The sequence below is a fragment of the Somniosus microcephalus genome, chromosome 11 (assembly GCF_052327205.1).
Source record: "Somniosus microcephalus isolate GS21.2 chromosome 11, FLI_Smic_1.0, whole genome shotgun sequence".
In the NCBI taxonomy this organism is placed as follows: Eukaryota; Metazoa; Chordata; class Chondrichthyes; order Squaliformes; family Somniosidae; genus Somniosus; species Somniosus microcephalus.
The window spans coordinates 44570529-44714707 of NC_140997.1; the positions used below are offsets into that span (position 1 = coordinate 44570529).

The 144179-nt window shown below is 46.5% G+C and overlaps 2 protein-coding genes across 7 annotated transcripts in view; one reads left to right on the forward strand and one right to left on the reverse strand.

The window, feature by feature from the left end:
• Window positions 1-4889: 4889 nt before the first annotated feature.
• On the forward strand, window positions 4890-90447 carry mss51 (MSS51 mitochondrial translational activator). Of its 6 annotated transcripts, none has more exons than XM_086000586.1 (7): window positions 4893-5623; window positions 45367-45561; window positions 64616-64771; window positions 66091-66215; window positions 68311-68874; window positions 86720-86813; window positions 88562-90447. In XM_086000586.1, the coding sequence occupies exons 1-7, from the start codon at window positions 5484-5486 to the stop codon at window positions 88782-88784; spliced, it is 1497 nt and encodes a 498-aa protein (XP_085856712.1). In that variant the 5' UTR covers window positions 4893-5483; the 3' UTR covers window positions 88785-90447. The 6 variants fall into 6 exon arrangements, with proteins under 6 accessions (XP_085856715.1, XP_085856712.1, XP_085856710.1 ...); XM_086000588.1 differs by lacking the exon at window positions 4893-5623 and adding an exon at window positions 6305-7970; XM_086000587.1 differs by lacking the exon at window positions 4893-5623 and adding an exon at window positions 24707-24780.
• A 24034-nt stretch (window positions 90448-114481) lies between these two features.
• Window positions 114482-144179, reverse strand: part of LOC147110530 (uncharacterized) — a 543691-nt gene continuing 513993 nt past the window's right edge. Inside the window, exons 9-11 of the mRNA XM_086000591.1 lie at window positions 138267-138363; window positions 130487-130538; window positions 114482-118308 (exon numbers count right to left, since the gene is read on the reverse strand). Coding sequence (XP_085856717.1) covers window positions 118158-118308; window positions 130487-130538; window positions 138267-138363 — 300 coding nt within the window. The 3' untranslated portion in view covers window positions 114482-118157. The remainder of the gene's footprint in view (window positions 118309-130486; window positions 130539-138266; window positions 138364-144179) is intronic.

Consider the following 144179-nt stretch of genomic DNA (forward strand, 5'->3'; position numbering starts at 1 on the left):
GACTTTCAGATCTAGGAGTTGGTAATTTGATAGCTAGCTTGGCTGACTGAATAGGTTTAGCCAACCAAGTGTACCCATCTACTGTACAGACGAATAAAAGTAAACTCGTGGAGTAAAGGACTGAATGTGATGCTTTTATTCTTCAGTCCGGGAACCAATGCTCCATTTCTGGTGCAGGATGCATGCTTGCTGTTAGCGGATTTCTTATTGGTTACCGTCGCAACAAAGGGTTGTTAGTCCGGCGACAATAACTCTGCTTACGATTCACGCACGAGTGGCTTTTATAATAATGAGCTTTATTACAGTGACTGATTTGGTCTTCAATTTATATTATAATGACATGCAAATAATACAACCTGGTTCCCAGGCTCCGACTACCTCTGACAACACTCTCTGATGTCCGAGAACAACACACATCCTGGAGTGACCAGCTCCCACCCTCCAGGCCCTCAGTATGGCTGCATTGTGCCTGACTCTCAAACACCCTGAAGTTAAAGGGGAAGTGGTTCTATTCATATACCATAATACAACCTTAGCCAGTGCTTACGTAATACATAGTTTGCATGTTTAGCTGAGGCCACAGCTTATAATCTTTTCAGCCTTTGCCTCTGCTACAAGCTTTGTTTGTATAGTGCAGTAAATGCTTAGGCTAAATGTTTATCCCATTCCCTAGACCGGTTGTTCATATATAGAGACAAGATCAAATTCCACATTCTCTCAAATTTGCTGTACCACTAAAAATGCTAAAGAAAGGAATGCTGGCATAGATAGAATGTTTTAAGATGATTTTAAAAAATGTAAGATGATCTAAATCATTCTGATGAATGGTCATCGACCTGAAACGTTAACTCTCTTTCTCTCTCCACAGATGCTGCCTGACCGCCTGAGTATTTCCAGCATTTTCTGTTTTTATTAAAAAAATCTAACACTTGCCTAAATCAGGCTGAAACATTGCATGAGATTTGGTTTAGGATGTCTTGGTATTGAACCCTATAAACATACAAAAAAGGACAGGAAAAGAAAGACCATCAAGCTTGTCCCACTTCAGCACAGTGTAACTTCCGCATACCATCGCCCCCATTCTCCCGTGCGCACCCCCCCCCCCCCCCACACACACACACACACACACACACACACACTCACTCATGAAAAAGAGAAAAAACCTTTGTTTTATAATTAGTATGTCCTCCGCTCATCGTTTCCACCGACTGCCTGCAAGGAGCTCACTGGGTAATGTCTAAAGTGAGGATTTTTTACTCAATGAACAATTTTAGCTGTGGTGGCTATTATGCCGCAAAATGTTAGTTACCTGTGTGACTTCACCGTGCAGCAAGTTCCTATTCTCACCTTCGGCATTGAGAAATAAAACTACAAAATAGTGATGAAGCCAATGGAGCAGGTCCCTGCATACAGAGAAAATGGAGATTAAAAGAAAGTTCTAGCAAGTCACAACTACATGTTCATTTTCAGCTAATGGTTTACTTGGGGTCCAGGTGGAAACAACCGATGAGAGCTCTAAGAAGCACCAACACGGCCGATGAACTATTTTAAGGCCTTAAAGGGGCCGATGCAGTAGGTGCAGCGTCCAATTAGACCCTCTTCTGCAGGAAACCATCTTCCTATTGACTGATGCAAGGATTAATCCATTAAGTAAGCAACTCCGACCAGAATGGTCAGCAAAGTCTCCAAAAAGAAAGATTACTGACGCTCTTGCCACCTGCATCTCCTCACCATCACTGGCATATCCTTCTATTTCTCCCTCATGTACTTATGTAGCTTACCCTTAAATGCATCTATGCTATTTGCCTCAACTACTCCTGTGGTGTCAAGTTCCACATTCTAACCTCTCTAGGTAAAGATGTTTTCCCTGAACCATGAAACAGGTTGTGTAGCTATGTTGCTTCAATTTACAGATAGGTGCAGTATAACTACAGTCTGCTGCACATTTTATATAAACATTGTATTTCAACATTTTAGTGGTCTGGAGAAAGCAGACCCTCCCGGATACTTTCTGACATTTAGAAACCTCAGTCGGCCATTGAGTATACATGTACAGAGCTTCTCTACCATCAAACTCAGTGCTGGCAGTATAACTCGAGCCAAGCTCCACAGCACCAGATCCCGAGCTCTTTTTCCGCCGCCTTCATCTCCGTGCCCACTTCTCTGGCCAGGAGTCTTCCCCCCGCACGGCTGACCCTTTCTCCCGCTTTCAGAATTCCCGTTCCAGCTGGACCCCTCCCCCTGGCCTCTTACCCTCTCTAGATCTTTTCATCGCTAACTGCTGCTGTGACATCGGCCGTCTCCATTTCTCTGCTCCCCTCACTCACTCCAACCTACCTCCCTCTGAACTTGCAGCACTCCATTCTCTCACATCCAACCCCGACATTGTCATTAAACCTGCTGACAAGGGTGGTGCTGTTGTTGTTTGTCGAACTGACCTCTACCTAGCGGAAGCTGAACGCCAACTTTCCGACACCACCTCCTACCTCCACCTGGACCGTGACCCCACTACCGAACATCAAACCACCGTTTCCAAGACTGTCACTGACCTCATCTCCTCTGGAGATCTTCCCCCCGCGGCCACCAACCTCATAGTTCCCCAACCTCGCACAGCCCGCTTCTACCTCCTTCCCAAGATCCACAAACAGGACTGCCCTGGTAGACCCATCGTTTCAGCCTGTTCTTGCCCCACGGAAGTTATCTCTTCCTATCTCGACTCTCTTTTCTCCCCTTGTCCAGTCTCTTCCCACCTACATCCGCGACTCTTCGGACGCCCTCCGCCACTTTAACAGTTTCCTGGCCCCAACCGCTTCCTTTTCACTATGGACGTACAATTCCTCTACACCTCCATCCCCCACCAGGATGGCCTGAGGGCGCTCCGCTTCTTCCTTGAACAGAGGCCCGACCACTCCCCATCCACCACTAGCCTCCTCCGCCTGGCTGAACTTGTTCTCACATTGAACAACTCATTTGACTCCACTCATCTCCAAATCAGAGGTGTTGCTATGGGTACCCGCATGGGTCCTAGCTATGCCTGCCTTTTCATGGGATATGTGGAACACTCTTTGTTCCAGTCCTACTCGGGTCCCCTCCCTCACCTCTTTTTCCGATACATTGATGACTGTATCGGTGCTGTTTCCTGTTCTCGCCCTCAACTAGACAATTTCATTCACTTTGCCTCCAATTTCCACCCTTCCCTCACCTTCACATGGTCCATCTCTGACTCTTCCCTTCCCTTCCTCGACTTCTCTGTCTCCATCTCTGGCGATAGGTTATTGACCAACATTCACTACAAGCCCACTGACTCCCACAGCTACCTGGACTACACTTCCTCCCACCCTGCCTCCTGTAAGGACTCTATTCCATTCTCCCAGTTTCTCTGTCTCCGCCACATCTGCTCAGACGATGCCACCTTCCACACCAGTGTTTCCGACATGTCTTTTTCCTCAACCGAGGATTCCCCTCTACCATGGTTGACACGGCCCTCGACCGTGTCCGTTCTATCTCCTGCACTTCTGCCCTCACCCCTGCCCCTCCCTCCCGGAACCACAATAGGTTCCCCTTGTCCTCACCTTTCACCCCACCAGCCTCCACATTCAACGGATCATCCTCCACCATTTCCGCCACCTCCAGCGTGATCCCACCACCAAACGCATCTTCCCCTCCCCTTTCAGCATTCCGTAGGGACCGCTCCCTCCGAGACACCCTTGTCCGCTACTCTATCACCCCCAGCACCCCTTCCCCTTTGCCTGGCACCTTCCCGTGCAAGCGCAGGAGATGTAACACCTGCCCTTATACCTCCCCCCTTCCCACTGTCCAGGGCCCCAAACACCCCTTCCAGGTGAAACAGCGATTTACTTGTACTTCTTGCAATCTAGTATACTGTATTCGCTGCTCACGATGTGGTCTCTACATTGGGGAGACCAAACGCAGATTGGGTGACCGCTTTGCGGAACACCTCCGTTCAGTCCATAAGGGTGACCCCGAGCTTCCGGTCACCTGTCATTTTAATTCACCGCCCCATTCCCACTCGGACCTCACCGTCCTCGGCCTCTTGCATTATTCCACGGAAGCTCACCGTAAACTCGAGGAACAGCACCTCATCTTCCGATTAGGCACTTTACAGCCTTCCGGACTCAATATCGAGTTCAACAATTTCAGAGCATAACCTTGGCCCCTATTACATTTTTACTTATTTTTTATCCACACCTTTTTTGGTTTCGCCCCCCTTTTTTTCTCTCTCCCACATGGCAGCTGTCTCCCATTCTGCCAGCGCATTTCACGCCTAATCTAGAGCTGTCTTTTGTCTCCACTAGTCCTATCACCATCTCGTCTCGTTTTGAATACCTCTTAATGTCTCTTCTTTTGTTCTCTCCCAGCCTGGCCTCTTAATCTATTTCAGTTCCTGTGCTTCTTTCGTCTTGACAAAGGGTTTACCCGAAGTGTTGACTCTATTTTCTCTCCACGGATGTTGCCTGGTCTGCTGAGTTTTTCCAGCATTTTCTGTTGTTACTACAGATCTGAGACTGGCTATAAAATAACTGTAGTCTGGACTCACTGCAAATTGCGTGCAAATTTTGACTTTTTTTGAGAAGTAAAACTAATCTAAAATAAACTGTAGGGCTGGATTTAGGATGAAATCATGCCACCATACGCATCATTGCACGTATATGAAGCTGAATTCCTGTAAGACTATTACAATAGCAAAATACTGCGGATGCTGGAAATCTGAAATAACAGCAGAAAATGGTGGAAACACTCAGCAGGTCAGGCAGCATCCATGAAGAGAAACAGATTTAAAGTTTCAGGTCTCACAGACCTGAAACGTTAAATCTGTTTCTCTCCAAGGATGCTGCCTGACCTGTTGAGTGCAGCATTTTCTGTTATTTCTATAAGACTATTACCACTAAGCACCACTAGGTGCGCCTCTAATTCCGGGCGCTTGAGCATCCCTGATTATAATCGCTCCACCATCGGTGGCCATGCCTTCAGCTGCCAAGGCCCTAAACTGGAATTACCTCCCTAAACTTCTCTACTTCTCTCTCCTTTTAAGAGGTTTCTTAAAACCTATCTCTCTGGCCAAGCTTTTGGTCATCTGCCCATATATCTCCTTATGTGTTTCAGTGTCGAATTTTGTTTGATAACACTCTTGGGAAGCGCTTTGGGACGTTTTACTACGTTAAAGGCGCTATATAAATGCAAGTTGTAGGCTTCATTTATGGGGCAATTTATTTCCCCTCAGGACATTTGTAATGCTTTTTTTAAGGTGTAGTAAGTGTTGCGATGTACTGACCACCGTACTGGAACCTGTTCTGTGCAACACTTAATATAGTTTGACAGCTCTAACTCCACGGCGTGTTTTGAACTAAAATGTGAGCGTGTATCGCTCACTCACCAAGTGACAGCGATGAAATAGCACATTTTGGCACACCGGAGCCAGGAACGAGTGTCCATTAGCTATGCTAACTCCATAGAGAAACCGTATGTCTTTCCCAATCAGTGTCGAGTCCCAGTATATTTTTGGAGTGGATACTTCGAGATCGCTGCACTTCCAAAAGAACCAACCCCACGTCTGGCGCTGCCATTCAGCACTGGGAGCTGCACCGAGTCGAGGGATTAGACAGTAAGTGTTATATTTTTGTGCAACCTATTGCTAAAATGCGTTCCACATTTCGATTTGCAGTAATTTGCCTCATTATTAATGGTAACTTAGAGCTTTCAGTAAATAATAGCAATTTTACCTAAATTAGGTGTTCTAATGTCTTCGGATTTAACATAAGGATTGCCTATTCTTCGTCCGAAGTTTACATATTTCGCTTGCAACGAACAAATGTGCAATCGAAAAATAAAAGGGTAAAAATTTCACCAGTCAATTGTATTTATAAACAGAAAATGCTGCAAATACTCAGCAAGTAGGCAGCATCTGAGTATTTCCAGCATTTTCTGTTTATATTTCAATTTTCCAGTGTCCGCAGTATTCTGCTTTTGGATCAGCCAATTTTATTCGATCCGTTTCCATTTGGCAAAGACATCTGTGTGAAATTATACGTTGACGGCCAGAAACATATTCGACCATTTGTCACAAAAATGTATTTCAGTGTTTGCTGTAGAGTATTTTCGCATTCAATAAAGAATAAACCTTTTCAAAATGTCACTTTAACTGATTAACTGGCGTTTTGGGTCAAGGCAGCGGCGAGGACAGATTCCGGGGTCTAATTCGGTCCCTGACTTAACACTGTGAGAGTGCTGATCCCTTTAAGAGGCTGTTGACAATCTTCAATGCAAAGTGTGAGCTTCCTAACAGGGCGACTGTTCTTTCTGAGCAGCGGGGGAAGAATTGCTCTGGTCCTTATATGCAGCGACCTGGTGTAACCGAACTCTAAAAGAACATGTTTGTGTTTTCACTGTGCACAGGGAGCAGACAATGACAAACTCGTGCAAACCACCTCGGAGAGATGTGAATGTAAATTACAACCTGGTGGATGTTTGCGTCCAGTTTAACCTGAAGAATTTATGGTTTTATATTGAGGGATATATGGTTGTATATGGTTATAATATATTGAGCTGATTGCTTCCATTCGTTAACCCACCTCTCGCGGGGGGTGGATAAAGTAATTTCTGTCTCTGCCATTTTTGTTGGAAGTTATCACATTTTAAACGGCCCAAAGATGAATGGACGTGAACCGTCACCGATTCGGGAGAATATTTGGGATCAACAGTTAAGAATTTTGAAACTGAAAATGCATTTGTGTAGTTTTATAGATTTTTTTAAAAACTTGTTTAGATCAGTTTTGTAGAAGTAATCACAAGGAAATGGAGGAGGACGCCAACGCTCAACAAATATTTCAAGAGAAGGGTTGTAACTTTTACAGACCTAAGAGTGGCAAGAGCTTGTACTGAATCCCCTGAACCCTGAAAGCTCAGTCCCCATGTGCCCTCAGTGCTCTCAATCTCACTGGTGCCTGGATCCTTCAGGTGTGGGTGAAGGACACCTTTTGAAAAAAGAATAATCCCAATATGGCGGGTTTCGCACTTGTGGCCGGAAATTTGCGCGGGGGTTTCCGCCCTTAGCGCCTGAAAAACAGCTGCAGCACGGCCACATTCTAGGCTTTTCTTTTTAAGTAGTGATGGCACACGTTAACCATCCAACCTTAATGCTGAGTGAATGTATGTAACGTAGGATGCAACACGAGTTCTTCGTATGGGGGATATGGATCAGCAGTGTCAATAGTGGAACAAAGGAATAGAGAGGAAGATGCTACTGTCTAATGAACCTGGGATTAACTGTTCTTTTACAGCTTTGAACAATCTCCAGGACTCAGCACCAACCTGACTCCGTTGTAACAACAAATACACGGAGCACCTGCTAAATATTACTGAGTCGGTGAAATATTTACAAGCATCAAACACAATCCCTCATCTCGAAATGTGTTTATAATAGCATTATCTTACTGGCATGCAAATATTTTCCATGACTTCTTGTTCAGATCAGTACTAAAATGTCTAAACACATGATGCTTTGTGCTTGACACACTGTTAGCTGTATCTGTAGAAGGCTGTGGGTTCAAGTCCCACTCCAGAGATTTGAGCACAAAATCTAGGCTGACACTCCGGTGCAGTTCTGAGGGAGTGCTGTCTTTCCTCAGATGGACAAAAAAAATCCCCTGGCAGTATTTTGAAGGAGAGCAGGGGAGTTCTCCCTGGTGTCCTGGTCAATATTTATTCATTAATCAACATGGATAAAACAGTTTTTCTGGTCATTATCTCATTGCTGCTTGTGGGAGCTTGCTGTGCACAAATTGGCTGCTACACTTCTTACATTACAACAATGACTACACTTCAAAAGTACTCTATTGGCTGTAAAGAGCTTTGGGACGTCCTGAGGTCATGAAAGGCACTAAACAAATGCAAGTTCTTTCTATATCAGTGACTCTTCCTGCACTGACTTCATACTAGTCATTCCTCAGTCGGTAAGTGATGGTGCAAACAGTATTTCTGGAAACAAACTGATGCTTTCTTGATTTTTTTTTGGATACTTTTAACATTGGTGGAAATTACTCTTACTAACTGGAATCAGAACAGCTTATAGTTAGTTAAACTGATACTTGTGGCAATTTAAACTAAGCAACTGCAGGCACCAGTATAGTTGGGGTAATGCTTGAACGGTGTAAATGATTATTGTCCGGGTTGAACTGTAAGATATCAGGGGTGTGCACTAAGAGGCCCGGAGTTTCCTCTAGGGTGCAATCGGAAAATTGCATCCAAAATGTGTCCAATACTGTGCCTATCTAGCTGAGGTGAAATTGCGCCTCAATTTAAGGGTAGGACATGGCAGGGCAGCTCGGCAGTGTGGAGGAGTACTCCTCCTGTGCTATGTGGGTAGTCGGGGACACTTTCGGTGTCCAGGGCGAACACATGTGCAGGAAGCGTCTCCAGCTGCAGCTACTTGAAATCTGTGTTTCGGTGCTGGAGCTGCGGCTGGAGTCACTGTGGAGCATCCGCAAAACTGAGATCTTCGTGGATAGCATGTTTAACGAGGTGGTCACACCGCAGGTAAAGAGTGCACAGCCAGACAGGGTAAAAGAATTAGGAAGGTAGTACAGGAGTCCCCTGGGTCTATCTCCCTCTCCAACAGATTTTCCGTTTTGGATACTGCTGGGGGAGATGGTTTCTCGGGAATGCAGCAAGAGCCAAGTCCGTGGCACTACGAGTGGCTCAGCTGCACAGGAGGGGAGGAAAACAAGTGGGAGAGCATTAGTGATAGGGGATTCTATCGTAAGGGGAACAGATAGACGTTTCTGTGGCCGCAGACGTGACTCCATGATGGTATGTTGTCTCCCTGATGCCAGGGTCAAGGATGTCACTGAACGGCTACAGGGCATTCTAAAGGGGGAGGGCGAACAGTCAGAGGTTGTGGTTCACATTGGTACCAAAGACATAGGTAGAAAGAGGGATGAGGTCCTGCAACAAGAATTTAGGGAGCTAGGTAGCAGATTAAAAATCTCTGGATTACTCCTGGTGCCATGTGCTAGTGAGTATAGGGATAGGAGGATAGTGCAGATGAATGCGTGGCTAAAGAGTTGGTGCAGGAAGGAGGGCTTTAGTTTCCTGGATCACTGGGTCTGCTTCTGGGGAAGGTGGGACCTGTACAAGTCAAACGGGTTACACCTGAACCGGAATGGGACCAACATCCTTGTGAGGAAGTTTGCTAGTACTGTTGGGGGTGGGGGTTTAAACTAACTTGGCAGGGGAATGGGATACGGAGTGGAGCTATAGTAGGGGGTGATGCACAGCCAAATATAGAGGAAAAAACAAGTCAGCCTGGAAGGCAGAGCAAATATGCAATGGCACAAGGGAGTATGGCAAGGCTGGATGGCATTTATTTTAATGCAAGGAGTCTTGTGAGTAAGGCAGATGAATTGAAGGTGTTGATGAACACATGGGAGTATGATATTGTTGCTATCACAGAGACATGGTTGAGGGAGGGGCAGGACCGGCAGCTGAATATTTTGGGGTATAGAATCTTCAGGCGAGACAGAGGGGGTGTCGCAATATTAATCAAGGAGTCAATTACTGCTGGAAGGAGGGATGATATCTTAGCAGGTTCCTCTAATGAGGCCATATGGGTAGAACTTAAAACAAAAAGGGGGCAAGCACTTTGCTGGGAGTGTACTATAGGCTCCCAAACAGTCAGGGAGAGATAGAGGAACAGATATGTCGGCAAATCTCAGAGAAGTGTAGAAATAATAGGGTAATAATGGTAGGGGATTTCAACTTCCCCAATATTAACTGGGATAGTCAGAGTGTGAAAGGCTTAGAGGGTGTGGAATTCTTAAAGTGCATCCAGGAGAGCTTTTTGAGCCAGCATGTAGAAAGTCCTACAAGAGAGGGGGTGGTACTGGACCTAATTCTAGGGAATGTAGCCGGGCAAGTGGTAGAAGTGTCAGTAGGAGAGCATTTTGGTGACAGTGACCATAATTCGGTGAGATTTAAGGTAGTCATGGAAAAAGACAAAGATGGACCGGAAATAAAGGTTCTAAATTGGGGGAAGGCTGATTTTAATATGATGATAAGTGGTTTGGGATAAGCTACTTGTAGGAAAATCCACATCAGAGCAGTGGGAGTCTTTCAGAAAGGAAATAGAGAGAGTACAATGCCAACATGTTCCCATAAAGGTCAAGGGTGGGACCAACAAGCCCAGGGAACCCTGAATGTCAAGGGATATACAAGAATGGATTAGGAAAAAAAGGGAGGCTTTTGGCAGATACAAAGGACTAAAAACAGTGGAAGCCCTACAGGAGTATAGAAGGTGCAGGGGGGTACTTAAAAAAGAAATTAGGAGAGCGAAGAGGGGGCATGAAAAAACACTGGCGAGCAAAATAAAGGAAAATCGCAAGGTGTTTTATAAGTATATTAAGGGCAAGAGGATAACCAGGGAAAGAGTAGGGCCCATTAGGGACCAAAGTGGCAATCTGTGTGTAGAGCCGGAAGATGTGGTTGAGGTTTTAAGTGAATATTTTGCATCTGTGTTCACTATGGAGAAGGACGATGTAGGCATAGAAATCGGGCAGGGGGATTGTGATATACTTGAACAAATTAGTATTGAGAGGGAGGAGGTGCTAGCAGTTTTAGCGGGCTAAAAAGTGGATAAATTCCCAGGCCCAGACGAGATGTATCCCAGGCTGCTGTGTGAGGCAAGGGAGGAGATTGCAGGGGCTCTGACACAAATTTTCAGAACCTCTCTGGCCACAGGGGAGGTGCCAGAGGACTGGAGAACAGCTAATGTAGTACCATTGTTCAAGAAGGGTAGTAGGGATAAACCAGGGAATTACAGGCCAGTGAGCCTAACATCAGTGGTAGGGAAATTATTGGAAAAAATTCTGAGGGACAGAATTAGTCTCTACTTGGAGAGGCAAGGTTCAATCAAGGATAGGCAGCATGGCTTTGTCAGGGGGAGATCATGTCTAACCAATTTGATTGAATTTTTCGAGTGGGTGACTAGGTGTGTGGATGAGGGTAGTGCAGTTGATGTAGTCTACATAGACTTCAGTAAGGCTTTTGACAAAGTCCCACATGGGAGACTGGTCAAGAAGGTAAGAGCCCATGGGATCCAGGGAAATTTGGCACATTGGATCCAAAATTGGCTTAGTGGCAGGAGGCAGAGGGTGATGGTCGAAGGTTGTTTTTGTGACTGGAAGCCTGTGTCCAGTGGTGTACCGCAGGGATTAGTGCTGGGTCCTTTGCTGTTTGTAGTGTACATTAATGATTTAGATATGAATGTAGGAGGTATGATCAGTAAGTTCGCAGATGACTCAAAAATTGGTGGAGTGGTAAATAGTGAGGAGGGAAGCCTCAGGCTAGAGGTTGATATGGACGGGTTGGTCAGATGGGCAAAACAGTGGCAAATGGAATTTAACCCTGAAAAGTGTGAGGTGATGCATTTTGGGAGGACTAACAAGGCAAGGGAATACACAATGCATGGTAGGATCCTAGGAAGGACAGAGGATCAGAGGGACCTTGGTGTGCATGTACATAGATCCCTGAAGGCAGCAGGACAGGTAGATAAGGTGGTTAAAAAGGCATATGGGATACTTGCCTTCATTAGCTGAGGCACAGAATATAAGAGCAGGGAGGTTATGATGGAGCTGTACAAAACGCTAGTTAGGCCACAGCTGGAATACTGTGTGCAGTTCTGGTCACCACACTATAGGAAAGATGCGATTGCATTGGAGAGAGTGCAGAGGAGATTCACCAGGATGTTACCTGGGCTGGAGCGCTTCAGCTATGAAGAGAGACTGGACAGGCTGGGGTTGTTTTCCTTAGAGCAGAGAAGGCTGAGGGGGGACCTGATTGAGGTGTACAAAATTATGAGGGGCATAGATAGGGTAGATAGAAAGGAACTTTTCCCCTTAGGAGAGGGATCAATAACCAGGGGGCATAGTTTCAAGGTAAGGGGCAGGAGGTTTAGAGGGGATTTGAGGGAAAACTTTTTCACCCAGAGGGTGGTTGGAATCTGGAACTCACTGCCTGAAAGGGTGGTAGAGGCAGGAACCCTCACAACATTCAAGAAGCATTTAGATGAGCACTTGAAATGCCATAGCATACAAGGCTACCAAGTGCTGGAAAATGGGATTAGAATAGATAGGACACAAAAAGAAAATACTGCAGATGCTGGAAATCTGAAATAAAAACAAAATGCTGGAAATACTCAGCAGGTCAGGCAGCATCTGTGAAGAGAGAAACAGAGTTAACGTTTCAGGTCGATGACCATTCATCTGGAACAGAACTGGAAAAAAGCAGGAAATGGAACAGATTTTTAAGCAAGTGTAGTGGCTGGGAAATGGGGGAGGGGATGAAAGAACAAAAGGGAAAGCCTGTGATAGGCTGGAAGGCAGGAGAGGTTAAGAGACATTGAGAGACATTAAGAGATATTCAAGGCAAATGGGGATGGTAATGGGACAGGTTAAGAAACAAAGGATGGCTCTAGATGAAGTGTAAATTGTGCTGGCAGAATGAAGGACAGCTGCCATGTGGGGGAGAAGAACAGAACAAAAGTGTGGATAAAAAATATATATATATGTTATGATCTGAAATTGTTGAATTCTATGTTGAAGGCTGTAAAGTGCCTAATCGAAAGATGAGGTGCTGTTCCTCGAGCTTACGCTGAGCTTCCGTGGAACAATGCAAGAGGCCGCAGACGGTGAGGTCCGAGTGGGAGTGGAGCGGTGAATTAAAGTGACAGGCCACCGGAAGCTCGGGGTTCCCCTTGCGAACTGAACGGAGGTGTTCTGCAAAGCGGTCACCCAATCTGCGTTTGGTCTCCCTAATGTAGAGGAGACCACATCGTGAGCAGCGAATACAGTATACCAAATTGCAAGAAGTACAAGTAAATCGCTGTTTCACCTGGAAGGGGTGTTTGGGGCCATGGACAGTGGAAAATGGGGAGGTATAAGGGCATGTGTTGCATCTCCTGCGCTTGCACGGGAAGGTGCCGGGCGAAGGGGAAGGGGTGTTGGGGGGCGATAGAGGAGTGGGCTAGGGTGTCGTGGAGGGAGCGGTCCCTACAGAATGCTGAAAGGGGCGGTGAGGGGAAAATGTGTTTGGTGGTGGGATCACGCTGGAGGTGGCGGAAATGGCGGAGGATGATACGTTGAATGTGGAGGCTGGTGGGGTGAAAGGTGAGGACAGGGGAACTCTATCGTGGTTCCGGGAGGGAGTGGCAGGGGTGAGGGCAGAAGTGCGGGAGATAGAACGGACACGGTTAAGGGCCGTGTCAACCACTATAGAAGGGAATCCTCGGTTGAGGAAAAAGGAAGACATGTCAGAAGCACTGGTGTGGAAGGTGGCATAGTCAGAGCAGATGTGGCGGAGACAGAGAAACTGGGAGAATGGAATAGAGTCCTTACAGGAGGCGGGGTGGGAGGAAGTGTAGTCCAGGTAGCTGTGGGAGTCAGTGAGCTTGTAGTGAATGTTGGTTAATAACCTATCCCCAGAGATGGAGACGGAGAAGTCGAGGAAGGGAAGAGTTGGAGATGGACCATGTGAAGGTGAGGGAAGGGTGGAAATTGGAAGCAAAGTGAATGAAATTATCTAGTTCAGGGCGATAGCAGGAAACGGCACCGATACAGTCATCAATGTACCGGAAAAAGAGGTGAGGGAGGGGACCTGTGTAGGACTGGAACAAAAAGTGTTCCACATATCCCACGAAAAGGCAGGCATAGCTAGGACCCATGCGGGTTCCCATAACTGCACCTTTGATTTGGAGGAAGTGAGTGGAGTCAAAGGAGAAGTTGTTCAATGTGAGAACAAGTTCAACCAGGCGGAGGAGGGTGGTGGTGGATGGGGACTGGTTGGGCCTCTGTTCAAGGAAGAAGCGGAGCAACATCAGGCCATCCTGGTGGGGGATGGAGGTGTAGAGGGATTGTACATCCATGGTGAAAAGGAGGCGGTTGGGGCCAGGAAACTGGAAACTGTTAAAGTGGCAGAGGGCGTCCGAAGAGTCGCGGATGTAGGTGAGAAGAGACTGGACAAGGGGAGAAAAAATAGAGTAGAGATAGGAAGAGATAAGTTCCGTGGGGCAAGAACAGGCTGAAATGATGGGTCTACCAGGGCAGTCCTGCTGTCATGGCTCTCCACCCCAGGTCCGGTACTCGTGCGAAGGCATGTGAGGGGCCACAAGACGGACCCTCTCGTGGAGCCAGTACACCTACTCCACGCCAACCCCCAATACGCATATGTCTGGCACGCCGACGGAAGGGAGGACACCGTGTCCATAAAAGACGTCGCCCCAGCCGGCATCGACAACAACCACGGCAATAGCAGCGACAACGATCACAGCAATTCTTACCCACCCACTACTCTTTTCAACGATCACAGCAACCCTTACCCACCCACTACTCTTTCATCACCCCCGGAAGAACATCGACCAATGGCACCCCCACCAACTACCCCTTCAACAACCCTGGCGGCACCCCCGGCAGAGACCCAGGAGGCTACCGGGGACACCCAGCCGACACCCGCGGCACCACGTCGGTCGCAGAGGACTATCAAACCCCCGAACAGACTAAATCTATAGAAGGGGTGAATGTGATGAAATATATTCCATTCATCACTGCCTGTGACTGTGGTCGGTTTCAGTGTCATTTCCCTTCCCCCAGTCCTCATTGTATTATGTATTGGAATGTGCTGGAATGTGCTGTGTGTAGGGCTCCGCCCATACCTGGCCCCTTTTGTAAGCTGGCTCAGTCTGGCCTCAGCCTCCAGAAGGAAGACATCTCTCTCTTTTACGTGTTACTTTCTAATTTAATAAAAGCCTTGTTTTGTTTCGCTAACATCGAGTCTCGGAACTCACTGAGGCACATCACATCTGTCCATGATAGTATTGGTAGCAGTGACCACCACACAGTCATTGTGGAGACGAAGTCCCGCCTTCACACTGAGGACACCCTCCATCGTGTTGTGTGTCACTACCACCGTGCTAAATGGGATAGATTCAGAACAGATCTAGCAGCTCAAAACTGGGCATCCATGAGGCGCTGTGGGCCATCTGCAGCAGCAGAATTGTATTCCACTATCATCAGCAGCAGTGAGAGCGGACCGACCTGTGAGGGAACAGGCGAAGGGGGAGCGAGGTAATAAAGCCCGAGGCTCGAGGCCCAGACCGAGCTATTGGGAGCAGCAGCGAGAGCGGACCTCAACAGGCAACATTCGAAAGTAACGTCAGTGATTTAAAGTGACGTCGGCACAAGGGAAGCAGCTGATTGGAAAGAGTCCGGGAGCTGGAGCTGTCAAACAACAACAACTGTGAAACCGCTAAAGTCACGTCACAATCAGGGGAGGAGCTGATTGGTAAGCAGTGTAGTGTATGTACCTTTAAGAGAGAACTACTTTTACAGCTCCTGTATACTGTAGCACCGGCAGTGACCACACCTGTATATAAGCCTTGAGCAGGCATCTGTACTGCTAGTTTTTAGACTACCCTCATCCAGTAAACACCTGTTGATTGTTGATCTGCAGTCTCCGTCTATTTATTGAAGAACACCATACCTTAAGATTCACGGATTCAACAGTGGCGATGAGGTCGATTCGAATCTACCTGCAACTCTGCATTTCCTCCCAAGGATTCGCTCCGGAGGACAGTGGAAGAAGTCGAGGCCAGAAGCACGGGCGTCGCCCACGAGCAACCGCCCAGTCATCTGGCAGAGAGTGAACATCGCAGGGGAGGTTGTTGAGAGCTGGGCTTGGTTCTCCAGCCACGACGATCCAGCAACAGACTGGCAACAGGTACAGCGCAGACCCTTCCCGGACAGCGGCGGCTGGAGCCGACCGACGGCACAGAAAAGGCCAAGCAGCGTCGACGGGGTAAGAGAGAGGGTAAAGCGCACAGGGCGCAGCCGGGGGTTGAAGACCGAGCGGCGTCGACGGACAACAAAAAGAGAGAGAGGGTAAAGCACAGCCGGGGTTCAGGACCGAGCGGCGGCAACGAGAGAGGCGCAGAGGAGAACGCGCAGAGCGCAGCCAGGGCAAAAGGGCTGAGCAGCATCCGCGGGGAAAGAAAGGAAGCGCGGGAGACGCCATTTGAGCCGCGGAGAAGAAGGGAGAGCGTGGGAGATGCCATTTTTGAAGCCGCAGCAGAGAAGAAGGGCGAGCGCGGGAAGAAAGGAAAGCGCGGGAGACGCCATTTTGAGCCAGCGGAGAAGAAGGGAGAGCGCGGGAGACGCCATTTTAGCCAGTCTAACCACACCCAGGGATGCCGAAGAGTGGCAGTGTCACAGCGTTCGACAATGAAGTCGAAGGTTGGGCAACATATGTGGAACGCATTGAGGTGTACTGCAAGGCGAATGAAGTGCCAGATGGCAGGAAAGCACTGGTTTTGTTGAATTCCATGGGTGCAAAAATGTATGGCTTACTGCGAAACCTAATAACCCCAGAGAAGCCAGTGGATAAGGATTTCGAAAGCATAGTGGAAATCCTACAGGACCACTTAAACCCCACACCGCTGCTGATAGCAGAAAGATTTAAGTTCCACAAAAGGAACCAGCATAAAGACGAAAGTAATGCTGAGTATTTAACGGAACTGCGCAAGCTATCGAAACACTGCCAGTTTGGAATGGGACTAGCAGATACGTTAAGGGACAAGTTTGTGTGTGGGCTTCAAAGTGAAGGAACCCAGAAACGGCTTCTATCAGAAAAGGATCTTACGCTGGACAAGGCTTTCAGCATGGCAGTATCACATGAAGCAGCCGCACAGGGCGCTGCAGAGATACAACGGAGACCGCAAGAATATGGCACCAATGAAATGTCATATGGAGCAGGGAAGTGTTATCGCTGCGGCAGAACAACACACGACCAGAAGGATTGTTGGTTCAAGGACCAAGTGTGCAGACAGTGTGGAAAAGCAGGACACATAGCAAGAGTCTGCAGGTCAGGGAAGAAAACCAGCAGAAAGAAATTTCCACAGGAGAAGTACAAAAAGGTACATAAGGTGATGGACAGTAGTTCAGACGAACAGAAAAGTGATACAGACTCCGGAAGCAAGGAGCTGGGTTGTCTGAAACTACATAATGTAATCAAAATGGAGGATCACCAGACTATCTGGGTCACGCTCAAGATAGACGGAGTCCAAGTGAAAATGGTATTGGACACAGGATCAGCCCTAACAGTCATAAACCGAAGGGACTACAAGCGGCTATTCTCACATATACCCTTGAAAGCTACAGAGATTGTCTTGAAGACGTACACGGGGCAAAAAGTCTACCCCAAAGGAAAAATAAGGGTGAACGTAATATACAAAGGCCAGGAAATACCAAAAATGGACCTATATGTATTGCCAGATGGTGGACCGCCACTACTAGGACGTGAATGGATCCGGAAGATACAATTAGATTGGCATTCCATACAGGCACTGAAGGTTGAGGCCAAAAAGGATGACGACGTCACACCTGGACGACTGTCAAAAATGCTAACTGATGCAAAAGAAGTGTTCCAGGAGGGACTCGGAACACTAAAAGGCATAACAGCGACGATTAAAATAGAGGAAAATGCAAGCCCAAAGTTTTTTAAGGCCAGACCGGTGCCTTATGCAATCCGCCCAGCCGTCGAAGCAGAGCTGGAAGGTTTGGAACGTTCAGGAGTACTGTCCAAAGTGGACTGGAGCGAGTGGGCTACACCCATCGTTCCTGTAATGAAGAGGTCGTTGAGTAATACGCCTGGGGAACCAAAGAAGGTCCGCATCTGTGGGGACTTTAAGGTGACAGTGAACCCAGTCCTTCACACTGTACAATATCCGCTTCCGCGGATTGAAGATATTTTCGCCTCGCTATCTGGAGGAAAACGCTTCACTAAGATTGATCTGGCCCAGGTGTACCTGCAAATGGAGGTAGAAGAAGCCTCGAAACAACACCTCACGATCAACACTCACAAAGGTCTCTACCAATACAATTGGCTGGTGTTCGGGGTAGCATCGGCTCCGGCTATTTGGCAAAGGGCAATGGATCAAGTCCTGCAAGGGATTCCAGGGACCCAGTGCTATTTGGACGACATCCTGGTCACGGGCGAAAATGACAGTGATCACCTCGCCAACCTGGAGAAGGTGCTCACTAGATTGAAGGAATATGGGCTACGAGCTAATCGCCACAAGTGCGAGTTTTTCCAGAAGCAGATCTCGTATTGTGGCCACGTTATTGATGAAGAGGGGTTACATAAGTCCCCTGAAAAGATTGAGGCAGTAGTCAAGGCTCCAGCACCGGAAAATGTGTCACAACTGAGGTCGTTCCTCGGGCTGGTGAACTACTACCATAAGTTCTTACCAAATTTGTCTACAGTATTGTGATGAAATATATGCCTTCATCAGCCTATGTGTTTTACCTGTGTGTTTCACCTGCTTGTATTGTGTGAACCGCCCCCTTTTGTTCCTATTGTGTGTATTGGCTACGCCCCTGTCTTTTGCCATATAAAGGTCTCAGGAGCTGCATGAGTCATTCCTACCAGACGCCCGATGTGGGAAGACCTGTAATGCTGCTATGTTCTTAGTGATTAAAAACCTTAGTTGAATCCTTTAAATTCCTTGTCTTTGAGTTATTGAAGGCACATCAATTTTAATCACTAAAACACCAGGATGGATCGACTCCTGAAACCAGAGTGCTTGGATCTGGACCCCCATGCCTCAGACGCAGCCACACAGTTCGGACACTGGTTCCAATGCTTCGAATTTTTCATTGCAAACTCATCCACTGCCATAGCCACAGCCGAAACCGCTACCGGCGACATGAAACTGGGAATCCTGCGAAACTGGGTGAGCCATCGGGTCTCCCCCCTCATCCAAGATGCCACCAGCTACGAGGAGGCCTGCACCATCCTGAAGGCCCACTACGCGCGGCCAATAAACGTGGTGTACGCCAGGCATCTTCTGACTACTCGCACGCAGCGGCATGGTGAGTCACTAGAGGACTTTATACTAAACCTAAAAGTACTGGGCAGAGACTGTAACTGTAAGGCCGTGTCTGCCATCGTGTACACGGAGGAGCTGATTCGAGACTCCCTTATTGCGGGCCTCAGTTCAAATTATATTCGGCAGAAACTGTTTGAAAAGGAGGGACTGGACTTAAAACAGGCTATAGACATAGCGCGATCGCTGGATATGGCCCAGAGGAATTCTGAATCCTGTTCCCCAGGCCACGCGGCCCACTCCGCCTCGTGCGCACCGTGGGGGCCGCCATCTTGGAAGCCATCTTCACCTCCCAGGTCTCAGGCCAGCCCAGCACCGTCGGAGCCCCAGCCTCCACCCAGGAGTCCCACTACTGCCGCGATGCATCGGGGCCCGAAATGCTACTTCTGCGGCCAGGACAAACACTCCAGGCATCTGTGCCCAGCGAAGGGCACCACCTGTTCTAAATGTGGGAAGAAAGGACATTTCAGCAAAGTCTGCAGAGGGAACCCCGCCTCCAACTCCACCACTGCCGCATGCGCGCCGTGGGAGCGGCCATCTTGGAAGCCATCTTGTCCACCCTCATGGAGTCCACCATCTTGCCCCGACTACACGGACCTCCAGGACCCACTGATGGCCTCGATCACAGTGGATCAGTCCAGGCCGCATCCGTTGTCTAAATCGATGATGGACATAGAGGTAAACGGGAACAAGGTTAAATGCTTGATTGACTGCGGGAGCACCGAAGGCTTTATTCATCCTAGCCTGGTAAAACGACTTTCACTAACGATAGTCCCCACACAGGGCAAAATCGCCATGGCCGATAAGACTCGTACCTCAAAAATTACAGGTTTCTGCGCGGTTATGTTGTCGGTAAAAGGCAATGATTACAGAGATTTTAAACTATTGATAATGCCAGATCTCTGTGTGAGCGTGATCTTGGGTCTGGACTTCCAGTGCCACCACCAAAGTATCACGCTTACCTACGGTGGGTCCCAGCCGCCCCTCACAGTGTGCGGTCTAGCTACCCTGAAGGTCAAGCTGCCCTCTCTGTTCGCCAACCTCGCACCCAACTGTCGACCCATAGCGACCAAGAGTAGGCGGTACAGCTGGGAGGACAGACGGTTCATTGCGTCGGAAGTAGAAAGACTCAAGCGGGAAGGTATCATCGAATGCAGTACCAGCCCGTGGCGCGCCCAGGTAGTAGTAGTTAAGGGTAGCGAAAAGAAGCGGATGGTGATAGATTATAGCCAGACGGTTAATCTATACACCCAGCTAGACGCCTACCCTCTGCCCCGCATAGCGGATATGGTTAACCAAATCGCGCAATACCGGGTGTTTTCCACCATCGACTTAAAATAGGCATACCACCAGCTCCCCATTAGGCCGGAGGACCGTCCATACACCGCCTTCAAGGCGAACGGACGTCTCTACCACTTCCTCAGAGTCCCCTTTGGGGTAACGAACGGGGTCTCGGTCTTCCAGCGGGAAATGGACCGCATGGTCGATGAGAACCAGTTAACAGCCACCTACCCATACCTAGACAACGTCACCATCTGCGGCCATGACCAGCAAGACCACGACTCGAACCTCGCGAGATTTCTGAAAACCGCCCTCAGACTCAATCTCACCTACAACGAGGATAAGTGTGTCTTTAGCACCACGCACCTCTGTATCCTGGGCTGCGTGATGGAAAACGGGGAAATCGGTCCGGACCCCGACCGATTGCGCCCCCTACGGGAGCTACCCCTACCAAACACTCCCAAGGCCCTGAAAAGGTGCCTGGGGTTTTTCTCCTATTACGCCCAATGGGTCCCCAATTATTCCAACAAGGCCCGTCCCCTCCTGAAATCAACGTCCTTCCCGCTCACGGCCGAGGCCCACGCCGCCTTCAACAGCATTAAACATGACATTGAGAAGGCCGCGCTGCGGGCAGTGGACGAAAACATCCCTTTCCAGGTCGAAAACGATGCGTCCGACTTCGCTTTAGCAGCCACCCTCAACCAGGATGGGCGGCCCGTAGCCTTTTTCTCAAGAACCCTCCAAGGGCCCGAGATCAGGCACTCCTCGGTAGAGAAGGAGGCCCAGGCCATAGTGGAGGCAGTGCGGCACTGGAGGCACTACCTAGCCGGCAAACGCTTCACCCTGCTTACCGACCGGCGGTCGGTAGCCTTCATGTTTAACAACAAACAGAGGGGGAAGATCAAGAACGACAAAATTCTCAGGTGGCGGATCGAACTCTCCACGTTTGAGTACGACATAATATATAGGCCGGGGGCCCTCAACGAATCCCCCGACGCCCTATCACGAGGGATGTGTGCCAGCATCCAGGGGGACAGGCTACAGGGCCTCCACAATGGCCTCTGCCACCCGGGGGTCACCCGGCTATTCCACTTTATAAAATCCCGTAACCTGCCCTATTCCATCGAGGAGGTCCGGTCTATGACCAGGGACTGCCGCACTTGTGCGGAATGCAAGCCCCGTTTTTTTCAGGCCCGACCGAGCCCACCTGATCAAAGCTACACGGCCATTCGAACGCCTGAGCTTAGATTTCAAGGGACCACTCCCCTCCACCGACCGCAATGTGTACTTCCTCAACATTGTGGACGAGTACTCCTGCTTCCCATTCGCCTACCCCTGCCCAGATATGACCAGTGCCACGGTCATCAAGTGCCTCGGCAACCTGTTTTGCACGTTCGGCATGCCCAACTACATCCACACTGACAGGGGGGCGTCGTTCATGAGCGATGAACTGCGCCAATACCTGCTGTCAAAGGGGATAGCCACGAGTCGGACCACTAGTTATAACCCCCGGGGCAATGGGCAAGTGGAGAGGGAGAACGCGACAGTGTGGAAGGCGGTCACCTTAGCACTAAGGTCTAAAGGCCTCCCCACCTCCCGCTGGCAGGAGGTCCTCCCAGACGTACTCCACTCGACAAGGTCGCTACTGTGTACTGCTACTAACGCCACTCCTCACGAGAAGATGTTTGTTTTTCCCCGCAAATCAACCTCCGGAGTATCCCTACCCTCGTGGCTCTCCGCCCCAAGGACAGTCCTGTTACGGAAACATGTGAGGGGCCACAAAACGGATCCCCTCGTGGAGGCAGTACACCTACTCCACGCAAACCCACAGTACGCGTACGTCAAGCACGCCGACGGGCGTGAAGACACCGTGTCCATAAAGGACCTCGTCTCGGCAGGAAGTGACGACGACGACCCATCACCACCACCCCCAGAAGAACCTCCACCATCCCCAGAGGTATCCTCACCACCCCCAGCAGTACCTGCAACAACCCCAGCACATGGGTATGCCCAGGAGGGCACCACGGACTCCCGGTCAGAACCCGAGGTACTGTTGCGACGTTCAGGAAGGACTATCACACCCCCGGACAGACTAAATCTGTAGAAGGGGTGAATGTGATGAAATATATGCCTTCATCAGCCTATGTGTTTTACCTGTGTGTTTCACCTGCTTGTATTGTGTGAACCGCCCCCATTTGTTCCTATTGTGTGTATTGGCTACGCCCCTGTCTTTTGCCATATAAAGGTCTCGGGAGCTGCATGAGTCATTCCTACCAGACGCCCGATGTGGGAAGACCTGTAATGCTGCTATGTTCTTAGTGATTAAAAGCCTTAGTTGAATCCTTTAAATTCCTTGTCTTTGAGTTATTGAAGGCACATCAAGTATTACACCCACTGAACACCCTACTGCAAACGGGGGTACCATGGAAGTGGAATGACGAATGTAAACGAGCTTTCCAGAAGTGCAAAGAATTGATCACATCAAAAGAGGTGTTGGCCCATTTCAACCCAGCACTACCAATTCGGTTGGCGTGTGATGCATCCCCCTATGGTATTGGAACGGTGCTATCGCACAAATTCCCAGACGGGTTGGAGAGGCCAGTAGCCTTTGCGTCTCGGTCACTAACCTCAGCCGAGCGCAACTATGCCCAGATTGACAGGGAGGCCCTCCGCCTAGTATAGGGAGGAAAAAAATTCAACCACTATCTGCATGGGCAGAAGTTCACCTTGCTGACTGACCACCAACCACTTGTCTCCATCTTTAATCCAAAGAAGGGCGTTCTGGTGATGACTGCACAACGGCTACAAAGATGGTCCCTTTTTCTAGGGGTGAACCAATATGAAATCGAGTATAAGGACACGAAACAGCATGGAAACGCTGATGGGCTATCACGCCTACCACTGCCTACTGCGGAGGGAGCACCAGCAGTGGACCCTGTCGAAATATTTTATTCATCGATAATTGAACGCTTGCCAGTAACTAACGCGGATATAGAGAAGGAGACCCGAAATGATCCGACACTGTCTCGGGTATATGATTTGACGGTGAAGGGATGGCCAACACATGGCGACTCACTGTTGCCAGCATTCTCATCCAGAAGAGAACAGCTGTCAGTATGCCAGGGGACAGTGATGTGTGGATCCCGAGTGGTGATTCCACCCAAGTTAAGGGAGAGAGTGCTAAATGAGCTTCATGAAGGTCATCTGGGAGGGGTGAAAATGAAAAGCCTTGCTAGGGCTTATGTGTGGTGGCCAGGGATCGATCAACAAATCGAGTACCTAACAAAGAACTGCTCAGGATGCCAGAAGGTCCAAAATGCACCACCACATGCCCCTCTACACCCATGGGAGTGGCCCTCCTCTCCATGGCAACGGGTGCATATTGATTTTGCTGGTCCATTCATGGACTCAATGTTCTTAATAGCAGTGGATGCGCACTCGAAATGGCCTGAGGTGATCAAAATGTCCTCCACCACTACGGAGAAAACGATTGCAGTCCTACGGACCATATTTGCCAGGAACGGCTTGCCAGAGCAGATTTGCTCTGATAACGGACCACAGTTTGTGTCCGAAGAGTTTCGGAAATTTATGAGAAGGAATGGGGTAAGGCATTACACATCCGCCCCGTATCATCCAGCCACAAATGGATTGGCTGAGAGGTTCGTACAAACCTTTAAAAAGGCAGTAAGGGCCATGTGCGATGATGACATTCCAGTACAGCATAAGGTGGACAATTTCTTGTTAGCCTACAGAAATGCGACACATGCAGTTACCAACCAGACCCCGGCCATGATGTTCTTTAACCGACGGTTGAGGTCTCGTCTGGATTTGCTCAGACCAAATGTGCGAAGAAATGTTGAGGGTAAGCAATTCCAGCACATCAATGAGAAGCCGACAAGGAGCTTCAATGTAGGACAACCAGTCTTGGCCCGCGACTACCGAACAGAGAAATGGTAACCCGGAACGATATGCACACGGCAGGGGCCACTAATGTACACAGTGGATGCCGGGGAGAACATTGTGAGACGCCATGTCAACCAGATCCTAGCGTCACAGGAACGAGTCAACCCCATGTCTCGCGTACCTGGGGATGAACCCGACATCTACCCCAGAGACAGTAGCAGCGGAAGCTGATGAACTAACTGACGACGGGGCCAGAATCGCCTCCGCACCAAGAACAAGACACTCGGGAAAGGCGCTATCCAGAAAGGATCAGGAAGCCGCCCCAAAGACTGAATCTATAAATGGACTATTTCAGTTAAATGCGCATGTTAAAGTGTTAACTGTTATTTGAATGTTATGGTACTGTTAATCTAAAAGGGGAGGAATTGTAGTGTATGTACCTTTTAAGAGAGAACTACTTTTACAGCTCCTATATACTGTAGTACCGGCAGTGACCACACTTGTATACAAGCCTTGAGCAGGCATCTGTACTGTTAGTTTTTAGACTACCCTTATCCAGTAAACACCTGTTGATTGTTGATCTGCAGTCTCCGTCTATTTATTGAAGAACACCATACCTTAAGATTCACGGATTCAACAAGTAGGACCTGGTGAGTATTTCTACAGTCCAGTCGTTAAACTAAAAGTAAGGTCTCCAGTTTAGAGTAAGTAGTGTTTAAAGTTAAGTATGGTCCCTAGTGTATTTAATATTCTTTAATTTAAAGGGAATAAATTAAGGGTAGGTCATGGCAGGGCAGCTCGGCAGCGTGGAGTGCACCTCCTGTGCTATGTGGGAAGTCAGGGACACTTGGTGTCCAGGGCGAACACGTGTGCAGGAAGTGTCTCCAGCTGCAGCTACTCGAAATCCGTGTTTCAGAGTTGGAGCTGTGGCTGGAGTCACTGTGGAGCATCCACGAGGCTGAGACCTTCGTGGATAGCACTTTTAACGAGGTGGTCACACCGCAGGTAAAGAGTGCATAGGCAGACAGGGAATGGGTGACTGCCAGACAGAGTAAAAGAACTAGAAAGGTAGTGCAGGAGTCCCCTGGATCCATCTCCCTCTCCAACAGATTTTCTGTTTTGGATACTGCTGGGGGAGATGGTTTCTCAGGGCAATGCAGCAAGAGCCAAGTCCGTGGCACTACGAGTGGCTCAGCTGCACAGGAGGGGAGGAAAAAGAGTGGGAGAGCAATAGTGATAGGGGATTCTATCGTAAGGGAAACAGATAGACGTTTCTGTGGCCGCAGACATGACTCCAGGATGGTAGGTTGCCTCCCTGGTGCCAGGGTCAAGGATGTCACTGAGCAGCTGCAGGACATTCTGAAGGGGGAGGGTGAACAGCCAGAGGTCGTGGTCCATGTCGGTACCAAAGACATAGGTAGAAAGAGGGACAAGGTCCTGCAAGCAGAATATAGGGAGCTAGGAAATAAATTAAAAAGCAGGACCTCAAAAGTAGTAATCTCAGGATTGCTCCCAGTGCCACGTGCTAGTGAGAGCAGAAATGGGAGAATAGACCAGATGAATGCGTGGCTGGAGAGATGGTAAAAGAGGGAGGGATTTAAATTCCTGAGGCATTGGGACCGATTCTGGGAAAGGTGGGACCTGTACAAGCTGGACGGGTTATACCTCGGCAGAAATGGGACCAACATCCTCACAGGCGGGTTTGCTCGTGCTGTTGGGAAGGAATTAAACTAGTTTGTCAGGGGGCTGGGAACCTAAGTATGGGCCCAGAATGGAGAGAAACAAAGCTGGAAGTGCAAGTTAGAAAAGTAGTCAGCAAAACTAGTAGGGAGCAGAAACAAAGGCCAACAGTAAAGAGGGTCAAAGTGCAGAAAAATATTAAACAGGCAAAGTTGAAGGCACTTTATCTAAATGCACGTAGCATTCGCAACAAGGTGGATGAAATAATGGCACTAGTAGAAGTAAATGGGTATGATGTAATTGCCATTACAGAGACATGGTTGCAGGGTAACCAAAGCTGGGAACTGAATGTTCCAGGGTACTCAACATTTAGGAAGGACAGACAAAAAAGAAAGGATGTTAATAAGAGATGAGATCGGTACGGTAGAGATAAAAGATCTTGGCTTGGCAGATCGTGATGTAGAACTGGAATCAGTTTGGGTGGAGCTAAGAAACAGCAAAGGGTGAAAAACATTGGTGGGAGTTGTGTATAGGCCACCAAACAGTAATGGTAATGTAGGGCACAGTATCAATCAAGAGATTAGAAGTGCATGTAACAAGGACAATACAGTAATCATGGGGGACTTTAATCTACATATTGACTGGGCAAATCAAATTACCACTAATGGTGTGGAGGACAAATTCTTGGAATGCATGCGAGGTGGTTTACTGGATCAGTATGTGGAGGAACCAACCAGGGAACAGGCTATTCTGGATCTGGTATTGTGTAATGAGAAAGGGCTAATCAATAATCTTGTGGTAAAGGGGCCTTTAGGGACAAGTGACTATAATATGATTGAATTTTACATTAAGTTTGAGAGTGATGTAGTCCAATCTGAAACTAAGGTCTTCAATCTAAACAGAGGAAACTGCAAGGGTATGAGGGATAAGTTGGCCATGGTAGATTGGGAGACTACACTAAAAGGTATGAAGGTGGACATACAATGGCTAACATTCAAGGAAATAATGCATAATTTGCAACAAACATATATTCCTCTAGGGCATAAAAACCCAAAAGGAAAAGTTGTTACGTCCGTGAATAATTGAGACACGGACAGCAGGCGTGAACAAAATAAGTCTTTACTGGTGGAAGTCAATAGTGAAACTAAAAACACAGAGGCTCACTAGCGCCTTTTATACAGGGGTGGTCACTGCCGGTACTGCAGTCTGAGACCAGTTATTCTCTTAAAGGTACATACACAACAATTCCTCCCCTTTTAGATAAACAGTACATAACATTCATTTAACAACTAAATGATAACTAATTACAATCACAATTACTGTTGCTAGATACATTGGTTAAGTTTAAGCAATTATAAGTTCAGTCTTTGAGGAGGCTTCCTGATTCTGTCTGGATAACGCCTCTTTGGGGTATCAGGTTCTTCTGGCAATGTTGAATCGGGATCAATGTCGTTGTTTGGTTCATCTGCTTCCAATATTACCGGTTCTGCGGTAGCTGCAATTGGAATGTCGATTTCATTACCAGGTGTATCAGATCGTGGTGTGGAGTTGACGTTTTCCAGTGACTCTAGAATCTGGTCAGCATGGCGTCTTACAATGCTCTCCCCAACGTCCACGGTATACATGAGAGGTCCTTGTCGTGTACAAATCGTTCCTGGCTGCCATTTCTCTGTGCGGTAGTCCCGGGCCAAAACTGGTTGACCTATCTTAAAACTCCTGGTCGGCCTTTCATTCATATTCTGAAACTGCCTGTTCTCCACATCTCTTCGGACGTTTGGCTTAACCAAATCCAAGCGGCATCGTAGTCTTCGATTGAAGAACATCATGGCTGGAGTTGGTAACCGCATGTGTCGCATTGCGGTAGGCAAACAAGAAGTTGCCCACCTTGTGTTGTAGGGGTATATCTTCATTACACATTGCCTTGATAGCCTTCTTGAATGTTTGGACAAACCTCTCGGCCAATCCATTAGTGGCTGGATGATATGGGGCAGATGTGTAATGCTTAACACCATTGTTCTTTAAGAACCTCCGGAACTCTTCAGACACAAACTGTGGTCCATTGTCAGAGCAAATCTGTTCAGGCAGCCCATTCCTGGCGAATATGGTTCGTAAAACTGTGATAGCTTTTTCCGTGGTGGTTGAGGACATTTTTATTACCTCTGGCCACTTTGAATGTGCATCCACCGCAATTAAAAACATCGAGTCCATGAAGGGACCAGCAAAATCAATGCACCCTTTGCCATGGAGATGAGGGCCACTCCCATGGATGCAGAGGAGCTTGTGGTGGGGCGTTTTGGACCTTCTGGCATCCTGCACAGCTCTTGGTCATCTCTTCGATTTCTCTATCGATTCCCGGCCACCACACAAATGCTCTGGCTAAGCTCTTCATTTTTACCCCACCCAGATGACCCTCATGAAGCTCATTGAGCACTCTATCCGTCAACTTAGGTGGAATTACTACTCTGGATCCACACATCAAGGTTCCTCTGCACACTGACAGCTGTTCTCTTCTCGGCGAGAATGCTGGCAGCAGTGGTTCGCCATGTGCTGGCCATCCCTTCACCATTAAATCTTAGACCCGTGATAGTGTCGGGTCATTCCGTGTTTCCTTTTCTATGTTTGCATTCGTCACAGGGAGACATTTGACTATGGTCGAGTGGAATAACTCCATTGGATCCACTGCAAGGTCTTCTTCTTCCACCGTCGGCAACGGTAGACATGACAATCCATCAGCATTTCCATGCTGTTTAGTTCCTTTGTACTCGATGTCATATTGGTGTGCCCCTAGGAAAAGGGACCATCTCTGCAGCCGTTGTGCTGTCATTATCGGTACGCCCTTCTGAGGGTTGAAAATGGAGACAAGAGGTTGATGATCGGTTAGTAGAGTAAATTTTTGACCGTGCAGGTAGTGATTGAACTTCTTCACCCCCCACACTAGGCTGAGGGCCTCTCTGTCAATCTGGGCGTAGTTACGCTCGGCAGAAGTTAACGAGCGTGACGCAAAAGCTATCGGCCTCTCTAAACCATCAAGGAATTTATGTGACAGTACCGCCCCAATGCCGTAGGGAGACGCATCACACGCCAGCCTGATTGGCAGTGCTGGGTTGTAGTGAGCCAATACTTCCCTTGAAGTGATTAAGTCCTTACTCTTCTGAAAAGCACGCTTACAATCATTGCTCCATTTCCATGCTACCCCCGTTCGTAGCAGGGCGTTCAGTGGGTGCAGAATTGTCGACAAATTCGGCAAAAACTTGTGATAGTAATTCACCAATCCGAGGAATGACCTCAGTTGCGACACATTTTCAGGCGCTGGGGCCTTAACAACCGCTTCAATTTTGTCAGGGGACTTATGTAACCCCTCTTCATCAATCACGTGGCCACAATACGATATCTGTTTCTTAAAAAATTCGCACTTGGGGCGGTTGCCTCGCAGCCCATGTTCCCGTAGTCTAGTGAGCACCTGTTCTAGGTTGTTAAGGTGTTCACTGTCATCTTCACCTGTTAGAAGGATGTCGTCCAAGTAACACCGAGTCCCCGGAACCCCTTGCAGGACTTGTTCCATCGCTCTTTGCCATATTGCCGGAGCCGATGCTACTCCGAATACCAATCGATGATACTGGTAAAGACCTTTGTGAGTGTTTATCGTGAGATACTTCCTAGAGGACTCCTCAACCTCCATCTGCAAATATGCTTGTGCTAGGTCAATTTTTGTAAAACACTTCCCTCCAGACAGTGAGGTGAAGATGTCTTCTATCCTTGGAAGAGGATATTGTACTGTGTGAAGGACTGGGTTCATCGTCACCTTGAAATCCCCACAGATGCGAATCTTCCTTGGCTCCTCGGACTTATTGCTTAATGTTTTCTTCATGACAGGAACGATGGGTGTCGCCCACTCGCTCCAGTCGACCTTAGACAACACGCCCGCCTTCTCCAGCTCTGCCTCAACGGCTGGGCGAATTGCATATGGTACCGGTCTTGCTTTGAAAAACTTGGGAACTGCATTCTCTTCTATTTTTATCAAGGCGGTTACACCTTTAAGCGTGCCCAGTTCTTGTTGAAATACCTCTTTGGCGTTAGCTAAGATTGTTGACAACCGTCCAGGAGTGACGTCTTCATCTTTTTTACCGTCCACCGTCATTGCATGAATGGAGTGCCAATCTAAGTTTATCTTCCTGATCCATTCCCGTCCCAATAACGGTGGTCCACCATTTGGCAGTATGTAGAGATACAATTTCCGTATTTTCTTGCCGTTGTATTCGACAGGCACCCTTATTTTTCCTCTGGGGTATACTTTTTGCCCCGTATACGTCGTCAAGACGATGGATGTCTCTCTCAAGGGTATGTGTGAAAATAGCCGCTCGTAGTCTCGTCGCCAGTGTTACTTCCGTGAATAATTGAGACACGGACAGCAGGAGTGAACAAAATAAGTCTTTACTGGTGGAAGTCAATAGTGAAACTAAAAACACAGAGGCTCACTAGCGCCTTTTATACAGGGGTGGTCACTGCCGGTACTGCAGTCTGAGACCAGTTATTCTCTTAAAGGTACATACACAACAAAAGTGATCTAACCATGGCTAACAAAAGAAATTAAAGCTTGTATTAAGTCAAAGGAGGAAACTTATAAAGTTGCCAGAGAAAGCAGTCAGCCTGAGGATTGGGATCTTTTTAGAAATCAGCAAAGGGGGATCAAGAAATTGATAAAGAAAGGGAAAATGGAATATGAGCACAAACTAGCGAAAAATATAAAAACGGATTGTAAAAGCTTCTATAGGTATGTGAAAAGGAAAAGAAGGTAAATGTAGGTCCTTTACCGTCGGAGATGGGAGAATTTATGGGGAATGAGGAAATGGGAGGGAAATTAAATAAATGCTTTGTTTCTGTCCTTCACAGAGGAAGACACAAAAAGCCTCCCAGAAATATGAGAAAACCAAGGGTGTGACGAGAATGAGGAACTTAAAGAAATTATTATTAGTAAAAAAACAGTAGTAGCAAAATTAATGGGACTAAAAGTCAATAAATCCCAAGGACCGGATGACCTACATCCTAGGGTTTTGAAAGAGGTGGCCATTGGAATAGTGGACGCATTGGTTGTCATCTTCCAAAATTCTATAGATTCTGGAACGGTTCCTGCAGATTGGAGGATAGCAAATGTAACCCCACTATTTAAGAAAGGAGGGAGAGAGAAAACAGGGAACTACAGACCTGTTCGCCTCACATCAGTTGTTGGGAAAATGCTGGAATCTATTATAAAGGATGCAGTAACTGGGCACTTAGAAACTAATAGTAAGATTGGGCAGAGTCAACATGGATTTATGAAAGGGAAATCCTGTTTGACAAACCTATTGGAGTCCTTTGAGGATGTAACTAGTGGAGTAGAGAAAGGGGAACCTGTAGATGTGGTGTATTTGGATTTTCAGAAGGCCTTCGATAAGGTCCCACACAAGAGGTTGGTGAACAAAATTAGGGCAGATGGAATTGGGGGGGTAATATACTAGCATGGATTAAGAATCCAAAGAAGGTTCACTCGGTTAATCCCGGGGATGAGGGGGTGGTCATATGAGGAGAGGTTGAGTAGATTGGGACTCTACTCATTGGAGTTCAGAAGAATGAGAGGCGATCTTATTGAAACATATAAGATTGTGAAGGGGCTTGATCGGGTGGATGCGGTGAGGATGTTCCCAATGATGGGTGAAACTAGAACTAGGGGGCATAGTCTTAAAATAAGGGGCTGCTCTTTCAAAACAGAGATGAGGAGAAACTTCTTCACTCAGAGGGTGGTAGGTTTGTGGAATTTGCTGCCCCAGAAAGCTGTGGAAGCTACATCATTAAATAAATTTAAAACAGAAATAGATAGTTTCCTAGAAGTAAAGGAAATTAAGGGTTACGGGGAGCGGGCAGGAAATTGGACATGAGTCTAGGTTCGGAATGGTCATGGCCCTGTGGGTAGTGGAGTGGGCCCAGGGGCCGTGTAGCCTGGTTCTGCTCCTACTGTGTTCTAATTCTGTGTTAGATTTCAGGAGATGGTTTTATTCCTGTTCCTGGCTGGGGTGGAGATCGCCTTTACAGAAGGTAAGTACTGTAGAAAATATAGGGACAGAGTGATCTCCTGGAAGAATTTCGATCGCCTAGATGGGTCGGAGAGGAATTTCCCAGATTTTTTTCTCCCAAATTGGCCATTGGGTCTTTATCTGGTTTTCCGCCTCTCTCGGGAGATCACATGGGTTCGGGTGGATGCACAGTGATAGAAGATTTGAGGTTAGGATCAGATCAGCCATGATCTTATTGAATGGTGGCGCAGGCTCGAGGGGCCGATTGGCCTACACCTCCTATTTCTTATGTTCTTATGTTCTTATTGGTTAACAGACAGAAAACAAGGGATAAATGGTTCTTTTTCAGGATGGCAGGCTGTGACTAGTGGGGTACCGCAAGGATCGGTGCTTGGGCCCCAGCTATTCACAATCTATATCAGTGATTTGGATGAGGGGAATAAATGTAACATTTCCAAATTTTCTGATGATACAAAGCTAGGTGGCAGTGTCAGTTGTGAAGAGGATGTGAAGAGGCTTCAAGGTGATCTCGACAGGCTCAGTGAGTGGGCAAGAACATGGCAGATGGAATATAATGTGGATAAATGTGAAGTTACCCACTTTGGTAGAAAAAACAGAAAGACAGAGTATTTCCTAAATAGTGAAAGGTTGGGGATTGCAGATACTCAAAGGGACCTGGGTGTCCTTGTACATGAGTCACTGAAAGTGAATGTGCAGGTGCAGCAGGCCATTAGGAAGGCAAATGGTATGCTGGCCTTCATTACAAGAGGATTTGAGTACAGGAGTAAAGAAGTCTTACTCCAATTATATAGGGCCTTGGTGAGACCACACCTGTAGTACTGTGTACAATTTTGGTCTCCCTACCTAAGGAAGGATATACTTGCCATAGAGGGAGTGCAACGAAGGTTCACGAGTTTGATTCCTGGGATGGCGGGACTGTCGTATGAGAAGAGAATGAGTAAACTAGGCCTGTATTCTCTTGAATTCAGAAGAATGAGGGGATCTCATTGAAGCATACAAAATTATTACAGGGCTTGATAGGATGGATGCTGGGAGAATGCTTCCCTTAGCTGGGGAGTCTAGAACCAGGGGCCACAGCCTCAAGATAAAGAGTAAGCCATTCAGGACTGAGATGAGAAGACATTTCTTCACACAGAGGGTGGTAAATCTTTGGAATTCTCTACACCAGAGGGCTGTGGAGGCTCAGTTATTGGGTATATTCAAAACAGAAGTCAATTGATTTCTGACTAGTAAGGCCATCAAGGGATATGGCGATAGGGCTGGTGAATGGAGTTGAGGCAGAAGATCAGCCATAATCTCATTGAATGGCGGAGCAGGCTCGAAGGGCCGAATGGCCTAATCCTGCTCCTATTTCTTATGTTCTTATCTGTAACCTCATGGCCCGGCATATCCCTCACTCTAGCATTACCATCAACATAACATAAGAACATAAGAATTAAGAGCAGGAGAAGGCCATACGGCCCCTCAAGCCTAGTCCACCATTCAATAAGATTGTGGCTGATCATCGACCTCAACTTCACTTTCCCGCCCGATCTCCATATCCCTTGATTCCTCTAGCGTCCAAAAATCTATCTATCTCAGCCTTGAATATACTCAATGACTCAGCATTCACAGCCCTCTGGGGCAGAGAATTCCAAAGATTCACAACCCTCTGAGTGAAGAAATTCATCCTCATCTCAGTCTTAAATGGCCTACCCCTTATCCTGAGACTATGCCCCCTAATTCTAGACACACCAGCCAGGGGAAACAACCTCTCAGCATCTACCCTGTCAATCCCCTTCAGAATCTTGTATGTTTCAATGAGATCACCTCTCATTCTTCTAAACTCCAGAGAGTATAGGCCCATTCTACACAATCTCTCATCATAGGACAGCTCTCTCATCCCAGGAATCAATCTAGTGAACCTTCGTTGCACCGCCTCCAAGGCAAGTATATCCTTCCTTGGATAAGGAGACCAAAACTGTGCACAGTACTCCAGGTGTGGTCTCACCAAGGCCCTGTACAATTGTAGCAAGACTTCCTTACTCTTATACTCCAACCCCCTTGCAATAAAGGCCAACATGCCATTTGCCTTCCTTATTGCTTGCTGTACCTGCATGCTAGCTTCCTGTGTTTCTTGCACGAAGACACTCAAATCTCTCTGAACACCAACATTTGAAAGTTTCTCACCATTTAACAAATATTCTGTTTTTCTATTCTCCCTACCAAAGTGAATAACCTCACATTTCCCAATATTATACTCCATCTGCCACCTTACTGCCCACTCACTTAGTCTATCTATATCCCTTTGCAGACTCTTTGGGGGCGATTTTGCCGGCGCTCAGGGGTCGGGTTTAAGAACATAAGAACATAAGAAATAGGAGCAGGAATAGGCCACTTGGCCCCTCAAGCCTGCTCCACCATTCAATAAGATCATGGCTGATTTTGGGCTCAAAGCCACTTCCCCGCCTGCTCCCCATAACCCTTCAGTCCCTTATCTTGCAAAAATCTGTCTAACTCCACCTTAAATGTATTTAATGACCCAGCCTCCACGGCTCTTTGGGGCAGAGAATTCCACAGATTTACGACCCTCTGAGAGAAGAAATTCCTCCTCATCTCAGGTCTAAAAGGGCGACCCTTTATTCTAAAACTGTGCCCCCAAGTTCTAGATTTCCCCACGAGTGGAAACATCCTCTCTGCATCTACCTTGTTAACCCCCCTCAGTATCTTGTATGTTTCAATAAGATCATTCTTCTAAATTCCAATGAGTATAGGCCCAGCTTGCTCAACCTTTCCTCATAAGTCAACCCCCTCTTCTCTGGAATTAACCTAGTGAATCGTCTCTGAACTGCCTCCAAGGCAAGTATATCCTTCCTTAAATAAGGAGACCAAAACTATACGCAGTAATCAAGGTGTGGTCTCACCAATACCCTGTACAGTTGTAGCAGGACTTCCCTGCTTTTATACACCAACCCCCTTGAAATAAAGGCCAACATTCCATTTGCCTTTTTGATTACTTGCTGTACTTGCATGCTAACTTTTTGTGTTTCATGCACAAGAACCCCCAGGTCCCTCTGACCTGTAGCATTTTGTAATCTCTCTCCATTTAAATAATTTGCTTTTTTATTTTTCCTGCCAAAGTGTATAACCTCGCACTTTCCCACGTTATACTCCATCTGCCAAATGTTTGCCCACTCACTTAGCCTGTCTATATCCCTTTGCAGATTCTTTGAGTCCTCTGCACAACTTGCTTTCCCACCCATCTTTGTATCAAATGCAAACTTGGCTACATTACACTCGGTCCCTTCATCCAAGTCATTAATGTAGATTGTAAATAGTTGAGGCCCCAGCACTGATCCATGTGGCACCCCACTAGTTACCGTTTGCCAACCGGAAAATGACCCATTTATCCCGACTCTCTGCTTTCTGTTAGTTAGCCAATTCTCTATCCATGCTACAGTAATATATTACCCCCAATTCTGTGAGCTCTTATCTTATGCAGTAACCTTTCATGTGGCACCTTATCGAATGCCTTCTGGAAATCCAAATACACTACATCTACTGGTTGACCTTTGTCCACCCTGCTCGTTACATCCTCAAAGAACTCCAGCAAATTTGTTAAACATGATTTCCCTTTCATAAAATCATGCTGACTCTGCCTGACTGCATTATGATTTTCTAAATGCCCTGCTACTGCTTCCTTAATGAAGGACTCCAGCATTTTCCCAATGACAGATGTTTGGCTAACTGGTTGTGGTAAACCACTTTTGTCGTTCACTATCGTTACACTATAGTTATCACTGTTATATCGTTACTCTATGGTTATCACTGTTCACACTGTTGTATCACTATACGAGGTCGCCTCTTGTCACGCTGTTATACCTGGGCTGACCACTGCTGACTCCGCCCATGGCTCCACCTACCTGCCCAGGTATAAAGGTGGTCGACTGGCTGGTATTCCTCCTTGTTGGATCCGATCACCCACGAGGGTGGGCTCTGTTATTTAGCCAATAAAAACCTATAGTTACTTTCTTAACTCGTCGCTTTTCATTGGATGAATTGATAGGTATATCAATTTTATTGGCTGATTCACTGGTCTATAGTTTTCTGCTTTCTGTCTCCCTGCTTTCTTAAATAGGGGTGTTACATTTGCAGTTTTCCAATCCGCTGGGACCTCTCCAGATTCATTGGAATTTTGGTATATTGCAATCAATGCATTCAATATCTCTGCAGCCACTTCTTTTAAGACCCTGGGATGCAGGTCATCTGGTCCAGGGGACTTCACAGAATCACAGAAACCCCACAGTGCAGATAGAGGCCATTTCGGCCCATCGAGCCTGCACCGATACATATCCCACCCGATCCCCGTAACCCCTACACCAACACATATCCCACCCCTATCCCCGTAACCCCACGTATTTAATCCCCCTAACACTAAGGGTCAATTTTATCATAGCCAATCAACCTAACCCGCACATCTTTGGACTGTGGGAGGAAACCGGAGCACCCGGAGGAAACCCACGCAAACACGGGGAGAATGTGCAAACTCCACACAGACAGTCGCCCGAGGCCGGATTCGAACCCGAGTCCCTGGCGCTGTGAGGCAACAGTTTAGTCCCATTATTTTACCAAGTACTATTTCCTTAGTGATAGTGATTGTCTTTAGTTCCCCCCTCTCTGTGGCCCCTTGCTTATCCATTTTTGGGATGTTGTTAGTGTCTTCTACCGTGAAGACAGATACAAAATATTTGTTCAGAGTCTCTGCCATTTCCCCGTTCTCCATTATTAATGCCCCAGTCTCATCCTCTAAGGGAGCAATGTTTATTTTAGCTAACCTCTTCCTTTTTATATACTTGTAGAAGCTCTTACTATCTGTTTTAATGTTTCTTGCCAGTTTTCTCATAATTCATCTTCTCTCTCTTTATTTTTTTAGTCATCCTTTGCAGGTTTTTAAAAATTTCCAAATCCTCTGGTCTCCCACCAATCTTGGCAACATTGTATGCCTTCGTTTTCAATTAGATACCATCCTTTTTTTCCTTAGTTAGCCACGAATGGTGCTCCCTTCTCTTAAAATCTTTCTTTCTCACTGGAATATATTTTTGTTGAGTTATGAAATATCGGCACCTGCATTTCAACTGTCTTACCCTTTAATTTATGTTTCCAGCCCACTTTAGCCAGTTCTGCCCTCATGCCATTGTAATTGCCTTTGTTTAAGATCAGGACACTGGTTTGAGATACAACTTTCTCACCCTCCAACTGAATTTGAAATTCAACCATGCTATGATCACTCTTTCTTAGAGGATCATTTACTATGAGATCATTTATTATTTCTGTCTCATTACACAGTACCAGATCCAAGATAGCCTGCTCCCTGGTTGGTTCCATTATATACTGTTCTAGGAAACCACCCCGGACACACTCTATGAACTCCTCCTCAAGGCTACCATGGCCAATTTGATTTGTCCAATCAATATGGAGATTAAAGTCACCCATGATTATTACCGTACCTTTTTTACAGGCCTCCATTATTTGTTGATTTATACTCTGTCCAACAGTATTGCTACTGTTTGGGGGCCTGCACACTACGCTCACCAGAGACTTTTTCCCTTTATTATGTTTTATCTCTACCCAAACCGATTCTACATCTTGATCTTCTGAGCCAATATCACTTCTCATCACTGCACTGATCCCATCCTTTACCAACAAAGCCACCCTGCCTCCCTTTCCTTTGTGTCTGTCCTTCCGAATTGTCAGATACCCTGGAATATTCAGTTCCCAGCCCTGATCACCTTGCAATCACGTCTCCGTAATGGTGATCAGATCATACCCATTTTATCTATTTGTGCCGTCAACTCATCTATCTTGTTATGAATGCTGCGTGCATTCAGATATAGAGCTTTTAACTTTGTCTTTTTACCATTTCTCCTTGTTTTGGCCCCATTTTCTGTTTCTCTCTTATTTTTAAACATTCTGTCCCTTCCTGTCACACTCTAGTTATTATTTCCCCCATCTCTATCCTGCTCTATTGCTTTCTCATTTCTCATTGACTTTTTAAATTCCCGCTCACCTGGATCCTCCCCCCACTATTTAGTTTAAAGCCCTCTCCACAGCCCTAGTTATTTGATTCGCCCGGACTCTAGCCCCAGCATGGTTCAAGTGAAGCCCGTCCAAACGGAACAGCTCCCTCTTATCCCAGTACTGGTGCCAGTGCCCCACAAATCAAAACCCATTTCTCCCACACCAGTCTTTGAGCCACTCGTTCATTTCTCTGATCTTAGTTACCCTATGCAAATTCGCTCGTGGCTCAGGTAGTAATCCAGAGATTATTACCTTTATGGTTCTGCTTTTTAATTTAGCCCCTAGCTGCTCATACTCTCTCAGCAGAACCTCTTTCTTTGTCCTACCTATGTCATTGGTGCCTATGTGGACCATGACAACTGGATCCTCCCCCTACCACTCCAACTTCCTCTTCAGCCCAGAGGAGATGTCCTTAACCGGGCAGGCAACACAGCCTTCGGGACTCACGCTCTCGGCTGCAGAGAACAGTATCTATCCCCCTAACTATAGTATCCCCTATCACTACAACATTTATTTTTACTCCCCCCCACTCGAATGGCTCCCAGTACCGCGGTGCTGTGGTCAGATTGCTCATCCTCCCTGCAATCCCTGACCTCGTCCACACAGGGAGCAAGAATCTCATACTTGTTTGACAAGGCCAAGGACTGAGGCTCCTCCATCATTACCTCCTGCATCCCAATACCTGCCTCGCTTGTAGTCACACCCTCCTGTCCCTGACCATGGGTCAAATTGGAAGTAATTACTCTAGTGGATGTGACTGCCTCCTGGAACTTAGCGTCCAGGTAACGCTCCCCCTCCCTAATGTGTCGCAGTGTCCGAAGCTTGGACTCCAGCTCATCAACTCTGAGCCAAAGTTCCTCGAGCAGCCAACATTTGCAGCAGATGTGATCGCCTTAGACCTCAATGGTGTCCACCAGCTCCCACATGCAACAACACATTGCCTGGTCTCCCATCTCAATTAATTAATTAATTCGTTTTAAAATTTGGAACACGTAGATCTTTTAATCTACAACAAGGCACTTAAATTTAGACTCCCAAGTTTGAGAAAAAAAGCGAGAAATATAGAAATACTCACCAACCAATCACTTACCTGCTTTCTGGTGATGTCACACTTCGATTACCTTTTACTTCTTTACACTCACCGGTCTGTTGTGCCCGCTCTCCTGACCTCCCGCTCATCTTTAGTAGCTACGAACTCTCGCGCTCTCCCGGGCTCCCGCTCTCCTTTAGTAGCTCCGAACTCTCGCGCTCTCCTGGGCTCGCACTCACCTTTAGTAGCTACGAACTCTCGCGCTCTCCCGGGCTCCCGCTCTCCTTTAGTAGTTCCGAACTCTCGCGCTCTCCTGGGCTCTCGCTCACCTTTAGTAGTTCCGAACTCTCGCGCTCTCCTGGGCTCGCGCTCACCTTTAGTAGCTCCGAACTCTCGCTCTCTCCTGGGCTCCCGCTCTCCTTTAGTAGCTCCGAACTCTCGCTCTCTCCCGGGCTCCCGCTCTCCTTTAGTAGCTCCGAACTCTCGCTCTCTCCTGGGCTCGCACTCACCTTTAGTAGCTACGAACTCTCGCGCTCTCCCGGGCTCCCGCTCTCCTTTAGTAGTTCCGAACTCTCGCGCTCTCCTGGGCTCTCGCTCACCTTTAGTAGTTCCGAACTCTCGCGCTCTCCTGGGCTCGCGCTCACCTTTAGTAGCTCCGAACTCTCGCTCTCTCCTGGGCTCCCGCTCTCCTTTAGTAGCTCCGAACTCTCGCTCTCTCCCGGGCTCCCGCTCTCCTTTAGTAGCTCCGAACTCTCGCTCTCTCCTGGGCTCCCGCTCTCCTTTAGTAGCTCCGAACTCTTGCTCTCTCCCGGGCTCTCGCTCACCTTTAGTAGTTCCAAACTCTCGCACTCTCCTGGGCTCGCACTCACCTTTAGTAGCTCCGAACTCTCGCTCTCTCCTGGGCTCCCGCTCTCCTTTAGTAGCTCCGAACTCTCGCTCTCTCCTGGGCTCCCGCTCACCTTTAGTAGCTCCGAACTCTCGCGCTCTCCCAGGCTCGCACTCTCCTTTAGTAGCTCCGAACTCTCGCGCTCTCCTGGGCTCCCGCTCACCTTTAGTAGCTCCGAACTCTCGCTCTCCCAGGCTCCCGCTCACCTTTAGTAGCTCCGAACTCTCGCTCTCTCCTGGGCTCTCACTCTCCTTTAGTAGATCCGAACTCTCGCGCTCTCCTGGGCTCCAGCTCTCCTTTAGTAGCTCTGAACCCTCTCGCTCTCCTGGGCTCCCGCTCTCCTTTAGTAGCTCCGAACTCTCGCTCTCTCATCGGCTCCCGATCACCTTTAGTAGCTCCGAACTCTCGCTCTCTCCTGGGCTCCCGCTCACCTTTAGTAGCTCCGAACTCTCGCGCTTTCCCGGGCTCGCACTCACCTTTAGTAGCTCCGAACTCTCGCGCTCTCCTGGGCTCTCACTCACCTTTAGTAGCTCCGAACTCTCGCGCTCTCCCGGGCTCCAGCTCACCTTTAATAGCTCCGAACTCTCGCTCTCTCCTGGGCTCCCGCTCACCTTTAGTAGCCCCGAACTCTCACTCTCTCCTAGGCTCCCGCTCACCTTTAGTAGCTCTGAACTCTCGCTCTCTCCTGGGGTCCCGCTCTCCTTTAGTAGCTCCGAACTCTCGCGCTCTCCTGGGCTCTCACTCACCTTTAGTAGCTCCGAACTCTCGCGCTCTCCCGGGCTCCCGCTCACCTTTAGTAGCTCCGGACTCTCGCTCTCCTGGGCTCCCGCTCTCCTTTAGTAGCTCCGAACTCTCGCGCTCTCCTGGGCTCTCGCTCACCTTTAGTAGCTCCGAACTCTCGCGCTCTCCCGGGCTCCCGCTCACCTTTAGTAGCTCCGAACTCTCGCGCTCTCCTAGGCTCCTGCTCTCCTTTAGTAGCTCCGAACTCTCGCTCTCCCGGGCTCCCGCTCACCTTTAGTAGCTCCGAACTCTCGCTCTCCCGGGCTCCTGCTCACCTTTAGTAGCTCTGAACTCTTGCTCTCTCCTGGGCTCCCGCTTCTTTTAGTAGCTCCAAACTCTCGCGCGCTCCTGGGCTCCTGCTCACCTTTAGTAGCTCCGAACTCTCGCACTCTCCCGGGCTCCCGCTCACCTTTAGTAGCTCCGAACTCTCGCGCTCTCCCGGGCTCCCGCTCACCTTTAGTAGCTCCGAACTCTCCCGCTCTCCTGGGCTCTCCCTCACCTTTAGTAGCTCCGAACTCTCGCGCTCTCCTGGGCTCCTGCTCACCTTTAGTAGCTCCAAACTCTCGTGCTCCTGCTCACCTTTAGTAGCGCCGAACTCTCGCGCTCTCCTAGGCTCCTGCTCTCCTTTAGTAGCTCCGAACTCTCGCGCTCTCCTGGGCTCCCGCTCACCTTTAGTAGCTCCAAACTCTCGCGCTCTCCTGGGCTCCCGCTCACCTTTAGTAGCTCCGAACTCTCAATCTGTCCTGGGCTCCCACTCACCTTTAGTAGCTCTGAACTCGAGCGCTCTCCTGGGCTCCCGCTCACCTTTAGGGGCTCCGAACTCTCACGCTGTCCTGGGCTCCTGCTGCTTTTAGTAGTTCTGAACTCTCACGCTCTCCTGGCTCCCGCTGCTTTTAGTAGTTCTGAACTCTCACGCTCTCCTGGGTCCCGCTGCTTTTAGTAGTTCTGAACTCTTATGCTCTCCTGGGTCCCGCTGCTTTTAGTAGCTCTGAGCTCGCGCTGGTGGCAGATGGAGCCTAATGTGGGGAAATGTGAGGTTATTCACTTTGGAAGCAGGACTGCTGGCAAAATCAAAAAGATAGCGGGTCCTGAACCCGCTTCCAATCCGCCTCCAATCAATCTTCCCGGGAGTCGGGTACCTGATTTACGCAGGGACCCGACTCCTAGCAGTGGTAAGCGGATTATAGCCACTTAACTGCTTGTTAACAGGCAGTTAAGAGGCTTTTTCCAATTTTGCCAGGTCGACTGCGGGCTCCCCGACATCTGGACACCAAGCCAGGTAAGTGTGGCGTGTTGCGAGTCTAATGTAATGTTTCTACATTGATGACAGCTGTAGAAGTGGTGTGAAGGATCCAATGGTACACTGGTGAGTTTCAGAGGTAAGGAAATGTTGGGAAAATCATTTTTAATGTATTTAGACTTTCTTGTAGGTAATAAGGTTTGAAGTGTTTGTGTAGTCCCAGCTCATTTGTAGCACCTCTCTCACCAGTGACAGATCGTTTCTGTAACCTCACCTGCAGCTGCCATCTGTTTTATCCTAAGGAGAGGGTCTCTGGAGAGCCTGGGTGCAAGAGCTCACCTTTGTACAGTGATTGGCAGTGTTTGCAGCACCTCAATGCTGTCAAACACTGAAAAATCATGTCAAACAAAAATGAGCGTGTCCCCTTTAAGAAAACCGGCAGATGACGCATCTTCAGCTGATGTCATCTGACACCGGCTTTCTTTTAATTGGCCGGCAAGCCCGCAGGGTGGCTTAACAAGGCCAATTGACGCAAAATAGCGTCTGGGGGTCTGGCGTCGTTGGGGGCGGGATCGGAACCCGCAAGTCAGCTGACCCGCTCCCAACTCACCTCTTCAGGTAAGATCGTGGCCTTTGTGTTCTCCTCACAGCTTACTGTCCCACCTAGCTTTGTATCATCAGCAAGCTTGGATACATTACACTCGGTTGCTTCATCTAGGTCATTAATATAGATTGTAAATAACTGAGGCCCCAACACTGATCCTTGCAGCACCCCACTAGTTACAGCCTGCTAAACTGAAAAAGATCCATTTATCCCTACTCTCTGCTTTCTGTCCGTTAACCAATCTTCTATCCATGCTACTATATTACATCCAACCCCATGAGCCCTAATCTTGTGTAATAACCTTTTATGTGGCACCTTATCAAATGCCGTTTGGAAATCCAAATATACTACATCCACTGGTTCCCCTTTATCTAACCTGTTAGTTACATCCTCAAAAAACTCTAATAAATTTGTCAAACACGATTGCCCTTTCATAAAACCATGTTGACTCTGCCAAATCATGTTATGTTATGCCTAATCATGTTCTATCAAGTCAGGGGACCAACCCTGGTTCAATAAGGAGTGTAGAAGAGCATGCCAGGAGCAGCACCAGGCGTACCTAAAAATGAGGTGCCAACCTGGGGAAGCTGCAACACAGGACTACATGCATGCTAAGAAGCGGAAGCAACATGCTATAAACAGGGCTAAGCGATCCCACAATCAACGGATCAGATCAAAGCTCTGTAGTCCTGCCACATCCAGTCATGAATGGTGGTGGACCATTAAACAACTAACGGGAGGAGGAGGCTCCATAAATATCCCCATCCTCAATGATGGTGGAGCCCAGCACGTGAGTGCAAAAGACAAGGCTGAAGTGTTTGCAACCACCTTCAGCCAGAAGTGCCGAGTGGACGATCCATATCAGGCTCCTCCTGAGGTCCCCATCATCACAGAAGCCAGTCTTAAGCCAATTTGATTCACTCCACGTGATATCAAGAAACAGCTGAGTGCACTGGATACAGCAAAGGCTATGGGCCCCGACAACATCCCGGCTGTCGTGCTGAAGACTTGTGCTCCAGAACTAGCCGCGCCTCTAGCCAAGCTATTCCAGTACAACTACAACACTGGCATCTATCCGACAATGTGGAAAACTGGCCAGGTATGTCCTGTCCACAGAAAGCAGGACAAATCCAATCTGGCCATTTACCGCCCCATCAGTCCACTCTCAATCATCAGCAAAGTGATGGAAGGTATCATCAACAGTGCTATCAAGCGGCACTAACTCACCAATAACCTGCTCAATGATGCCCAGTTTGGGTTCCGCCAAGACCACTCGGCTCCTGACCTCATTACAGCCTTAGTCCAAACGGGGACAAAGGAGCTGAATTCCAGAGATAAGGTGAGAGTGACTGCCCTTGATATCAAGGCAGCATTTAACCAAGTGTGGCATCAAGGAGCCCTAGTAAAACTGAAGTCAATGGGAATCGGGGGGTGGGGGGGAAACTCTCCACTGGTTGGAGTCATACCTAGCTCAAAGGAAGATGATTGTGGTTGTTGAAGGTCAATCATCACAGCCCCAGGAAATCATTGCAGGAGTTCCTCAGGGCAGTGTCCTAGGCCCAACCATCTTCAGCTGCTTCATCAATGACCTTCCCTCCAACATAAGGTCAGAAATGGGGATGTTTGCTGATGACTGCACAGTGTTCCGTGCCATTCACAACTCCTCAGATAATTAAGAAGTCCATGCCCGCATGCAACAAGACCTGGACGACGTTCAGGCTTGGGCTGATAAGTGGCAGGTAATATTCGTGCCAGGCAATTACTATCTTCAACAAGCGAGAGTCTAACCACTGCCCCTTGACATTCAATGCCATTACCATCACCAAATCCCCCACCATCAACATCCTGGGGGTCACCATTGACCAGAAACTTAACTGGACCAGCCACATAAATACTGTGGCAACAAGAGCAGGTCAGAGGCTAGGTATTCTGTGGCGAATGTCTCACCTCCTGACTCCCCAAAGCCTTTCCACCATCTACAAGGCACAAGTAAGGAGTGTGATGGAATACTCTTCACTTGCCTGGATGAGTGCAGCTCCAACAATACTCCAGAAGCTCAACACCATCCAGGACAAAGCAGCCCGCTTGATTGGCACCTCATCCACCACAGAGTTAACGTCTCAGGTCGATGACCTTTCGTCAGAACTCAGTTCTGCTTTACCAACATCCACAGTATTTTGCTTTTGTATTTGAGTTACTTCAGACTGGTGTTTGTGAGCTGTGCCTGGAAATTTCTAAAAGCAAAACAAGGATACTCTAAGCTTTGTTTTCAAACTTTTGTTTTGGAGAATTTTGTGCTGCTGAAGATGAGAGCGCATAGAATCCATGGGTGAGGAGAGTGCTGTAAAACTGGCACCCACTTGTTAAGTAAGGGTATTAAGGGACATGGAAGCAAGGCGGGTAGATGGAGTTAAGATACAGATCTAATTGATTGGTGGAACAGGCTCGAGGGGCTGAATGGCCTACTCCTGTTCCTATGTTATACGTCAGCATCAAAGTCTTAAGCAAGGTACCGCATGATTAAGTAAGTGCCCCAACAACGTACCTCTGTGCCACCCTTGGAAGAGCCCCCACTTCCGCACCTGTATTTCCCACCCCAGTCATCCCGTGGCCTTTGAGTGAAAGTGCCGATTTTGTGTCAAATTGGGGGCATTTCATTTTTGCTGATGTGCAGTAGGAACTGAATTGAGACGACGCAAAGTAACGTGACATTTTCATTACAACAACAACTTGCAGCACCTTTAATGTAGTAAAACATCCCAAGATGTTTAGTAGCATTATCAGACAAAATTTGACACCGACCCACATAAGGAGATATTAGGGCAGGTGATCAAAAGCTTGGTCAAACAAATATCTTTAACAGTAATATCTTTAACTAGTATTTTTCACAGGTTTACTAGAGCGACGAGCACCATGTCGCAATCTAAAGTCATAGAAAAAAACTCCACGAAGAAGGAGGGTGATGCCCCTAGTGCTGGCGGTGTCTATACAGATGTACTTGGGTTTGTTGCTATGGACTGCAATGTCCCAGGACTCTCCAAGGTTATCCTGCAGAAGTTAAATATGAAAAACTATGATGATTACAGGTAAACAGCCCTTTCTTTAACTTCACATATATCTTAAAATAAAAAGGTGGTGATTTTTTTTGTCGGGTTTTTCCTTATATGAATGAACATCCTCTTAACCTGTTTTATATTGGTTGTACTTCTTCTCACAATGGATTTTTTTCAGTTACATTTTAATTTTCTTCCATATAATTCCGATTCCTATCCTTAACGGTGGTCCCTCCCTGTGGAGCTTCAGCTGTGACAAGCATATGCTGAGGGGTTTGGAGTCCTGCCTCACCGATGGACTCAGTTGCTAGGAGGGGTGCGACAGTGCCCTGGGATAACTCACCATTCAGGTCTTCTCCCTTCTGGGAAGTGCTGATCCTGCTCCCCACTTCCTCTCATGCCATGGAGTCTTTACTTTGAATTTGTGATTTGGCCATCTGGCACTTACAGGCAGCAGACAGCAATCCCATAGGCTTGCCAGCCCTCCAACATTGTCCTGGTGTCTCTAGGAATTAAAGATTAATCTCCTGGTATAAAAACAGAAAATGCTGGAAAAACTCAGCAGGCCAGGCAGCATCTGTGGAGAGAGAAACAGAGTTAACGTTTCAGGCCGATGACCAGAACTGGAAAAAGTTAGAGATTTATCGGGTTTTATGCAAGTACAGAGGCAGGGACAGGGGGCAGGGTGGAGGGGGAGGTGTGGGGAGGAAAGAACAAAAGGGAAGGTCTGTGATGGGTTGGAAGGCAGGAGAGATTAACTGAAAAAAAGGATGATGGTGCAAGGCAAAAGGGGGTGGCAATGGGACAAGTAAAGAAACAAAAGATGGGTCTCGAGGAGCTGTAAATCACCACAGCAGAACCATTACTAATAGCTGCTGCCTGAATAAAAGGGAACAGTGGTTATAATTGCATGTGGCAGCACATGGCGTTGAGCATGGATCTCAGGAAGTGGCGAGAGCACTGGCAGGAGGAACACTGTTAAATCTCTTAACTTTTTCCAGTTCTGATAAAGAGTCATTGACCTGAAACATTAACTCTGTTTCTCTCTCCACAGATGCCGCCTGACCTGTTGAGTATTTCCAACATTTTCTGGGTTTTTTTATTTCAGATTTCGAGCATCCGCAGCATTTTTGCTTTTGTACTACTCTCCTGGACACTGCTGCCAGCAGCTCGGGAGTAAAATCATAGGGGCATTAAACAAATTGTGTGGGGTTTTTTTTCATTTCCTTTGAACACGTTCATTTACAGGAAACTTTGGTTTATCCGGAGGTTGTATGTCCGGAATACTCGCTCTAACGGCAAAAATCAGGAGCCGTTTTCTATAAGTTTTTTTAGATCTCGTTCTTTTTTTTTCCCAGTCAGGCACTGCAAGGTCTGTAGCTATAGCAACAGCTTCAGCTAGAGACGCTTGCAGCTGCAGCCGACTCTTTAGAAGCTGTTGCTAAGCAACAGTGTTTGTTGTGCAGCAGGTGGTTAAGAAGGCAAATGGTATGTTGGCCTTCATAGCAAGAGGGTTCGAGTACAGGAACAAGGATGTCTTGCTACAGTTGTACAGGGCCTTGGTGAGACCGCACCTTGAGTATTGTGTGCAGTTTTGGTTGCCTTACCTGAGGAAGGACGTCCTTGCCATGGAAGGAGTGCAGCGAAGATTCACCAGGCTGATACCTGGGATGGCAGGAATGACGTATGAGGCGAGATTGTGTCGATTGGGCTTGTACTCGCTGGAGTTTAGAAGATTGAGAGGGGATCTCATCGAAACCTATAAAATTCTGTCAGGCCTGGACAGACTAGATGCAGGAAGGATGTTTATGATGGCCGGGGAGTCCAGAACCAGGGGTCATAGTCTAAGGATAAGGGGTAAGCCATTTAGGACTGAAATGAGGAGGAATTTCTTCACCCAGAGAGTGGTGAACCTGTGGAATTCTCTGCCACAGAGGGCCGGTGGAGGCCAGTTCATTAAATATATTCAAAAAAGAGTTGGATATATTTCTTAAGGCTAAAGGGATCAAGGGATATGGGGAGAAGGCAGGGACAGGGTACTGAATTTGGATGATCAGCCATGATCTCATTGAATGGCGGAGCAGGCTCGAAGGGCCGAATGGCCTACTCCTGCTCCTATCTTCTATGTTTCTATGTTGTCAGATACGGAGATGAAAACCTCCGTATGCTTCAACATTAACTTTGTATGTCCGGCAGTTTTGATAGATCGGCAACACGCCGGTCCCGTCTGTAATGATCAATAACATGTCATTCTAGAGTGGTACACTAGATGGAGCCGTAGAGCTGTATAGAGCTGTATATTTAGTTGTATGTGTTTAAGACTACACTACCCACGATGTACTAGGCTACCCACAAGGCAGTAGTCAAGATGGCTGCCTGCACACAGAAGTACACATGCTGAATCTCTACAGATGCTGTACCTAGAGAACGTGTACTGAATAAATGACTAGCTAGAAGCTAGCTGTTCATAATAAGAATGTCTAGTTATTAATGAACATAATATGGTACCAGGAGTTGTGAAAATCTGCTAAACATTGTGAAACGTGACATGGAGTCTTTGAAGCCGCCAGGAGGTTTGAATCTCACGGGAAATGTCGACTACAATTGGCGGGCTTTCAAACAACAATTCAAACTCTACATTGCTGCCATCGGGTTCGGTACGAAGCCAGACGCAAGGAAGGTAGCGTTGCTGCTCACGGTTGCAGGCCCACAGGCGATAGAGGTATTTAATACATTTGTATTTAATCCAGAGGAGAACAGAGAAAATTTAGACGATGTGCTAAAGAAATTTGATACACATTGTTCTCCCAAAAAGAATGAGACCTATGAAAGATACATGTTCCGTTCAAGGACACAGCGGCAAAATGAGACTTTTGATAGCTTTGTGACCGATCTGAAACTGAAAGCACAGACATGTAATTTCTCTGAGCTGAAAGCATCCATGATTCGTGCCCAAATTGTGTTTGGTATTCATGATAAAAAGGTCAGGGAACGTCTGTTGAGAGAAACCGAACTAACATTGGAAAATGCTGTGACAATATGCCAAGCCAGCGAGCTAGCTCAAAAGCATGCGAAGACTTTCAGTGAAATCAATAATGATGCGATTGTAGTAAGTGCTGCTGTCGGTGCTGTGTCCTACAAAGGGAAGAAACATGGGCAGAACAGAAATGAAAAGCAATCGGAGGAAGGAATTTTTAATTGTAAACGCTGTGGTTAAAAACACCAGTTAAGGCAATGCCCAGCGTTTGGAAAAATGTGCACAAAATGTCATGGAAAGAATCACTTTGCCAAACAGTGCTTTTCAAAAGTAAAAACAAAGAAAGGGCAACAAGTCCAAGTCAATGTGATTGAGGACACTGATTTAAGTGAGACATTTTTTGTAGGAATGGTGTCATGTGACAATATAGAAAAGGATACAGAAAATGTGCAGCCCTCAGGAATAAACAATGCTGAACATAAAGTTAATGCAGTAAAAGAGGACAAATGGATGATCCCACTGCAGGTAAATGGAGCATTAGTTACATTGAAACTAGACACTGGGGCAAAAGCAAACTTAATCAGTATGAGTGACATTAAAAACATGAAAGAAAAGCCCAAAATACAGAAAAAGTCAGTACTACTGAAGAGCTATAATGGACAGAAAATAGATAGCTTAGGTGTATGCTGTAGTGTATGTACCCGTCTACCTTTAAGAGAACTATTGTATGTAACCGTTCACCTTTAAGAGAACTATTTTAGGTGTGGCACTACTTTGTTTGGCTTCTGTATACTGTAATACCGACGGTGACCACACCAGTATATAAGTGTTGTCAGGATTTATTGGGCAGATTCGCCCTGACCTTCGAATAGTAAAGTCCTGTTTTAAGTTACTCTGGTAGTCTGTGTATTAATTAACTAAACAACCCACAGACTTTACAGTGGCGACGAGTCCGATCGTACCCTGCGGCAACAATACTTCCGAAGCAGTTAACGAGCGTCGAGAAGAGGCAACCGCCCTCGTCATTCTGCTGGGAGAAAACTCGAGTCTGCAGAGCTGGAAAGGAGGAAGAATTCAGAGACAAAGACTTCCATCAACAACAGGCACTGACTGTCCCTTCTGCCACGGTGAGGAGTGAGCCGATCAGCACGAGAAGCAAGCCGGCCACGGTGACTGAGAGTAAGGGAAAAGTAAAAAGAATAACCGGAGGATAAGGGCGGTGCACTCGACCACGGTCGAGGGGGAAAGGAGCCGGACAGAAGTCGGGCCCAGAGGCGCTGAGACTGGGGCAGCGTGGAGCAAGGAAGCCGCGGTACAGACAGGCTGGGGACGCAACGGCGTCGTGAGACAGCTAGACCGCGACCGGCGAAAAAGGCCGGGCAGCGACCGAAGCCACGAAGCGCTGCGACCGGGAGCGTAGGCGCGGGAAGATATAAAAACTCAGCCGCAGCCGGGGAGGGAAGCACCGGACTGCGAGAGGGCTGGGAGGCGCGATTGGGAGCCGAGCGAGCGGGAGAGGCAGAGCCGACCAAGGGAGACTGAGCGAGAGCCAGTCCAGCGGCTGAAACTGTTCTCCGTCAACGGGGTGTACCCAGCGCCGGTAGAGCCGAGCGAGCGGGAGAGAGACAGAGCCCGAGCAAGGGGAACTGAGCGAGAGCCAGCCCAGCGGCTGAAACTGTTCGCCGTCAACGGGGTGTACCCAGCGCCGGTTGCCCTGCCGAGAAAAGGGAAAGCACTGAAGCCGACGCGCAGGCTGTGAACCTGAAAGCCAGCGGCCGTCGCCCGTGGGGAAAGTGTACCCCTTCCGCCAGGGAAGAAACACGGGAAGCCGCCATTAGGCGGGGAAGAAGACAGAAGCGGGAAACCGCCATTGAAGTGGGCGGGGAGAGAAGATAAGCGCGGGAAACCGCCATTTTCGCGGGAACCGCCATCTTGAAAAAAAAAAAAAAAAAATTTTAAAGAAATAATTCGTGGTGTTTATCAGGAAGAGAGGAAGATGCCTAAGCGTGGTAACATCAACGATTTTAATTCCGAGGTAGAAGACTGGGCCACGTATGTGGAACGCATTGAGATCTATTGTGAGGCCAATAAAATAGAAGAAGATGACAAAGCTATAACCTTGCTAAACTCGATGGGCGCGAAGACATACGGGCTCTTGAAGCATCTACTATCACCAGCTAAACCGGCGGATCAGACTTTCGATGATATTGTGGCTGTTCTGAAGGATCACTTGAACCCCACACCATTGATGTTGGCGGAACGATTCAAATTCTATGCGAGAACGCAACGGAAAGATGAAAGCAACGCAGAATACTTGGTCGAACTGCGTAGACTAGCGAAATACTGCCAGTTTGGAGGGAATCTGACAGAGGCATTGCGAGACAAGTTCGTGTGCGGATTGGCAAAGGAAGGAACGCAAAAGCGACTACTCGAAGAGAACGACCTTACACTTGACAGGGCTGTCCTTATTGCAGCATTGCACGAAGCCGCAGCGAAGGGAACTGCGGAAATGCAGCTAAAGACAGCGGCACTCAGTGTGGATCAAATTACCTCGACAACAACAAAATGCTATCGTTGTGGGAAGACAACACACGACCAGAACCAATGCTGGTTTAAGAACCAGGAATGTAGGAAATGTGGCAAACTGGGTCACATAGCTAAGGTATGCCGGTCAGGGAAGAAGACCAACAACCAAAGGACCAACAACCAAAGGAAGCCATCACAGGAAAAGTACAACAAGGTACACAAGGTGGCTGAGAAGAGTTCAGACGAACAGAATTCGGACTCAGACCCAAACGGCCAGGAGCTGGGTAGTCTGAGAATTCACAATGTGAGTAAGGAAGCTGACCTACAAACTATCTGGGTCATGCTAAAAATAGCTGGAGTCCAAGTGAAAATGGAGTTGGACACTGGATCAGCTCTATCAGTCATAAATCGAAGGGATTACCACCAGCTATTCTCACATATACCCTTAAGAGATACCAAGTTCGTATTGCAGACATACACGGGGCATAAAGTATACCCCATGGGAAAGATAAGAGTCAAGGTGAGAGATGGGGTAAAGAACACCCAAGAATGAACTTATACGTACTACCTGAGGGAGGACCACCACTTCTAGGACGGGAGTGGATCAAGAAAATAGACATGGAATGGCACTATCTAAAAGCCATAACGAGTGAGGACTCGGTGCAGACAATCAGCTCAGATTCTGAATCGGATGGCGATAAGACCAACCCAAATGTGAAAGACAAGGCTAAAATGGACTTGCCGACTAAGGTTGGAAAAACGAAGGCATGCAGAAAGGCTTATGCTCCAGAGAAGAACAAAGTTTCAGAACAGATCTCCACCGAACAACGACAACATAGTTTGACAGAGAATTCTGAGTCTGTTCAGTTTAAGGACATATCCATGACGGAAGAACACCGAGCTCGGACTCAACTTTATTTCAAATTACGACAACAATTAGAACAATTGAGTTACCGTCTCGTACAAGAGATGAAAACAATGAAAAAGTTCTATGACACCGAATGGGAGAATCTGGAAAGACAACAGAAGCAGCTAGCTCAAGCAGAGAGTGACCATAGAGCCATCGTGACCAATCACCGATCACATCTCCCTTATGATGTTCAGGAGTTAGAATATTTGCAGAAAGAAGCAAATGAAGAGGAATCTTCAGGAAGCCAGGATTTTATTCCAGTTCTTCTCTACGACTCCTTACAAGCAGAGTTTGAGAAGTTGAAGGAACAGTATGAACAGGCCCAGGCTACAATCCTGGAGGGGGTTAACTCGGCAACCTCCGAAAAGCTAGTTTTAGTGGAAGCTTATGAGCAACAAAGGTTGAACATGAGCAAGAAGTCCAAAGGCTGCAGGAAATTCTTGATGAGCTCAAGGCCAAGACAGACTCATCGGTAGAAGTTCCATCCATAGATGAGAAATTAGAGGTGAAAGACATGGCAGAACATGAAAGTCAAGATGTCCAAGAACTCATAAAAATATTGAAGGAAACCCAAGACAAATATGAGGCGGCAATGACCGAGGTTCAACAACTTGAAGAACAGATTCAACTGGGAATTCTTTCAGTGAAAGAAAAGGCAACTGTAAGAAACACAGAGACTGTAAGAATGGCCCCTGAACATGAGCTAGAGAGCATCAAGGCGCAACTTCTCCGAGCGCTTAAAGCCAAAGTACAAGAGGAAAAGAAGGTGAAAGCATTGAAGGAAAAGGCAGATGAAATGGAGAAGACTCTGATCCACAGGGTCCCCGTGGAAGAGTTAACGGTCAGCCAACTCCTTCATATGCTGAGAGACAAGACTCTGCAATGGGAACCATTTGAACACGAGCTTCAATCTTCAAAGGGAAGGGGTTCGGAGCTCTCAAAAGTTTGTGGAATAGTTGAGGTTGCAACACAGATTTTACGGGGCTGCCGAAAGTACACTGAATCACGTCAATGTGAACTACAGAATGTGAAACAGCTGCTCCAGTAGAAGGATTGAATAGCCCGATCAATCAATCCCCGATGGAAGGGGAAGTATTGGAATCACAAATGAGGTCATTAGTGAAGGATTGGCAGGAAACCCAGGAAGAGCGGGATGAATATGAACGCATGAAGAAGTCTCTTCAGGAAAGATGTCTAGGGAGGTCATTAGTGAAGGATTGGCAGGAAACCCAGGAAGAGCGGGATGAATATGAACGCATGAAGAAGTCTCTTCAGGAAAGATGTCTAGGGAGGGAACAACAGTCGGCTAACGTCCAGTTGGGTAAGGAAGAAGTAGCAGGCCCTCTCGCTAGACTAGCTCAGGACGACACCGAATATTACCATGACCTGTTGAGTGACACGGAATATTACGATGACTTGGTCTGCCCAGCTTGTGATGAAAACTCCCAAAGTGCAGAAATCAGGATGAAGCACTTAAAGTCTAAGGAACATAGGGAGATGGTGGCGCTACAGCTGGCAGCGGATAAGGGAGCCCCGAGAGTCCCCAAGAAGCAGAAAAGAAAAAGACGAAGCAGAAGACGATAACCATCTAAATCATTATCACTTCTATCAGATCATGCACGTGGGCCCTACGAAGGGGGCCAAATCAGTTGGAAAGTAGGAAAAATTACCAAGGCAGTCCAGCTGTTTGTAAAAGTCAGCACTGCTGGTTCAGCAGGACGGAAGTTCAAGCTGTTAAGCCAAGGGAAAGACTATTGGATGAGTCACGCTAGAAATGTGAACCGGCTACACCACAGAGATGTTGTTCGGACCGAGTCAAGACCAGAGACTGAATCTGTGAACTGTTCCGCAGAGACTGAATCTGTGAACTGTTTCCCGCAGAGACTATATCTGTGAATTGTTTTACATGAAGTTGATTATATGTTATGTTTAATGGGGAATAAGTATGTTGTAAGCTGAAAAGGGAGGATTGTAGTGTATGTACCCGTCTACCTTTAAGAGAACTATTGTATGTAACCGTTCACCTTTAAGAGAACTATTTTAGGTGTGGCACTACTTTGTTTGGCTTCTGTATACTGTAATACCGACGGTGACCACACCAGTATATAAGTGTTGTGTCAGGATTTATTGGGCAGATTCGCCCTGACCTTCGAATAGTAAAGTCCTGTTTTAAGTTACTCTGGTAGTCTGTGTATTAATTAACTAAACAACCCACAGACTTTACATATGCAGACTTAAAGTGACAGTCAAAGACAAAGTGCATCATCTCATGTTTTCTGTTGTGGCTGAAGGACTTGATTCACTACTGGGTGACAAAGCTTGTGAGGACTTAGAACTGGTCAAGAGAGTCTACCGTATAAACTGTGTCATAAGCAGACCAGATGATTCAGTGGATTCTGTAGTGAGTAATTTCCAGGATGTGTTCAAAGGATTTGGAGTTCTACCATTCACTTACAAGATCCAGCTAAAGGAGGATGCTCAGCCAGTGGTACATGCTCCATGAAGAGTTCCAGCACCCCTGCGTGACTGGCTCAAGAAAGAACTGGACAGAATGACCACACTAGGAGTCATCAGGAAAGTCGAAGAGCCAACAGACTGGGTTAACTCCATGGTATGTGTAAAGAAAAAGAACAATGATCTAAGAATATGCATGGATCCAAAGGACTTAAATGCAAACATAAAACGTGAACACTACCAGATTCCCAAGCGAGAAGAAATCACCAGTGAAATGTCAGGTGCCAGATACTTTACAAAGCTTGTTGCCTCACAAGGATTTTGGCAACTAAAACTGGATGAAGAGAGCACCAAATGCTGTACCTTCAACACACCATTTGGCAGGTATTGTTTCCTCAGAATGCCTTTCGGGATAATATCTGCATCTGAAATCTTTCATAGAGCGATGGAACACATAATTGAAGGTCTGGAAGGAGTTCGGGTCTATGTTGATGACATCATCATCTGGGGCTCCACACTGAAAGAACACAATGAGCGACTGACTAAAGTGCTACAGAGCATACGCCGGAATGGACTGAAGCTCAACAAAGCCAAGTGTCAGTTTGGCATCCAGGAAGTCACTTTCCTAGGAGATATTCTATCTGGTAAAGGAATAGAGCCAGATATGGAAAAAGTAAACGCCATACTCAAAATGCCCCGACCCACTGACAAAAAAGGAGTACTATGCATCATGGGGATGATAAACTTCATTGGAAAGTTCATTCCTAACTTGTCAGCCAAGACAACCTGTCTGCGAGACCTGCTACATAAAACAAATGAGTTCGCATGGACAGAAAGACATGAACAAGAGTGGATGAACCTCAAAACAGTGCTGACAACCACACCTGTACTCACTTTCTTTGACCCGACAAAGAGAATCAAAGTGTCAACGGATGCATCAAAGGATGGCCTAGGCGCGGTCTTGCTACAAGCAGAGGGTGAAGATTGGAAGCCTGTTGCCTATGCCTCCAGGTCTATGACTGATACTGAGTGTCGATACGCCCAGATTGAAAAGGAATGTCTAGGCTTGGTAGTTGGATTAGAAAAGTTCCATGGCTACATATATGGACTTCCCACCTTCACAGTTGAGACAGACCACAGCCCACTGGTTGCCATCATTAAAAAAAATCTGAATGAGATGTCTCCAAGGATTCAACGACTCATGATGAAGCTGCAAAGATATGACTTTGAACTGATCTACACACCAGGCAAATACATAGTGTTAGCAGATGCACTATCCCGAGCACCCACAATGAGTCATGTGAGCTCTACTGAAGAAGACGTGGATGTTCATGTGAGTATGGTCACTGCTGCGTTGCCCGTGTCAGACACGAAATCAAAGCAAATAGCAGAAGAACAGTAAAAGATAAGGGCCTAGAAATTCAGTGGTGTTAGCGCCCACTTAGCGCCTAAAGAGGTCTTTTGCGCCGGCGCTGTTGGTAGCCTGGAATTCAGTGTAGCGCAAATGGTGGCGTTAGCCGGTAGCGCTGCGCCGGCACCAATGACGTCATCGGTGTGCGCAGCGCCCCGGTTCCAACGCGATGCCGGCCCGAAGCCCAAATTCAGTTGCCGCCGCCTCTCCCGTAGCGGGCGCAAAGAGCGTTTGTAAAACAGGGCCTTGCAGCTCCGAGAGGCCGGGGCGTAAAGGTGGAGGTGCGGCCGGCCGCTTTCCCGGCGGCCGCTTGGCCGCACCTTCCTCCCCGGACTCCCACACCACCCCCCCCCGCGGCATTGGTCTCTGACCCCCGCGAGCCCGGCACTTCTCCGTGGTGCCGGGCTCATTTGCCGGGGGAATCCAGCGGCGATCTCACGGCTGCAGGCAGCTCCTCCTTAAGAGAAGGAGGAGGCCTGCAGTACCCCAGCCTGCCGCACCGCATCGGGTGGCGCTGCGGCAGCTGGACGCCTGAAATTGACTTTCAGCGCCCCAAGCGGAGGCGGCCAAACCCTGCAATAGCGCCCGCCTCCGTCTTGGGGCGCTGCAACTGAATTTCAGGCGGGCGCTACGGGAATCCGGGCGTGCGCTAACTTTCGGGCGCTAAAGACCTGGCGCGGCGATAGCGAATTTCTAGGCCACAGTGTTACAAACAGTAATAGAGAACATTCATCATGGTTGGCCAAAAGGTTCCTGTCCAAAGTACTATCACATCAGGTCAGAGTTGAGTGTCGCAAGTGGACTATTACTAAAACAGAACAGAATAGTCATTCCACAGGCTCTACGCCAAGACATGCTCAAAAGGATTCATGAGGGACACCTCGGAATTGAAAAATGCAAAAGGAGAGCAAGAGACACTGTTTATTGACCTGGCATAAATAAGGACATTGAGAACATGATAGGCAAATGTGAGACATGTCAGAAACACCAAAACAAACAAACAAAGGAACCAATGATAGTAGCTGACATACCAACAGCACCATGGCAAAAGGTTGGTATGGACCTTTTTCATTTAAATGGTAAAGAATATCTAATACTGATTGACTACTATTCTAACTATCCTGAGATGGTGCTGCTCTCAAGCACCACAGCAAGCAGTGTCATAATGCATGTGAAATCCATCTTCGCCAGACATGGAATTCCCAGGATTGCCATTAGCGACAATGGTCCGTGCTTCAACTGTAAGGAGTGGCAACAGTTTGCAGCACATTATGACTTTCAGCACATCACATCCAGTCCTCTATATGCTCAGTCGAATGGTAAGGCAGAGAAAGGTGTTCAAGTTCTCAAGCAGCTACTGAAGAAAGCGACAGAAAGCAAGTCTGATCCTTATCGCCCTGCTGAGCTACCGAGCCTCACCTTTAGACTGTGGTTCTTCACCTGCTGAACTACTAATGGGTCGCAAGTTGCGCACCATGCTACCCTGCTGTGCAAAAGAACAGCAAAGTAAGGAACTGAGACAGAGACTTCAACTGTTAAAGCTGAAACAGAAATCATACTATGACAAGTCATCCAAAACTCTAAAACCATTGACAAGGGATGATGTCAGGATTGAGGATCCAGGTGCATGGAACAGGAAAGCTACAGTTCTTGAGGAAGTACGACCAAGGTCATACACTGTTAGAACTGAGGAAGGACAGATTCTCAGGAGGAACCGCCGCTCCCGCCTGAAAACACAAGAAACTATCCAAGAGCAGATTGATGACAATGCCGCAACTGAATCTTGTCATTCACCACCAGAACAATCTCATGAAAACACATCAGACTTACCCGTGCTGAGAAGATCCGCACGTGTAGTAAAAAAAGCCTGATAGACTTAGTCTTTGAGTACAAAGAAAAACTATATTGAAAATGTTTATGTTTATAGAGCACTAACAAAAGTGTTACTGATATCATCTTTATCGTTTTTCTTGAAAGTTGATTGATATTGATTTTGTTATCCTCAAAGAAAGGGGGATGTAATGATCAATAACATGTCATTCTAGAGTGGTACACTAGATGGAGCCGTAGAGCTGTATAGAGCTGTATATTTAGTTGTATGTGTTTAAGACTACATGACCCACGATGCACTAGGCTACCCACAAGGCAGTAGTCAAGATGGCTGCCTGCACACAGAAGTACACATGCTGAATCTCTACAGATGCTGTACCTAGAGAACGTGTACTGAATAAATGACTAGCTAGAAGCTAGCTGTTCATAATAAGAATGTCTAGTTATTAATGAACATAACACCGTCGGTGCCGGATATCACAAAGTTTCCTGTATTAGTTATATTTTTTTAAAATTGAAAATGGGGAAAAGGGCAGCTTGGCCGGGCAGGGCAATGGGAGGTCGTGTGATGAAACCTCTACCACCCCTTAAATATCCCTGCACTAAAACTAATGGGCGTAATGCCATTGCCAGAGATGTGCTTCCTCCGCACACTGCTCCCAGCTAGAAGCACAGGATCACGCAGTCACTCCTATGGTGTCTTTCCTAAATAACCTACTTATTGATTTCCGATCGGTTTCAGGCTTTCCGTATTGTCTAGTGAGTGTTCACGGTGAGCTTCGGCTGATATGAAACAGGATAGCCATCACTAAAATAAAATTGGGGTCGTATCAATGAGGCAGTCGATTGATGTTGTGGTTACATTGCAGACTTGAAGTGTCTCTGTAACAGTCTTGGCTGCAGTGCTGTGGAATTCTCTCATTTTCAATTGCAGGTCACCAGTGGTGACACAGTTAGCCAGACTTTTTTTAAATTCATTCTCGGTATATATGGGCATCGCTGGTCAGGCCAGCATTTATTGCCCATCCCTAGTTGCCCTTGAGAAAGTGGTGGTGGGGCCGCCTTCTTGAACCGCTGCAGGCCGTGTGGTTAAGGTGCTCCTATGGTGCAGTTAGGTAGTGAGCTCCAGGATTTTGACCCAGCGACGATGAAGGAACGGCCGATATATGTCTTGCGTCAGGATGGTGTGTGACTTGGAGGGTAACTTGGAGGTGGTGATGTTTCCATGCACCTTCTGCCCTTGTCCTTCTGGAAGGTGGAAGTCGCATGTTTGGGAGATGCTATCGAAGAAGCCTTGGCGAGTTGCTGCAGTGCATCCTGTGGATAGTACACACTGCAGCCACAGTACAGTGGTGGTTGAGGAAGTAGCCTCTGAGTCAGAAGGTTGTGGGTTCAAGTCGCATTCCAGAGACTTAAGCACATAATCCAGGCTGACACTTCAGTGCAGTACTGAGGGAGTTGCTGCACTGTTGGAGGAGCCGTCTTTCAGATTAGATGTTAAACCGAGGCCCCGTCTGCTCTCTTAGGTGAGCATAAAAGATCCCATGATGCTATGCATAGGCAAGCAGGGGAGGCTCCCTGGTGTCCTGGACAATGCTAAGAACATAAGAAATAGGAGCAGGAGTAGGCCATACGGCCCCTCGGGCCTGCTCTGCCATTCAATAGGATCATGGCTGATCTGAATCTAGACTCACGTCCACTTCCCTGCCCTCTCCCCGTAACCCCTAATTCCCTTATCTGCTAGGAAAATGTCTATCTCCATTTTAAATCTATTTAATGTTGTAGCTTCCACAGCTCTCTGGGGTAGCAAATTCCATAGATTTACTACCCTCTGAGTGAAGAAGTTTCTCCTCATCTCAGTTTTGAAAGGGCAGCCCCTTATTCTAAGATTATGCCCCCTAGTTCTAGTCTCACCCATCAGTGGAAACATCCTCACCGCACCCACCCGATCAAGCCCCCTCACAATCTTATATGTTTCGATAAGATTGCCTCTCATTCTTCTGAATTCCAATGAGTAGAGTCCCAACCTACTCAACCTTTTCTCATACGTCAACCCCCTCATCTCTGGAATCAACCGAGTGAACCTTCTCTGAACCGCCTCGAGAGCAAGTATATCTTTTCTTAAATATGGAAACCAAAACTGCACGCAGTATTCCAGGTGTGGCCTCACCAATACCCTGTTTAACTGCAGCAAGACTTCCCTGTTTTTATACTCCATCCCCCTTGCAATAAAAGCCAAGATTCCATTGGCCTTCCTGATCACCTGCTGCACCTGCATACTAACTTTTTGTGTTTCATGCACCAGGACCCCCAAATCCCTTTGTACTGTAGCACTTTGCAGTTTCTCTCCATTTAGATAATAACTTGCTCTTTGATTTTTTCTGCCAAAGTGCATAACCTCACACTTTCCAACATTATATTGCATCTGCCAAATCTCTGCCCACTCACTTAGCCTGTCTATGTCCTTTTGCAGGTTTTTTATGTCCTCCTCACTCACTGCTTTCCCTCCCATCTTTGTATCGTCGGCAAACTTGGATATGTTGCACTCGGTCCCTTCCTCCAAATCGTTAATATAGATTGTAAAGAGTTGGGGTCCCAGCACTGACCCCTGCGGAACACCACTAGTTACTGATTGCCAGCCCGAGAACAAACCATTTATCCCAACTCTTTGTTTTCTGTTAGATAGCCAATCTTCCACCCATGCCAGTATATTACCCCCAATCCCGTGATTTTTTATCTTGATCAGTAATCTTTTGTGTGGAACCTTGTCAAATGCCTTTTGGAAGTCCAAATACACTACATCCACTGGTTCCCCTTTATCCACCCTGTATGTTACATCCTCAAAGAATTCGAGCAAATTTGTCAAACATGACTTCCCCTTCGTAAAACCATGCTGACTCTGTCCTATTAAATTATGTTTATCCAAATGCTCTGTTACTGTTTCCTTAATAATGGACTCCAACATTTTGCCAACCACAGATGTTAGGCTAACTGGTCTATAGTTTACAGCTTTTTGTCTACTTCCCTTCTTAAATAAGGGTGTTACATTAGCAGTTTTCCAATCTGCCGGGACCTTTCCTGAGTCCAGGGAGTTCTGGAAAATGATCACCAATGCATCCACAATCCCTACCGCCACTTCTCTCAAGACCCTAGGATGTAGGCCATCAGGTCCGGGGGATTTATCCGCCTTAAGTCCCATTATTTTACTGAGTACCATCTCCTTAGTGATTTTAATCGTGTTTAGCTCCCCCCCCCCCCCCCACCCCCATTGTCCCCTGTTTGTCCAGTGTTGGGATATTTTTAGTGTCCTCTACTGTAAAGACTGATACAAAATATTTGTTCAGCGTCTTTGCCATCTCCATGTTCCCCACCACTAGTTTCCTGGTCCCATCCTCTAAGGGACCAACGTTCACTTTAGCCACCCTTTTTCTTTTTATATAGCTGTAGAAACTCTTGCTATCTGTTTTTATATTTTTTGCTAGTTTACTTTCATAATCTATCTTCCCTTTCTTAATTAATCTTTTAGTTATTGTTTGCTGGCTTTTAAATGCTTCCCAATCTTCTATCCTCCCACTAGATTTGGCTACTTTATATGCCCTTGTTTTCAGTCGAATACTATCCTTTATTACTTTACTAAGCCACGGATGGCTGTCTTTTCTTTTACTCCCCTTTTTCCTCAGTGGAATATATTTATCTTGAAAGATGTGAAATATCTCCTTGAATGTAGACCACTGCTCTTGTACCGTCTTACACTTTAATCTGTTTTCCCAGTCCACTTTAGTCAATTCTACTCTCATACCTTCATAGTCTCCTTTATTTAAGCTTAGTACGCTGGTTTGAGATCCAACTCTCTCACCCTCAAACTGAATTTGGAATTCAACCATATTATGGTCACTCATTCCAAGGGGCTCCTTTACTAGGACATTTTTTATTAATCCTGCCTCATTACACAGGACCAGATCTAAGATTGCCTGCCCCCTGGTTGGTTCAGTTACATACTGCTCAAGGAACCCGTCCCTAATGCACTCTATGAACTCTTCCTCAATGTTGCCATGCCCAATTTGATTAGTCCAGTCAATATGAAAGTTAAAATCCCCCATGATTATAGCTGTTCCCTTAGTACAAGCCCCAACTATTTCCTGATTTATACTCCGACCAACAGAGTTGCAACTGTTAGGAGGCCTATAGACTACGCCCACTAGTGACTTTTTCCCCTTATTATTTCTTATCTCCACCCAAATAGTTTCACTATCCTGATCCTTTGACCCAATATCATTTCTGACTATTGCAGTGATTCCATCCTTGATTAACATAGCAACCCCACCTCCCTTTCCTTCCTGTCTGTCCTTCCTAATTGTCAAATACCCTTGTATGTTTAGTTCCCAGTCATGATTATCTTGCAGCCATGTTTCCGTAATGGCCACCAGATCATACCCATGTGTAGTTATTTGCACCGTCAACTCGTCAATTTTGTTATGAATGCTGCGTACATTCAGATAAAGAACTTTCAAATGTTTTCTGACAATTTATTCCTGCTTTTACCCCTTTTACTACTTTACCTTTATCATTATACATTCTGTCCCTTCCTGACACGCTCTGGTTTTTAATTCCCCCACTGCTACCTTGCTCTATTGCCTTCTCCGCTGTCATTTTTATTTTTCGCTCTCTTAAACCCCCCCCCCCCAACTAATTAGTTTAAAGCCCTCTCTACAGCCCTAGTTATTCGATTCGCCAGGATTCTAGTCCCAGCACTGGCCAAGTGAAGTCTGTCCCAACGGAACCGCTCTCTCCTGTCCCAGTACTGATGCCAGTGTCCCAGGAAGCAAAACCCATTTCTCCCACACCAGTGTTTGAGGCACGCATTTAACTCTCTAATTTTATTTACCCTAGCCAAATTTGCACATGGCTCAGGTAGTAATCCAGAGATTATTACCCTTGTCATTCTGCTTTTTAATTTGGCCCCTAGCTGCTCAAACTCCCTCAGTAGAACCTCCTTCCTTGTCCTATCTATGTCGTTGGTACCAACATGGACCACGACAACTGGATCCTCCCCCTCCCACTCCAAGTTTCTCTCCAGCCCAGAGATGTCCTTAACCCTGGCACCGGGCAGGCAACACAGCCTTCGGGACTCTCACTCTCGGCTGCAAAGAACTCTATCCCCCTAACGATACTATCCCCTACCACTACAACATTTCTTTTAACTCCCCCCACTTGAATGGCCCCCTGCTCCACGGTGCTGTGGCCAGGTTGCTCATCCTCCCCGCAGTCCCTGTTCCCATCCTCACAGGGAGTAAGAGCCTCAAACCTGTTGGACAAGAGCAAGGGCTGCGGCTCCTCCAACACTACCTCCTGGATCCCCGTACCTGCCTCACTTCTAGTCACACCATCCTGATCCTGGCCACGGACTACATCTGAATTAATTAATCTAATTGGTGTGACTACCTCCTGATACACAGAGTCCAGGTAACTCTCCCCCTCCCAGATGTGTCTCAGTGTTTGAAGCTTGGACTCCAGCTCTTCAACACGGAGCCGGAATTCCTCGAGCAGCCAACACTTACTGCAAATGTGATCACCGTGAGCATCAATGGTGTCCACCAGCTCCCACATATTGCAGCAGCAACACATCACCTGATCTCCCATTCTATGTAATTAATTAAATTTATTAATATTATTTTTAAATACCCTCTGCCCTGATTCTAGATGATGAATATCGCACCTTAGAAACTATAAACCACAGAGTTTAAGCTTAAAAAAGAGAGAAATACTTACCAACCAATCACTTACCCGCTTTCTGGTGACGTCACACTTGGATTACTTTTTACCTCTCTCCTTCCCTCCGAGTTCCGAGTTCGGAGACTGGTAAACCTTACCTGGTCTCTGGAGCCTTTTATAGCCCCGCTCTGCCGCTCGAGATTCCCGCCGACGCTCTGAGGCCTTACCTGGTCTCTGAGGTCTTTTATAGCCCCGCTCTGCCGCTCAAGATTCCCGCCGACGCTCTGAGGCCTTACCTGGTCTCTGGGGCCTTTTATAGCCCCGCTCTGCCGCTCGAGATTCCCGCCGACGCTCTGAGGCCTTACCTGGTTTCTGGAGCCTTTTATAGCCCCGCTCTGCCGCTCGAGATTCCCGCCGACGTTGTGAGGCCTTACCTGGCCTCTGGGGCCTTTTATAGCCCCGCTCTGCCGCTCGAGTTTCCCGCCGACGCCGTGAGGCCTTACCTGGTCTCTGGGGCCTTTTATAGCCCCGCTCTGCCGCTCGAGTTTCCCGCCGACGCTGTGAGGCCTTACCTGGTCTCTGGGGCCTTTTATAGCCCCGCTCTGCCGCTCGAAATTCCCGCCGACGCTGTGAGGCCTTACCTGGTCTCTGGGGCCTTTTATAGCCCCGCTCTGCTGCTCGAGTTTCCCGCTGACGCTGTGAGGCCTTACCTGGTCTCTGGGGCCTTTTATAGCCCCGCTCTGCCGCTCGAGTTTCCCGCCGACGCTGTGAGGCCTTACCTGGTCTCTGGGGCCTTTTATAGCCCCGCTCTGCCGCTCGAAATTCCCGCCGACGCTGTGAGGCCTTACCTGGTCTCTGGGGCCTTTTATAGCCCCGCTCTGCTGCTCGAGTTTCCCGCCGACGCTGTGAGGCCTTACCTGGTCTCTGGGGCCTTTTATAGCCCCACTCTGCCGCTCGAGATTCCCACCGACGCCGAAGTCGATTGTAATTTGATCTTGGTGATCATGTGACGATTCCAGCTTTGGTGTTCTGGCCAATGTTGTCAACTGAAACCCTGTAAAAAAAAAAATTTAAAAAAATGGCAGTGATATTATTCACTCCCTATCCAATTGAAATATACTATATCCTGAACATTGTTTTGTGGAAAACCATGTGCTTATGATTGGCTTTGATGCAATGAGTTGATGTTCGGGTTGTCTTTGCCAGCTGGCTGGTGGGAGGTTTCTATTCAAAAAGCTCTAGAGTTTTTGAAATTTTGTTGGTACAGAGCAGCTTTGGAGGGAAGGAAACATGCATCGGATTTTGGAATCCGTACTTACCAGGAGATGTTTCAGAAGATGGAGGACACGTTCAAATTCTGCGCCGAGTGCAAGAAGCTTCCGGAAGCTCTGCCAGATCCCAGAGCTCTTCGGCGCTGCAAAAGGTAAGTGACAGCAATTTAAGGAAAAATGAATCCCATTGAGTGGCTCAGGTCAGTGCATTGACTGATTGGTAACACGCAGATTCTCTCTCAAGCTTTTCCCTGATCAGTGAGTTCCCAATCTCAGTCGGGACTAATCAGGAATGTGCTAATTGGAAGTGAGACACTGCCCTTGAAATTGGAAGGTGAATCATCTGCTCCTCGTGGCCAGTTCAGAGCAGTCGAAGCCTAAGCTAAGGTATTTCCCCCCCCTGTCAGTCTGAGCATGGAAGATATTATAGAAAGACCTGCAGAAGCAAGAAAAAAATAAACTTACAAATGGGGCGAGGAAATCAATTCCATTCCAGTAATATTACGTGGACCGTCTCACGTTTACTCATCTGTCGTAATGTGGGAATCATAGCAAAATATTTAAAAGAAAACTACTGACTCCAAAGATTTTGCATTTACTCAACAGAACAATCCTTTAACATCTAAGCCCTGAAATTCTGTGGCGGGTTCTCCCAATCCACCATCATAACTAACGCAATCCCCAGAGGAGCGGTGACAATGACGACCTGTTTACATCATTTCTCTTGGGATTCTGCTGGCCTCCTGCGGGAGTACATCTATTATTGCTTCAGCTACACAATGAAACCTCTTCTTAAAATGGATACTTTCCATTTATTTGTTGGAAAGTGCACCTACGTAGACACTGGGTAAGGACAGGGACGGGTTCAGTTGTGATGTCCACCCATGGTCCAGTAAACTGCCTGCACTTGCTCTCTAGGCTCACGCACTAACTTACATATGCAAGGGGCCTGAAGCCAGTTGTAGGTGGCCGCCAGGGATGTCTGGAAAAAATAGACTGACCCAATATTGGGTCGGATGTCTTTAGGCATTGGGTTGGTCCCCAAAGTTGGCCCTCGTTGCACCCGTTTTACGCCAGTAAAATAGGCGCAGCAAGGCCCAATTTCTATCCCAAACTTTGCTCCAGTGCTTAGGCACCTGTAGTAATTAATAAATTAAATTTCTTCCACTGTGGAGCCAGCTCCCTGCCCCGAATCACGATGTGAATTGAGAACCAGGATCCAGCAAGTTTGCATATAAGTCTGGTTAGGACAAAGCAGGGTACATAGAATAACCAATTGGTACAGTGACCTGCTATGGCTCTGATATACTGTACAGTAGATCGATATTTTTGTAAATCCTAATTTGGCACAGAGAATGTATGATTTAGCGCAATGGCAGCAGGGGTTTGTTGTGAAAACTGGAAACTTTGTATTTCTGCAAAGTTAATGGAAAATTGAAAATGACTCCTGCGGGACCATTTGGAATTGCAGATGTTTGAATGTCTATTACTGCGGGAAGGAATGTCAACGAGCGAGCTGGCCAGTGCACAAGAAGCTGTGCAAGAAACTAAAATCAGCAGCGATAGACAGACTGGTTGAATGGCTGGTGTTCACAGGTACTGAATTCTATTCAGCATTGTTAGAATTTTTAACATGAGCTTTAATCCCTTTCCATGCATAAATCAGGCTCGGAATGTGTACTTAATTTCTGCCAGCATTTCAATGTTGGGTAGGTAGCACATTCTGATAGCTTGGCTCTGAAACTCCTGGAACATTGGCAAAGGAGCAAGAGAGGGGATGAAGAGATTTTATTTTATGCAGCAAGCTGTTATGATGGAATGCACTGTGTGAAAGGGTGGTGGAAGCAGATTCGATAGTGAATTTCAAAAGGGAAATTGGATATGTACTTGAAAAGGAGAGCAAAACGAAAATAGCAACACCCAGCCCAAATGAAAAAAAAATATCTCCATGAACAACAGAAACAAATGGAATGAGCCCTTGTCTCTTCTGGGGCCAATAAATCGGCTCCAAAAGCATTTTCTGCCTTCTTCCATTGGAATTACATCAGTTCCCCAGTATAACTCCAATGGAAAATCCAGGCTTAAGAGCTTGCTGTGTGGGGAATTCAGTAAAATGAAACTAATTCCCCAGGGAATGGAAAATCAGAGGGTGAGTCAGCCTGTACTACTCTCGCACACCACCTCACAGCTAGTTTAAGAGTAGCAGAGGCCTGGGATCATAAGAACATAGGAACAGGAGTAGGCCATTCAGCCACTCGAGCCTGCTCCGCCATTCAATTAGATTGTGGCTGATCTTTAGCTTAACTCCATTGTTGAGTTGCTTACCAGTTGCTTACCTGCCCTATTGGGAGGAGATTGATGTGTGGGACTGGGAGAGCAAATCATTTACCTTTTGGAAAAAGTGAGCCCGATTAGTAACCCTGAATGGAGCTCATGAATTAGAACTGTTTGTTCGTTCATAGAAACATAGAAGATAGGAGCAGGAGTAGGCCATTCGGCCCCTCGAGCCTGCTCCGCCATTCGATGAGATCATGGCTGATCATCCAAACTCAGTACCCCGTACCTGCCTTCTCCCCATATCCCTTGATACCTTTAGCTCTAAGAAATATATCCAACTCCTTCTTGAATATATTTAAAGACTTGGCCTCAACTGCCTTCTGTGGTAGAGAATTCCACAGGTTCACCACTCTCTGGGTGAAGAAATTCTTCCTCCTCTCTGTCCTAAATGGCTTACCCCTTATCCTTAGACTATGACCCCTGGTTCTGGACTCTCCGACCATCGGGAACATTCTACCTGCATCTAGTTTGTCCAGACCTGTCAGAATTTTATAAGTTTCGATGAGATCCCCTCTCATTCTTCTAAACTCCAGCGAGTATAAGCCCAATCGACCCAATCTCTCCTCATACGTCATTCCTGCCATCCCAGGGATCAGCCTTGTGAATCTTCGCTGAACTCCTTCCATGGCAAGAACATCCTTCCTCAGATAAGGCGACCAAAACTGCACACAATACTCAAGGTGTGGTCTCACCAAGGCCCCGTACAACTGCAGCAGGACATCCTTGCTCCTGTACTCAAACCCTTTCGCTATGAAGGCCAACATACCATTTGCCTTCTTCACCGCCTGCTGCACTTGCATGCTTACCTTCAGCGACTGGTGCACAAGGACACCCAGGTCTCGTTGCACTTCCCCTTCTCCCAATCTATTGCCATTCAGATAATAGTCTGCCTTTCTGTTTTTGACACCAAAGTGGATAACCTTGCATTTATCCACGTTATATTGCATCTGCCACGCTTCTGCCCAATCACCCAACCTGTCCAAATCATCCTGGAGTTTCTCGGTATCCTCCTCGCAGCACACACGCCCACCCAGCTTTGTGTCATCTGCAAACTTGGAGATATTACATCTAGTTCCCTTATCTAGATCATTGATGTATATTGTGAATAGCTGGGGTCCAAGGACCGATCCCTGCGGTACCCCACTAGTCACTGCCTGCCACTCGGAAAAAGACCCATTAATTCCTACTCTCTGCTTTCTGTCCGCCAACCAGTTCTCTATCCAAGTCAATACCTTGCCCCCATCCGTAATTCATAAAGGCCCAGCTCCTCATGAGTATTTGCCAAAACCCAATGGTCCTTTTGTTTGTTTTAAGCCATGCGATTAAATTTTGTTCTATGTCAATTACTCTCCAGGTGACATCCCTTTCCCTAGTGGAAACTGGACGAAAGCTGTATCTGAGGTGAAAGGTTGGGATGATTGGTTCTTGATACAAGAGGACCTTGATACCAAACTAAATACTATTCTGAACTGTAAGTACATGAAAATACTGTGGGCAAATGCAGGAAGACCACAGCCTGAAGATGACGAGCTTTGGGAATCCATCAAACGGGTGACCACCGACTTTCAGGCAAGGCCGGTTACTATTGGATTAGCTCTTCACAGTTTTGGCATTAACCCATTAGAAAAGCCCATCACCATTCATGTCGTTGGTGCCTCTCATACTGAGACCCTTAATGCCAGACTTACAGATTATGATGAGCTTGCTCATATGTTTCCAGGCAACCAAGGGATTGAGGTTGTCATGATTGGGCCGGAGGTGGTGGCAGGGCCAACTGTTAGGCCTCCCTTGCAGTCTTTTGCTGGCAGGAGACGGGTGTACCTGAGTGGCTGGAAGGGGCTGTACCACATGTATTGGGAGACCATGGTGGAATCGGGACAAGCTGCTCGGCCTAGTTTGGTGATAGGATTTCATCCAGGTGAGCTGAAACTTCTTCCAACTAGGAGATACTCTATTAAAAGAACAACTGTCTTCTTGAAAAAACCTTTTTTGTTTTCATTTGTTTACAAACATCGATCCTGTAACATGTGTTAACACATTTCTATGTGTAATGTACTTTTGGTAAAAGTGATGAGGTGCAGTCCAGCCTCCCCAAACAAGGAAAGATTTGCCCAACATTTGTTTCAGAGACCATGACCCTTTAAGAACTAGGACCCTGAAATTCCACAGGGCTGCTACCAGTCTCCCACCAACTTTGGCGGGAGGTGAGCGAAAATGCCAGAGAACGACCAGCAAACAGCCATCGACATAGTTTCCCCGGGGTTACCGCTGAAGTCATGGGAGTCTAGGAGAACCTCTGAGGAATTTCAAGGTCCAGCCGTCTTAAAAATAATTTATCCTAACAGCATGTCGCAGTGATTACAGGCATGGGAATTCAGAAATTCTGTTCAGTCGCCACTCTTAATGCACCTCCCAGCGATTGGTTACAAAGAAAGAACTTGCATTTATATTGATGCAGTACAAGATATTGAAACACTTTCTATGTCCTGAGTCTGAGAGATTAACGTGACTATGAAATCATTTCCCACAGTAGAAAGTTACTAGCTGTTGTAGTAATAAATCATTAAACATTAAGCCCATGGAAACACATTCTGACCTCACCACAGTCAAAGCACTTCTAATCCAATGTTCTGCTAATTCATTTCAGTTCAATACCATGAATTATTAATCAGCCAATTATATCTATTCTGGCTGATTTAAAAGCAGCTCAATCAGTACATTACTTTATTACAAGCATTCATTAAAACAAAAAAGACTAAGACTATATGATGCAGTGGACTGAACACTTCCTTTCACCTCAGAATCTGGGTTTGAATCTAATGCGCACTGATGGGATGAAAGTTGCCATCATTGGGTGTAAAGGTACTATGTGAAATTAGTTTGTGTAGTCTCAATCTGCTTTCTAGTGGGTATGTCCAATAGCACAGAACTGTCCTTAATTTGACACAGAGGGTGAAATTGGTCTTTGGCAAAACAGGCAATAGCAAATCGGCAGCTTATTTTACACCCCGCCCGATTTCTTTTTCTCTTGCAGCCAATTGCCAATTTCACTCTGGCATTAATGTGGGACATGGAAAATTGCATCCTGCTGCAGTAGGGGGTGCTCTTTTGAGGTTGGGCTGTGATACACTGTTAGGACAGAGGAGAAGGAACTTTACTCTGCAAATCGCCATTCTATACCTGTCTTTTGTATCCAAGATAGAAAGCATTCCAGTCCCCAACACTAATGAGCACAACATTTAATTTAAAAAGTCAGTTTAAAAAAAAAGATGTTTAGAACAAGATTGTATGTGAAGGATTGATTTCCAGTACTAATCAGCTTCAGTACATAGGAGGAATCTATATTAATGACTTGGATGAAGGGACCGAGTGTAATGTAACCAAATTTGCTGATGATACAAAGATAGGTGGGAAAGCAAGTTGTGAAGAGGACACAAAGAATCTGCAAAGGGATATAGACAGGCTAAGTGAGTGGACAAACATTTGGCAGATGGAGTATAATGTGTTAAAGTGTGAGGTTATCCACTTTGGTAAGAAAAATAAAAAAGCAAACTATTATTTAAATGGAGAGAGATTACAAAATGCTACAGGTCAGAGGGACCTGGGGGTTCTTGTGCATGAAACACAAAAAGTTAACATGCAGGTACAGCAAGTAATCAGGAAAGCAAATGGAATGTTGGCCTTTATTTCAAGGGGGTTGGAGTATAAAAGCAGGGAAGTCCTGCTACAACTGTACAGGGTATTGGTGAGACCACACCTGGAGTACTGCGTACAGTTTTGGTCTCCTTATTTAAGGAGGGATATACTTGCATTGGCGGCAGTTCAGAGAAGATTCACGAGGTTGATTCCTGAGATGAAGGGGTTGACTTATGAAGAAAGGTTGAGCAGGTTGGGCCTATACTCATTGGAGTTTAGAAGAATGAGAGGTGATCTTATTGAAACATATAAGATACTGAGGGGGCTCAGCAAGGTCGATGCAGAGAAGATGTTTCCCCTCATGGGGGAATCTAGAACTAGGGGGCATAGTTTCAGAATAAGGGGTCACCCATTTAAAACTGAGATGAGGAGGAATTTATTCTCTGAGGGTTGTAAATCTGTGGAATTCTCTGCCCCAGAGAGCTGTGGAGGCTGGGTCATTGAATATATTTAAGGTGGAGATAGACAGATTTTTGAACAATAAGGGAGTGATGGGTTATGGGGAGCGGGCACGGAAATGGAGCTGAGCCCAAGATCAGATCAGCCATGACCTCATTAAATGGCGGAGCAGGCTCGAGGGGCCAATTGGCCTACTCCTGCTTCTATTTCTTATGTTCTTATTGATGCGCTATCGATTCTAATAAAAGGCCGAGTAGAGTTCAGAACAACAGGCTTTTATTAACTACTGAATGCAACTACAAACAGATCAGGACTATGCCTCTAGTGGACGACCGAATGGCAGAGAGCTGCCGTGCAGCCGTCCTTATACCAGGTAGCCAAGGGCGGAGTCAGCTGAGGCATAGTCAGGTATAACAGTGAAACAAGAGTGAACGACAACAACAACAACAACAATAGTGAACACAGTGAACGACAGTGGTTTACCACATTCACCCCTCGTTTAAAATTAAGTCCGGCGGGGTGAAGTGTATCAAAAGTTCGAGTAGGTGAGTCTGTCGGGCAGCCTCGTTTGCCGTCGAGATCTTCGTGGCGACGGTTGAGATGGTACAGCTTCCAACGACGCGTCTTGAACGGGATCGAGCACCAGCGTATCGTCCCCTTTGGTGTTGGGTGGGCGAGTGGACTCCGGCGGGTCCTGGGGTCGCGGCATGCCATCTACTGGGGTGGAATGGACAGGGGTGAGAATTGGGTCTACTGAATTTTGGGCCGTGTCGAAGGGGGTCATGGTGGAGGGCAATGGTGACGGATCAGTGGACCCCGAGGGTGCCAGATCTCTAATGGAGACTGTATCCTCCCGCCCGTCCGAGTATGCCACGTAGGCGTACTGGGGGTTGGCATGGAGGAGGTGAACCTTCTCTACCAGGGGAGCCATTTTGTGGGACCTTACATGCTTCCTCAGCAGGACGGGCCCTGGGGACGTCAGCCAGTGTGGTAGTGAGGTACCGGATGTGGACCTCCGGGGAAAAACGAACATTCGCTCATGGGGGGTGGCGTTGGTGGCAGTACACAGCAGTGACCGGATGGAGTGGAGCGCATCAGGTAGGACATCCTGCCAATGGGAGGTCGGAAGGCCCCTAGATTTTAAGGCTAGGAGGGCCGCCTTCCAGACCGTCGCGTTCTCTCTTTCAACCTGTCCGTTCCCCCGGGGGTTGTAGCTGGTGGTCCGGCTTGAGGCAATACCTCTCATGAGCAGGTACTGATGGAGTTCGTCGCTCATGAAGGACGAGCCCCGGTCGCTATGAATATAGCTGGGAAAACCGAACAAAGCAAAGAGGTTGTGCAGGCATTTAATGACCGTCGCGGTGGTCATGTCAGGGCAGGGGATGGCGAAAGGGAAACGGGAGTACTCATCAACTATGTTGAGGAAGTACACATTACGGTCAGAGGAGGGGAGGGGCCCTTTAATGTCGACACTCAGGCGCTCAAAGGGGCGAGTGGCCTTGATCAGGTTTGCTCTGTCAGGCATATAGAAGCGCGGCTTGCACTCTGCACAGACTGGGCAGCTCCTGGTCATGGTCCTGACCTCCTCGATGGAGTAAGGCAGGTTGCGGGCCTTGATGAAGTGGAAGAACCTGGTGACCCCCGGGTGGCAGAGGCCGTTGTGGAGGCGCCGTAGTCTATCGATCTGCGCATTGGCGCATGTGCCTCGCGATAGAGCATCTGAGGGTTCGTTGAGTTTCCCGGGCCGGTACAAGATGTCGTAATTGCAGGTGGAAAGTTCAATTCTCCACCTCAAAATCTTGTCATTTTTGATTTTGCCCCTCTGCTTATTATTGAACATAAAAGCAACTAAACGCTGGTCAGTAAGCAGGGTAAATCGTTTTCCAGCCAGGTAGTGCCGCCAGTGGCGCACCGCCTCCACAATGGCCTGGGCCTCCTTTTCCACAGAGGGGTGTCTGAGTTCGGAGCCCTGGAGGGTTCGTGAAAAGAAGGCCACGGGTCTTCCCGCCTGGTTAAGGGTAGCGGCCAGGGCAAAGTCGGATGCATCGCTCTCCACCTGGAAGGGGATGGACTCGTCCACCGAGTGCATGGTGGCCTTGGCAATGTCATCTTTTATACGGTGAAAGGCTGAGCGGGCCTCCGCCGTCAGGGGAAAGGAAGTGGACTTGATAAGTGGACGGGCTTTGTCCGCATAATGAGGGACCCACTGGGCGTAATAGGAAAAGAAGCCCAGGCACCTTTTGAGGGCCTTGAGACAGTGGGGCAGGGGAAGTTCCATCAGGGGGCGCATCCGGTCAGGGTCAGGACCGATGACTCCGTGTTCCACCACGCAGCCAAGGATAGCGAGGCGGGTTGTGCGGAATATGCACTTTTCCTTGTTGTACGTGAGGTTTAGGAGTTGGGCCGTGCGAAGGAACTTATCAAGGTTGGCGTCATGGCCCTGCAGGTCATGGCCGCAGATGGTCACGTTGTCCAGGTAGGGAAACATGGCCTGTAACGCGTTCTCGTCGACCATCCGGTCCATCTCCCTCTGGAAGACGGAGACACCGTTGGTGACGCCGAAAGGAACCCTGAGGAAGTGAAAAAGACGGCCGTTTGCCTTGAAAGCTGTGTACTGGCGGTCCTCAGGGTGGATAGGGATTTGGTGGTATGCTGCCTTGAGGTCAATGGTCGAGAAAACGCGATATTGCGCTATCTTATTAACCATGTCGGCTATGCAGGGGAGAGGGTATGCGTCCAACTGGGTGTACTTGTTGATTGTCTGGCTGTAGTCGATGACCAGGCGCTGCTTGTTGCCGGTCTTAATGACTACCACCTGAGCTCGCCAGGGACTGGTACTACCCTCAATAATCCCCTCCTTCAGGAGCCGCGTCACCTCAGATCTTATAAAGGATCTGTCCCCGGTGCTGTATCGCCTGCTCTTTGTGGCGATAGGCTTGCAGTCGCGGGTGAGGTTAGCGAACAGGGGGTGGGGGGTGTGATTTGAGGGTGGAGAGACTACAGGTGGGGCGCGGTGGGCAATTTAAAAACTGCTGGTTGCAGACAGTGAGTGGGGGAAAAAGTCCACCGTATGTCAAGGTGACACTCTTAAAGTGACAATGAAAGTCCAACCCCAGCAGAACGGCAGCGCAGAGATGTGGCAGGACGAAGAGCTTTACATTTTTATAAACGGAGCCCCTCACCGAAAGGGTCACTACGCAGTAGCCGCCGACGTCTGCTGAGTGAGATTTTGAGGCCATGGAGATCCGATGGCGCGCTGGCAGGACCGAGAGGGAATAATGCCGTACCTTATCAGGGTGTATGAAACTCTCCGTGCTCCCGGAATCAAAAAGGCAAGTTGTGGCGCGGCCATTTACCTGGATGTCGATCGTGGACCTGGCTAGCTGATGGGGTCTGGATTGATCCAGCGTAATGGAGGCCGCTGTGGAGCCGGGAGCGTCGCTGTAAAACCCCGGTGAGGCGGTGGGTGAGTCGGGGGCCCGTTGGCAAAATGGCGGACAAAATGGCGGCGTCGGAGAAGAAGGACAAAATGGCGGCGCCATGACGATCCCGATCCCCACGAGGCTGGAGGAAGGCAAGATGACCACTCCCACGAATCGCAAGCGGCGCTGCTGAAGGTAGGGGTCTTCTGACTTCTGCAGACGCCAGCGTAGTGTCCCTTCTTACCGCAGGCAGAGCAGACAGCGTTTTTCGCCGGGCAGCGCGCCCTGGGGTGTTTGGTTTGGCCACAGAAATAACATTTCTGGCTCGGGCGGGACATCGCTGCAGCAGTTGGGGCCGGGGCCCGGGGCGGCGCCACGTCCCAAGATGGCGGCGGCCGCGACATCCACGAGGCGGCCGCGTGGTCCGGGGAGTAGGCCTCCATGTTCCGATGGGCTACGGCCAACGAAAGGGTGAGTGAAATCGCCTTCTTCAGGTCGAGCTCGCTACTTTCCAGCAGTCGCTGCCGTGTGTGAGTGGACCTGAGGCCCGCAACGAGGGCGTCCCGGATGAGCTCCTCCGTATGTTCCGTGGCTGATACTTGCTTGCATTCGCAGGCTCGGCCGAGTTCCTTCAGCGCCCGTATGTATGCTTCTGTGGGTTCCCCGGGCTGTTGTTTGCGGGACCCCAGGAGATGTCTTGCGTAAACATAGTTGACCGGGCGTGCATATTGTTCCTTTAAAATGTCGATAGCCCCCTGGTAGCTCGTAGCATCCCAGATAAGGGCAAAAGCTCGGTGGTTTACTTTCGAATTCAGCACCCTGAGCTTGTCGGCGTCGGTGGCGACGGTCTCGCCGGATGCAGCCAGAAAAGACTCAAAACAGTTCAACCAGTGTGAGAACTTAGCAGGCGAGTCCGGTTCTTACGGGTCGAGTTCCAGGCACTTGATCTTAAGTATCTGCAGCATCGTTATTTTTTTTTTTGTCAGTAGTTAATAAAATTGATGCGCTATCGATTCTAATAAAAGGCCGAGTAGAGTTCAGAACAACAGGCTTTTATTAACTATTGAATGCAACTACAAACAGATCAGGACTATGCCTCTAGTGGACGACCGAATGGCAGAGAGCTGCCGTGCAGCCGTCCTTATACCAGGTAGCCAAGGGCGGAGTCAGCTGAGGCATAGTCAGGTATAACAGTGAAACAAGAGTGAACGACAACAACAACAATAGTGAACACAGTGAACGACAGTGGTTTACCACACTTATATACCGTCTTTCACAACCTCAGGACGCCCCAAAGCGCTTTACAGCCAATGAAGTACTTTTGATGTGTAGCCACTGTTGTAATGTAGGAAACGCAGCAGCCAATTTGTGCACATCACAGAGGGACAGAGGTTGGCCAGGACACCATAAGAACATAAGAAATAGGAGCAGGGGTAGGCCATATGGCCCCTTGAGCCTGCTCCACCATTCAATAAGGTCATGGCTGATCTTCAACCTCAACTCCAATTTCCCGCTCGATCCCCATATCCCTTGATTCCCCTAGAGTCCAAAAATCTATCTATCTCAGCCTTGAATATACTCAATGACTCAACATCCACAGCCCTTTGGGGCAGAGAATTCCAAAGATTCACAACCCTCTGAGTAAAGAAATTCCTCCTCATCTCAGTCTTAAATGGCCGAACCCTTATCCTGAGAATATGCCCCCTAGTTTTAGACTCTCCAGCTAGGGTAAACAACCTCTCAGCAACTACCCTGTTAATCCCCTTCAGTATCTTATATGTTTCATATACGAGGTCGAGGCGGGACTGCTGGTTTTCGGATTACAGTCCCACCCCCAGCGACATCTGACGAACAGATGATATTTTCCCTTGATTGGCCTTGTTTAGCCCGCCCTCTGGGTGTGCCAGCCAATTAAGGGAAAGCCAGTGTCAGATGACGTCAGTGCATGACGCTCCATCTGCCGGTTTTGTTAAAGTGACAGGCACCATAATTTTTTGACAGATGATTTGACAGTGTTTGACAGCATTGAGGTGCTGTCAAACGCTGACAATCACTGTCCAAAGGTGAATCCTTGCACCCAGGCTCTCCAATGACTCTCTCCTTAGGATGAAATAGATGGCAGCTGCATGTGAGATTGCAGAAGCCATCTGTCACTTCTCCCGATGAGAAGAGGCTGCACCAACATATCACAGCTTGTCACCTGCAGAAGCATCGAACCACAGTAAAAAAAAATTCCCTAACATTCTCTCACCTGTCATACTTACCAGTGTCCCATTGCTGCCTTCACACTACCTCTGCAGCTGTCATTTCTACAGTTACGGTACAACAGACCCACAGCTCACCTCACTTACCCTGGCGGGGTTTCCCGACATCGGGAAGCCCACAGCAGTTGGCGCAAAATGGGAAAAAGCCTCTTAACTACCTGTTAACAGGCAGCTAATTGGCTCTAATTCCCTTTCCGCCGCTCGGAGACAGGTCCCTGTGCGAACCAGGGACCCGCCTCCCGGGAAGATTGTTTGGAGGTGGGTTTGGGACCCACTCCCATTTTTTACCATTTTGCCACTGGTCCTGCCTCCAAACCCGCCCCGAGTGCCGGTAAAATCTCCCCCTTTGTGTCGTCCCACCGAGCTTTGTATCGTCAGCAAACTTGGATACATTGCACTCGGTCCCTTCATCTAAGTCATTAAATAGATTGCAAATAGCTGAGGCCCAAGCACTGATCCCTGCAGCACCCCACTAGTCACAGCCTGCCAACTGGAAAATGTCCCATTTATCCCTACTCTCTGTCCATTAACCAATCCTATATCCATGCTAATATATTACCCCCAACCCAATGAGCCCTTATCTTGTGTAGCAACCTTTTATGTGGCACCTTATCGAATGCCTTTTGAATATCCAAATATACTACATCAACTGGTTCCCCTTTATCTACCCTGCTGTTTACATCCTCAAAAAAATAAATTTGTTAAACATGATTTCCCTTTCATAAAACCATGTTGACTCTCCCTAATCATATTATGATTTTCTATGTGCCTTCTTACCACTTCCTTGATAATGGATTCCAGCATTTTCCTGATGACTGATGTCAAGCTAACTGGCCTGTAGTTCCCCATTTTTTCTCCCCCTCCTTTCTTGAATAGCAGGGTTACACCAGGGAGAACTCCCCTGCTCTTCTTCAAAATAGTGCCATGGGATCTTTTACATCCACCTGAGGGGGCAGACAGAGCCTCAGGTTAACGTCTCATCCGAAAGACAGCACCTCCCTCAGTACTGCATTGGAATGTCAGCCTAGATTTTTGTGCTCCAATCTCTGGAGTGGGGCTTGAACCCACAACCTTCTGACGCCGAGGCGAGGGTGCAACCCACTGAACCACAGCTGACAGCAATGTACAAAATGGTATTGTCAGAGACATGAGAGCAGGGTGTCCTTTGGATGAAGATGGTGCCTGGTATGGGGAAACGATCAGAATGAGTGGGTAGTGGGAAATTGGGCGGTGCAGTCGGGCAGACACTGCCTTTTCAGCTCTGGGACCTGATTTCAGCCCAGTCCTGCATGTCTGGATGAATGTCGTTCTCTTGTGAAAGAACTTTGGGAAATCGATATCCAGTTCCCAGCACAGATGGGTCCACAGTACAAGTTGTCCCCAGTTTGTTGCATTTGAAATGGATAATTAAGGTTTTGCAGGGTTAACAATGCAAGAATGTTGTGTTACATAGCAGTGAATCCCTCTATTCCTCATCGGGCTGCTAATGTTACCCTGAAAGTATCCTCAAAGTATCTGATCCTGAGAACTGAGACAAAGCAACTAGCTAGTGATAGGGGATTGAGATCTGTGTGGCTTGCAATGCAGAATTTCATTCTTGACATTAAGTACACTCCCTTACTCAAGATGACAGTGATTGCCTCATAATCTCCAAGAGTCACACACAGACAAATCTGATTAAATAGATATGAAGGAAAACCGCCAATGATGGAAATCTGAGATAAAAACGGAAATGCTGGTGGTGAGTAGCAGGTCAGTCAGTATCTGAAAGAGAAGAATAGATTGATATTTTATGAAAGACACTTCACCAGCCTGACCGTGCAAGTTCTGAGGAAAGGTCATACCGAAAAACGTTAACCTTGCTCTCTTTTCAAAATGGCTTGCCTTGCATTTGCAGAACTTTCCATTTTCTGTTGTTATTTCCATTTTTATATTTTTATATGTCAATATGAAGTGTCAGTTTGATGCCTCAAAGAATTGATCTTCAATAACAGACCTGAATGTTTCCTTCATTGATTTCTTGTGATTGTTTAATTAATAAATATATGAATATGAAATATAGAAACAAATGCACATAATATTCGGCAGCGTTTGCTAAATTAATTTACCCAGTTTCTATTTCCTATATAGATCTTTAAATGAATATCACTAAGATATGGACCGGGAATTTCTTCAGCGTTGCTCTTGCTCTGACGTCATAAGCTCACGCTTGTAAACAGGGTTTCCTTTGCACTGCGGGTGACGTTATGAGCAGGAGCAGCTCCGAGGAAATTCCCAGCCATTGTCCTCTTCAAACATTCCTTCCAAAAGAACATATTTCTTTCCAGTTTTCTTGGTGTCCTGGCCAATAATTATCCCTCAACCAGCATCACATTGTTGTTTATGGGACCTTGCTGTGCGCAAATTGGCTGTTGCTTTTCCCACATTACAGCAGTGGCTACACTTCAAAACTTCATTGGCTCTAAAGGGCTTTGGAACATCCTGAGGACATGAAAGGTGCTATATAAATGCAAGTTCTTTTCTTTCTATTTCTTAGTAATTTGATGTGGAAGGTTCTTCAGCATACTGGTGGTTTTCTGCATGTGTGTCAGACTCCAGCCTGACTAAAAGAAAGAAAGGGGCTGCCAGCTGGCCGGTATCCTGCCCAAGTGGTCCTTCCTCATGCGAGAGTCCAGAAAGTGAGTGTTGGCCTTGGTGAATCTAGCAATTTTACTGCGGCTTTGCCGCTGGCTGCCTGACCCATGCGTCGGCGATCGGTTAAAGCATCGTGGCACAAAACCAATGCAAACGCAGCTTACCTCAATCCAGGATTACAAATCCAGGACCTTCCTCATCTGAATGGTTCTGTGCTGCACTAACCCTGGACAACCTCCTCCCACCTTTAGCCTCAATAGGATTCTATGTTCAAAAGCACTCCTTTCACAAGTAAATAAGCTTACATGTACACTCCTGATCTGTGAATGGCTGCAACAGATGCAGAAGCGTATATAGTTATATATGAGATGTCATTCACGACTATAACCTATGAAGTTGACAGGCCATAATTTACTGAAGTTCTGAATTATGCAGCACATTCCTAGGGCTTTACAAGCCCAGATGGACAGATCTATCTACAAAATTGATGAGGCAGTTCCTATTGGGTTGACATCATTCTAGCATCTTCTGCCTACTTGTTTGTGACACTTAGATTGCTCCATGGTTAACATTACAAGAGCTTTGCAAATGGTAAAAAGATCTTAAATTTGTATGTTCACTGTAAGCAGGCATTTAGATCTGTGCCATCAATGGGCATCTAGCAAAGACAATGAAACAATGCTAAGGAAACAAATGGGACATCGAGCAGTTAAATACGCAGTACGGCTGGAAACATTGAAACAGCAGCATTGCCACTTGGAGGAACTGCCTCTGTTTTCTTGAGCAAATAGCGATCGCAGCTAAGATTTTCTCTCAGCCCTGCAGATCAGACGGGTTGTTGAAGCTTGGCTGTCACGGGATTGTCAGCTCCTGGTTGCATCACTGAAGAAAGCTGGAATGTATTAGGAAGTTGGTTAGCGGCTAGGGCGTTGTACTTGGAGCTGGTAGAGTACCTTTTGGGATAGTGTGGAATTAGAAGTGAGGGTTTGGATACCATCAGATTTTTCATTAGGATTCAGAAGACCCAAACTTTAGCCCGCCGAGGCGTTTATCTTCACCTATTCCTAGATTCCCAAGGAACGAGATAATGAGATGCACCGGAATTGGCAGGGAAAATGGCTGCATGTCCACTGAGATAATCGGCCCTGATTTTAAAGGTGGGGGTGGGGCTGGGAACCCGGGGAGAGGGAGGCAGGGAGGTGGTGGTCCGGTGACATGGAGGCCCAGCTGATCTTCACAGCCTGGCCTCATTACCATAACTTTCGTCAGAGTCCCGCCTGAACTTGGGCAGATCCACTACCTGGCCAGTGGGTGGGAGTGGCCGAGGACCTGGGGGAACGGTCCATGGCTGTCAGTTAAGGGGGGGCTCAGGGGGTGGAGCAGCAAGGGGTTCTGCTCCTCCGGGCCCACAAGGGAGCCTAAAATGCCATTTTAAAACTTACCTGCCTGGGCCTCTTCTGGGCCAGGTCTGGCCTGACATGTAAGCGGTGACTGTTCCCCTCAGGCCTCGGGTCAGGACTGCATATTTAAAGAAGGACCCCATTTCCTTCCTGTGGGTGTCCCGCTAACAGTTCAACTGAATGTTTCCCACTCTTCACCTCATTTCTGATTACATTTTGGATTGCAATTTTGTCGCCTTAAACTAACTTTTCCAGGTCCAAATAAGTAAACATTAATCAGAATAGGTAGAAGAAGTGGGACTTTTGTAACCCTTTCATGTTTTTGAGATATAGAACTTTTGGGGAGAGCATTGGGCAGCGGGATGGTGGTTGACGGTGAGAATATCCGGTCACAGAATGTGGCGGAACTTCCTCTTTGACTCTTGTCCAGTTTTGGACTCCGCTCAGAGTGGCAGCTGGAGTAGGGCCTCATTAATCTTTGCTCTTCTGAAAACTCAATTATTTATTTATAAGCAATAGATCATTCCATTTCAAAATAAAGTTAGTCAACATCGTTCTATAAGTATCTGACCTACTTCTAAAATGCCTGCAGCACGCAGACCCATTCTCCTTCTGCACTGGTGTCCTTGGAAATATTTCACAATTTTACTGAGTAGCATTTGGTTGATTTGCTTTATCTCCATATACTTAACACAAAGTGATAACTGGACATGTCTAGTCTTTGTTTTCACTGACCTAATATTCTCCCTGACCTTAACTGTTTGGGAATGTGCTGAAAAGGACAAGAGAGATCAGTACTTCTGGCACGATTAACATGTCAGCACTGTCTAGTGCTGAGAAAAATTGCAACATGAAGTAATGCATTCTTCTGTAATTACTGAAGTGACCCTGTGATGGATACTAAACATTCGAAGCACTGAATCATCATAGTCTGACTGCTCAGGTTTTCAACTCAAATGTAGCGTTTAATAGACTAACAAAAACAAACTACCTCTCTTTTTGAACATTATAGATGAAAGAAAGAAAGACTTAACATAGAAGAAATGAGCAGGAGTAAACCATTCGGCCCCTCGAGCCTGCTCCGCCAGTCAACGAGATTATGGCTGATCATCCAAACCCTAGTACCTGGTCCCTACACCGACAGCCATCCCACCCAAGCCCTATCCCCGTAACCCTGTAACCCCATGTATTTAATCCCCCCTAACACTAAGGGCCAATTTTTATCATGGCCAATCAACCTAACCCGCACATCTTTGGACTGTGGGAGGAAACCGGAGCACCCGGAGAAAACCCACGCAAACACGGGGAGAATGTGCAAACTCCACACAGACAGTCGCCCGAGGCCGGAATTGAACCCGGGTCCCTGGCGCTGTGAGGCAACAGTGCTAACCACTATGCCACCGTGCTGCATAGTGCATTTATATAGCGCCTTTCATGACCTCAGGATGTCCCAAAGTGCTTTACAGCCAATGAAGTACTTTTGGTGTGTAGTCACTGTTGTAATGTAGGAAACGCAACATCCAATATGTGTACAAGAAGCTCCCACAAACAGTAATGTGATAATGACCAGATCATTTGTTTTTAGTTGTGTTGATTGAGGGTGAAATATTGGCCAGGACACTGGGGTTAACTCCCCTGCTCTTCTTTGAAATAGTGCTGTGGGATCTTTTACTTCCATTTGAGAGGGCAGATGTGCCCCTTGGATGCATTGTTGTTTGTCCATACACTTGAGCTCTGAGTTTTGAGTGTGCGAGGCCCAGAATATAGATCGAGGCTCTGTCACAACTCGCACTTCAGCAACAAGATAGAAACAAGCCACTTCTTGCGGCCAGTAATAATAGTCTCGTTAAAGGCCTCAGCGTGGACAATCCTTCTCCAAAATATAAATCATCAATTGGAAATGGTATAACAGTCGGCACTAGTAACAGCCATGGCTCACTGGTAGCACTCTCATCTCTGAGTCAGAAGGTTGTGGCTTCAAGTCCCATTCCAGAGATTTGAGCACAAAATCTAGGCTGACACATCAGTGCAGTTCTGAGGGAGTGCTGCACTGTCGGAGGAGCTGTCTTTCGTTAAACTGTCTGCTCGCTCAGGTGGATGTAAAAGATCCCATGGCACTATTTCGAAGGAGAGCGGGGCAGTTCTCCCTGGTATCTTGGCCGATATTTATCCCTCAATTAACATCAATAAAAAACAGATTATCTGGTCATTATCACATTCCTGTTTGTGGGCACATAATCTAGGCTGACACTCCAGTGCAGTACTGAGGGAGAGCTGCACTGCCGGAGGTGCCGTCTTTTGGATCAGAGCTTAAACCAAGGTCCCGTCTGCCCTCTCGGGTGGAAAAGAAAAAGAAAGACTTGCATTTATATAGCACCTTTCGTGACCTCTGGACATCCCAAAGTGCTTTATAGCAAATGAAGTACTTTTGAAGTATAGTCACTGTCGCAATGTAGAAAACATGGCGGCCAATTTGCGCATAGCAAGGTCCCACAAACAGCAATGTGTTAATGACCAGAGTTTTAGTGATGTTTGTTAAGGGATAAATATTGTCCAGAACACTGGGGAGAGCTCCCCTGCTCTTCTCTGAAATAGTGTCATTGGATCTTTTATATCAACAACAACAAAAAACTTCTTGTATTTATATAGCACATTTAACATAGTAAAACATCCCCAGACACTTCATAGCCACCTGAGAGGACAAACGGAGCCACGGTTTAATGTCTGATCTGAAACACGCCACCACTGACAGTGCAGCACACCCTCAGTACACTGAAGTTGTTTGGTAGACTCGGGTATCTTGTTATGGAGTTCTTGGGCAGCCTGTTACCTTGTTGGGCAGGCTAAGTTCTAAATGTCAAAGACCCTGCTCTGAAACACTGGACAAAGTATCAGCTGTGGACAGTGCAAGAAAGCAAGATCTTGCCTTTCTATAACGCCTTCTGTGTCTTAAGGAAGTCTCAAAATGCAGTCATTGTTGTTAGCAGGCAATCGCAGCAGCCAATTTGTGCACAGCAAGATCCCGACAACAGATGAATGGATGACCACTGTGTTGGTGGTGTTGTTTGAGGGGTGAACTTTGGCCAGGGTACCAGGAAAGTTCTTGCTCCTCTTTGAATTGTGCTGTGCGATCTTCTATGTTCACCTTAACAGTCAGCTAGGGGACTCACATAATGGCCTAGAAATTTGGATATGCCCATTTTTGGCTGCGCAGATGGGTACAGGGTACAATCCCTGTGTCTCAATTTAATGGAGCTGGTGAATCGTCACTGAAGATAGGGCCACTGCAGGTAAGTGAGGAAGGGCGAGCGATCAGCCTTTGGTAGGGTTGCCAACTCTGTTTGGACACATTCCTGGAGGTATCATCATATGTCACTCCCGCCTCCAACCGCCCTACCCCCAGGCTGCCACCATTGGTTGCCCGACAGCTCCATCCTTGTAAGGCACCGCCTTACTACGCCAATTGGAAAGTGAATAGACTCTCTACCCGATTAGATGATTCTTGACTGTCAGTTAAACAGCCTTTCTCCCATCTCCAATATCTTTGCAACAAATAAATATGTGTTCAAAGAAAATGGAAAAAAAAAATTTTTAGTGCCTCAATAATTTTTCTCTAGGGTTGCTGGAAGTAGTATTCAGGAGAACTTGGGGGGTGGAGGGGAGGGCCGGTCAATCATTGGCCATGGGTTAGGTAGCAGTGGCCGTGTCGGGGGGGATCGGTAACCGCAACGGGGGCGAGTGGTAGCTGGGTCGGTGTGATCAGTAACTGAGTCGGGGGATCAATAACTGAGTTGGGAGTGAGCGGTAACCAGCAGGGGCGGCCCGAGTTCTTTTAATGTGGGGTCGAGAGGATCACTTCGGCTCCTCCAGGCTCCACATTTAGGTAAGTATGTGGGACCTTCCTGCCGGTTAGTACCACATGACACTGAGCGAGTTTGGCACACGGTGATTGAAGCACTGGGGCGGCAAGACGTGCAGGACCCTAAAAAGTAGGTTTCAAAAAAACACATGGCAAAAGGGAGAGAGGTTCCTGGGATTATTGTGCAGAGCGAGCCGTGTCTGACAGACACCAATAAAACAAGATTTATTACTGATAGTAAAACTCTATAAATAAGTGAGGAGAAGCTGAGGGTCACTATCATGTGGCATTCTTAAAGGGTTTTGTTTTGGTCTAAAATTAAAACTGGAAGTGCTTTAGTGACATGTGACTCTCCTCTGCGCTGACGGTGGCTCAATTTATGTGATGTTTATTATAAATTCTGTAAATACACAGAATCTAGTCAGTTGTAGGATTCAGTGATGGTGTCCACACTTTTATAAGGGAATATATTCGATGAGAGAATAAAAACTGAACGCCAACTCCTCCTGTCAATAATGGTTAATCCCATCCAGATCCACTTTTGCAGTAGTCACTTTTGAGTTGGTTTTTGAGTGTGAAGCTTCTGCTGGGTTTTTCCTTGTGTGTTCCTCCTCGCCCTTTCTTGGATCTCCTTGCTCCAGGCATTGTAAATTCGGCTCTGAAACCAGCCACTAGGTGGTACACAAGAGCTGCCCCTCTCCTGTGACCCACCCTAGGGTAACTCCTGGCCACAATGGCACAGCTGTTATTGGTGGTGCACATTGTGGGGGAATGCAGGGTGAACTCACTTCTTAACACTCAGTGGCGCACTCAGTTGGGGTTCCCAACATGCCATCCCTTTGATGGCAGTTTAACAGCTGGCATATCAGTCCACTTTGCCATGAATCTGTTAAGATATTCTTGATATAGAGAGCTCCCAATCCCACCCATGCCATTAGGGTCAACCACCAAGTAGAGACCAAGCAGTTACCCACTTTAAATTCTCATCCTTGTGTTCAAATCCCTCCATTGCCTTCCCCTCCCTATCTCTTGTAACCTCCTCCAGCCCTACAACCCTCTGAGATCGCTGTGCTCCTCCAATTCTGGCCTCTTACACATCCCTGATTTCCTTTGCTCCACTATTGGTGGCTGTGTCTTCAGCTGTCTAGGCCCTAAGCTCTGGAATTCCCTCCCTAAACCTCTCCACCTCTCCTCCTTTAAGTTGCTCCTTAAAACCTACCTCTTTGACCAAGCTTTCGGTCACCTGTCCTAATATTTCCTTATGTGGCTCAGTGTCAAGTTTTATCTGATAACGCTCCTGTGAAGTACCTTGGGATGTTTTACCACGTTAAAGTCGCTATACAAATGCAAGTTGTTGTTGTTGAAAGAGGAAGGTGGCAGAGGGTAGAGACAAGACCTTTGGAGGGCAACTTGCATTGGATTCTTGCATCTCATGGTGGTCGCCTCAGAAGGAGCCCTAGGATTCACGTGGCCAAGGAATGGTGTGGGTGTACATGTGGGTCATAAGAAAATGCATTAGAAAAGGTGGAGATAAAATACAAGGAAGAAAAAGTCTATTGTAAGTAAATATGTGATGACCAAATAATTCTAATATAACTTTCCTAGAGGAGAAAGCAATTTCTCGTCCATGTTCTGATTGAGTGAGGTTCATCAGATTCACTGGGATTCTCGACTGAGCACTGCGGGTCTGAAATTCTCGCCCTATTTCCTTGATTGAAGAAAAAGTATGTTGAGAACATAAAATGTAAAAAGAGAGGGGGAGGGAGTGCTGCAAGAAGTGTCTGATAATTAGTAAATGATGAAGTGAAGAAATCCCTATTGCAGACTGGGTGGAGGAGATTGTGTGATGGTGAGCCATACTGAGAGAGGGAGGGAGGAAGAAGGCTGTCTTTATAAAGAAAGAAAGCCAAGATTTTATAGATAGTATTGCCTGGGAGATGCCAACAGAGCCAGTAAGCAGAACCAATAAAGAATTTCATTCCTCGCATTGAGTAATACGCATGGTTTAACATTTTCAAGAGCTTGATTGAATGTGTTGTTGGGCAGTGATCTCAGTGTGTAAATATGAGCCTGCTCTCTCCATGCCCAGGGTTCCATGCTTCACAGGGCTTGGCCAATGGCTGGCTGCCAACACTGCTGCTGCTGAGGGACTACAAGATCCCATCTCTATTTACAATGTATAGGTAAGCGCTTCAGATTTTGAGTATAACTGTAGTTTTAACATTACACCTCCTTTTGGTTTGACCGCACTTCAGAACTGTAAAGGACAAACCTAAGGGTTGGGGATATGAGTTTGTCAAATTGGATTGTTACATCTTTCCCGTTCAGTGTGGGGAAAATAGCCATTTATGACTCACTGTGGAGATACCACCAGGGCACATCTATTTAATCACTTTTATCAATTGGCTTCAGCTTTCTCAGTCCCAAAATTGTAGTGCCTCCTAAATCCATCCCTGCTTCCTCAAAATCAAAAAAAAATCAAAACCCCAATTCTCTGCCATTCTATGATACATTTCATTATTTTCATAGAATCATAGAAGGCCATTCGGCCCATTGAGCACGTGCTGGCTCTCTACAAGAGCACTTCAGCTAATCCCACTCCCCCGCCCTTTCCCTGTAGCCCTGCAATTTTTTTTCCTTCAGGTACTTTTCCAATTCCCTTTTGAAAGCCATGATCGAATCTGCCTCCACCACCCTTTCAGGCAGTGCATTCCAGACACTAACCACTCACTGAGTAAAAAAGTTTTTCCTCATGTCGCCTTTGATTCTTCTGCCAATCACCTTAAATCTGTGTCCTCTGCTTCTCGACCCTTCTGCCAATGGGAACAGTTTATTTCTATCTACTTTGTCTAGGCTCCTCATGATTTTGAACACCTCTATCAAATCTCCTCTCAACCTTCTCTGCTCCAAGGAGAATAACCCCAGCTTCTCCAGTCTATCCACGTAACTGAAGTCCCTCATCCCTGGAATCATTCTCGTAAATCTTTTCTGCACCCTCTCTGAGGCCTTCACATCCTTCCTAAAGTGCGGTGCCCAGCATTGGACACAATACTCCAGTTGAGGCCGAATCAGTGTTTTATAAAGGTTCATCATCATTTCCACCCTTTTTTGGAGTAGCTCTCCCACATATGCTCAAGGGTCCCCCTTTACATCAGTTGAGTCTTACCATTCGTGAGAAGACCTTGCTTCCTTGAATCAAAGTATCTTGCTCCCCGAGTTTTTTCTAAGCTGTGTTCCTCATCTTGGGCGCTGGCTCTGCAGTATTTGCAGATTCCACCCTTCCCAATCCTTAGACCCATCCAAAATATGTTACTTCTCCTCACAGTGTGTCGGCGGGTTTGGGTTCTCGGAGCAGATGCAGGAGGTTATCTCGGTAACCTCCTCCAGCCCTATGACCTGCCGAGACCTCTGCACTCCTCCAATTCTGGCCTCTTGCGCATCTCCGATTTTAATCACTCCACCCTTGGCAGCCGTGCCTTCAGCTGCGTAGGCCCTAAGCTCTGGAATTCCCTCCCTAAATCTCTACCACTCTCTCCTCCTTTAAGATGCTCCTTAAAACCTACCTCTTTGACTAAGCTTTTGGTCATCTGTGCTAATGTCTCCTAATGTGGCTCGGTGTCAAATTTTGTTTGATAACACCTTCGGACATTTTAATACATTAAAGGTGCTAAATAAAGACAGCTAGTTGTTGTTGAGTACACACTGAGCCTGAATGGTGCAGAGATGTTGGTTCTCCTGATCATCTCGTCTGAGATACATCTGCACCTGATCCCTGGTCCAATGAGACCAGTGTGCTGGCTGTGGGCATGGGAAGTCAGATGTTCAGTTTGATGAGTGGCTGCGCTCTGAAGAATATCACCGCCACAGTCCTGAATGCTGTTTGTTTCAATTTTCTTCCCACATTAAACTGTTAAACTTTTTCTGTTTACAGTGACCAGGAATTGAAGTATTCCCTTCAGATCCTTCAGGAGCTAGAAACCAGAATCGTTAGTTATGGAACAAACCCTTTTGCCTCACCGAAACTAGAACAGGTGCAGTCCAATCCCAACAAACAGCTGGTCAGCAGCAACTCCAGCTACCTTATGTTCCACGGATTCGCCGAGTCCATGGAGGGAATGGGCGTGGAAGACCTGGGACAAGAGGACTTCCTTTAAACATAGTTTGGGTGACAACCGCACTTGTAGCACAGAAATTAGAAGGACTTTCTGCAGCTATGGAAAATAATCTTGCTTTATTTGAAACTAAGCCCTATTGTGTGAGAAAGCAACAGCTGTAATTTTATTCCAGGAATCATAGAATGATACAGCCCAGAAGGAGGCCATTCAGCCCATCGTGCCGGTGCCGGCTCTTTGGTAATGCTGTCCAATTAGTCCCACTCGCCTGCCCTTTCCCCACAGCCCTGTAATTTTTTTCCCTTCAAGTATTTATCCAATTCCCTTTTGAATCTTGCTATTGAATCTGCTTCCACCACCCTTTTAGGCAGTGCGTTCCAGATCACAGCAACTCGCTGTGTAAAAAAAAAAAAAAGTTTCCTCATGTCGCCCCTGGTTCTTTTGCCTTAAATCTCGGTCCTCTGGTCACCGACCCTTCTGCCACTGGAAACAGTTTCTCATTTACTCTATCAAAACAGTTCATGATTTTGAACACCTCTAATGAGTGAACCCATTGTGGATCTACAAGTCTCAGCTCATGTTCATGTGGGGAAAGTGCGCTATTCGTTAAATTGTTGTGGTTATGAATAAAATTCACCGTTGAATGAGTTCTTTTCCAGATCTCCCGCCCAAAAGTAAGAAAATATTGTTTGGAAACACTTTGGGGTGATGTCATTTCATGTCTCTATACCTAATAACCAAGCTGAGATCAGAAACACATCATTTGGGCAACTATTTATTTTCAGAAATGGACAAGAATATCGAAATAATTTATTAATGTACCGCAGACATACTCCATGCAAAAGGAAATTATCCTGAAAGCCATAAAGGATAAAACAGTCCTCAAAGGGATGCTGACAGCATCTTCTTTAAAGGTTATCTTCATCCACCTGAATGACTCCCTAATTGTATAATCTTTACCCAGAGAGTGGTTAGAATGTGGAACTCACTACCACAAGGAGTAGTTGAGGCGAGTAGCATAGATGTGTTTACGGAGAAGCTGGATAAGTACCTGAGGAAGAAAGGAATAGAAGGATATGCTGATAGGGTGAGATGAAGTAAGGTGGGAGGAGGTTTGTGTAGGAACATAAAGACCTGCATGGACCAGTTCAGCCGAATGGCCTGTTTCTGTGCTGTACTTTCTATGTAATTACCTACACACTGGTACTCACTCAGTCCTGTGTTATATGTACTTTAAAAGGGCTCAGCGGTAGTCTGGAGTAGGCATCTTGTGTAGATTGTCCCCTCGAGTGACATTTTGAAGTTCCAGTGACACCATAAATAGACTAGAATTTACTCTCCATCCATATAATATTTGTTGGATTATGTGCCAATTTAAAGTAATAACCCGTTTAATAGTGTTATATTTTTTAGAACAATGTTACTTATGTTATAGGTCACCAAGAGCCAAATATATTCTCAGTTTGACTTTGCAGTGTGAGTTCTTGTTTGTAACATTCAGGAAAACCCATGGAGAAACATTAGAATACAATTCTGATAGAAATATGGATTGTTATAAACACCTAATAATTTATTTTGCTAAACTGTTATGAGCTGGGGAATGACCTTGTCTTTGATTGTGTTCTGTTATCCCACTGGTTATTAGGATAATATGGCAGAAAATAGAATGGGTTTTGATTGTTTTCAATAAAGTGTTACTCAGTCACTGGGTGTTAATTTTTTCCATTCATGTTAAAACGGACAGCCATCCTTTCACATATGAATTAACAGAGTTTAATATACCCTGAATGACCCCAACAGGGACAAGTCAGAAGTGCGATCCCAGACCATCCTGGACTGTATTTATGGTCTGTCCCTGTAGTGTACAGGGCCATTCAGGGTATATTAAATGCTAATAACTCATTAAAGAAATCATTAAGTATATGAAAATATCTATGCAGTGAAAAAAAGCCAAATGTAAGAACATCTTCATTGATTCCTGACTTAAGTAGAGTGTGTAGAGCAAGATGAGATGGTGCAAAGTACTAAATGGTTCACATGCAAGTGAGTTCTTTAAACATGTTTCAGGGTGTTGGTTCCTGTTTCATCCATCTCCAATCTGCAATCTGAAAACTGCAATTATTTGCCTTGCCTTTTACTATGGGCTGTGCTTCAGGTGCAGGCTGGGGTCACCCTCCAGTTTCAGTGGAGACGGCAAGCGGGAGAGATGTAAAACGAGCTGTCAATTCGCTTTGGCCCGTTTTACACAATTGCGCAAATTCAAGATCTTCCCCCATCCTGTGGAGCCAGGAGTAGCTCCCTCCTGTCTTGGGAATCGCAATCAACCCTGCCCCCCAGCCCCAACCTCCAATCCCCCTCTCCTGGGACATACTTGAGGGCTGCTGCCATTGGAGGGGCAACCAGCGCTGGCAGGTCACGCCAAGTGTATTGTTGAGGTCCAAGGACCATCAATCCATCGCTCTTTGGGCCACTCCGTTAGGGTGTGGAATGGTCGTGCAGCACCGAGTCTGCTTGAGTCTAATTTCTAGGCCACTGATTATAACATTCCCACTTTGCAGGGGATGATTTGATAGAAAAATGTCGCAGAAACCACTTGTGCCATTTTTTTGCCTTCCTAAAACCGAACCTCGAATTCCATCACAATTTGACCTTTCCCACAATCCACCAAGCCCTGTGTGATCTCATTTAAATATGGCTGTGTGTATTTGCAACACCAAAGTTCTGATTGGTCCCCTTGGATGATGACCCAATATCTAATTAGTCCCCTTGGAGGATAATACACAGCCAGCAGTTTGTCTGAAATATGTAATTAGATTCTGCCTGCCTGAGTAATCAAGTACTTTGCAATATGTAATTTGATCCATTCATTCTGACTGCCAGGCTCCAGACCTCACAGTACTGCTTTCAGAGAATAGACAGGGCTTACCCTCACACGTTAGAAGCTTCCGCCCCCCCCAACAAGTTCCTGACCTACACCCCTACCCGGGTTGCCAACCGTCTCCCCCCTGCCGAGTTTGTGACCTTCCACCCACCCCTCCAGTTCCTGACCACCTACCCCCAACAAGTTCCTGGCCTTCTCCCCTCCCAACAAGTTCCTGACCTCCCCCCGACAAGTTCCTGACCTCCCCCCAACAAGTTCCTGACCCCCCCCTAACAAGTTCCTGACCTCCCCCACCCTCTCCATAGATGGGGCATTGTGTGTGGGTCACGGATTGTTAACAGGTTTATTGGGTATGGAGTGAATAATGACAGTGTCATGACTTCTGGATTTTGTCCAGTCCAATGATGTCACTTGCCACACACGCCCAAATTCTAAGAAATCAGCCAGGTCTAGAGGGAGGAGAGAACGTGGTGCAGGTGTAATGGGTGGGGGTGGGATTGGAAGAACATGATCCGTCTTCCCGTCTGGATTATGTTCTCACACTCACCTCCCCCGCTGCCCTTTAGACCTGGATCACATTCTTCCCCCATCCCCACTGTGCTCTCCATGCTCTTCACCTCCCCCCCGAGTTCCTGATCTTCTCGCCCCCCCTGAGTTCCTGGCCACCTCTACCTGCTTCGATCCCCTCTCCTCTCTTCGATCCCCTCTCCCTCCCCACTCCCAGATCCTCTATCTCCGCCCTCCCCACCCCCGATCCTCTCCCCCTTCGATTATCTCTTCTCCGCCCCCCCCAAACCCCGGCTCCTGGCCACCAATGGATCCCTGACATTCTCCACACGGAGCTGAGGAAAGCGTGGCCTACTGCAGGCTGCAGCTGCCACACCATTGGGTACTGCGCATGTGCCACCAGATTGAGTGCGCATCACAGAAAGCCAAAAATGCGGTGCAAATAATCACTGCGTTTAAATATATGATAATGAGGGCCTGTGTCACTTCTGCTCTGAGTTTCCTGCTTTTACACTTGCAAAACACACGAGGTGATTCAGACTGAGATTTACAAGGCACAGCTGAAGCCAGGAACTGAGGAGTTTGTGAGCCTGAAGAGTGTGGACAGGTTTCGTGCCGTGGACACCGAGTGGTCTGTGCCTCCTGATCTCTTGAGGAGGTCAGACTCTGTGAAGTTGTGGGCATCTTCTTCAGTGCCTGTGGGCCATGCCCTGCTACCTTGTTTGGCTGCCTGTGCCAGTTGCTCTTATAGTAGATGTTCTCGAAAAGTGCCACAGAAACATTCATAGAAACATAGAAGATAGGAGCAGGAGTAGGCCATTCGGCCCCTCGAGCCTGCTCCGCCATTCAATGTGATCATGGCTGATCATCCAAATTCAGTACCCTGTCCCTGCTTTCTCCCCATATCCCTTGATCCCCTTAGCCTTAAGAAATATATCTAACTCCTTCTTGAATATATTTAATGAATTGGCCTCAACTGTCTTCTGTGGTAGAGAATTCCACAGGTTCACCACTCTCTGGGTGAAGAAATTCCTCCTCATCTCAGTCCTAAATGGCTTACCCCTTATCCTTAGACTGTGACCCTTGGTTCTGGACTCCCCTGCCATTGGGAACAGCCTTCCTGCATCTAGTCTGTCTAGTCCTTAGAATTTTATAAGTTTCAATGAGATCCCCTCTCATTCTTCTAAACTCCATCGAGTATAAGCCCAATCGACCCAATCTCTCCTCATGCGTCATTCCTGCCATCCCAGGTATCAGTCTGGTAAATCTTCGCTGCACTCCCTCCATGGCAAGAACATCCTTCCTCAGATAAGGCGACCAAAACTGCACACAATACTCAAGGTGCGGTCTCACCAAGGCCCTGTACAACTGTAGCAAGACATCCTTGTTCCTTTACTCGAACCCTCTTGCTATGAAGGCCAGCATACCATTTGCCTTCTTAACCACCTGCTGCACCTGCATGCTTACCTTCAGCGACTGGTGCACAAGGACACCCAGGTCTCATTGCACTTCCCCTTTTCCCAATCTATTGCCATTCAGATAATAATCTGCCTTCCTGCTTTTGCCACCAAAGTGGATAACCTCGCATTTATCCACATTATACTGAATCTGCCATGCATCTGCCCAATCGTCCAACCTGTCCAAATCGTACTGGAGTTTCTCTGCATCCTCCTCACAGCACACACGCCCACCCAGCTTTGTGTCATCTGCAAACTTGGAGATATTACATCTAGTTCCCTCATCTAGATCATTAATATATATTGTGAATAACTGGGGTCCTAGCGCCGATCCCTGCGGTACCCCACTAGTCACTGCTTTCCACTCGGAAAAAGGCCCGTTTATTCCAACTCTTTGCTTCCTGTCTGCCAACCAGTTTTCTGTCCAAGTCAGCACCTTACCCCCAATCCCATGTGCTTTAACTTTGCACGCTAATCTCTTATGCGGGACCTTATCGAAAGCCTTCTGAAAGTCCAAATACACCACATCCACTGGTTCTCCCTTATCTATTCTACCAGTTACATCCTCAAAAAATTCCAGTAGATTAGTCAAGCATGATTTACCTTTTGTAAATCTATGTTGACTTTGTCCGATCCTATCACTGTTTTCCAAGTGCTCTGCTATTACATCTTTTATAATGGACTCTAGCATTTTCCCCACTACCGATGTCAAGCTTACCGGTCTATAATTCCCTGCTTTTTCTCTACCACCTTTTTAAAATAGTGGGGTTACATTAGCTACCCTCCAATCCATGGGAACTGTTCCAGAGTCTATAGATTGTTGGAAGATGACCAGCAATGCATCTACTATTTCTAGGGCCACTTCTTTAAGTACCCTAGGATGTAGATTATCAGGCCCTGGGGATTTATCAGCCTTCAATCCCGTCAATTTCCCGAACACCGTTTCCCTACAAATACTGATTTCATTCAGTTCCTCCCTCTCATTAGACCCTATGTTCCCCAACATCTCTGGGAGTTTATTTGTGTCCTCCTTTGTGAAGACAGAACCAAAGTATGTATTTAATTGGCTGCCATGTCTTTGTTCCCCATTATAAATTCCCCTGATTCTGACTGCAAGGGACCTACACTTGACTTTACCAATCTTTTTCTCTGCACATATCTATAGAAGCTTTTTATGTTCCCTGCAAGTTTACTCTCATGAGAGATACGGTCAAGCCAGCTGCCAGTTCAGTGAGTGAGCAAAGCACTGCTCCCTCAGCCTGCTGCTTCAATCTTCAGCTACAGCTGTCACTTTTTAAAGTCTGCTCTCTAATTTCCATGTAGCCCAGCAGATTACACCCATTTTACACCAGATTTACACCAATCACTACTCCAATGAGCTGAACTTAGGAAATTCTCGTGTAAATACCTCTCTCGACCAGCAGTGGGCGTAACTCACCGTGCGGAACTTCTCCCCCATTATGCTCATTACTACTTGCCACAATTTTACCCAATAACCAGCACAAACACGGACCAGATATCTTATATAAAATAAAACCAGAAAATGCTGAAAACACTCAGCAGGTCAGGCAGCATCTGTGAAGAGAGAAACAGAGTTAATGTTTCAGGTCTGTGACCTTTCATCGGAACTGGAAGAGACAAACAGAAATCCCGTGGGAGAGAAGAGCAGAACTTCTTCAAGGTGGGCATTCCTGGAAGAGAGGTGGCAGTGAATTCAACACTAATACAAAAGCAAAATACTGTCAGCATCCGCATTATTTTGCTTTTATCTTATATTATTGAGTAGAATTTTTATAAAGCTGATTTTCTTTCATATTTGTCATGACTTACATATTTGGCGTAATATTCCATCTATTTTGGGTGGTGTAATCAATTACAGATTGCACTGGTAGTGGAAGGGATGTGATTCTTTCAGGCTCAACATGGAGAAATGTTGTTATGGCTCCCCCATGTGGGCTAGCAAAACATTACAAGTAATTTCACGCAACGCTTTCCATATTGTCTAGATTGCTGCAAATGTCTTTTGTAAGTGTAAGGAAGTAAGTCTTGTACATACATACCTATACAAGTGGTTTCATCAAATTTCATCAAGTATTCTTAACATAATTAAATGAAACCCTCTTGTAACTGAACAGGGAGGAAGAGTGTTGTTTTAATTTTTTCTGTATTTAATTAAATTTGATCATTATAGGCAGGTGTGGGCAATTTTTCACCTTTGTGGGTCATTTAGTCCCATATCAGGGACCAATCGTAAAGTTTAAATCAATGTTCCATTATTTGCATAATCGTCCAATCCTCCTTAGAGGACTGGAGAATTGCAAATGTTACACCCTTGTTCAAAAAAATGTGTAAGGATAAACCCAGCAACTACAGGCCAGTCAATGTAACCTCGGTAGTGGGGAAGCTTTTGGAAACAATAATCAGGGACAAAGTTAACAGTCACTTGGACAAGTGTAGATTAATTAGGAAAAGCCAGCATGCATTTGTTAAAGGCAAATCGTGTTTAACTAACTTGATCGAGTTTTTGGATGAGGTAACAGAGAGGGTTGATGAGGGTAATGCGGTTGACTTCCAAAAGGCATTTGATAAAGTGCCACATAATAGGCTTACCAGCAAAGTTGAAGCCCATGGAATAAAGGGGACAGTGGCAGCATGGATACGGAATTGGCTAAGTGACAGGAAACAGAGAGTAGTGGTGAGCGGTTGTTTTTCAGACTGGAGGAAGGTATACAGTGGCGTTCCCCAGGGGTCGATACTAGGACCACTGCTTTTCTTGATATATATTAATGACTTGGACTTGGGTGTACAGGGTTCAATATCAAAATTTGCAGATGACACAAAACTTGGAAGTATAGTGAACAGTGAGGAGGAGAGTGATAGACTTCAAGAAGACATAGACATGCTGGTGGAATGGGCGGACACGTGGCAGATTAAATTTAATGCAGAAAAGTGTGAAGTGATATATTTTGGTAGGAAGAGGAGAGGCAATATAAACTAAAGGGTACAATCATAAAGGGGATGCATAAACAGAGAGACTTGGGGGTATATGTGCACAAATTGTTGCAGGTGGCAGGGCAGGTTGAGAAAGTGGTTAAAAACGCATACGGGATCCTGGGCTTCATTAATAGACGCATAGAGTACAAAAACAAGGAAGTTATAATGAACCTTTATAAAACACTGGTTCAGCCTTAACTGAAGTATTGTGTCCAATTCTGGGCACCACACTTTAGGGAGGATGTGAAGACCTTAGAGAGGGTGCAGAAAAGATTTACGAGAATGATTCCAGTGATGAGGGACTTCAGTTAATGTGGATAGACTAGAGAAGCTGGGGTTGTTCTCCTTAGAACAGAGAAGGTTGAGAGAAGATTTAATAGAGGTGTTCAAAATCATGAGGGGTCTGGACAGAAACTGTTCATATTGGCGGAAGTGTCGAGAACCAGAGGACACAGATTCAAGGTGATTGGCAGAAGAATCAAAGGCGATATGAGGAAAAACTTTTTTACTCAGTGAGTGGTTAGGATCTGGAATTCACAGCCTGAAAGTGTGGTGGAGGTAGATTCAATCATGGTTTTCAAAAGGGAATTGGATAAGTACCTGAAGGAAAAGAATTTATGGGGCTACAGGGAAAGGGTGGGGGAGTGGGACTAGCTGAAGTGCTCTTGCAGAGAGCTGGCATGGGCTCGATGGGCTGAATGGCCTCCTTCTGTGCTGTAACCATTCTATAATTTCCTACTGCAGATGCTGACAGATCTTTAGCTTTTAGGATTTACCCATCAGTGAAGCCCTTTCCAAACTTCCAGTCCCACAAAATTCAAACAACAAATTGGCCTGTAAAAAAATGTGAACACAAATGGAATTGAATTGCCTGGAATCTGTGGGCTGGGCAAGATTGCAAGACCCCATAGCTGGATCTGACCCGTGACTGGATCTGACCCATGGCTAGACACGGCCCTTGGCTGGATATGGCCATGGCTGGATTTGATGATGTTAAACTGAGGCCCCATCTGCCCTCTCAGGTGAATATAAAAGACCCCATGGCCATATTCCAAGACGAGCCGGGGAGTTCTCCCCGGTGTCCTGGTCAACATTTATCCCTCAACCAACATCACTAAAACAGATTATCAGGCCATCATCACATTGCTGTGTGTGGGAGCTTGCTGTGCACAAATTGGCTACTGTGTAGCATTATTAAATAATCCATTAAAAATGTTTTTTATTCATTTATGGGATGTGGGCGTCGCTGGCAAGGCCAGCATTTATTGCCCATCCCTAGTTGCCCTTGAGAAGGTGGTGGTGAGCCACCTTCTTGAACCGCTGCAGTCCGTGTGGTGAAGGTACTCCCACAGTGCTGTTAGGGAGGGAGTTCCAGGATTTTGATCCAGCGATGATGAAGGAACGGCGATATATTTCCAAGTCAGGATGGTGTGTGACTTGGGGGGGGGGAACTTGAAGGTGGTGGTGGTGTTCCCATGCGCCTGCTGCCCTTGTCCTTCTCGGTGGAAGAGGTCGCGGGTTTGGGAGGTGCTGCCGAAGAAATTGTAGACAATACTTTGTTAGTGAATTGTTTCAGACTTACAGCTAAATGCAGATTGTGTTTAAGAACGTTGTTGCATTTTACCAATGATATTTAATGTCACTTTTCCTCCTTTATTTTTGTCCTCTCTTTAGATCCCTTCCAACAGTACACTGTATGCAAGTGATGGGACAGGGCGTGCAGCCTGCTTCCAAGCATCTGTGCACCTTGTTGTTAAAATCAATCGCAATTATAGACAACAGTTGCTGGGAACTTTTCATATGAATCCGTTACGAGATATGCTGTAGGATTGGCCAATTTTATTCTACTTAAGTTTTTTTTTATACTTGTCTTACAAATGGATCTTGGGTCCTGAATAAAAACATGTTAAATATTTTACTTAATACATTGGCCTCTGAGTTTAGCAGAATTTCTTCACCATGTCTTGGAACTATATTTTTTAAAACTGATGATTTGTGCATTCTCCTTCAGTTGTGTGTTTATAGCTCATTGTGTTTTGCCATAGAAATGTTAGCTTTCCTACAAGTGGTTAGCCCATTTCATACAAAATACCTTTTCCACCAGCAATACCCTTAAAAGGCAAAATGATGTTAAAAGTATTGACTACTTAAAATGAGCTTCTCCTGATTGCTATCCAGTGACCGGAGCTGGACAATATGGCTGACAGGTGAGGACAGAGTCAGGTTCAGCTGTGATGCCCCCCAGAATCGAATATCCCACCACCACTCAATGGCCGCGATTTTGCTGGCGCTCAGAGGGCGGGTTTGGAGGTGGGTCCGGAGTTAAAATCCAAATGATTGACGGCGGGTTACGAACCCGTCACCATCCCGCCTCCACGCAACTTTACAGAGTGGCGGGTTTGAGAGTCCTGATCAAACCCGACACCAAGCGGCAGGAGAGGCACTTAAGGCAGTTAATAGCTTCCGGGTAGGCCTCAGAGTGGGAGCGGTGGGACTCTCGGCGGCGGCGAGCTATAAAAGGGGAGCCCGGGGCGCGGGTAGGTTTACCAATCTCCAAGGGAGAGAAGTAAAAAGTAATCGAGGTGTGACGTCACCAAAAAACAAGTAAGTGATTGGTTGGGAGTATTTCCTCTCTTTTTTAAAACTTTAACTCTGTGGTTTATAGTTTTTACGGTCTCTGTGGTGTAGTGGGGACAGTTTGTAAACCAGGGCCCTTAAATATATCATTTAACTGTAGTGAAATTGGTGGGATTCATTTGTTTAATTTAATTGCAATTAATTAAAGGGTAAGTCATGGCAGGACAGCCCAGTGCCGTGGGATGCGCCTCCTGCGCTATGTGGGAACTCAGGGACACTTCCTGTGTCCCCGACAACCACCTATGCAGGAAGTGTGTCCAGCTGCAGCTACTGGCAGACCGCATTACAGTGCTGGAGCAGCAATTGGATATATAGTGGACCATTAGTGATGCTGAGGACGTCGTGAATAGCACGTTTGATCAGTTGGTCACACCACAGGTAAAGTTGGCACAGGCAGAGAGGGAACGGGTGACCAACAGGCAGAGTAGTAGGCGCAGGCAGGTAGTGCAGGGGTCCCCTGTGGCCATCCCCCTCTCAAACAGATATACCGCTTTGGATACGGGGTGGGGGGGTGGGGGGGGGGCGGTGGCTTACCAGGGGAAGGTAGTAGCAGCCAACTTCTTGGCACCAGGGGTGGGTCTGCTGCACAGGATGGGAGGAAAAAGACTGGGAGAGCTGTAGTGATAGGGGATTCTATTGTAAGGGGAATAGATAGGTGTTTCTGCGGCTGCAAGCGAGACTGCAGGATGGTGTGTTGCCTCCCTGGTGCAAGGGTCAAGGATGTCTCAGAGCAGCTGCAGAACATTTTGGAAGGGGAGGGTGAACAGCCAGTTGTCGTGGTGCATATAGGTACCAACGATATACGTAAAAACGGGATGAGGTCCTAAAAGCTGAATATAGGGAGTTGAGGTAAATTAAAAAATAGGACCTCAAAAAAGGTTGTAATCTCAGGATTGCTACCAGTGCCATGTGCTAGTCAGTGTAGAAATAGAAAGATATTTCAGATGAATACGTGGCTAGAGGAATGGTGCAAGGGGGAGGGAATCAAATTTCTGGGACATTGGAACCGGTTCTGGGGGAGGTGGGACCAGTACCAAACGGACGGTTTGCACCTGGGCAGGGCCGGGACCGATGTCCTAAGGGGAGTGTTTGCTAATGCTCTGGAGGAGAGTTTAAACTAAAATGGCAGGGGTTTGGGAACCTGAGCGGAGAGACAGAGGAAAGGGAAACAAGGATAAAAGCAAAAGACAGGAAGGAGAAAAACAAAAGTGGCAGGCAGAGAAATCAAGGGTTGAAATCAAACATGGCCACAGTAAATAATAATTCTAAAAGATGTAAGAGCGTTAAAAAAACAAGCCTGAAGGCTTTGTGTCTTAATGCAAGGAGCATTCGTAATAAGGTGGATGAATTAGCTGCGCAAATAGAGGTAAACGAATATGATAGGATTGGGATTACGGAAACATGGCTCCAGGGTGGCCAAGGCTGGGAACTCAATATCCCGGGATATTCAATATGCAGGAAAGATAGGCAAAAAGGAAAAGGAGGTGGGGTAGCATTGCTGGTTAAAGAGGGGATTAACACAATTGAAAGGAAGGATATTAGCTCTGATGATGTGGAATCTGTATGGGTAGAACTGAAAAATACCAAGGGGCAGAAAACGTTAGTGGGAGTGGTATATAGACCTCCAAACAGTAATGCGGAAGTCAGCGATGGTATCAAACGGGAAATTAGAGAAGCGTGCAATAAGGGTACAGCAGTTATCATGGGTGACTTTAATCTACATATAAATTGGGCTAACCAAATTAGTAACAATACTGTGGAGGAGGAATTCCTGGAGTGTATACGGGATGGTTTCCTGGACCAATATGTCGAGGAACCAACTAGAGATCAGGCCATCTTAGACTGGGTATTATGTAATGAGAAAGGATTAATTAGCAATCTTGTTGTGCGAGGCCCCTTGGGTCAGAGCGATCATAATATGATCGAATTCAATTCTTCATTAAGATGGAGGGTGAAATAGTTGACTCGGAGACTAGGGTCCTGAATTTAAATAAAGGAGACTACGATGGTATGTGGTGCGAGTTGGGTAGGATTGATTGGGGAATGACACTCAAAGGGTTGACGGTGGATGGGCAATGGCAAACATTCAAAGATCGCATGGATGAACTACAAAATTTGTTCATCCCAATTTGGCATAAAAATAAAACAAGGGGACTCAACCGTGGCTAACAAGGGAAATTAGGGATAGCATAAGATCCAAGGAGAGGACATATAAATTGGCCAGAAAAAGCAGTAAACCTGAGGATTGGGAGCAGTTTAGGGTTCAACAAAGGAGGACAAAGGGATTAATTAAAAGGGGGAAAATAGAGTATGAGAGTAAGCTTTCAGGGAACATAAAAACTGACTGTAAAAGCTTTTATAGATATGTGAAGAGAAAAAGATTGGTGAAGTCAAGCATAGGTCACTTGCAGTCAGAATCAGGGGAATTTATAATGGGGAACAAAGAAATGGCAGACCAATTAAATACATACTTTGGTTCTGTCTTCACAAAGGAGGACACAAATAAACTCCCAAAGATGTCAGGGAACATAGGGTCTAATGACAGGGAGGAACTGATAGAAATCAGCATTTATAGGGAAATGGTGTTAGGGAAATTGATGGGATTGAGGGCTGATAAATCCCCAGGGCTTGATAATCTACATCCTAGGGTACTTAAGGAAGTGGCCCTAGAAATAGTAGATGCATTGCGGGTCATCTTCCAAAATTCTATAGACTCTGGAACAGTTCCCATGGATTGGTGGGTAGCTAATGTTACCCCACTGTTCAAAAAGGGTGGTAGAAAGAAAACGGGGAATTACAGACCGGTAAGCCTGACATCGGTAGTGGGGAAAATGCTAGAGTCCATTATAAAGGATGTAATAGCAGAACACTTGGAAAAAAGTGACCGGATCAGACAAAGTCAACATGGATTTACAAAAGGTAAATCGTGCTTGACTAATCTACTGGAATTTTTTGAGGATGTAACTGGTAAAATAGATAAGGGAGAACCAGTGGATGTGGTGTATTTGGATTTTCAAAAGGCTTTCGATAAGGTCCCGCATAAGAGATTAGCGTGTAAAATTAAGGCATATGGGATTGGGCGCAAGGTATTGACTTGGATAGAGAACTGGTTGGCAGACAGAAAGCAAAGAGTTGGAATAAACGGCTCTTTTTCCAAGTGGCAGGCATGACTAGTGGGGTACCGCAGGGATCGGTCCTTGGACCCCAGCTATTCACAATATATATTAATGATCTGGATGAGGGAACTGGATGCAATATCTCCAAGTTTGCAGACGACACAAAGCTGGGTGGGCGTGTGTGCTGTGAGGAGGATACCGAGAAACTCCAGTATGATTTGGACAGGTTGGGTAATTGGGCAGAAGCATGGCAAATGCAACATAACGTGGATAATGTGAGGTTATCCACTTTGGTGTCAAAAACAGGAAGGCAGATTATTATCTGAATGGCAATAGAGTGGGAGAAGGGGAAGTGCAACAAGACCTGGGCGTCCTTGTGCACCAGTCGCTGAAAGTAAGCATGCAGGTGCAGCAGGCGGTTAAGGCAGCAAATAGTATGTTGACCTTCATAGCGAGAGGGTTTGAGTACAGGACCAAGGATGTCTTGCTGCAGTTGTACAGGGCCTTGGTGAGACCACATCTGGAGTATTGTGTGCAGTTTTGGTCGCCTTATCTGAGGAAGGATGTTCTTGCCATGGAAGGAGTGCAGCAAAGACTCACCAGGCTGATACCTGGGATGGCAGGAATGACGTACGAGGAGAGATTGGGCTTGTACTCGCTGGAGTTTAGAAGAATGAGAGGGGATCTCATTGAAACTTATAAAATTCTAACAGGGCTAGACAGACTAGATGCTGGAAGGATGTTCCCGATGGTCGGGGAGTCCAGAACCAGGGGTCACAGTCTAAGGATAAGGGGTAAGCCATTTAGGACAGAAATGAGGAGGAATTTCTTCACCCAGAGAGTGGTCAACCTGTGGAATTCTCTACCAAATAAGGCAGTAGAGGCCAATTCATTAAATATATTCAAGGAAGGAGTTGGATATATTTCTTAAGGCTAGGGGGATCAAGGGATATGGGGAGAAGGCAGGGACCGGGTACTGAATTTGGATGATCAGCCATGATCTCATTGAATGGTGGAGCAGGCTCGAGGGGCCGAATGGCCTACTCCTGCTCCTATCTTCTATGCTTCTATGGATGATCCTACTATTACAGGCTTTTCTGATTTTGCCACATTTTCAGTATGTTCCACGTCGTTCGCCAAACACGCCAGCTGATTGTGCCGGGTTCAGCAACAAGCTGAATAGTTCACAACTGCACCTGCAGCATAAAAGCTGACCTGCACCAGGAGTTCACTTTCAGATGTCGAAACTTTGTTTTGAGGATTTGGAAAACATCTTTCAGGTGTCTTGAGGTTTCTTCTGAGATCCATTTGCAGTGTGACCTGCTTGTAATACCCTCTCCCTGCATTGACTGAGCACTTGTAACATCTCTTCCTCAACTGACATATACCAGCAGAACGGGAACCATTTAAACCCTCTCATCCTGGTCTTCAGAAATCAGAGGAAGAGCAGCTGCGGCAGCAGCAGAACCAGGCATGACAGCAACAACAGGAGCGCCAACCTCCTCCTCACCCACCTGATGCTGCACAGGGCAGAGCGCGTCAGCGCAGGGCTGCTCCGTGTCGCAGGAGATACCCCAACACCGGCTTTACAGGCGGAGGATAAGCTTCCTCAGCATGAGTGAGCAGCAGTGCCAATGGAGGCTGAGACTTTCGCGAGAGGTAGTCGCTGACATCTGCACAATGCTGCACCAACACCTGGAGCCCAGAGGAGCGGGTGGATATTAATCAGTTGCTGTCAAAGTCACCACCGCCCTCAACTTCTTTGCTTCAGGGATCAGCAGCAGACATCAGCAGCATCTACCAGTCGGCCGCACACAGTTGCATCACAGGTTACCGATGACCTGTTTGCCAAGTCGCACAATTACATCCACTTCTCCACGGGTGGCTCAAGTGTTACTGCGCATGCAGTTGGCTTTGCAAGTATGGCAGGCTTCCCAAGCATGCAGGGCGTCATGGCCTGCACATGTGGCCATTGGGGCACCCCATCACAACCCAGCTATATTTGTGAACCGCAAGGGCTTCCACTCCCTTAACATCCAGCTGGTGTGTAACCACAGGAAGAACATTATGCATGTTTGAGCCAAGTTCCCTGGCAGTTGCCATGACTCCTTTATCCTGCGGCAGTCTACTGTGCCTCAGCTCTTCAATCCGCCAACCCAACTTTCCGGATGGCTCCTTGAGACAAGGGCCAGCCCCTGAAGATGTGGCTAATGACACCGATGAGGAGGCCATCAAACGAAGCTGAGCAGCGTTACAATGAGAGCCACATTTTCACCAGAAGCATCACAGAGCAAACCATAGGCTTGCTCAAAATGCGCTTCAGATGCCTGGACAGATCTGGTAGTGCCCTACAGTACGCACCAGCCAGGGTACTTAGAATCATAGTGATCTGCTGTCCCCTTCAGAACATCGCACTGCAGCATGGCATACCACTGCCTGAGGAACAAGTGGCACAGTGCATAGCCTCCTCCTCCGAGGAGCTGAATGAGGAAGACCTTGCAGAGGCGGCTTTCCTAGTGCCACCAGCACGCAAGCACATTGCTGGCAGTGAGACAAGGGATGCACTAATCCATGCCAGATTAGTGTAACTTTACATAGCAAATACATGTGGCTGGCACATGGGAATGAGTGTTTGCACAACCTTCATTACATACCATACTGCATCTGTATAATAAACTGTGCATTCCCATCACTCTCCCCACCATCACTACAGATGGAAGGCACCCTGACCCCTCACTGCGTCACTTTCATTCCTGACCACACATTGGTCAACTGTTTGATTCTTTGACATTGCATTTGTTTAAATACAATTGAAATAAAGATGACAAATGTAACTTTGTATTATATCAAAACACCCAAGTGAGTACCCTTGTGACTATTTGTGTTTTAACTTTCTTACGCGTGCTTCTATGTGGTGCTTCCCCTGTGGCTTCAGCAGATGTACAGACACCTTGCTCACTTCTCTGCTGCACCTGCTTAGACGCATTTGGCGGGTGTCCTCTGGGTTTGGGAGCCTGGGAGGGCTCCACCAAAGTCTGCTCCTTCTGCGGATGTGCAGGGGCAGAGACCGCCATCTCAGTTGGGTGAGGAACCTGGGGCTCTGACAGAGGGCTCCGCAGTGGCATGGGAGTGAGAGTGCTTGGAGAAGAGCCTACACCGCCTTGTTGTCGACCACCAACATCCGTCTCATGGGTCGCCCGCACTTCACTGTCAGCAAGTAGCTGGAGAGCACCATGCTGCACATCAGTGGGGCCATGAGGACCCATTTCTGTGCTGACATTCCTCATTACAAGGATGTCCATAAACCTTTGGTTTCTCTCAATAGATGCCCATCTATCCTCCATAGATGACCATCTATTTAGAAGTGTTACCATGTTCTGCTGTGTCTGGCGATTGATGTCTTCCATGGAGGTTGCCATCCTTTCCATGGCAGCATCTACATTCGCCATTGCGTGCACCACTGCACTGCTCATGTTTGACATGGATTCCTCCATTCTCCGCACACTCACAAACCCTGTCGGAGACCCCTGCACTTGTTACTGAAGTTCCAGCATCGCTCTCTTTCTGGATGGCCCCAGTGGCACAGCGTCCACATGTAGCGGAGCAGAGCTGGGAGCGTCCAGCGTCCTCCGACGAGGACTCTCCACTGCTGTCCCTTTCTCCACCATCTGCTGATGCTCACTTGTGAGCTGTGACACACCAGGTGACAACAGTACTCTATCTTACAAAGGACCCACTGAGATGTGCGTCACTGTGCTGGTGCTGGGAGCACTCATTTCTGCTGACGCTGCTCCCTCAGAGGCTGCAGCTTCCTCTGAGGAGTTGTCCGGCTCTTCCTCCTAGACAGTGGGGAGGGGGGCTCTCGATGGTCCTGTAAAGGCATGAGTTAGACGTGTGTGCCTCAATTTTAATTCAGGCGGGCTTTGAGGCGTGTGGGGGTGGGGGTAAAAAAAAAAACAAACACGCAAAACCTGGGGGTCAGGACACCGCCCCCCCAGCCATTTTAACCCAGGCATGTCTGATGGTCCTGAATCAGTCCCGCCTGCAACAGTCGGGACTGGTCTTTAGGGCCCTTAAACAGCACTAATTGGACTTTATAATCCCATTTTAACAGGCCCTTGCCTGTTTAACCCCTTTTCCCACGTAAAACACGCCTGGTGGGGATCACGCCTGTGAAACCTGGCGTGAGCACTATTGGCTTGCTGACCATCAGCTGCAGGTCAACCATTAAAGAGGAGAGTTGATCAGTCATCATTTGCAGGTGGCAGGACTTTGTTGTCTCCAGCCTGGGGCAACTTTTACTTGGCTTAACCACACCTGTGGAAGGTTGGAGCCTCACACACTTCTCTAGTGTGACCTCCTGCGAAACCCCTCTTGCCACCCTCACTCAGCGCCTCAACTGAGGCATCTACCAGAAGCATGGGAGGCCTTTTTTTCCCTTCCCTTTTTGGCATTAGAGGACCTCCAGCACCAGGCGCAGCAGCAGCAGAACCAGGAACAACAGCAGCAGCAGCAGCAGGAGCAGGAGCGACAGGCTGCTGCTCACCCACCTGAGGCAGCACAGGCCAGAAGGGGTCAGCGTGCGGAAGCCTGTCGGCGCAGGCGATACCCCCCAAACCGGGTCCACAGACACAGGGTCAGCTACCTCAACATGACTGAACAACAGTGCCAAAGGTGACTCCGACTTTCGCGACAGGTAGTGACTGACATCTGCGCAATGATACAGCAAGACCTGCTGCCCAGAGGACCAGGTGGACACTCCTTACCAGTGGCCAAAGTCACCACCGCACTCAACTTTTTTGCCTCAGGCTCATTCCAGGGATCATCAGCAGATATCAGCGGCATCTCCCAGTCGGCCGCACACACTTGTATCACGCAGGTAACCGATGCCCTCGCGCAATCACATCCATTTCACCAGGGATCACGCAAATGTGATGGCTCATCTGGCAGACTTTCCAAGGGTGCAGGGCGTCATTGACTGCACACGTGGCCCTTGGGGCACCCCATCGCAATCCAGGTATTTGTCAACCGCAAGGGCTTCCACTCCCTTAACGTTTAGCTGGTGTGTGACCACAAGGAGATTTTGCAGGTTTGTGCCAAGTACCCTGGCAGTTGCCATTACTCCTTCATACTGCGCCAGTCTAGTGTGCCTCCGCTATTCAGGCTGCCAGACCAACTTCACAGATGGCTACTTGGAGACAAGGGCTATCCCCTGAGGACTTGGCTAATGACGCTGTTGAGGAGGCCAGCCAATGAAGCTGAGGAGCGCTACAACTCCAGCCACATTTCCACCAGGTCCATGATCGAGCAAACCATCGGCTTGCTGAAGATGTGCTTCAGATGCCTGGATAGATCAGGTGGAGCCCTACAGTACTCAGCAGCAAGTGTCTCCAGAATCGTTGTGGTTTGCTGTGCACTCCACAACATGGCACAGCGTCGTGGCTTGCAGATTCCCGAGGACCAAGTGGTTGCTCGCATACCCTCCTCAGATGGAGGAGGAGGAAGAGGGTGAAAACGAGCATCCTGCAGAGGCCCATCAACCAGCGGCAGCATTACGCGAGAACATTGCTGCCCAGGATGCAAGGAACGCACTCATCTTGGCCAGATTTGCTTAGCCTAGTAAATCAAACTCTTTTGCCTCGCAGCTTCTTACCTGAGCATTGACAATGGCCAAACCCTGCGGATTCCAAGCTATTTGACCAGCATCCTGACAACTGCAAATAATCCTAAGCCCTCAATGTGAAAGCCCCATTCGCGAAATGACGCACAACACAACTGCAGCAGTTGCCATCAGAATTTTTATGCAAAACAAACTGATGGCATTTTTACAAAATATACAACATTTCACCCAAGTGACTACTTGTGCTTTATTTTCCTCTTACGCGTGCTCCTACGTAGTGGTTTCCCTGTGGCTTCAGCAGATGTGGAGGCCCCTTGCTCACTTTCCTGCTGTTCCTGTCTTGACACCTTTGGCGGGCGTCCTCTGGGATGGCGAGCCTGTGCGGGCTCATCAGCAGTCTGCTGCTTCTGCGGCCATGCAGGAGTTGAGACGTCTATCTCAGTTGGATGTGGACTCCGGCAGGGCTCTGACCGAGGGCTCTGCAGTGGCATGGAAGTGTGAGCGTTGAGGAGCCCCGACTTCCTTGAGATCGGCCACCAACCTCCCGCTCATGGGTCAGGTCCCCCTCATTGCCTGCAAGTGGCTTCAGAGCACCTTGCTGCACATCAGGGGGGCCATGCGGACCCATATCTGCAATGGCAGTCCTACTCAGAAGGACTTCCATGAAGGTCTGGTTTCTCTGTTCTATAGATGCCCATCGCTCCTCAAGAGATGTCATTCTAGTCTGAACACTCACCATGTTTTCCATACCCTGGCGACTAACCTCCTCAATGGCCGTAGCCCTCCTCTCCTCTACCATAGCTATCCTCACCACAGAGGCAGCAATCATTTCTACGTAGGTAGCCATCATTTCCGTGTTGATGCGGTCATGCACCACTGACTCCACAAAGGCTCTGCTCATGTTTGCTATGGACTCCTCCATTCGCTCCACACTCGCAGCGACCCTGGAGACAAAACCTGCCAGAGACTCCTGCATCTGTGCATGGAGTTCCATCACCTCTGATCTTACGGATGGACCCAGAGGCAGAGGGTCGACATGCAGCTGAGCCGAGCTGGCAGAGTCCTGTGCCCTCCGACGAGGACTCTCCACTGCTGTCCCTGTCTCCACAATCTGCTGATGCTCACTTGTGAGCTGTGATACACCAGGTGACAACTCTACTCTATGTCCCGAAGGTCCCACCGAGGTGAGAGTGTCTGCGCTGGTGCTGGGTACGCTTATTTCTGCTGACGCTGCGCCCTCAGAGGTTGCAGATTCCTCTGAGGAGTCCGGCTGCTCAGGCTCTTCCTCCTGCACACTGGGGACGGGGGCTCTCGATGGTCCTGTGGGAGAGTCAAGGAAAAAGTTAGAGATGTGATGCCAAGGTTACATGTGCATTGCATTTTGCAGATGATCATAAGTCCATATGATGTAGCTTCAGAATCACTATCAGCGACTCATGCAATGCCAATGAGAGAGATGGAAAACTATTCTGTCACCAGCTTGCGGGGATGTACCTGTCTGTCCTTGCCCAGCTTCCGCATCTCTGTCAGCCCCGACAATCTCCAGGACGGCTTCCTCCCAGGGGGTGAGCTGGGCTAATGAGGTTGGCCCTCCTCCTGTCCTGGCTCGCTCTCTCCTGTTGCGAGCTCTCTTTTCCTGCAACGAGGGAGCCAAGTGGAGGTTGAGTGAGAATGAAGGAGTGAGTGCAGCGATTGCACAGCATAGATACTTAGAAGGAGACAAAGATGGAGTGAGGTTGCAGGTTAAGGGCCCTCCCTGTGTGTTGTCAGTTGTGTTCAAAGCATCAGAGTGAGAGGGAGTGTGAGGGCTGCATGGTCGAATAGTTAGGTGAATGTGAGCATAGAGAGAGAGGGAATGGCTAAGGGTGCATGGATGGGAGTATCAAGTGGGATGTGGAGGAAGAGATTGCTAAAGCCGAGTGCTGGTGAGGAAAGGCAATGGGGATCAGATTGAGGGTGATGGAAACTTCATACTTACTTTTCCAGTGCGATGAAGGTCATGGAATCTTTTCCTGCACTGCATCCAGGTGCGCCGTGTTAGCTCCAAGGAGTTGACTTCCCCAGCCGCCCAGCCTTGGTTGGACTGGGAGGCCTCTTCCTCCTTGAAGAAGGGAACAGGACCTCCCTGTGGGCCCTAGCACCAGCCAGCAATGCCAGGAGTGAAGCCTCATCAAATTTTGGGGCAGCTCTTGCCCTCCCGCTGGCCATTGCTCCTGCAGGCTCCCGTGCCATCTTAATGGTAAAGTTTGGAAGCCTGCGGAAGATGCAAGGCTTGCTGTGGACCTTAAAAGCAGCAATGATGATGTCATATTCTGCGACTTTGACTGGAAATACTCAATTGCCAAGGGTTCCCACACGTTGGAAATCAATTGGCCAATTGAGTTAAAATTGCATCCATCTCAGACCCATTTAGATTCATGTGGGAAACACTAAGACCTCGATTTTCATTGGGCCGTGAGGCGGGCTTTTAGGCGTGCGGGGGGGTTAAAAAAACGCAAAACCTGGGGGTCGCGACACTCCCCCCCTCGCCTGGTTCCCGCCTCCATGCCATTTTAACCTAGGTGTGTCTGATTGACCCGAATCAGTTCTGCCTGCAAAAGACAGGACTGGTCTTTAGGGCCCTTAAACAGCACTGATTGGCCTTTATAATCCCATTTTAACAGGCCCTTGCCTGTTTAACCCTTTTCCCACATAAAACGCGCCTGGTGGGGATGACGCCCGTGAAACCTGGCGTGAACACTATTGGCTTGCTGACTATCAGCTGCAGGTCCAACATTAAAGAGGATATTTGATCAGTCATCATTTGCAGGTGGCAGGACTTAGTTCTCTCAGGTCTGGGGGAACTTTTAGAAGGCATAACCACAGCTGTGGAAGTTTGGAGCCTGACACCCATCTCCAGTGTGACCTCCTACGAGACCCCTCTCACCACCCTCATTCAGCGCTTCCTCAACTGAGGCACCTACCAGAAGCATGGGAGGCCTTTTTTTCCTTCCCCTCTTGGCATTAGAGGACCTCCAGCCCCATTTGCGAAATGACACATGCCACAACTGCAGAAATTGCCATCAGAAATTTTATTTACAATAACCAACTGATGGCATTTTTAAAATAAACACATTTCACCCAAGTGACTACCCTTGTGACTATTAGTGCTTTATTTTTCTCTTACGCGTGCTCCTACGTAGTGGTTCCTCTGTGGCTTCAGCAGATGTGGAGGCCCCTTGCTCACTTTCCTGCTGCTCCTGTCTCGACACCTTTGGCGGGTGTCCTCTGGAATGGCGAGCCTGTGAGGGCTCGCCAGCAGTCTGCTGCTCCTGCAGCTGTGCAGGGGTTGAGACCTCTATCTCCGTTGGGTGTGTACTCCGGCGGGGCTCTGACCGAGGGCTCTGCAGTGGCATGGAAGTGTGAGCGCTTGGAGAGGAGCCCCCACTTCCTTGCAGTCTGTCACCAACCTCCCTCTCATGGGTCAGGTCCCCCTCAGTGTCTGCAAGTGGCTTGAGAGCAGCTTGCTGCAAATCAGGAGGGCCATGGGGACCCGTTTCTACAATGGCAGTCCTACTCAGAAGGACTTCCATGAAAGTCTGGTTTCTCTGTTCAATAGCTGACCATCGCTCCTCCAGAGATGTCAGTCTATTCTGAACACTCACCATGTTTTCAACACTCTGGCGACTTAGCTCCTCCATGGCCGTAGCCATCCTCTCTACGGAGGTTGCCATCCTTTCCGTGTTGATGCGTTCATGCGCCAATGACTCCACAATGGCTCTGCTCATGTTCGCTATGGACTCCTCCATTCGCTCCACACTCGCAGCGACCCTGGAGACAAAACCTGCCAGAGACTCCTGCATCTGTGCATGGAGTTCCATCACCTCTGATCTTACGGATGGACCCAGAGGCAGAGGGTCGACATGCAGCTGAGCTGAGCTGGCAGAGTCCTGTGCCCTCCGACGAGGACTCTCCACTGCTGTCCCTGTCTCCACAATCTGCTGATGCTCACTTGTGAGCTGTGATACACCAGGTGACAACTCTACTTTATGTCCCGAAGGTCCCACCGAGGTGCGAGTGTCTGCGCTGGTGCTGGGTACGCTTATTTCTGCTGACGCTGCGCCCTCAGAGGTTGCAGATTCCTCTGAGGAGTCCGGCTGCTCAGGCTCTTCCTCCTGCACACTGGGGACAGGGGCTCTCAATGGTCCTGTGGGGGAGTCAAGGAAAAAGTTAGAGATGTGATGCCAAGGTTACATGCACAGTGCATTTTGCAGATGATCATAAGTCCATATGATGTAGTTTCAGAATCATTATCAGCGACTCATGCAATGCCAATGAGAGAGATGGAAAACTATTCTGTCACCAGCTTGCGGGGATGTACCCGTCTGTCCTTCCCCAACTTTTGCATCTCTGTCAGCCCCGACAATCTCCAGGACGGCTTCCTCCCAGGGGGTGAGGTTAATGAGGTTGGCCCTCCTCCTATCCTGGCTCGCTCTCTTTTCCTGCAACGAGGGAGACAAGTGGAGGTTGAGTGAGAATGAAGGAGTGAGTGCAGAGATTGCATAGCATAGATACTTAGAAGGGGACAAAGATGGAGTGAGGTTGCAATACCAAGGGCCCTCTCTGTGTGTTGTCAGTTGTGTTCAAAGCATCAGAGTGAGAGCTGCACGGTGGAATAGTTCTGTGAATGTGAGCATAGAGAGAGAGGGAATGGGTAAGGGTGCATGGATGGGAGTGTCTAGTGGGATGTGCAGGAAGAGATTGCTAAAGCTGAGTGCTAGTGAGGAAAGGCAAAGGGATCAGATTGAGGGTGATGGAAACATCATACAGTATTTACTTTTCCAGTGCGAACGTGGTCATGGAATCTTTTCCTGCACTGCAACCACGTTCTTCGTGTGAGCCCGAAGCAGTTGACTTGACCTGCCACCTCTAGCCACACAGCCTTGGTCTGGCTGGGAGGCCTCTTCCTCCCTGTAGAAGGGAAGAGGACCTCTCTGTGGGCCCGAGCACCATCCAATAATGCCTGTAGTGAAGCCTCATCAAACTTGGGCACAGATCTGGCCCTCCCGCTGGCCGTTCCTCCTGCAGGCTCCTGTGCCATCTTAATGTTGAAGGTTGGAAGCCTGCAGAGGAAGCAAGGCTTGCTGTGCACCTTAAGAGCAGCAGCAATGATGACATCATATTCTGCGACTTTCTGACTGGAAATACTCAATTGCCAAGGCTTCCCACACGCTGGAAATCAATTGGCCAATTGTGTTAAATTTGCATCAATCTCACAGACCCATTTACAATCGTGTCGGAATCACTAAATTCGGGGAAACCGCCAATTCCCCGCACCTGAACTAAAATCGAGCCCTAAATTTGGGGAATTGTCACTGGAGTTAAAATTGACCCCGTGATATTTAGGTAGCAGATGATCATCCCATTGTGCAGATGATCAGAACTCAATCTGTATGAACATCAGTCACTCATGAAATCTAAATGAGGGTTGCAAATCTATTTGGTCACCAGCTTGCTCTACTGCTCCCGTCTCTCCGTCACCCACTTCCAGCTCCTCTGACGATCTCAATAGCAGCCTCCTCAGCATTTGTTAAATGCGCCATCGAAGGTGGCCCTCCTCCTGTCCTCCCCCTCTTATTGTGGGCTGTCTTTTCCTGCAATGAGGGACACAAGTGGAGTTTGAGCGAGATTGATGGAGTGAGTGTAGAGAATCCATAGCATATATGCTTAGGAGGGAGACAAAGATGGAGTGAGGTGCCAATACCAAGGTCCCTCCCTGTGTGTAGTTGTTGTCACTGCATAACAGTGAGAGCGAGTGTGAGGGTTGCATAGTAAAATGGTGGTGATTCTGTACATAAAGGGAGAGGGATGGTTAAGGGATGTAAGGCTAGGTTGACAATGCAGAGTGCTGGTGATGAGAAGAGATGGGGAGCAGATTGAAGGGAAGTGTGATGTTATACTCACTTTTGCTGAGAGTAGTACGTCATTGATCTTTTTCCTGCACTGATCCCAGGTACGTGCACACAAAGACATTGCGCTCACCTCCTCAGCAATTTGCAGCCAGGCTGCTTTGGTTTGCTGAGGATTCCTCCGTCCATTGGAGGGAAACAGAACCTCCTTGCGCCCTCTCACTCCCTCCATAAGAGCATGGAGGGAATCGTCATCAAATCGGGGAGAAGCCTTTGTTCTTTGAGCAGTCATCTCGCAAAGACTAACACTCAGGAGCATCAGAAAGTAAATGAAAGCCAGAAGCTACATGGGCCCCTTAAAAGGCGAGCAGCAGGCCCTTACCCACTGATTGGCCAATCTAATGAAAATCGTTATCTCAGTGCGGTTGGAACCGTCAAACAACGAACCCGACTCCGCTGGGAAAATTCAACCAAATGTCTCGGCTTCTGCACAAAGAATGGCCTCTTGGGCGAGAACCGCGGTGCAGGATCAGATCAATCAGCAGCTTCGAGGGGCGCAGAGCCCTGGAGGGAAGCGAAAGTGAGATGTTGTCTTTGTCACGGAGGTTCGTTCAAGAAAAAAATAAACACGACTTGAACTAGCAGACAGAATTTTATTTTGATCATAAAATGAACATATAAAATCTATTTTTTTTCTGATTCCCTCCCCCCCCATAAAATGTAAGAGAAAGCTTAAATTTTGATAAATATGGAGTGTAAGTAAAAGATCACTGTATGTGGTATTTTGTTTGATACACACAGAGTTAAACAAAGCTTAATTCTAGTCAAGGTGGAGAAGCTTTCGTTTAGGACAGTCCAGAAGGTGCTGAATCACAGCTGAAAGTCTGGATTTAACAAGATAATCCTTCCGCGCACTACCCACTTTCTAGATTTTAAATTCCCTCGGGCAGTGTCACGCAAAGGAAGGAAAGGCAGATTTATTATGAGCGTTATCTTAAGTGTAATTGGCAAGTAATACATTTCATAAACAACAAAGTACCCTGTTGGGATTGCTTAAACCAACAGTTTCATTTTTTTTTAAAAGACACAATTCAAACGACTTATTTTTGTTGACATTTCGGCAGAAACTCCACCGTAAAACTTAAAAAGCTTCAATTAAAACAAACATTAACAAAAAGATACAAATGAATGCTCAATTAAGTCACTGACCACATTCTCATAACGGCCCTAAATTTAAGGCTATCTTGTTAAAGAGCTCTCACTGGCAATATAACTTGGTAAATAAAAAAATCTAACAACTTCAAACGGACAAGCAGATTTATAATTCAATGTTTAAAAGGCAGTGTGACATCTCCAGACTTTGCTTCCCATTTCATTTGAATGTAACGTTAAAAGACAAAGTGGTATATATTTTTTGCATTTATGTATGTCACTTTATAAGGTGCATTGATCCATGTTTGAATTCACAATTTAAGGCTGTTTGCAGGGCCCAATGAGGACAAATGATTTGGTTGTGTTACTGGACCTCCCCAAACTTCAGTCAGTAGATTTTGCAATGCAGTAAAGGTCCTGTAGATGTCAGTATTGCAGGTACGATGAACCAATTAATCCTGGATTTTACTCGCACTTCAGTGCAGGACTTGAGGCTGTTTATGAATGTACAGCTACAGATTTCCACCACACATTTAAACAGGAACAGCTCAAGACTACATGACAGGCATTATCCCGTGGTACTCGGGTATAGGCTAAACAGGGCTAACTTCAACACACGGCTGAGTACTTTGGAAAGCTATCCCAGTCCATCCTACAGTAATTACCTGTGTTTATTGAATGTTACAATATATGCACAACCATCCGAGGCCATTCCTTTACATAATCCACAAAAATGTCATTAGTTCTGTGTAAATCATATTACAGTGCTCCTCTGTATGTTGCTTTGTTGTTTGGTGGGGGGAAGGGGTAGATCAATGAATGAGATGGAGTAGACCCAGGGGGATAAAACCATCAGGAAAAGAATGTGAGATTGTTTAAACAGAAAGGTAACATCTCTTCAGAGAATTTTGTCTTGTCAATATACAAAAGCAAGTTCTATGAATTAATAATTGATTAAACTTTCCTTTCAGGCATTTCTTTGCTGACTTCAATGAACTTTTGTTTATCCATATCTTTCTTTTTTCCCCCTCCTATATTCCTTCTGATTTATAAAAATGGTTTCCACCAGAACAGAACGATGAAACATTATCCACTTTAATTAAAAACACATACACACACAGGCGGGCAAGAATATAACACAATATAATAGTGTTTGGGGGTGGGGCATGAACTCTGACCCCACAGTTCATCTATTCCATGGATGTCACTTTACATGACACTCATTAAAGTTGGACTTCCTCACTACCTGATTTGACAATTAGGGACTGTAACTTTTAGAATTAACTGAAATCACCAGTTCACCACGTAAAATAGCAATAGCCATTCACAGAGAAGACATAATATGAATTTGAGACCTGTATGTATTCAAAAATGTCAAGTTGCTTCTTCAGTCTGCAGTGTACTGACATGTAGAATTTTTTTTTAAATGCAAACACTTAAAATGGAAATTTTACCAAATTCAATTTAAACATTTACTGAATTAAGTGGAATAAAAGTGTGACTTTTGTCTTTGCTGACCAGTTTGGTGACTATTTCTAATTTACACAGCAGGGAAGATGTAACTCAGTCAGTTGTTACTCGGATTGTGGTATTTTTTAGAATTGCTTTATATGTGATAAACTCCCATCAGGAATGCCAAACGCCTGTTAAAATGCAGGTGCAGAAAAAAAATTTGCTAAAAATTACATGTTGATTTTTACATTTCTATATGTTGAAAGCCTCTCAGACTGAACTCTTTGCTGTTACAATTCACTAGACCAGTTTGACTAAGCATTCCTAACAGATTGCTCCAATTGTACCTGTCTCAGCATCTCTATCCTTTTCATGACATACATTCTGATGCATTTTATCAAAAGGTTATGATCTGGAGACCCACTGTGTCCTGCTGATGAACTGGAACGAATGCTTCCAAGAAGCGTAATTAAAATCGATTTCCATCTGCTAACAGATCGGTTATGACTGGGAGGGAATGAGTGTCCACCAAACATTCCACTGCTTCTTGTGGACCAGACCATGGAAGATCAGTCCTCAGATTTTCACTATGATCAGGTAGCCTTTCAGCCTAATAGGAGTGGCATCCCACTGAGAGTCACACTCTGCAAATTGGAACATGGGAAGTTGTTTCACTTTAAAAGGAGTTTCATAGTAGAGTGTCTGAATGCACTATAACACTATAATCCATTGCAGATGCGGTTAGAGCAATTGTCTTTCCGTAATACACATGGGTTATTAAAAGCATAAGATTGCCGATGGGTTTGTGAATGGGTTATCGGGTTTTGTGTTTGTGCTTCATTTTAAGAACAAATCGTCCACTTTTTCACTGGGTGATTGGGTGTAAACTGCTCAGGCAAGCTGGCAAAGGTACAGCAGGTCGTCATTAACAAGTGTCCCTTAGCAACACCCGTTTTTTGAAATCGCTTGTGTGATTGAGCAATAACTAAGCAGTTCCATCTCCCAATGAAAACCGCAATTAAAAGGTTTCTCAGCTTTTTAATGAGTTCAAAATTCATAACTTTGTAGAACGAGATCAGTCGCTTAATGGTTACTTAAAAGCTTGTGCCTGGAATTTCTGCCGGGGGTGGGGGGGAAGATCGGCAGAACTCCCAGGGAGGGAGGGGGAGAAGAGAGAGAAGGCATAAATGGGTCAAAGCTGGCAGCTTACAAGGACACATAAGAGCACAGGTCTTTTCTTCAGGTAATAAACTGGAGAGCTTAAGGTGAGGCTTCTTCTAGTTTTGTGAGCTTTAGCACTGTACAAGACATTGGCCTAACAAGCTGGGTCACCAATACTGCACCCATTAAGAGCTACAGAAATCCATTGTGCAATACTGCAGCTGAACAAAGAACATAGGAACAAATATGACATATACTGGTCCTCTTCTAAGTACACTAGCTTTATGTTTTAAGCTCCCCCTTGCTATTGAGAATTGGAATACAGACACCATGATGATACGTAACCTCATACCTGAATAACAATACTGTTATGCAACCACCCATCCCCCCCCCAACCCGTTAAAAGATCTACATAGAAATTCTCAATCCCCACAGCCTTCCTTTAATACAGAAAACACTTTTGTCTCCAGTTCTATTTGAAATACAAAAACTGTACAATGCAGAGGAGATGGTGAAAGCAAAGTTTATTCTTGGTTGGTGGGGCTGGGTCTCAGAGATTGTTCTCAAAATCTTCTTTGGTGGCTACATAGTTCTCTTTTGGCAAACCCTTGACAATGCCGTTGCTTTCATTTAACCGTTGCACTCTGTAGGCCTCGTAATGGATCTTGTGTGTGACGTCTTTCAGATCCTGGAGGTGAGACCTTAAAGTAAGAGTAGAAACAACAGAATTAGTCGCAGCAAAGTTACTTCACCAAATATCATAGGGGCGACAAAAAATAAGGTAGTGCCATAACATTTTTTAAACGGGTGACTTATAGAGCATTTTCCGTGCTAATGTAATCTGGGTTTTGCATGAAACCGACATCCAAAGCGCATTAATATTGCAGTTATACTCCCCACCCCCTATTCAGCTCCAATGAAGCCAATCAACCTGAATCTCAGCTGGGCGTATAACAGGTTGAATGATGCAATCTGTTAAATATGATAAATTACATACATTTATTGGTGATGTTGAAACATTCTGGCTGCCTACTCCCAGTAAGTTGCTGAGACTTACTTCTCTTGTTGAGACACAAGGGCACCATGGGCTAGAACACAGTTTTAGGCTTTCTGTTTGTAAAGTTGTCATTCTCAATTTCTCTCCTCATTCTTGATACACTGATTTTCCATTATCTGTCTGCCTCCCATGATACTTTCCTCCACTATTTCAGTGCCAACTTCACTGACCTAGCACCAGTCTGTTGCAACAACAAGGCACTAAATCCTCAAATGCTCCTGCTCGAGCTGGTAAACCCGTGAACCACAGTAGGAAGCCATTCGGCCCATTGCGACTATGCTGGCTCGATGCAAGAGCAATCCAAAGTGAATCCCACTGCCCTTCTCACTCCCCTTAGCCTTGTATCTTCCTCGACTTCAAGTTCTGAATATTTGTGACTTCAACAGGAAGAAATGTTCTTTAATTTAAAAGCTTCTTCTAACATTAGCCATCCCCTCCACCCAGCAATGTGCACTGGTGGTAATGCTGAGAATGATTCATGTCCTGCACTTGTGGATCACTGAATATAATATTCTAAACCTCTTCAATGTGCTAAAATCTGCCAGCATCTAATCCAGACATGAATTATTCTGTCATTAACACAATGAAGCTCCTCACTTAGCAGTAGTGTTGTTTTGCTATTGTATTATCAAGGAATGGGCAATCTCTACCAATCAAAAGTCCATTCAGAGCCCTATTCTCAGAATGTGACTCACCCCCTCCACACCCGTACAATGAATGTCTTGATTGTGTTTGAACATCAAAGGCATGTACAACTGATGGAATTAAAGTGAATAAGGTGGGCCTGGTGTGGTTAGGAAGTCACTTGACTTTAGCTCAGATCTTTATCAAAGTGCAGTGAACGCTCGGTTTTATTAGTTATCGTGGCTGGAGAACCTCTTCTTATAGCCAAGGGCTTAATCCATGATCAACGCACATCGCACCTGACCCCGATTATCTCCAATGTAAAAACTCTCTCCTCTCAATGTTTGGTCTGTATGTGATTTTTTTTTTAAATCTAAGAGTAGAAATGTCTATTTTCACACACGTCTTTTCCTCAAAAAGATTCTATTTTATATCATGTTTAAACATTTTTGGAGCAATTCGTATGTATGATTAATATAGTGGTGCACTTTAAACCTTAATGCTCTTGTATGTGCTTTAAAGAATCTAATGGAACAGCGGATTCTTACAGGATCTTTATGAGGGGCTTTTAGAAAATAAAATAAACAGCTACAAATTATCCTTCAGAAGTGGCAAATAGATCAAATTGAATCCTCTTTGTTGCACTATAATTAAATCCCATCTGAAAAACCTTCCCTCTTAGGAACTATTAATCTGAACACTCTGGGGATGATTGGACTGTTACGGTACGGGTCTGATGTTTTGCTGTTCCGCAGTGTAAATAAATCTACAAAGGGAGATGTGTTGATCTGACACAATGATTAATCCAACCAAATAAAACAACCCTAAAAACTGAAACTCTGCTTTGCCTTTCAGTGATGGTCACAATTCAGTATTTGATTTGGATGTTTTTTGTTTGTGTATTTATCTGTCCTCCTCTGCCCCATTCTGTGCTGTGCACCATTCTTAAGTTTCTGGACTGAGAGTTAGGAATTGTGCATCAAACTCATCTTTTCCTTTCCTTCCCAGCGGGAAGCCCCATGGCTGTCGCATGACACGTCCCCCAGATGGAGCGGCTGAGACTGAGAGCTCACCGTGAGTGACGAGTACAATTAAAAAATATATATATATATTTCGTTTTGCAGCAAATTCCATTGGAAAGGAAATTCGGGTGGAGTGTAAAACAGGCAGCTGATTCGCTAAAGAAAGACTTCCATTTATACAGCGCCTTTCACGACCACCGGATGTCCCAAAGCACTTTACAATCAATGACGTACTTTTGAAGTGGAGTCACTGTTGTAAATGTAGGAAATGCAGCAGACAATTTGTGCACAGCAAGCTCCCACAAACAGCAATGTGATAATGACCAGTTAATCTGTTTTAATGATGTTGGTTGAGGGATAAATATTGGCCAGGACACCGGGGATAACTCCCCTGCTCTTCTTCGAAATAGTGCCATGGGATCTTTTACATCCACCCGAGAGGGCAGACGGGGCCTCGGTTTAACGTTTCATCCGAAAGACGCACCTCCGACAGTGCAGCACTCCATCAGCACTGCACTGGAGTGTCAGCCTAGATTTAGTGCTCAAGTATCTGGAGTGGGACTTGAACCCACAGCCTTCTGACTCCGAGGCGAGCCCAAGATTGATTTCTAACCAGCTAAGTTATTTTCATCTGGTTCCGTGAGTTTAGCAAGGTTAGACTGTCGAGAGTAAGGTTTATGTTGTGAGGAAGGTCATGCGTGCTCAAAGGAATGGGGTTCGTTTCCACGTAAGCAGAGATTTTGAGTGCTCAGTCTGTAACATAAGGCCCAATGAGTTGATTACTGTGCTGTTACGAGGTACTTAATAGTTATGAGGAAATACAAGCCCAAAGAATGCAAACTTTTCTGTTTCTGAGCAATTTTTCTAACAGTACAACACTGTATGATGCTGTAAATTTTATGCTGGAACATCACACTAGTTATGCCATGAGGTGATCCCCTGGATTATATACACTATAGACATCAACATGTCTAAGTGCAGGAAAGGTGGAGCGAGGTGAGAGCGGACCCTATTGTGATGGCGCCGATGAAGATGGCTGCCGTCCTTGCGGGCTCCGTGCATACCAGGCAGCTAAGTGTCCTTTGCTGCTTGGTGCGCTCGGCTCGTTAAGAAAAAAGCATTTCACTGACTGGATTTCACTTGTTGTATTTGGTTATGTGACAAATAAAATTGAAATGTGAATCAGGGCAAGATTTTTTACATTTCTTTTAGATAAATTTTCTTGCACCGCTTTTTTCTATTGACTTCTATCTTTCATATGTCTTTGGAAATTCCTTTCTGTTCTGTAACAGACAATGATATGCAAGGTATTGGGGCAGTTACTACAGTAACAGACACTGCGATACTCATGAGGTATTAGGGCAGGCATTACCGTAGCAGATACAGTGACGCATGAGGTAGAGAGGGCAACTTGGTAGTGAATCACACAAGTAACTTTTTCAAGTCCCACACTTACACATCTTGTACCTTCTGTGCAAGTTTGAGCTTAGAGCGTGATTCTGTTTTTATCTCGAAGAGACAGGAGCTAGGTTAAACTGGTTCTCATGCCTTCCACTCATGTAATGGCTGGTAATTCAATACATAAAACACTGGAAGATATGCTCTTCTGTTTGAGCATGTAATAGTCTCCTGTGAATTTTCATAAGAATTCTTTCTCTACTTAAATTAATATATAGTGGGCTAAAAAAATTCCCTTACTGCTCCTTTATATCAGTAGTTTTACTTTTAAACAGGGAAACCATCAGTGAGGATACCTTTCAAGGAAAGTATGTTGAAGGCACAGAATGTTGAAAAATTAATTTGCAGGTAATTAACTTATTAAATGTGCTCCTGCCTTAGTACATGGTGAATCCTGTACAACCGATTAACTGCATTAAATAGCCACTTGTCTGGAACAGTATTGAAGTCAGAAATTATTTTAAAAAGTAGTTTCTTCTTCTCCCCCACTAATAATCCTTGGGTGAGAGAGTTAGCCCAGTTTGCAGAGATTGCATCCAGATAGCTAATTGGTTTTACAGAAATACGAGAGGGGATCACTCCGATAACTTGGGGGGGGAAGCTCGTGGATTCTCAACCCTTCACTCCAAGTTGGAAATGCACGGAGCTTGCAATGTAGCTATGGGGCCACCATCTCAGATGATATTTCATTACAAACCATAAACAACCAGCCATCCTTCCTGGGCAGGTATCTTCAGTCAGTCAGTCTGGAGAGGGACTACTGAATAAAGGCTTCAGAGTTTTGTACTGATGGCTTCATCTTTTACATTACGCATTCTAATATCTGGCATCCTCGCCACCCCCTACCTCCTGTCTCGGGGGCTGCTGAAAGGAGGATCTGTATAAAAGGGCAGGAACTACTACAATTTCTAAAAAGGCTCAGGGAATACTAAATCGACACATCAAGATACTCTGCAACTGAACGTGTAGTGAACGACAGTCGGCTGGCAGTTCACAAGAATCTTAAATACAAAAAAAGTACAGGCAGAGAACGAGGTTAACAGCTGAGTATATCTGTCAATCCTTCTGTTGTCTAGAGGAAATATACAGAGAAGGGACACAAAGCAAGGCCTTGTCTACAATAAAATGTGTGCTTCATCCTCTAACCTATTCGGAATCATTTGAACCATCGCCCTCAAGCCTTTAGCATATTAGACAAGTAACCCTTATGAGAAACAGTATCATCCTTTTATATTTGAGGCTGACAGGAAGATGACTGCCGAGTAATATATAGAAGTGTGGATGCTTGGGAGTGAGTTGTAAGCTTATAGTTTAATCTCCGGTGTGAGGCTCTCACGGTTTATAGACATATAGTGTGACTAGCATTCAATCTCTACCGGATGATATTTTCTATATTTTAAGCTTTCAATAGAGTTAAAAGTGAAAAGGAGTATTTAAGGGAAAGAAAACCTCCAAACAGGTGTTTTGTTCTTGTGCCTAAAGTGTGTTCATTGCTACATGCCGTTAAAAGTCATCACAGCCTCACCCATCTGCAGAGCAAAAATTAAAGTGGCCGAAATGAGGATTTATCTGTTAAAAGATTAGCCAAATATCTAATTGATTAAATGCAAACAAATCAACTCCAATTTGATGTACTCCAGCTTCCTGTGTAGCCCATGCCTTAAAAAGATGAGCGATTTTTGTGAAGTTGGTCAGTAAAAACAAAATGTGTGTGAATGATAATGGAGACATCAATAAAGAGGAGAGGAGAGATTTACAGAGTCGGTCAGAGTAATACAGCACAATAAGAAGTATGTGGTCGTCATAGAGAGAGCAGTGAGACAGTCAAAAAGAACAACACGGAGTTAGAATGGGATCAAAGCAGACACTGAGTTACAGGAAGAGGCTTCATTTATCATGCAAGCCATGCCATGGAAGATGAACTATATTGTAATACATTGAGTGTTACATGCTATAACATTTCCATCATAAAATAACATATCCTCTGACTCACTGTGAGCAAAACCACAGGAGATTAGCTAGTTATTATTGGGTTTAATTGGCTTAGAAATTGGCACTGTGGGAATGTCTTCATACTACAGGAGTGAATAAGGCCAGATGGTTTTATTTATACCTGACAGTACTTATATTACACAGCCTTCTATATCTGCAAAACCTGCGCATCAGGAGTTGGCAGAATTGGCACAATGTAAAAGTAGTTTTCAATCCACGGTTTAATGAATGATTTGAGTTTCCTCTTACCATTAGTTCCACATTCATTTTATGACTGTGCCCAAAAGGATGCATAATCGAAGTAGAACTTAAAATTTTGAAGATTAGAAAGGTCACTTTAATTAGGCTTCCCATTTTGTTCTGTGATTAGCAGATGGTTGATGAATGTATAATACTTGATTGGAGCATACGACAGAGGTTTAATTGACGAATGATTGTAAAATGTAGTTATCTGTGCACTATTCATTCACCAATATTCCTTTCTCTGAGAAGGTGAGAGAAGCTACAATATTCCATTCTAGCCATTTTCATCCCCTTGCTCCTCTTCCCACCCGAGACTGCCTAAGGCGGTTTCCAGCCTCCAGCACCTTGCCTAAAATGACCATTGATCAGTGGAAATTTTGGATTCTTTGCTTAAAGACAGAATGACTAAATATGTAGATGAAGAGAAAATAATTAGAAGCAGCCCACACGGACTTCATAAGGGAAGATTGTGCTTGACAAACCTGATCGAGTTCTTTGAGGAGGTGAAAGATACAGTAGATGTGTTGTACATAGACTTTCAGAAAGCCTTTGACTAGGTATCACGTAGGAGACTATTGGAGAAGATTAAGGGGCGTGGTAGAAAACTGGGTTTAAAAGCTGGCTAGAAGCGACAGCAGTTAAGGGCAGTTTCTCAGGGTGGTTGGAAGTAGGCAGCATTCTGTTCTGGGAATACGTCTGTTCAATGATTTGGATTTAGGGCTAGAGGGAACAGCGTCCAAATGTGAAGATGATATCAAAATAAGAGGCATAGTAAATAATTCTGAGGACCAAAGGAAGCTGTAAGCAAAAAGTGGCAGATGGATTTCAATGTTAGTAAATGTGAGGTGGGCCATTTTGGTTAAAGAAAAGTAATAATTATATTTTGAATGGTGGAAAATCGAGTGAGGGATTTGGGGGTTCAGGATGACAAGACATTAAAAGCAGCACTTCAAATGGATATGGTCATAAAGAAAGCTGGGCTTATTGAACATTGGGTTTTATGACAAGAGGCAACAGAATCTAAAAGTTGAGATGTAATGGTGAATCTATATAAAACCTTAATAAGACGGGGGGGAGCGGTTTTCTGCCATAAGAGGAGGCGGGTAAGGCAGGAAAATAAGATTCAATGAGGTCGGGTTCGGAACCCGCCTCCGCAGGATTTTGCCGGTGCCGGTTTTGGAGGTCGGGAAACGGTCCTGCCTTCAGCTGGCCATAGTGATACTTGTCATCATTAAATGCTCGTTAAGGGCCTCTCTAAGCCTATTTTGAGAGGCCCTCGTGATTTTTCCAGCATTTCGGCATGCTCCACGCACCTCCTGAACCACGCCAGGTAAACCTGGCTGGTTGACTCGTGGGTGGCCTCCTCACTGCTGCAGGTCTAATGAGACATCATTTATTGCAGCAAGGATTACTTGCAGGTGCCAGACCTTGACTTTAAAAGGTCTCTGAGCACTTTCAGAAGGCCTTCTGAAGTCGGAGGTGCCGCAGCTTGAATCAATCAACTGTGGGACCTCCTTGGACGACCCTCTCCCTGCTTGCAATGAGCGCTTCCCCAAAGGAGGCATCTGCAAGCAGCATGGGAACCATTCATTTTCTTTCTGCATGGACCTCAGATGAGGATGAGGACCATCCACGGCAGCAGCAGAACCAGGCAGCTCAGGAGCAACACCAGCAGGAGCCCCAACCTCCTGCTCAGGCAGCTCAGGAGCAACACCAGTAGGAGCCCCAACCTCCTGCTCAGCCACCTGATGCTGCACAGTGCAGAAGGCACCAGCGCATCGAGGCACCTCACCGCAGAAGATACCCCCGACAGAGGGCTTACCGACACAGGATGAGCTAACTCAACATGAGTGAGCAGCAGTGCCAAAGGAGGCTGAGACTTTCGTAAGAGCTTGTCCGAGAGATCTGCGGTCTGCTGCAGCAAGACCTGGTGCCCAGAGGAACGGGTGGACACCCCTTACCAGTGGCTGTCAAAGTCACCACCGCACTCAACTTCTTTGCCTCAGGCTCCTTCCAGGGATCATCAGCAGACATCAGCGGCATCTCCCAGTCGGCCGCCCACAGTTGCATCACGCAGGTTACCGATGCCCTTTTTGCTGAGGCCCACAATTACATCCAGTTCACAAGGGATCAAGCAAGTATAACCGCCTGTTCGGTTGGATTTGCAAATATGGCAGACATGCCAATGGTGCAGGGCATCATAGACTGCACACATGTGGCCCTTAGGGCACCCCATCCCAACTCAGCTATCTTTGTTAACCGAAAGGGCTTCCACTCCCTCAATGTTCAGCTGGTGTGTAACCACAAGAAGGAGTTCTTGCATGTTTGCGCCAAGTTCTATGGAAGTTGCCATGAATCTTTCATCCTGCGGCACTCTAGTATTCCTCCACTTTTCAATCCACCAAACCAACTTAACAGATGGCTCCTTGGTGACAAAGGCTACCCCCTGAAGAAATGGCTAATGACGCCGATCAGGAGGCCAGCTAACGAGGCTGAAGAGCGCTACAATGCCAGCCACACTTCGACCAGGTCCATCATAGAGCAAACCATTGGGTTGTTGAAGATGCGCTTCCGTTGCCTTGACCGATCAGGTGGAGCCCTGCAGTATACACCATACAGGGTCTCCAGAATGGTCGTGGTCTGCTGTGCACTGCACAACATGGCACAGCATCGTGGCTTGCAGCTTCCCGATGAGCAAGCGGCTCAGTTCCAGCCCTCCTCAGATGAGGAGGAGGAGGAGGATCTGGCGGAGGAGGTCAGAGCGCCGGTGTATCGACCAGTGGCAGCGGCAGCACACGAGCTCATGGTTGCCCGGGATGCAAGGAATGAACTTATCCTGGCCAGATTTGCATAGGTTGCCCAAGTTGGCATATGTCCTTGGCTCCATCTTAAGACATCATTGACAATGGACATGACTCTCTGGCCTCCTTTCACTCAGGCCACCAACCTGACAACGCAAGTGTCACGGAGCCCGCAATGTGGAGCTGCCTAAGGTGAAAGAACAGATGCCATAACGCCAACATTTTGGCTTCAAATCCTTTTAATGCTTTCCAACAAGGATGGCATTTCATCAATACACAAACATTTTCCCAATCTGCACACAGATCTGGAGGTTATATTCCTTGCCAGCTGTACCCACAGAGGTTTCTTTGGCAGGCCTCTTCCTCCCAGATGAGTGGAAGAGCACCTTCCTGCTAGCTGTCACCCCCTCAAACAACTTTTGCAGCGCCTCATTCGAGAGCCTCGGGGAGGCGCTTGCCTTGGAATTGGACATAGTGGTTTCTCAAAATATGTTGCAGGTGGTGCAGGAAACGCAGAATTCCTGTGGAATGAGCCAAGGGAGCAAGAAGCCATAACATCAGTCTGGAAAAGTGCTTCAACAGAGGCGAGTTTCAGTCCCAAAACACTAATTGACCAAGGGCATCCCACATCTCGGAAATCAAGTGGCCAATCGGGGAAATCGCAATTTTTTGAAAACAATCAGTGGAGGCGGGTTTCAAACCCACCCAAACCGAAACCCGCCTCCATCTCGCCTCCAGTGAGAAAATCGCCCCCCACAGTTGGGAGTATTATGTGCAGTTGCGGGCACCACAGTATAGGAAGGATATTGAGACAATGGTGAGGGTATGGCACAGATTCACTGGGGAGGAGGATCTGGATGAGTAAATAAAATACGAAAAAAAGACATGAAAAATTGGACAGATGAGATCATTTGGTGACTTGGTAAAAGGTGTTTAAAATGATGAAGGCATGGGACAGAGTAGATAGAACAGACTGTTTCCAGTGATTGAGGAGTCTAAGAACAAGGAGATATAGTTAAGTGTTAGAGATTTAGGACAATCTTTTTACACGGAGGGTTATGAGGTTGTGAAATGCAATATCAGAGTTAGTGATTGAAGCAGAAACCATGTCAACATTTAAATATTGGGTTAGATAGCTGGTTTGGATGATTAAAGGAAAGGGAATAAAAGAATATAGGAACAGAGCGAGCACATGAAATTGAGCACCACTGATCATGTGGAGGACAAACAACAACATGGACTGGTTGGGACGAACAGCTTATTTCTGTGTTGAAATTCTATGTAATTTACAGGTGGCTGCTTAGAATTATTCAGTCAGCAAAGTGGTTGGCTGGAGAATTCCTGAGTAATGAAGTCCTCGGCTGCTTCTATACTGGTGTTGTTTATCTTGGATTCCAGGAGACCAGCGCCCGTGAGTCAGCCTTGGGCATTTACACTGCTAAATTTGGATCCCCCTATCCCGACAGTAGAATCGCAGACCCACAAAAAAACGAGCCTGCTCCCAGTATACCCAAGTCAGATTTAGCGCTGTAAACACCAAGAGCTAGGTCGTGAACTCAAGTCTCTCGGAGTCTGAATTACAACCATGCCAGCATAAAAGTGGTTATAGCCAGTGCCAACAGCAGTCATTCATCAAAATTACTGCTGGACAAGACGCATTCCAGTGATAACACCTGCATTATGTCTGAAAATAATGCAATTAAAATGAGTATTTTTAACTGCTTTGTGATGCTTCTTCGTTGTTGTGATAACATACCAATAAACTTAATTCTCGCTGGTACCTCTCAGTGTTATAATAAGGAATTATACTGCAGCATTATAAGAGTATTAAAAACCTTGTGTATGTTACATCAGGCTGGCTGCTTTCTGTTTGGTATTAGTATTAGCTGGCCTTGAATCAGGCATTGTTCGTATTTTTATTCTATTGACCACTGTACATGCATACAGTACTCTACCTTACGTGTGCATGTGCATGCTGGTTTTAGATGCAAATCTACTAACATTTACCAGCTGGCAATTGATGTATTTAATAATACAGGTGATAGATAAATGTAAGCATCAGTTTACTGATGTGCACAAGGCCTGTGTTTTGTGGCAGGATATCAAGTGAATTAAATTTATTTTTAATTAATTAGTCGACTGATGTTAAATTATTGAAGAGCTTACGCCACTTAAAATCTACCCTTTTGTAATAAGATTCACATTATCGTGACAGACACAATCAAAGTAATTTAAAACAAGTTAACACACAGCCATGGGCAAAGGAAATTTGATATCACAAGGCTTAGATTGCAATAGAAGAAAAAGTACTTAAAATATTACTGACAGTATCCAGACATGCTCCTTTAAGGGAGATCAACTCCATCTGTTTGAACTTTTACCACCAAAAAAAAGTGATCAGGATTTTCCTGTATTGAAAGTATGTGGAAAAGAGCACAGGCCTTAACTAAACCACTACGGGGAATCGCTTTGCTGTTAGATCCGTATTTATGTAAGTTAACAGCAAAACTAACAGTTTGCCTTGAAGTTCCGTATACATCTGAAAGCAATTAAAACAGAATTATAGGCAGACTGCTTCAGGGGGGGAAAACAAACGGGGCCAAAACAATTGAAAAACATTCCGTACTGCTGGAGAATTGGGGCACCATAAGTTTTATTAACTGTTTCACAAATATGATCATTGCAGGGTAGGGAATGTGGTCTGTCAGCTGTTGTAGATTTCAACATCTATCTATATATCAATATATATTTTACTTCATTGGCTGTAAAGCACTTTGGGATGTTCTGAGGTTGTGAAAAGTGCTATATAAATGCAAGTCTTTCTTTTTATATAATTTAAAGTCTGTATCTAGCATGCATCTCTAGCGTCACACCTCAAAGCATCACGTGCCTGTGGGGGCAACAAACTGTGATTGTCTCAGGTGACCACCAATGTACCACCTTATTTTTTGGGGGTGCGTCTTCATGCTGTAATTGCATCATCCCACCAGTGTTGGTGCTATATCACGTCAAATTTGCATCGCCCAGCTCCTCAATCTGTACTGCAGAGAAACTCCTGCGCTGAAACCAACTCGTCTTCTCTGCTTCCCAAATTGCTGCCAGTTTTGTCAAAGTATTGTATTAAGAAATATAAACAAGGGCGGACTGCTCGACTTTAACATGGGGACTGAATTACATCTGCACGCCCTGGTCAATTATCTCCTGTCCTCTAGCCCCCCCCCCCCCCCACACACACTTTCTACAGCAGGTTTAGTCTTCAAACACCATATGCAACACCACAGATCAACTAGTATATCTGTGAGGCCTGTATCTTTCGCTATCAGTAAGGTGCATAATAGTTTTACCTGAGCCACTCGTGATATGTTGCTTGAGTAAATTTGTTGTATTAGAGCACTGAGTGAGCTGCTGTCGTGCTATAGTGAACACTCAAGGTCCATCCCCCGCCACCCCCCCCCCCCGACTACCTGTGAGCAATGCCACAGGAGATGTACGAGTATTCTCTCTAAAATGTGAATACGTTTACTCTCTATGTATTCTCCAATGACTGGAAATTTGGATTCCGTTTGACTGTTCGGTGTTTTCAAAATGAATATTCCCAAGATTTGAAATGCAATTTTACCTGTCCAAACACTGTTGCCAAATACAAAATAGTTTTGCTTAAAGAACTGGAGGCTCCTCTTACCTGATCAATAGATCCCTTAGATTTGCAAATTCACAGTGTGCGCCGTTTTCAACTGGAAAAGGCGAAGAGAATAAATCAGCATGGGTCCAGAGAATCAATATAATTATTAACAGGGTTCACAGCAGAACCTCGCATTAAATGACTTCCCAAACTGTCCTCCCTTCTGTCGACACTAAAAGTACAGCAAATAAATTTCCATTATATTTGTAGTTTGAGCTCACGTTGCTCTTGTACAATGTGGAAAGGATAAAGGTCCCGATTTGATTTAATCTTCTAAATTATGCAGTATGGGAACTCAGGTACCAGTGTTCCTGCAAAGGTATAAGTATAAGAAAGCTAAACTCCATATTCCCTTTGGGGGAGAGGTTCTCGGTTCTTAGCATTTACAGTTTGAATCAGAAACATGTGAATTGAGCACACAAAAAAATCTGGCAACAGATTAGTTACACGCTGGCAACTTCTTGGCTCATCGTGCAGTGCGGCCCCTTGGTAAAAACATTTTAGCAGCAATACGTAAACTCACAGTAAATAAAAAGCAACCTGCAAACTTCTTGGCAACAGTCCTTAGAAGGCACCAGACATTTGCAGTAGTATATAATGTAGTGTGATAAAAATCAACAGCATTGAGAGAGAGAGAAACGGTTATAACTAAGAGCTTCACAGCGTATGTGTATGTGTAGAAACACAGCATAATGTCTTCTCAACTAACTGATGAGTTACACATTTGGCACTTTTTTCACTTGTCTGCACCATGCTGCGAAGGCAGCATTTCAGTAATTCTCCGAATGTGCCAACAGGAACTATAATAATGGCCTTTCTCAAAACATGCACAAGGTGTCCGACCAGCATTCACTTAAGACACCAGTGTTAAATGCTTCTATTCATGGCTGCTGAAAGACAGGTGCCACCTGCCACCCAGCTCTCCAGGCCATCGAGCTTGAATGGAATGAGATCAGAGGACGGTGGCCCCGAGGGGACCACTTTAGGAGTTTGAATTTTAAACAATCCTCTGCTGTTGTTACTATCCTATCTGTCCCATTCATAATTCAGATCTACCCGAGTTTCATTGTTAAATGTTAGCAGATTAGTTTTGGCCTGACTTTTAGCCGCTGAATTGAAAGTAAAACATTAATTGTTCATATACGGGTCTTTCCTTTGGAGTATTTACATTTTATTGTCATTAATCTAGCAAATTTTATGGAATATTTATTTTAAAAAAAAAACATTTATCATTGTCTCTTCACAGTAGCATGGATGAGAATGGGAGCCCAGAAATGGGAGACTAAACCTACTGGTACCTAATAAGCTTACAGAAACTATTGGTGTTCCAATATTCTGGACCACCACATATCCACCGTAGATCTGCCTGGCTGTATTTCAAATGAAATCTATTGAAACTATAGGAGCCATTTTATAGTTTGAGAGCTTCTGCTTCTTGGCCGATGGGTTCTACTGAGTAGAGTGTCCATGGAGGACGTCTTTGGGGTCCTATCTACGCTGTCGGACCCTGGTTTAAAGGTATTCATGAGGCCCGTGTCAGGCAGGCACCTCAGCCACCTATTAAACCAGCAGTGGAAAGATGGCGATGGGGTGGAAAACCAGCGGTAACTCTGCCACTCTGATTTTAACTCCAGTACTGCCCGGTTGGCACCGGGTGGAGGGAGTTATAACTCCCCTCCATGTTCTTCTCGTGGATTCCCCCACCCCCAAGAGCCTCTGAATGGAAACTTGCCATCCAGCTTTCTAGAATGATCCTGTGAGCAGGTGGCTCATATTTTAAAAAAGTGCCAGATCTTAAAGTCCCTTTTTAACAGGTTTCTTTGACATGTAAAAAGAAACCGGGTGAGTTTTAACTTGTGACCCCGAAATGTTGAATTTCTAAGACAGCTGTAGGGAAGTTCAGCTTAACCAGAATCAAATACATGTCCTGTAGAGCCCAACATCTCACTTGCTGACCTACATTTAACTCCTGCATTGCTACATGTTATTGGATTGACAGATCCAGAGAATTCAGGGACACTTGTGTGTTGGCAATAGTAAATTATCCTGCAAGTGAGTGTGGATCTAATCATATCCAAGCAACATGGTCTGTTCTGTTTATGCTGCACAGTGTGGGTCAAAAGTCAAAGTTCATGAAATGCATTTCCTTTCAATAAAATATATTTACAGGTACGAACTCCTAAGCTGCCAATCTGGAATAAATTTGTGTTGATCCAGCACCTCCTGACTACCATCTGTCACCCCTAATCCACAGTAATCCTGTGCAACGTATGTCTTAAAACATTTCTCCTGTTCAAGGAACGACATTAAAAACAAAATCAGGACATTGTACCATATTTTCCATATTTCCATGTTGCCTGCATACGTGATGATTGCAAAATTGGAACATTTTAGGATTTTTTTTTGTTCAAGGATTCAATCAATCTTTTGGTCGGATATTGGTTTCCATGGAGACTGGAGAGCACCAGCTGATGTGTTCTTATTTGCCTCAAGGTGACACATCACTGTGTCCAGATGGTGCGGCATTTGTATTCACAGGTGTTGTTCGATGGTTTTGCCAGGCCAATTTCACAGGAGTAATAATTAAATAATGCTGCCCATATCTTTCAAATCAGTGACAAAGTAAGATGTATAGAATTAATCTGCAGTTTCATATCAAAAACAGTTCGAGAGATAGAAACACTCTTCACAGTGCAGTACAACAATATGTAGCGTAATCCAAGCAAAGGCAATGCTTCTCTTTAAAATCAGTAACATGACAGCTCTATGTAACCATGCCACACACAGTACTTGTAACATTATGGAAACACCATGCCACACACAGTACTTGTAACATTATGGAAACATAATAAAGTCTTGCAGTTAAGTGACTGATACAAATACTAAAACAATAAAAAATAATAAAGCAGACGGCATTATTAAACCTGTCCAGTCTAAATTTTACCGGCTAGTTTGCTGACATGGTTTCATTTTGGTACTAGATTTCCTGCCGTTTGTTGACGCAACATTATAATGGCCCAGAACTTCGGTTCTCCACGGGTGAGTACGCACGGGGTACTCAACCGTAGGCCCAATGGAAGTGCTGGTTTTGTGCATGCACTGCGCATGCGCGGGAAACCGGCACTTCTGTTCCCTTGAACGAAGGGGTCCAGAGTTCGAACGCGTGCGCAGGAGAGGCTGCGCATGCGCATCGAACTTACGTTTTTTTTGCAGGTTTTCCCGGGAGGGTAAGTCTCCAGAAGTTACACATATAAAAAGCAGGCGTAAGGCCTACTTTTTACAAGGTAAGTGGTGAATTAATTAAAATTAAAACATTTTTCCACAGATTTATTATTTTTAAATACTTTAAAGCAAGGTAAGTTTATTTTCAGCCCCGTTAGAAAATAATATTTTTTTCAAAAATTTAAATTATTGTTTAAAATAGTTATTTCATGTAATTTATAGTTTATTTAAAAATGTGATGGTTTTTTAAAAATTTATTTGAAGATTTAGTGATGTTTTGGGGCCCGTAGTATTTATAAGTTTTAACTTATGAATGGGCATTCCCTGCTACGATTGGCTCCCCATGGCCCACGTGATCCCAGGGGACGCATCGAACTAACTGCGCCCCTGGGATACGCAAGCATTGCGCGCCGGCAGTTGGAGCAGGCCCCGGATCGGAATTCCACGGGGGCCAGGGGGCCCACAGCTCAACGGCCGGCGCGGTAGGTAAGTGCAGGTCGGGGGCTTGCACCCGCGGGAAGCCCCCGACCCAAATTTCTGGGCCATGAATATTACCCTAGTGTTCCTGCTGACCACAATTGCAAATGTTCTGTGAAAGAAAAATGCAACCTCACTGCTACCTACAAATCCTATCTGATTCTCAGATTGAAATTGCATATGATTACATAGAATATACAACAGGCCATTCAGCCCAACCAGTCCAAGCTGGCATTTATGCTCCACTCGAGCCTCCTCCCATCCTTCCTCATCTAAATCTATCAGCATAATCCTCTATTCCCTTCTCCCTCATCTAGCCTCCCCTTAAATGCATCTATAATATTCGCCTCAACTACTCCAACATATTTTGTCAATTTCACAAGTATTCAGCCAATCGTTTGTTTCTCCAGAATAAGCTTGCTATATAACATATGGGGACCTCTGGGGTGCTGAGTAGAAGCTAATCAGTAACCGTGGGTGCAAGGAAGAATGCTTGTTCAGTCTGAGCTTTGTATTTACATTGGGCTGTCGTTTACAATGTTGGGCGGTTCAGGAGGGCAGCTGCCCAATGACCACAGTTAGATCTGAAGTCCCACCTTGCTCCATTCTGTTCACAGAATATCCGTTGCATTCCTAGCCCTACAAAGTGCCTCAAATCTAAAGCTGTGACTTCTGGCAGCTGAAAGGGCCTGGTCTGAATGTGTAGGCTGCACATTTTTTGTCAATGACTGGCACACACTCTGTTTGAATGGAGGAAATTAGCAGAGAGAGAGAGCGCTGTGAACAGTACAAGACAAAAGGAACAAATACGCCAGTGTTTTTTTATAGAATAACTGCAGCATTTTCCACAATATAGCAACAAAGGGGCGATGAGAGCCTGTACAATCAGTTCTTTTTAGTTTTAGCCTCACATTAAGTAATGTTTTTTTTAAATTGGCAGAGGCTTGAACATGTTTCAAAAATACTGTACAGCAATAATACTTCACTGTCAACAAGATATACGAGACTCTTACTTTAAACCATTAGGGTATGTCAGTAGTTTAACATTCTGTTTTACTGTTGCTTTTAATAGTAGTCTCCTGGGTGGATATTTAGTGAGGAAAGACCAGGCTCAACTGTTGTAACTGAAACACCTTGAGCATGGAGGGATTCTTTGCAAATTGAAGTTAATTTGTAGTACGAGTAGAATTATTTAGGAAAACGTCCATTACATTGTCAAGAAGGGTTAGTTTAATGCTGTTTTCTGTGCAGGTTATGCAGTAGATTCCTACATTACAACAGCAACTACACTTCAAAAGTACTTCATAGGCTGTAAAGCGCTTTGGGATGTCCTGAGGTCGTGAAAGGTGCTATATAAATGTAAGTCTTTATTTCTTTCAGTTCAGCATCGTGGACAGTTGGTGTTGGTTTCAGACTGGGTCAACTCTGATTATCTGATCATATGTGAGAGCCCCAGGTGGGCAGAGGAAACACTTCAAGGACACCCTCAAAGCCTCCTTGAAAAAGTGTAACATCCTCATCGACACCTGGGAATCCCTGGCCCAAGACCGCACAAAGTGGAGGAGAAGCATCCGGGAAGGCGCCGAACACCTCGAGTCTCTTCGCTGGGAGCAAGCGGAAGCCAAGCACAGGCAGCGCAAGGAGCGCACGTCAACCCAAGCACCCCACCCACCCGCCCCTTCAACCACCGTCTGCCCCACCTGTGACAGAAACTGTAGGTCCCGCATTGGAATCATCAGTCACCTGAGAACTCATTTTTAATGTGGAAGCAAGTCATCCTCGGTTCCGAGGGACTGCCTAAGAAGAAGAAGATGTGACTGGTGGCAGTCACATTACGGCCATGTTGCATGCTTTAGGTTGCAGCTGAAAAGGCATCCCAAGGAATCTAACAAACAGGGCCTTGTGATAATTAGTGGCGCTCATTGTGTCGCTCTGAACTCTTGGGTGGTATTTAAGACCCAAGCATTTTTTACTGGTTCAGTAAATGGACACCCATGTCTGACGATCCTTGCTCTCAATTAAACAGGAGAGGATTCTTGCCCTTGGAAATCTTTTGCTCAGAGGGCATAGATTTAAGGTGATTGGAATAAGGGTGGTGGAAGCAGATTCATTAGTAACTTTCAAAAGGGAACTGGATCAATACTTGAAGGGGAAAAATTTGCAGGGGCATGAGGAAAGAGCAGGGGAGTGGAACTAATTGGAAAGCTCTTTCAAAGGCACAGACATGATGGGCTAAATGGCCTCCAGCCTAGATTATGTGCTGTATCATTCTATGATTAAATGATATACATCTACTATAGCCATTTTGAACAAAGACTTCATACACTGAATCTTATTTAACAGCTTTCTGATTGAGCGGCTTGTCTGTTTGCAGTCTGGTTTGTTGCTGTAGTATAAAACCAAAAAAGGATGGAACCACAAATCATTTAGCACCTGAACTTTTGTAAGGTCCCATCTGACGCATTCACCTGACTGTCTTTCAAATGCCCGACTGACCTGCTGTATATTCCCTCCATTACAGTTTGGGAGTATTTCACAGAGAACATTAGATTAAAGTGATAATTTGCTCAAGCATTATTCAATTACATTATAATTGAAGAATGGCTGGTTGAAAGGAATAGGTTAACAGCTCTGCTGCTTTATAGAGACCACTACAGGATGTTTAAAGCTAAAGCAATAGCCAAAGTTGCACATCTTTAGCCAGGTACTATGGCTTTTATGATGAATTCTCATTAATTTTTTCACCAGCAAATTAGCAGGGAAATTACATTGCGTGATTTTGATATACAAACACGTGACACATTCATATCAAATTCCTATGTCTGCTATTTAACAAAGGTGTTAACCTGTTTATGTTAAATGGGTTAATTCATCAGAAAAGAGAGAGCTTGGATTAATATAGAGCCTTTCACATCCTCAGACTGTTCCAAAGCGCTTTACAGCCAATTAAGTACTTTTGAAGTGTCGTCACTGTTGTAATGTAGGCAAACGTGGCATCTAATTTGTGCACAATAATGTTCCAAAAACGGCAATAAGATAAATGACCAGTTAATCTGTTTTTAGTGATATTGGTTGAGGGCTAAATATTGGTCAGGACACTGGGAGAACTCCCCTGCTCCTCTTCGAATAGTGCCGTGGGATCTTTTGCGTCCACCCTAGAGGCCTGGCAGCATTTCAGTTTAATGCCTCATCTGAATGACGATACCTCTGACTGTGCAGCACTCCTTCAGTACTGCACCCACTGAAATGTCAGCCTAGATTATGTGCTGAGTGGGGCTTGAACCCACAACCTTCTAATTACCTGTGCTAAAATATTTGACAAAGCAACTTGATATTAACTTGATATTTGTATGGCAATATTGCACAATGTAATATAGAGTTTATGAGCAAAACTGAGTATTTATTTTCCATTAACCCCTGCCACTATTGTACAGTAAACACAGTCTTCAAAGTCCAATTGGCTAGTTTTCTATCTTTGATCAAGATAATGCATTAATAACTTGAGCTCCTGAATACATAAGAATGCAGGTACTAGGATTACAATAAATATTCTTAATGGTAATTACTTAGTTTGGATAAAGCGAAGATTTTACTTTCTGCGGAGGCATTCTGATCAGAAGTCTTTTACTGTACAGGTAATTAATCTGAGTTCAGTGAAACGCCTCTAGGTAGCACGTCTATCGTGGGAATTGAAAGTTGAGCAGATGGCACTGTTCCGTTGAACAATGCAGGTGAGTCAGTGAAAGCAGTGCTGCCAGTTAACGTGAATGTGTGCTGTGAGCCCTAAACTGCTTTTCAAGCTTCACTTCCAAAGCAGGGGATTCCAGCAACAAGGCAGGTGTGACAGTTGTGACAACCACATGATGCTGAATAATGTTGTACACAACTTATTTTTAACCCATTAGTGGTACAAAATATAACATGTATGGTTATTGCCTTTGAATTCATAATTTCTCACTGAGGTTAATAATTACTTTATATCTGGTAGCAGCACAATGTTTAAACTCAGAAGTAAATTGGGTTTGTTAACATCAATATCCACAGGTTATTGATCGATATGGAACTGCTACTGTTCTTTTACCTTCGATAATTCCCCACTTGGTTTTCCTGCCCAAAATCTTCTTCCCGTTCACTTGATGTTCCTGGTCTGTGCCCACAACTGCAAAGGGAATTTTTTCCTGTAGGAGGGAAACCACAAGAGCAATTATTTATATAAAAAAAGAGCTTGCATTTATATATTGCCTTTCATGACCTCAGGATGTCCCAAAATGCTTTACAGCCATGGAAGTACTTTTGAAGTGTAGTCACTGTTGTAATGTAGAAAACGCGGTAGCCAATTTGCGCACAGCAAGGTCCCACAAACAGCAATGTATTTTCCTCTGCTTCAAGTATTCATCCAAATATTCCCTTACGAGGCAATGTCTCCACCTCAGCCAGTCCTTGTGGCTCCAACAACCCTATGCATCAATAAACTTCTCCCAACTTTTCTTCTCACTCTTTTGGCAACAATTTTAAATTGGTAACTGCTCATCACCGGTTTCCCAATTAGGTTTGAAATAGTTTCAGCTTGCTCCTGATAGCAGTAGTTTCTCATCCCTGGGATCATCCTGGTGAATCTAAGCTGTGCATTCTCTAAGGCTATAATGTCCTTTCTATAATGTGGTGACCAAAACTGTACACGTTACTCTAACTCTGATACACTAAAAGGCCTGGACCAGCGTTACTCCATCTATAACTTACTCCATCTATAACTGTCTACTAGGGGGTCAATGGTTCTCTTGTCGATTGACTGATATAGAGAACTCAATGGGGTCGATTTTAACTCGGGTGCGGGGAATTATCGGGTTCCCCGAGTTTGGTGTTTCCCACACGAATCTAAATGGGTGTGTGAGATTGATGCAATTTTAACTCAATTGGCCAATTGATTTCCAACGTGTGGGAGCCTTTGGCAAATGAGTATTTCCAGTCAGAAAGTCGCATAATATGACGTCATTATTGCTGCTGCATTTAGGGTCTGCAACAAGCCTTGCTTCTTCTGCAGGCTGCCAACCTTTTGGCATTTGCTGATACACTGAGCTGGAAGCAGAATGGCAAGAGAAAGACCGAGGTCTGCACCCCGTTTTGACGACGTTGCCCTGCAGGCTTTAGTGGAGGGAGCAAGAGCTCACAAGGAGGTGCTCTTCCCTTCATCAGGGAGGAAGATGCCTCCCCAACAGACAAAGGCTGCATGGCTGCAAGTGGCAGAGGAGGTCAACTCCTTATCGGCTACCCACAGAACCTGGATACAGTGCAGGAAGAGATTTCATGACCTTCAGCACACTGGAAAAGTGAGTATGAAGTTCCCATCACTCTCAATCTGATCCCCATTGCCTCTCCTCACCAGCACTCAGCTTTAGCAATCTCTTCCTCCACATCCCACTTGACACTGACATCCATGCACCCTTACCCATTCCCCCTCTCTATGCTCACATTCACCTAACTATTCGACTATGCAGCCCTCACACTCCGATTCAGATTCAGATTCAGATTCAGATTAGATTTATCTGCCATATGTAACAAGTACAAAGGAATGCTTGTTCCCTGTAGGGACGCGTCAGCTATACATACAGCACCGCGTTCAGAGTCAATACAATGGCTTCCCGTGGCAGTGGGAGCACGATGTCCCTCAGCCGCTCCGTCCTCCTCTTCACCGCGGCCTCCTCCTCACTGTTGCCGGCTCCACGTGTGGTGGCCTGCTTCTCCCGCTCTGGCCACCATGCCCGGCTCCCCTCCTCCCATCCGGACTGCGAGTTACCCGAAATGGCGCTGCTGGCCGACGTGCTGCAGCGTGTCGTGAGTCTGCTGCTGCTGCTCGTTGCGCTGCGCTCCTCCGCCCAACTCGCGAACACATCGTCGGGATGTGAATGCTCCAATTCGGCCTCCTCTTCACCGTTGCTGGCTCCACGCTCCACGGCCCGGGGCCTACTTCTCTCTCTTCGCGGGTCGGCCTCTGGCCGCCATGCTCGGCTCCCCTCCTCCCAGTCGGAATTCCTTCCCGCCGAGGAGCTGCCGGCCGATGTGCTCCAGCGGGTCGGCTTGGCTGCTGCTGCTGCTCACCGCGCTGCGCTGCCTCTGCCCGACTCGCCGAGCACCTCGCTCCGGTTGCGGGAGCGAGCGGCGAGAGCTGGCCGCCCGAAGCAGGGAGAGCGATCTCAGCACCGGACCGTCACGGCCGCCATCTTGACTCCCTATCAGTCTGATGCTATGAAAACAACTGACAACACACAGGGAGGGCCCTTGGTCTTGCCACCTCACTCCATCTTTGTCTCCTTCTAAGCATCTATGCTATGGATTCTCTACACTCACTCCTTCATTCTCACTCAAACTCCACTTGTCTCCCTCATTGCAAGAAAAGAGAGCTCACAATAAAAGAGAACGAGCGAGGACAGGAGGAGGGCCACCATCAGTAGCCCACCTCACCCCCTGGGAAGAGGCGGTCCTGGAGATCGTAGGACTGGAGGATGAGGCGCAAGTAGGGGACGGACAGACGGGTGCATCACAGCAAGCTGGTGACAGAATAGTTTTCCATCTCTCTCATTGACATTGCATGAGTTGCTGATAATGATTCTGAAGCTATAACAGATGGACCTATGATCATCTGCAACATGCAATGTGCATGTAACCTTGACCTCACATCTCTAACTCTTTCCTTTACTCCCCCACAGGACCATTGAGAGCCCCCTCTGAGGGCGCAGCGTCAGCAGAATTCAGCGCACCCAGCACCAGCGCAGACACTCACACCGCGGTGGGACCTTCGGGACATAGAGTAGTGTTGTCACATGGTGTATCACAGCTCACAAGTGAGCATCAGCAGATTGTGGAGACAGGGACGGCAGTGGAGAGTGCTAGTCGGAGGGCGCAGGACTCTGCCAGCTCGGCTCAGCTGCATGTCGACCCTCTGCCTCTGGGTCCATCCATAAGATCAGCGGGGCTGGAACTCCAGGAACAGATGCAGGAGTCTCTGGCAGGTTTGTCTCCAGGGTCGATGTGAGTGTGGAGCGAATGGAGGAGTCCATAGCGACCATGAGCAGAGCCTTTGTGGAGTCATTAGCGCATGAACGCATCACCATGGAAAGGATGGCAACCTCCATGGAGGAAATAAGTCGCCAGGGTATGGAAAACATGGTGAGTGTTCATAATAGAATGACATCTGTTGAGGAGCGATGGGCATCTATTGAACAGAGAAACCAGACCTTCATGGAAGTCCTTCTGAGTAGGACTGCCAGTGCAGATACGGGTCCCCATGGCCCCCTGATGTGCAACAAGGTGCTCTCAAGCCACTTCCAAGCACTGGCCCCTTCTGGCCTGTGCAGCTTCAGGTGGGTGAGCACCAGCCTGGTGCTCCTGTTGCTGCTGCTGTTGTTCCTGGTTCTGCTGGTGCCACGCTAGTGTTTGAGCTCATCTAATGCCCAGAAGGGAAGGAAATAAATGGCTCCCATGCTTCTGGTATATGCCTCCGTTGAGGAAGCGCTGAGTGAAGGTGGCGAGCGGGGTTTCCCAGGAGGTCACACTGGAGATGTGTGTGAGGCTCCAACCTTCCACAGGTGTGGTTAAGCCTGGTAAAAGTTGCCCCAGGCCTCAAACAACAAAGTCCTGCCACCTGCAAATGATGACTGATCAAATCTCCTCTTTAATGGTTGACATGTAGCTGATAGTCAGCAAGCCAATAGTGCTCACGCCAGGTTTCACAGGCGTGATCCCCACCAGGCGTGTTTTACGTGGGAAAAGGTTTAAAAATGCAAGGGCCTGCTGAAATGGGATTATAAAGGCCAATTATTGCTGATTAAGGGCCTTAAAGACCAGTCCCGCCTGTTAGTGGCGGGACTGATTCGGGACCATCAGACACGCCTGGGTTAAAATGGCTCGGGGTCGGGAGCCAGGCGCGGGGGGTCCCGACCCCCAGTTTTTGCGATTTAAACCCCCCACACGCCTCAAAGCCCGCCTCACGGCTGAGTTAAAATCAACCCCAATGTGTGGGAATCATTAGTTCCAATAACAACTTGCATTTATACAGTGTGTTTAATGTAGTAAAACATCCCAAGGCATGTCACAGGAGTGTTATCGGACAGAATTTGACACCGAGCCACATAGAGATATTAGAACAGGAGGTAGGTTTTAATCAGCAACTTAAAGGAAGAGAGAGAGTCGGAGAAGTTTAGAGAGAGAATTCCAGAGCTTAGGGCGTAGACAGCTGAAGGCACGACCGCCAATGACGGATCGATGGAAAATCGGGGATGTGCAAGGGGCCAGATTTGGAGGAGCGTAGAGATCTCGGAGGGTTGCATCACTGAAACTGGAGCCAGAAGCTCATGGAGATATAGCACGAATCTTATGAACCATCTAAATAAGAGGACATAGTTATCATTGCTTCAGCATTCCTGGTATCTGTAACTTGTGTTATTTCAATCAGACAAGTAAATTGAGCTATTGAAAGATTAGCTAAAAAATAACAACTAATTTAGGCAATAATTCCGACACTTTGTTTAGTCTTTATTTGCACAACTAGACAACAGGTGTACACAAAGAGATGAGTCAGAAATAATCGGACATAATCTGATGGAATATGAAATTAAAGAGGCAGGAAAGGCAGATATACAATAACCCTTCTGGCTGCATTTTTGTATTTACTTTGAAGCACTATATAAACGCAGTAAGTATATGGGGGAGAAATTCCGTACCTTAGTGCCTCCCGTTAAGCAAAACCTATCGCCCCAAACGGGGTGCTACTCAATTTCTCCCCTACTGAGTTTCTAATTTTTAAATGGAATTCAATTTTAATTTGTAAAATATTAATTGAATTGTTGAATCTGGTTTTACTGTTATGTAAGTTTGACACTTTGTGGAACAATAAATTTGTCGGCTAGGCAGTGATTTATAGATATGGTCAATCCATCTTCTTTATTACCTTTCTACCAGATTCAGCCAGGAGAACAGAGTAATCTACACATTTATCATTCCACATAATATAGTCTGACAGGGAACATTACTGGGACTCCAAGTCATTGTGGCAAATTTACATTGGAAGATTGCTGCAGAAACAGACACTAATCAATTTGACTAGCTTGGACTTTTATATGATGGGTGTTTATCTCACATCTTCAACCTTTCACATTTCTGTTTACGACAGCCTCGTGAAGCTTGTTATTATTAGTGTCAAAAGTGTAGATCTGACTGTGACTAACATTGAGACATTTTTAAAATCTGGTTCCAGGTTCAGTTAAAGATATGACAGTCTGGCTGATGTACATGAGAACAGAGACTATAGTATGCTGGAATGAAACAAAGAGCAGTTTTAATATGCTAATCCCTGTTCATTTCAAAACCATTTGCATTGTTTTGTCCAGAAGTATTTCTGATATCTGTATAGCTGCTGGTCTCTGGTAGCACAAATATCAACTTGGTCCATCGAGCCCATGCCAGCTCTCTGCAAGAGCACTTCAGCTAGTCCCACTCCCCAGCCCTTTCCCATAGCCCTGCAAATGTTTTTCCTTCAGGTACTTATCCAATTCCCTTTTGAAAGTCACGATTGAATCTGCCGCCACCACCCTTTCAGGCAGTGCATTCCAGATCCTCACCACTCACTGTGTAAAAAAGTTTTTCCTCGTGTCGCCTTTGGTTCTTTTGCCAAACACCTTAAATCTGTGTCCTCTGGTTTGCGACCCTTCCGTCAATGGGAACAGTTTCTCTCTATCTACTCTGTCCAGAACCCTCATGATTTTGAACACCTCTATCAAATCTCCTCTCAACCTTCTCTGCTCTAAAGAGAACAACTCCAGCTTCTCTAGTCTATCCACATAACTGAAGTCCCTCATCCCTGGAATCATTCTCGTAAATCTTTTCTGCACCCTCTCTAAGGCCTTCACATCCTTCCTAAAGTGCGGTGCACAGAATTGGACACAGTACTCCAATTGAGGGCAAACCAGTGTTTTATAAAGGTTTAGAAAGGGTTCAAGAG

Excerpts from the sequence above, each read along its gene's own strand:
- mss51 (XM_086000584.1), top strand. The coding sequence starts at position 16,250 with ATGCCGAAGAGTGGCAGTGTCACAGCGTTCGACAATGAAGTCGAAGGT.